The following is a 127,282-nucleotide window of genomic DNA, read 5'->3' on the forward strand; positions in this document are numbered from 1 at the left end:
TCAAAATATCCTTCAGCTCAGAGTTGTTATGCTATTTCCAAACGTATCTCAAAACCACAAAACTCAGTTAAAATATCCAAATTGCGATTAAATCCACAAAATTAGCTCAAAATTCCGGGAGATATCCGATTCAACGTCGTGACGCTTTCACGGACATGCGCAGATCCGACAATCTGAAATTTGAAAGTATTTACGATCCGAATAATAACCTGTTATACGTTGACGTAATACCGAGTTATTTTATTGGAAAAAGGAAATTTATCGTATAAACATGATAAAGGACAATGTGTTTGTGTAATTACACTACTGAATAGCCCCCCCCCCCACCCGTTAGATTACATCCTTGGGCCCGTTGCATACAAATTTTTACCTGAGAAAACTCGGGTTGTTTTTACCGGAGTTTTCGCCCTGTGTTAAAGTCAATGGCAGAAATCAGACTAACCTTAGTTTTCAGTTTTTACCAGAGTTTTCTCAGGTAAAAAGTTTTATGCAACAGGCATCTTGTGTAGTCCCTGTTTAAAAATTTGTGCAATATACAAATATTGATTGCAATATGAATGTATGACTATAAGGGCCCGTTAGGCGGTCACCCCTCCTTGCCTGTGATCCCAGTATATTGATTGGGTGGTAATGCTTATAAGATAGAATTTTGGACCGTAAACATGGTAAAAAAGTATTTCGCATGCAACTTTGCGTTTTCCTATTGAACTTTCAATGATCATTTTTCTAAGACAACCCCTCATAGTTAGATCCGGGGTGATGCGAGGAGAAATCCGTTTGTACGCCTTAGGTATACTTGAGGTTGAAGGGCCATGAGCGTCCGGGAAGTAGTTTTGGGGATGCCAAAACATCCGTCGTCATCCGTGTGCTGCCTTGTTGGCAAAAATTCATGAACAGTATCTTCGCATTTTTAACAGTAGTGTTACCAATTTGTTTTTGCCATAGAAAGTGACTGGGAATGATAACATTGGTCATCTCACCCCCCCCCCTGTTTCACCACATTTTTGCCCCTGCACAAATTGTAGCCCTGCGACAATTCGTGCAAAATTTGACACCACAAATTGTCACCCCTGCACAAATTGTCGCTACATTTAGGCGACAATTTGTGGAGGAGGGGACACAACAAATTGTCTCCCCATTTTACTCAACACTTAACAGACAAAGAAAATAGGTCATGTAGAGTTGAAAACGCAATTAGAAAATTTTGAATATTAGACGAATTGGTCATTAGACCAAATGAGAATTATACCAATTATATATTAGACAAATTGCAAATTAGACAAAATTATTGGTTGACCAAACTGGTTAAGCCCATGTGTTACTAGGAAAACGGATAATTAGTCAAACTGTAGTTAGACCATGTGTACAACAACCGAATTTTCCACGGGCTCTGCTGCTGTTTTCTTTATTAGCCTCCCCAAAGACAAATTGCCAGTTGGTCTGAAACCGATTTGACTAATGGCCGGTTAGCCCTTTTATTTCCGTTGCTTAGCCTCATCATATACACGATCTAATTCCATTTCGTCCGCAACCAGTTTATCTTTTGATCTATTTGTCATTTTGCCTTATTCACCATTTCGTTTAATTTCCATTTTGTCTAATTTCTATTTTGTCTTATATCTAATTGGTCTAACACCACTTGGTTAATTCCTGTAACAGATTGGAAATATTTATTTGGGATTTAGACAAAAAGGCGATTAGACCATTTGGCTATTCGACAAAAAAGAAAAACCCCGACAAATTACATTTGACCAAGTCCTATACATTAAACCAAGAGGACGTTGGACCAAACTGTTGCTAGAGCAAATTGGTTTATAGCTCGTATGGTATTAGACGATCAGAGAGTTTGACCAACTATTACAATAATAATAATAAAAAAAAAGAATAAATAAATAAAAAAAGATAATTATAATACTAACTAATGATAATAATAATAATACACACTTGTACACACCATAGGCGGATGCAGCTTTTGGCGAAAGGGGGGGGGGGGGGGGGGCACTGCCGAGCGGCGCACATATTTTTGCACTTCACCGGCGCCATAAAAGAAAATGTTGAAAAAGGGGTAAAGTCTGACCCTGTCAAATGCTCTTTTCAAAATGTAGGATTTCCAGCCATGCCATTTTGCATGACCACACGCAGATAATATTTCCGGGGGGGGGGCAAGACTCGAACATTATTTGGTGCACATCTCACATTTGCACATTTTTCATAGTTTTCATGAATGTTAAGGGGAAAAAAATGTTTTTCACAACAGCAGATCGCGAATTTGCCCACCCCCCTTCCCCCCTGCTGCGTACGACCATTCCCTAAAGTCCACTTAAACATATCTCATTATAACAGAAAATATCCATCAATTTAAACATATAATCTTTCTAAAACATATATAGAGAGAGATTGGAAAACTTATTAAAGAAAGAAACAAATTATGCATGCTATGTGCGATTTAAAAATCTCGTGTATTAACCCTTTTATTGCGATGAGGCCAATACTTTTTTTAATTAATAGAGATACAATTTCTTTACTATATGTATATATATATATATATATATATATATATATACACACAGGGGCATCGATCCCTTTTTTCAGATTTGGGGGGCAAAATCATGAATCATTTTTCCAAAGGCGCTCGATATCACACAAAACAAACAAACTCACACAAACACACACACATGCATATATATATATATATATATATATATATATATATATATATATATATATATATATACATGTATACATATATATTTATATGACTCATGAGATAGAGACACATATCTCACCAACAAATAAATGTGAGCGCGAAGCGCGAGCTAAATTTTTTTAGTATACTGACCTGAGAACAGGAAAAAGGTGCCTGTTTAGGACTGTTTTTACTAACTCATGAGGAGGATACATTATCTCACTACACAAATAATGCGAGTGCCGAAGGCGAGCTGAAATTTCTTTATATTCTGACCAGAAAGCTTGATATTCTATGCATTTTTGGTACCAATGATTAAGATGGGTATCTAAAAAACAGTAGATGCGAGCGCGAAGCTCGAGCTTAAAATTTTGATATTTCGATCTGAAAAAAATGACAGTTTAATGGACGTTTGTAATAAAGAACAAGATTATATCCAGCAAAAGATTATTGCAAATCAAAGCAGCGGGAGTTTTTTTTTACGTTAAAATCTGAAAACGAGACATTCTATTCACCTATTTAATCATGAAAAGTATGGGGTTTTGCTACAGAAATGATGCGTGCGCGAAGCGCGAGCTGAAAATTGTTATATTCCAATCTGAGAAGCGGATAATTTGAGCACGATTTTAAATAAAGAACGAGTTGTGTAGCTCCATCTCAATATACGACTGGTTGCGTAACCTACACTTCCGGTACTAGCAACGGGTTTTAGCAAAGTTTTGGACTAAAATATCGAATCATCTTCATAAACACTATAGTAGCTGTCTTACACTAGAGGTGGCACAATGTGGAATGTGTAAAGAAGAAAAGTGACTGACCTTTTTTTTATTAAAGCGTTGGAAAATAAGATCAAAATTAAAGGATTTGCTTTACGCTTTTGTATGATTCTGGGATTTTTTTAATAAATTAAAGATTTCATGACATCTGTGGGCAACTGCCCCGCCCCAGTCCACTCTGTAAGTGCATAAGATAAGCTTTGTTATGACTATTCAACAATAAAATGTATAACCAGGTGCCGCTTATCATCCTTGACCGGCGCCGATCTAGATTTGGTTGGCAATAGGCCCTTCTTCATTATTCTACCGGCGCCTATTTATTAGAACCAGGGGACGCTGATTATTCTTGACCGGCGCCGAGTTAGAACAAGTAGTCCTGATTATTTTTTCCGACGTCACGTAAGATTCAGACAGCGGCAATTCATAATCGACTGGCGCCGATTTAGAACCAGGAGGCGCCGATTTTTAACCAGGTGGTGCTGATTATTCTCGTCCGGTGCCGATTTAGATTTAGGTGGAGCTGATATTCTTGATCGGCGCCGGTTAAGACTCAGGCAGCGCCGATTTTTAACCAGATGGCGCTGATTATTCTTAACCAGCCCCGATTTAGATAAAGGTGGCGCTGATTATCCTTGATCGGCGCCGGTTACGAACTCAGGCAGCGTCGATTTTTCTTTACCGGCGCCGATTTATAACCGGATGGCGCCTATTATTTTTATTTACTTTAGATTTAGGTGGCGCAGATTATCCTTGATCGGCGCCGGTTAAGACTCTGGCAGTGCCGATTTTGTTTGACTGGCGCCGATTTATAACCAAATGGCGCTGATTAATCTTGCCCGGCGCCGATTTAGATTAAGGTGGCGCTGATTATTCTTGATTGGCGCCAGTTATATGCAGGCAGCGCACTGCTGATTATTTTTAACCGGCGAAGCTGTTGGGAAAAGGGTAGTTAAAAGAAAAGATAAGGAAGATGAAATGATTTTGCTTTGCTGGGGATAGTCTTTCCTTACTGTTGCTAATATTATATCAGTGTATAATTTTTTTAAGCGGCGCCTTTTCTTATCTTTCCTTTATTTTTATTTTATCAAGCAGTGCCTTTTCTTTCTTTTACTTTTTTTTTTTTTTTTTTGAGCGGCGCCTTATTTAGACCGGCACGTGCAGCACAAATTGTCGCGAGGCAACAATTTGTGCAAGGGCGACAATTTGTGGTGCAAGAGACGCTCAATCCAGGAAAAAAAACTATCCTGGATCTCCCTGGATCATGCCATGTATTTCCTTGAGGATCCGTCTTTATGTGACTGGGGCTTTAAATGAAGTTGCATGAACACCCCAGCCCTCCCCCTGAAGACTTCTTGGGGACGCGAATTTTTGTACCATCTTACAAATCTATGCATTTTTTAAAACTCCATTAAGGAGTGTGAAAAAACAACGTGGGGTTGTCATCGAGACGGTGCTGTGTACACCAAATATTATGATTAACCGTGGTAGTTGTGGTGATACTGGATTTTTCCCCTCATTCCGTGCTCGTTCTCGCGATTACTGAAGAACCATTTGACTGATCAACTTAACTTTTTTTTTCTCTCTTTCACCCATAACAGGGGCATTTATTTTCAACAAAAATTCATTTCATATACACATTGTTTTTAAACAAAACTCATAGATACATTTCCAACAGGCAAATTATACATTTCTTTCTTTCTTCTTTTCCTCAGAATCTTATTGATATCTAATCTTAATTTCAATTCTCTGACAAAAGTAAACCATAATTTATTTTCTCTTTCTTCTTTTCTATGTAAGTTTCTAAATATTAACATCTTATAAATACTCCAAAGTGCTATTGTTATAATATCATCAATCTTCTTTTCTTTGTAATTTTTCAACAAAATATCGACATGAAAACAAAGGTCTACGTCATACACATTTTTAATCATTATGAATAAATTATAAAAGAAATGCCTATTCAAACTACAATACAAAAAAGTATGTATTAAATCTTCTTCGATATTACAAACTTCACATTTATCATCATTGTCCAATTGCCATAAAAACAACACCCTCTTCGTAGGAATTAAGTTATACAACAATTTTAAATTGAATTGTTTCAATTTGTTTTCCCCTATATTTTTCAAATTTCTCTGAAAGACATTCTTCCAATTTATAGGACTATCGGCAAAGTCAGCCCAATATGTAGGAGCGTCGTTTGTTTTGTCATGTGTTAATAAAATGTAGTAAAATAGCTTGCTGGAACAGAACTTAAGTTGTTTGTCTTTTCCCTTCGGTGGTATTTTTGGAATGTCCAACGTAATACCATCTGTTAAATCATTCAACCATATTTTCGGTATCGCCCTTTGTAGTTTAGAATAATCAAACAGGGCTCTTGCTTTTGTTTTCTCGGATTCAAAATATTCTTTCAGTTTCGTAAGAGATAAAAATTTTCCTTCGATACAAATATCTTTCAGAAAAATTATTTCGCTAGCGTACCAATCTCTATAGGAAAATGGTTGATTATGATATACAATATATTTATTATACCATAGAATCTGTGTGTTCGATAACAAATCATCTTTTTTGTGGATTCTTTCAAGTGTGACCATGATTTTATAATCTCAACATAAAATTTTGGCAATTTGTTAACAAACCATTGTTCTATCATGTGATTATCCAAAGTACAGTTAAGAACTAGTCTGACACCCCCTACTGATTCCAAATTCAATAAAGCAAAATCTTTCCAATAACCACTTGTATCGTCAACTATTCTCGCCAACCATTTCAATCTGAAACTCTGTATTAATTTCTGAATGTCGATCATTCTAATACCACCATCCTCATATTCCTTTACAATTGTCATTCTCTTAACTTTGTCAACTTTCGCGTTCCATAAAAAATGGTAAATTATCTTCTCCAGTTTCTTTACTGGTGAGGAACTGGACAAAACATAATTAAATGAATTATTTGACTTACAAGTAGAGTCTTGATAATAAGGACTCTTCCTATAATTGTGAGATCTCTTTTCCTCCAATTGTCCACGATTCTCTGTATCTTTTGTAATTTGGTTTCCTAGTTCAATTTCACAACCTTATCTAGGTCATGGTCTATATGAACTCCTAAATATTTAATACAACCTTTCGTCCACTTCAAACCATATTTATCAAAATTCCAATAAGTTTCCGTAGAGCCTAACCATTTCAGCATTGTTTTGTCTTTATTAACAACCGGCCCGGCCACATGTCCAAATTTATCTAATTCTTCCATAATATATTGCATAGACGATTTCTCTCTCAAAAACACAGATGTATCGTCTGCATATTGTAAGATTTTTAATTCTGTTCTTTTGTTGTGTCCAAATAGAATTCCTTTAATTTTGTCATTTCTTCTGATTCTTTCTGCTAGGGTTTCTACCACCAAGATAAACAACATTGCCGATAGGGGGCAGCCTTGTCTTATGCCTCTACAGATCTGAAATGTTTGCGTTCTCCAACCATTGATTAGTATCGAACTCTCCACTTTTTCATACATAAGTTTAACCCAACATCGGAAGTCTTCGCCGAAATTAAAATGACTCAAACAGCTTTCAATAAAATCAAATTCCACGGAGTCGAATGCCTTCCGAAAGTCAACTAACATCAACTTAACTTACTTTATCCAGGGAAGTGGAAGGTTCTAGCTCCCACTTTTCTAGTTCATTTATACATGTATTCCTTGGACATGTTGTAGGGACAAGTCGATTAAGCTCTGTCATGTCTGTAGTGGGATGCAATAATGATGACGATGATAATGAGGTTGATGATAATGATAATGATGATGATGAAACTGATGACGATGATGGTGATGATGATGATAAAAATGATATCAATGATAATGATATTAAAAATAATATACCAATATACAAAGCTTTGAGTGAGTATAGCGGGAATTATATCCCCCCAAACAATTAAATCATGTATGCTAATTGGTTTAAATAGCATCATGTGACCAAATCTATTCTCACTATTTTGCGATGATTTCGAAAACGCCCATCGATTCCGTGACGTTAATGATGGAATAGTGCACTATTCTATCATTGACGTCACGGAATAGTAAATTTTCTTAAGTGAACGTTTGAAAATAGTGAGAATATGTTTGGTCACATGATGATATTTAAACCAATCAGCACATAGGATTTAATTTATATAGGATATAATGATAACTATAATAGTGATGATGATAATGACAGTGAATAATTAGAAGAGCGCACACACCATCTACAGACCCCATGGTTGCCGGCAAAATAGCTGTAACAGTGAAGTGAATTGAGAACTGGTGCTGTATGTATATATTTGAGATTTTGGGGTCAGAAATCACGGGAGCGTTTTATGAAAAGATTATTATCGGACGTTTTATCCGACAAGTCCCGTTTTATATGATAGTTACCATAGTAACCGTGCTTCTCAGCCAATCAAAATCAAGGAAACGTGTCAAATTTGACTTGTCGGACAGAAATGTTGATGAAACTATCCCCAAAAGGGCACATTTTTTGCTTGTTTTTTTAAGGAGATAGGTATGTAGTACTTATAATATTTTAAAACAGCATATCATGGTTTTTTTTTAGAAATACTTCAAGAACCAGCAGAAAAAAAATGTTGTGCTGATGTCATTTTAGATTACCTCGTTTGATTGAGAATCTGCAATCGATCTAATTATACAGACAAACATAGGCAACCGGATGAGGCAATTTTCTTTTTAATTCGATCAATAGTTTACACTGAAGTGATGTGTTGTAAATGACAATAACTGTAAAACGTATGAAGAGGTTTAAACTCATTTTCAGTTTGATGTTGATTTGTAAGCATGTCGATCCTGTTAATTGTTTTATATGATCATGAAAATTCATCTGTGTTGGTTGAAATATCCGAGGAGTTACCTCGAAATTTTCCTCTGCTAAGTGCTGCCTTCTTCAGCGATGACTGAAGGGACCCGATTTGACCTGACGTAGCGATCGAAGACACTCGAAAGCTTGTATCGCCCTCCGTTCCTATTGAGAGAAGGTTTGAACGCCCGGATGTACATTGCTTCTTTCACACCTCAAATGTCTTACGTCACAAGGTCAAATCGGGTCACTTCGGTCATCGCTGAAGAAGGCAGCAGTTAGCATGCCGAAAATTTCGACTAACAGTTCGGATTTATTTTTTGTTGAGAGCAAACGATTAAATTTTGATTAATTGTTTTATATATTATAGACAGATTTTTATTCCATCTCTTAAGATAAATCTGAACATAAAGAAAATTAATCATAATAGATCTGTGTACATGATTATTCATACATATCTATCATTCAATCTCGGGAAAAAAACCCCAAGACTATGGCCTTGCTATCGCAGAGTGTTGACTTTCGTCTGGAGTAATCTAGAACCCATATAGTATTTTTCGGGCTCTAATTTTATACCATATTATCTAGGGCCTATATTTCGCGACAAGCAACTCGCCTTTATCGTAATTACTAGATCAACGTCTACTTAATCTTCCAGAACCGATTGTTGTAATGATTGCACCTTGTCATACAAAAAAAAAACGAAACCGAGATTTATCGATGATATATCATAACTTAATCATAAAGACAAATTAGACAATAGACAAATGACTTACCATTGTAAAGCTTATAATCTCTTCTTTCATCTGAAACTACTAAGGTCATTTCTCATTCACGCAGGAGTGAGCAAAAACAATTTCTGTTTGTTTCTGTTTCTGTTTGTGGTAACTCCCGTAGGAACTCGGCAGGACAGCATTTTGCTGGTAAACGCCAAGCTGGTATATAACCAATTACCTTGGAAACATTTTACGTCTAGATTAATCAGTTTGAAGAGGGGATACCAAAAGTCATTTGGCGGGCTGTATCTGGGTTCCAAAAAGAAAACCACATTTCTAAAAAGTTCAATATCTGCTCTTTAATTTGATCCCTCAATTACAGAAAATGGTCGAGAAATAACAAAGTCCTTGTTATTTGAAATAAGGCTTGAATTTCAATAATTTCATAAAATGAAGAGGTTCTACAGGCTAGCGTTCAAACTCACTCGACACTCTTTTTTTTTTTTTAAGATCAACCATGCATTAAGTCTTTGTTAACCATGCGATAGCTTGCGTGGGAAACCGGTGAAAACACGTTTATTTAACGAAATTATGGAAATGCAAGCATTGTTTCAAAGGGAAGATAACTTTTTTACTTCTTGACCATTTTTTTGTGATTAAGGTATCAAATAAAAGAGCAGATATTGAACTTTTTAGGCATGTGATTTTCTTTTTGAAATTCAGATACCCCCGCCAAGAGTTTTTGGTATCCTTTCTTCAAACTGTTTTTGCTCACTCATGCGTGAATGAGGAATAATCTAAGTAATACCAGATAAAGGAGGAGATTCTAAGCTTTACATTGGTAGGTCATTTGTCTATTGTATTTGTGATTAAGTTATGATAAATCGTTTGGTTTTTTTTTCTGGAACGCACTGTAATGTAGCATTTTTCAGGCCTCAATTTCATATCATTATTATCATGTATACCGTGTGAGTAAAACAAAAATGCCATTTCACCAATCCCCAATTAAAAAAAAGAATATGTCATGAGCACATAATGTGGCCTGAAAGAGTATGTTCTCCCAAATAACGTGATACCATATATGAAGAGTTTAATTGCAAAAGGGGTTAGGTCCACTTTGGACCATTCCGAGAAAAAACATGTTTTTTATTCTCTTTGATTGCAATATTCTTATGAGAAACTAAATTGTCGTGATGTACTACCCTATCATGTAAACATAGAATTGGGTATAAAATAAATCTACCTGTTTTCATTTTTTCCCTATATATTTCTATTAAAAAAATGTCATTGTGGACCTAACCCGTTTTGCTAGCAAACTGAAATGCATCATTTTATTAATTATTAAAAATAAATTTTCTTTGCCACTTTCATTCACGTTTTCATTTGAATTTCAAATTTTCTTCAGTATCATCAGAGCGACTAAAAATTTAGAGGTTGAGATAGAAAGCAATAACATTTTTGAAAAATGGACCTAACCCCTTTTGACAAATGAGTTCTTCAGTTTGGTTGCAAAAAATGTTAAGTCCACTCCAAGAAAATCATTTTTTTAATTCCCCCATATTGCAATATTTTTATGCGAAACTGAATGATACTTAAATACCATGAGAACATAAAATTGGGTATAAATGAAATCTACCCGTTTTCATATTTTTTAGATATTCTTTTCCAAACAAATTATGTGTGGACCTAACCCCTTTTGCAACCAAACTGAAAGGGACCTAATCCCCTTTGAAAAAGGGATTTTTCTTTGCAATGTCAGTTCACTTTTTGATGGCAATTTCAGCTTTTCTTTGATATTCAATTCAATTTTTTTTTCATTCTTCGGCATAATACAAATAAGTACAATATAAATTGATTCAATTTAAATAAAAGCATGAACAAATTTCAACATTGATTAAATAATATTCATTCAATAAGTGATTCAAATATAAATTAACATGCATGTCAATTTTAAATCAACATAATCAATATACAGTGCGTATCAAAATAAAGTTTACACTTTGAAAAAGCCATGAGAATTCCAAAATGTGGGTAATCTTTTTACATATAATCTTGGGCTTGGGTCTCATCTATCCAATGAAAGTAAAAGTTTTGACAGAATGTTACACTTGAGTGAGCACTGTCCATTTTCGTAAAGCTCGCTGAAATCTGTTTGCGCAGAAATGCTCTTTTTTTTTTTTTGTTGTTGTAAATAGGTGTTGATGATTGCTGCACGTACCTTTAAATGTTATCTTTGTTTAAATCGGTTATGTATACTTTGGTTTATAATCATGTTTGGAGCTTGGCTTTTATATAATGCTCAGCCTTTCTGCCACTCCTTATACTTACATTTCTATCCGAGTAAAGTAATTTTTCATTCTTGTTTTTCTTTGTATCGTTTTGCTTACTATTAATGTCATAATTATTTCTAGTATATAATGTCTATGTTATTATGTCTTTATATATGTTTGTTTTTAATGAAAGTATTAAATAAATTTTGATTTGCGCCAAAGTAAGGCACGACTGCAATGAATCCATTTCAAAACATCTTTTCAGTAATTTAATTTAGGATATATGTTTACTACCTCATGTAGGATTATGACATCACTGGCATCTGGATTTATTCATTGCAGTCATTTTTGGCGCAAATCAAACTTTACATTCCCTGGTCATCTAAGCCGCAAAAAAGCGTTTATACCACATAAAATATGGTGTCAAAATTGGGGGAACGTACTCTTTTAGGCCATAATATAATTATGATGGCATAATTTTTCCTTAATTTGGGGATTTCATCATCTTTTCATGGCGATTGCAGTTTAGGCCTTTGTGTTTCTGGTTGGTCTCTCTTTGGAATCTGACTTTAAAGTTACGTTTGAAGCAGGGGCGGAAATCTCTCTCACATTGTAGGGGGACAAGGGGCTGGAAAAAAGGTTATCATCCCAAGAGTAAGGTCATCTCGTCCTAAAATACATGTTTTATATCGATTTTGAATGATGTACTTCTTACCATCATAAAAGACCACAAATAGTAGGGGGGACATTTGATATTGTGTCCCCCTACTATTTTGAGTCGGGGGGTTACGTCCCCCTGTCCCCCTGGGATTTCCGCCAATGGTTTGAAGGTCCATGCAAATCAAGATACGAGTTCTTCCAAACCAGTACCCCGTCATAAAAAAACCGTTCCCATGGCCCTGCAGAACCAATAGTGCTTTTTGTTTTTAAGGATTTGATTTAAAAATCTGATGCAACTTATTTTTTTCTCGTGAAAAAAAAGTATTTTTTTTAAGGTACATCTTATTCGAATCTGAGATTGGGGAACCAAACTCAAATTTCATTCATGAAACAACAGAAAGTAATTCATATAAATCCTTTTAAAAATGAAACAAATTGTAGAAATTTTGAATATGCAACCCAGTCATGTCCTATCGATTTTCCATCCTTGTCGCGCTCTTCGCGGCCTAGATTAGGATTAGATTTAGACAAGTATGTCAATGATTGTATACTAAATATTTACCCTAGCTGAAAAGAATTGATCTTCCAATTACAAAACATGAACTGCGTGACGGCCAGGTTAAGTATTTTTTTATCGACTCACCATTTGGCTTTTGTCTACGCCTTTTCTGCTGTCATCCAAAGGAAATAGAATAGAGCAGCGGGGCTTGGCTGCTTTTTGTCCTTCTTGCCGCTGTCCTTTTTTCTCAAGTGCAGGAAAGAAAACTCGACGAATATTAGTTACTGAAACCCTGTACACTCCAAATCATCGGGTTCACAATTTGTGCTGGCGATTGCATCCGTGGTTATTATTTGTTGATAACTTTTAACTCAAAATTATCATGAGAAAACAAATCGCTGACTTTGTATGGTAAAACGATTTTATTTCCAATCATTATATTTGAAGGCGAATGGAGAACTGAATCTACAGGGCATTTAACGCTTTTGCAAGTCAATAAACAGTCTGCAAAAGAGCAGAAAACATGGCAGGTAATAATCAAGGATTTGACACGCCCGGTATCTCCATGAAAGAAATCTATCTGAATACTTATTAGGATTGTGTTCCGCACTGTCACCCAATCAACGACAAGAACGTTTGACTTTGTAGGGTATGCAATGTCTTCAAAGAACTAATTGGTAGATAGGCCTACTATTGGCGATGGTTCATGGACCTATCCACGGAGGATTATTCTATTGTTATTGGGGGTGCTGAGAATTGTCACATCACCCCCAGTAACAATAGATAATCTTCCGTGGATAGGTCCATGCGAGGGTTGTAGTTGTTAACCTGATAACTGGAAAGACAGCATAAACTACAATGCCCTTCAAAGTAAATTACTTTAATGATTTGGTTCAAACTCAAATACACCTTCCCAACGCCTGATGTAAACGTAAGTAAAGTTTACACAGCAAAACCTGCTCATTAGTGTACACGGAGGATCACACACTCCTGCGTCAATTTCTTGGCGATAGTTCAACACTTGTGCAGGGCACTGGGGACGATTTCTTTTTTTTTACTGGAGGTGCTGAACCTGGGCGGATGTGTGTGTGTGTGTATACGTCTTAGCCTTATTCGTATAAAACAACATAGACATGATTATAAGCAAAAAGTGCGAGTGCGAAGCTAAGATTTTTCAAAATTTCATATATTTCGTCCTGAAAATTTAAAGATATTGAGCAATGTTTCTGATCCTGAAAAAGATGCATATATGGCCTAGCGCAAAGCGCGAGCAGAAATTTTTAACATCCGTTCTGGCCTTATCGATAAGGGACATGCGAAGGAATGTTTGCAGTAACCCATGAAGACAATACACAATCAAATAATGCGAGCGTGAAGTGCGAGCTTAGATTTTGGGAAATATCGTGTATTTTTTTCATTAAAATTGAACATATTGATCACTGTTTGTGATCATGAAAAAGATTCATATGACACAAATAATTACTGCCAGCGCAAAGCGAGAGCAGAACATGTTAATATGCGTTCCGGCCTGATTGAAAAAGGGGCCTAGCTGTTTAGGTATATTTGCAGCTACCTGTGAAGACGATATATATTTCAACCACTAAATAATGCGAGCGCGAAGCGCGAGCTGAAACTTATTTGACATCCCGACCTAATACTGGACATTATATTTGAAGCACATTTTGTAATAAATGAACAGGATAGGTATATAACTATACAATTGATGCGAGTGTTAGGCGCGAGCGGAAACAAAATTGAGGTTTACACCTATAAACGGGACACTCTATTTATGTTTTTTAAATCAGGAAAAAGATGGGAAATTGAATATATGTATCTTCATACATTGATAATGTGAGCGCGAAGTGCGAGCAGACTATTTTTGATAATCTGATCCGAAAGTGGGTATTTTAAGCACGTTTAAAAAAAAAGAACGAATGCGTATCTCAATAAATATGAATGCGCGTGTTTACATTTAGACCTCAAATATGAGCATTCTAAATAGCCTTACATTTTTTATTTAAAATCAATAATGCGAGCGACAAGCGCGAGCTGAAAATATTTGATATTCCGAATTGAAAAAGGTGAATTTATGCACTATTTCAAGCACTGCGTATGAAAATTCTGAATTGGATATGGATCAAATTTAATAAATGACGAGAGCGAGAACCGCGAGCTGATAATTTTTCATTATAATTTTGACCTAGGACCGGGACATTATAAAACTATTTTGTCATCATGTCTGAGAAATGTTTTGTATAATTATAAATTAAAAACTTGATATTTTAAGCTCCATATCAGCCTAGTGACCAAGATATGTATAAAACAGACAATGCAAGTACGAAGCGTGAGCGAAAATTTTATATAGTGACATGAAAAAATGTCTTCCCCTCACCTTATTTTATTCACTCGTCTTCCTCCTCTTATTTTTCCTTTGAATTTTCTCCTCTGTTTTCCTTTCTTTTTCTTTCTTTCCTTCCTCTGTTTTCTTTGCCCTTTCTACAAGTAGTGGGGGACATTTAATATTGTGCCCCTCCTCCTTTCAAAAAAGTGGGGGGACGCATCCCCCTGGGATTTCCGCCCATGCATGGTGCTGATGTCAATTTGACAAGCAAAAGAAAAAGGTTTCATTCCTAAATAAAGGTTATTTTCGTCCCGAGAAATTTGACCAAAAAAGGGTTTTAAAAAATGTAAGTAATTTGGGTTACATTTTTCCATTTTGTCACACCGTCCAGAATTACTGGGGTTGCAGCCTAGGGAAATAATACACGCAGCACCCTCAAGGAAAATCTTGGGGGTGCTTCAGCACCCCCAGCACCCCCGCTTCCCAGGTCCATGCACCTATGGATGTTTTTTTACGACACCTTTGATGGATACTTTACACTTTCTGATGTTATGTTCAATCTCCAGGGACGCCAACAAATGTCCGTTTACTCCCCAGGTTTTAGTATGTGTAAATGTGTTCTATAAACAGAAAAATCGATACGTACCACGATACTAGGTATTCCTCTCTTACGACTTGGTTAAACACTGTGACCCATATTCTGAAGTCTGGTTTAATATAAACTCTGGTCTAAAGTTGTTTTTACTAAGGATAGCCAAACGTGACTTACTGTCAAACATTATAGGTTCGATGAATCAGGTCATTTGACTCCCAGATCATTTTAAACAGTCTGGCCCGGCAGGCTGGCAAGGACAAATGATATAATTACAGTCGGGATCAAAAGCATAATCACTAAACTGATCATCCTATCCATTTTAAGGATACGATACAACTCAGTTTGCAGTGATTTTTCCAATACTATGTTACGCTTTTACTGTTCGATGAAGACTTTAATCATTTAACGTGAAGCTTATGTCGAACGCTTCTCAACCAAGGTAACGGTATCCATCCTAATCATCTAATTTCCCTCATTGTTACATCGAAAGTTTAGATGATTTCAATCAGCCTTATTGAAAGTGTCAGGAGAACGGCCAAGTTTCAAGGGCCCGTATTCCATAAACGAGATAAGCTTTTTGCTTAAGTCTTAGCAATTTGTCTTAGGATTTTGCTTGTCTAAGAAATCTTCCCTAACGATATTCTATAATTTTTAAGACAATATGGCTAAGCCAAAGTCTTTAATTCTATGATGACCAAACTGCTGCAACAAACTTGCTAAAATGTCAATGAAGTTGCTTTTTCTTAAAAGTTTGGATTTTATTGATACTAATTACAACTATTGTAGTAAAAAAAGAGCACTCATCACCCAGATGTGGTAAGATTTTTAAAATTCAGATTATCCATATTTCTGTAATTCTGTTAACTACCAAAACATTTCAATCCCAAATCGAGTGACTTGCACAGTTTTGTGTGTATCAGTCCCATTTATTACTTTTCATATACCTATTGCTTGTCAAAATCTAAATTGAATAGAATCCTCTCGACATCTTTATTCTAACTTTAGTTGAAGTAGACCTAAGGGAAAACTTTTGTAACTTTTGATACTAGTCTTGGGTCTAAAATTAGGCCTAGATCTAGCCTAGGCCCAAGATCTACAACTAATATCCGTCTGTTTGGAGCTCACTGTTTTGACTTTTTGCTTTCCAGAACTAACTAAGTTAAAGCCAGGCTGAAGCAATACGTAACTTTGTTAGTCTAGTGCCGTAGTGGAGCAACCGAGACTGACGCGAACAAATCTAGACCTAGATCTATATTAGTATTGGTCTAGGCCTAGAACATTCAGGACTTAGCCTGGCTTAGCCTTAGGACAGGGATAAATCTAACTAGATCTACATGTAGGTCTAGAATAGATCTGACTTAGAGTTAGACCACAAGCTTTGGTTTAGTCTCCGACTGTATTTTAGTTGTTCTGCTAAACTAGTATGACTGAAGAATAACTGGGTACGACACTTGACAGTCTAACGACGTTGGCCTAGTCTCACCAATGTGATATGACAGTAAATGTCAGAAATCTTTAAATACATCCCCAGAATCGACGGTTATTCATGTCTAACGTTAGACAATGCTAATATCGATATGCATTTTTGCCAACAACTACGCCTAAAGTTAGATCTAGTCATAGAGTCTAGACATCTATGTAGATCTAGAGATACAGGTAGATCTACTCCTGTTTTAGGTCCATCTGTTTGTTTGGAGGAGTTTTCGTTTTATACATTTTATGTACTTGCTTAGATCTAGGTTTCCAGGACTAGAAAACAGGCCTAAACCTAGACCAACAGCTCAGTATAGACTAGAGCCTAGATTTATATAAGATTAAGAATTTAGATCTAGGCGGCCTAGCCTGTGCTTAATTATATTCATTCTAGATTCTATTTCTAGCCTAGCCGGTAGCCCTAACGTTAGGACTGGCTGATCTAGTCTATTGTTACTTTGATCTAGAAATCTCTAACCTAGGCCTAGATCTAGACTAAATGACTTAGACTAAAAGTTAGACCCTATCTATATCAATCTAGGTGTGCATAGAGTCTAGTAATAGGTATACATCTAGAGACTTGTAGACTCTATCTCAATGTAGATTCTAGATCTAAAAATAGAAAATAATCTAATACTCATCTAACGTTAGGCCTGAAAAAGGTGGTATAGGGATCTAGCATTGGACTATTTCTAGGACTAAAGGATCTTGATCTAGGCTTAGATCTAAAGCTAGGGGCTGTAGTTCGAGATATAGAGGTTTTGCCCCCCCCCCCCCCGAAAAGGGGTACTAAGCCCACAGCTACATGTAGTTCTCTATGTAACCAAAACAAGTTAGCATTGACCATTGTCTTAATCTTATTTAGGCGTATATGTAGTAACCATACAAACACATGTTTTGATGAATGGGAAAATGTGTCTTGCAGATTGTTTTACATTTTTAGCTCAAAACCTACATTTCATGAGCATACAGGCCATTGTCGTAAAATAGGAAGTAGTTCAATCCACATCATGCTGTTAACACATTTATTGATTTGATATGCTGTTACCACGGCAACACATTTTCCAATATAGACTATGTCTTGCAGATCTATACCTCAAAATCAATGTGTGAGCCAATTTTTATAAGAACTGGTTGAAAACTAATAAAGGGTTTCAAACCACAAGATTTTCACCTAATTTCATTATAAAATATGCTGTTTATACCTTGGCAACACGATTTCTGATGCAAAAATATTCTTGCATATTTTCAACTAAAGACTAATGTGTGTGCCAAATTTAATGAGCATTGGTTGAAAAAAGATGAAGGAGTTCGAACTACAAGATTTTCATCGTATTTTCGTTAAATAATATGTTGTTACCATGGCAACGCGATTTTTGATACAGGCAAAAATATGTTTTAGACATCTTCAACTCAAGACTAATGTGTGTGCCACATTTCATGAGAATTGGTTAAAAATCTGAGGAAGTAGTTGGAACAGCAAGATTTATACATAATTTTTGCCATAATATACCATTACGATGGCAACACAATTTCCGACACATGCAAAAATGTGTCTTGCACATCTTTTCCTCAAATCCAATGTGTGAGCCAACTTTCATGAGAATTGGTAGAAAACTAATGAAGTATTGTAAACGGCAAAATTTTGGCCATAATATATTGTTACCATGGCAACACAATTTCTGAAAAAGAAAAAAAAAGAAAAAATTCTTACACCTCCTTACCTTAAGACCAATGTGTGTTCCAAATTTCATGAAAATCGGTAAAAAATTGAAGAAGTATTTCGAAATGCAATAAAGGTATAAATTCTAAAATTGTGTTGGCTGAAATTGCCTTGAAACTACAACAATTAAGACAACTCACAACTGTCTTAAAGTTAGGGATAAATTCTGTATAGCCATGTTGTATTTATGAAATACAGACTCTGCAGTTTTAAGAAAAGTAACTTAGCCATTCATCCTAAATCTGTCTTAGTCGCGCAAAACCTCTTAGCCAAATACTAAGACAAAATTCTTAGCCAATTCTTAATGGAATACGCGTTTTGGCTAAGAATTTTGTCTTAGACCGAAAATAAGACAAAATGCTTAGACTTTCGACTTAAGCATGCTTATCTCGTTTATGGAATACGGGCCCGGGTGATCTGCATATATCATTTATCCGTTTGAAGATAATTACCAAGGTATTATAGTGAACAAATATTCAATGACGCTCGAGGATCTGGCTATAGCTAGGGGCTAACATTGGGAAAGCAAGCGATATTCATTCGAGCCAACCCATTGCTATTTTTTTTTATTTTGATATGGCTGATTGACAAAGTGTATGCATATGATTGTCCATCTAACACTGATTCTAATTTTGGTAATTACTGAACTTCCTTTTCCCAAATTGGGAAGAAATATCACCAATTTTTGACTATATTTTGACTGGCGGAAGGATTAGGGCTATTTTGCTGTTTGAGGTGATGAATCAGCTCCCCCCGACGGTGTCTTCAAACACGCCAATTTATTTTTAAAATGAGCCGGTCGAGGGACCCTTTTCTGGTCAGATATGGATTGCCAGATATATATCCTATCCACTGGTAGTAAACATTCGACCCCCGAATTTCATCCTTATTTTTTATGAATTTTTTAAAGTGCCAATTTAACACACGAGTCTATGGGGAATGAATTAGGCCTGTGATACCTGTAATCCAAAATAGGGGAAAATCTCAGTTTTCAGTAAGTCGATGAAATATGTACAAAAACTTGTCAAAAATACTTAATTTTCACTAATATCCATATTTCAATCATCAGGAGATGCAGTAAAGTGGGAGAATTGTGCTAAGCAGGCAGTAAGCAGGTAAGTAACTGATCCATCTATCCATTCATCCAGTTTAACCCCCCCTCTCTCTCTCACCCCATCCCCTCTTTCTCTTCAATATGATATTGTAGAGAAAGAGGGGATGGGGTGAGGGGGGGGGTATATATTAATATTTAATACTCTCTCTCTCTCTCTCATATTTCTTCCTCATTCTCTCTCCATATTAATATAATGCACATTAACTGCAAAATAAAAGACAAATGTTTAAAGCATGCATACAGTACACATTGCTTTATTGTTTTCTTATTATTCATTTGCAAATTATATAAGTATGATGAAGGACATTGCCTTGGGTCCTCTAGCACCCAGTTATGATCATAAATTGTTCATCTTTATACCTCCATGTTGCTAAGTATATCTGCTTGTACATTGCATTCATTTATGGGGATACAGTAAGGATTGTGTAAAACACATATAAACATGTACATTTATGGGCTCCATTAAATGAGTCATTATATATAATCAGATATGGATTGCCAGATATATATCCTATCCACTGGTAGTAAACATTCGACCCCCGAATTTCATCCTTATTTTTATGATTTTTTTAAAGTGCCAATTTAACACACGAGTCTATGGGGAATGAATTAGGCCTGTGATACCTTAGGGTTGCACCAAAACCGAATTATTCCGAATAAATTCGGACCGATTCTGCTCGAATACGGCCTGATTCGGATGGTTTCATTTGATTCGAATGTTCCTGAATGGCCTCCCTAATTTTCTTGCGTTCGCTGACGGAGAACAGAAGGTGAATTATCGAATGGTCTAATACCACTCAGTCTACTTATCAGTTCGACCAACTTCACATAGTCTAAACTCATTTCGTCTACAACCAGTTCGTCTAATATGATATAGAATTAACAAGTATGGTACGTAGTGGATAGATACCATGCATCAATTAATACATGTCGCCATGATCCGGAGGGGTAGAGCCGGGGTAGGTCTGGTAGGTGCAAAACCTTACCGTGAAGGACTATTCGATGACGAGATAGTCGCTCATCAAATGAATTATTCTAATAAAATATAATTCTTATAATCAGGCCTTTATATCGATTACATAGATGATGATAAATATTATATCATATACTCATTATCATTACCTCACCGCACGCACATTTACAGAACAATAAGTTGGGGACCTTGTAGCTCAAAATGGTCGAATGGCGGGGTTTCATCGGAATAACGTTATTATCAAGAAAGGACCGAAATTATAATGTAATTGATTGTGTGGATATATTTGTTTACTCAACCGTCTTTTAGCTATGGCCCGTTTGCCTGCTGTACGCAAGCCTGTATATGATTATAAGGGCGTTTTTCACCCAAGCCCCTCTTTTTATCTTATACCTATCTACATACCATATCCATGTACTAATAGTCCAGGAAAATTAAGGTTTGACCGCAAACAAATCTCAACATATTTTTTTTTCAACGAAATGCATTTATATGAAGTCCCCAAAATGACATACTAAGAGTCCAGACAAATCCATTTAGTGGAAAGATGTCTCAATTTGCATAAATCCAAAATGGCGGCTACCGTGAGAAATTTTCATAATTATTGATAGTAGTACAAACATTGTTCTGATCAGAGCACTTTAAAAAATCCTGATAAAAGCGTTAAACTTTCACCAGTGTTATATATTATCATAGGCTTCATTTTGAAATCAGGATGCATGTCAAATTTGACATCCGCTGACTTCTAGAGGTCAATGACCTCTAAATATCAGAAAGTTGATGTTTTGCATAATTGGCCCATGATAAAAATAGTAATAATGAAAATAAAATCATTCAATATTACTTTCAAGTTATCCTGATATTTTAAAAAGACTTTGGTGGGTTATGATCTTTGACCTTTGAACTCTGGAGAGCTAGAAAAGGTCAATGACCTTAATAAAATTTGGAATTTTACGCTAGGCATCACTATTTTATGATGAACAGGCCTCCAGTGCAAACATTTCAATAATCTTTATTTCAACACAGTGCATTTCCATGAAATCTCCAATATGACATACCGAAAATCCAGAAAATCCAAGCGATAGAAAGGCGTCTAATTTGCATCAAAAGTGATCCAAAATGATTAATCGTAGATGTACAAATACTGGTCTGATCATAACACTAAAAATATGATTAAGCATTGAACTTTCCTCACTGTTATATTTTATCATACGTTTCATTTTAGAAATCGAATGCAATTCAGATTTGACCTGTGCTGAAGTCTAGAGGCAATGACCTAAAGGATTATTGACGTCAAATTATCATAAAAATATGTTTTGCATCATAATAATTCGTTATAAACATTATTAGCTTTAAGGTCCCTTGATACATGAGAAAATTGGCGAGTATCAAAAGTTGTGACCTTTAACCCTAAAACTTTCAAGGGTCTCTGTATTTTAGAATATTAAACTTAACTAGTTTACTATCCAGCTTCTGCTGAATACAACAACCCAGTACAAGCCACACCAAAGTGAATATCTTTCATGTGACCATTCCAATGAAGACTTCACCTGGATATTCACATTGAAGGAACAAAGAAGGTAAAGGCAGCACGCTTTGGTGACGTCCTTCTGAGTAAATGAGACATTTTGATCGTATTGCTTATTGTATGGAAGCTTAAAAGTGCCGCCCAGATGTCCATTTAATCATCTTGTCATGTCTACATCTCTTAAGGAAAAGGATAAGATGACAATATCTTATATATCGTCATGTCTACATCCAGTAAGAGAGATGATAAAATGGCAAGATCTTAAATCTCGCCATTTTTTACATCCTGGGGGAGAGATGATCAGATGACGAGATCCCAGATCTTGTCATCTGATCATCTCTTCTAAAAGATGTAGACATGATGAGATCACAGATCTTGCCATCTGATCATATCTTCTAAAACACGTAGACATGACGATATCACAGCAGCTGATCATCTCTCCAACAGGATGTAGACATGACAAGATCCAAGATCTTGTCATCTGATCATCTCTCCCACAGGATGTAGGCATGACGAGATCCGAGATTTCGTCATCTTATCTTTTTCCCTAAGAGATGTAAGGCCCAAAAATGTGAATAGTCTGTATTTCCTGTCAGGTAATGTCCATCTGATATACGCAGATCAGTAGCTATACCACAGAGCTCTCAGCAAAGCGAAGACATAGCGTCCATCCAATCTATGACATGCCAAACTAGTTGAAAAAGCCTAAAATCTAGGAAAAACATTTTTAATTCTGTCCAACCTCAGGCAGAGAAAAGTGAAGTGTCAACCAGCATCATGGTAAGCTGCATCTACCTTTTAAAGAGCAACTACACTAGGCTACAATCTAGATAGGAAAACTTGCAAGTCTCTCGGGGAGTATACATAGATGATTACAGCAAAAAAAATAATTGAGGCATTTCACATATCATGTCGAAACCCCCAATGCACTAACTTAAGTCAGGAATGTACTAGCCAAAAAAGACCTGGGGCCCGTTTCATAAAGAGTTACAACTGCTTTGACGTTTCCATAATGAGAACTACCATGGTAACTTTGTTTTTGATTGGCTGCTGAACCCTGTTGCCATGGAAGTTGCCATAATGTCAAAGTTACAGCAGTTGTAACTCTTTATGAAACGGGCCCCTAGAGTCCGTTTCATAAAGATTTACAGGTATACAGATTATATAGTTTTGTTATTTTTAACAGATCATTTGGGTAAAGATTGCAGATCTCAACATTTGACTGCTGAGGAAAGTGAAAGGTCAATTACCTCAAAACATCAATTTATTATATCAACTAGTGACGCCGAGTACCAATATTTTAAGGTCAATATTTTAAGGTCAATTTTTTAGAGATCCTCACATTTCAAACATAAGTTGATATCAAAAATAATTTAACATGAACATGCTAATCAAGAACTATGGATGCCAAACATCAAGATTCTGATACTCCAAAGTCATTGACCTTAAGGTCATTGTCCTCAATAGGTCAGGTGATGTCAAATCTAAATTGCATTGGAATTTTGAAATGAAGCCTATGGTAAAATATAACAATGGTGAAAGTTAAATGCTTTAATCATTATTATTTTTAAGTGCTCTGATCAGACCAGTGTTTTATTTTTAAAAATGAAAAATTCTCACGATGGCCTCCATTTTGGATTTATGCAAATTAGATCTTTTTTCACTACATGATTTTTTTCACGAGAGGCCTGTTTATCATAAACCACTGATGCTAAGTATCGATATTCGAATATGTTAAGGTTATTTACCTTTGCCAGTGCTCCTGGGTCAAAAGTCAACATTTATAATACTTTCTACAATATCAGGTTACTTTGAACGTCAATATTGAATAATAATTTTGTTTGCATTATAACTATATTTATCATGAACTAATAAAGCTAAACATACATTTTCTGATATTTTGAGGTCGTTGAACTTCAGGTCATTGACCTCTAGAAGTCAGCAGAGGTCAAATCTGACTTGCATCCTAATTTCAAGCCGAAGCCTATGGTAAGATATAACACTGGTGAAACGTAAATGCTTTAATCATAATTTTTAAAAGTGCTATGAACAGACCAGTTTTTGTACTACTACTAGTAATCATGACTGGAAATTTTTACGATGGCCGCCATTTTGGATTTATGCAAATTAGACGTCTTTCCACTACATGGATTAAACAAAAAAATTGGGGGACTTAAAGGAAATGCACTGCGGTGAAAAATTTATGTTCAAATTTGTTAATGGTTGACCCCCTAAATCAGTAATTTTACAGGGACTATAAAGCTAACAAGTTTTTCACAAATTTGAAATTAAATGTGGTTGCGTTTATTTTGATACACACTGTACAACATGATATAGCTAGAGGGCGTGACTTTGACAGCCCCCTGAGAGGGGTAGGCGTCGATGTGCCAGCCCTTTTTATGTAGCTGACAGAGAAAAGTCTAATCTTAACTATCCAAGTAGATAAAAGCGTAGATAAATGCATACAATTTTTAACTACTGTGTACACTACATACATTGTACATAACAGTCTACGAAAATGGGATCCATGACAATTGCTCCGCCGGCATTTGCTCCGCCGACAATTGCTCTGCAAACTACGACAACTGCTCCGCCGACAATTGCTCCGGACAGTTGCTCCGCCGATATTTGCTCCGCCGACATCTGCTCCAATTATATGACAAATGTTCCGCGACAATTGCTCCGCCGATATTTGCTCCGCCGAAAATTGCTCCGATTATACGACAATTGCTCTGCCGATATTTGCTCCGCCGAAAATTGTACAGCCGACATCTGCTCCGATTATACGACAATTGCTTCGCCGACATCTGCTCCGCCGAAAATGGCTCCGCCGTAAATTGCTCCGATAATGCGACAATTGTTTTTTTATTCGTACTTTCATGCGCATAACAATTGTAGCTCAGGCTTAAGGCGTCAATTTAAAAATTTGTATATTATGATATATTGCAAAGACAATTAAACTTTGCTTGCATTATATATATTACATGACGTAGACATGGGCCGCGGAACGTTTTTTTTTAAGTGGGGGGCTGACCGTGCTAAAAATCAAAAATATATGATAATTTTTACGTTTTTGTTTTGGAGGAAAGTGGGGGGGGGGGGGAGGGGGGAGGGGCTGAAGCCTCCCGGTTCTGCGGCCCCTGATACATAACATAGAAAGAAATGGAAAAAAAGATATTAAAGCACAAAGGAGGGAAATATATTCCTAATTCTTATTAATGGGGAGGGGAGCATTTGACTTAGTTTTATTACGTGCCTGGTGATTAAAATAAAAAGTAAATATGCGTTTTCATGTAATTATTATGACAGTACAAAAGAAACCTAGATATTCCCCATTCTTGGCGTCAAAATCGCTCTGGGGAAATATGCTCCGAAGTGGATATATTTGCTCCAGGTTAAATTTAAAGGTACCCCCACCTTATTTGTCGAAAACCTGTACTGTAGTCACGCAAAATGTTTACTGTCGGGAAATTTTGTCCCACGCAAACATGACCAAGTCATTCAGTAAGTAGAAATTAATATTCACGAAAATACCAACTTGTGAAAGGCTACATGTCGTGTTACCATGGTTACCTTCTCGACACACCCCTTCACTCTGGTTTCCATATACTCTCGTATACACAGTGCTCTGGTCTACACATCATGCCATATACACCGCCGGTTTTAGATAAATATGATAACATATAATAGTGAGTTGCTTTTGTGTTTTATGTTGATTATGATTTTTTTCACTGATAGAAAATGATAATTAAATTATTTTAAAAAAATCCAAAAATAAAATCCATATGGTCCGCCAATAATCGAATTATATTCATTATGATGTTATTATGTAAGTAACAATCTGTTGTTGATGGAGAATATAATTTAACACGTAGTTTTAAAAATAAAACAAATCAATCAAACAATTTTTTCTATAAATGATATACCTTCATCTGTGTATGGCCGTATATGCATTTTCCAAGAATGAACTTTATGAGAAGAAAACGTGTGTCCTTATTATCATTATCATTTTCACCATTATAATCATCAGCATCATCATTATTATCATCATTATCAACATCTTTATCACCACCATCTTCATGAATGTGAATGTGGTAGTGTTGTGGTTATTCTTATGTTGTTGTTGTTGCTGTTTTCCTTAAACATTATACATTACCTCTGCCGTTGCACATCTCAGGCAACCGTTGCCAAGGACCCAATGTTGGGCCTTACATCTTCCGTTGCATCGAGTTAGTGGTTTCCGATCAGCTGCGTGGTAGGGCCAGAGTTTATATCTTGGGCCGCCCCTGCTTTACCTACAGCAATCCGGTGCGAGACTGATCCGGCGGGTGATTATGGGCAACACGCCCCTTGGGGTTGCCATAAGCTAGTGGCCCATCTGTGGTAATTGCCCCACTACAATGGGAACTCCGCTGAAATTCGCACTGCCAGCGAATTTGTCCTGTTTGTAGGATTCTTTTTTAAGTAAAGAAACCCTTCATGTCCGAGTTGACCCCCCACCCCCGATGTTTTCGATTATTTCCATGGTGTATGTACACTGTACCAACGCCTTGTCTTTACGTAAGACGTACGCGCTGCGTAATGAAAATGACCCCCCCCCCCCCGGCAACGCGGTCTAACACGCATGCATGCCTACATCCCACCATACGTTCCTCGACGCTCCTACACAAAAAATCGCAGTGGGGCGCCCCAAGTTCCAGGGAATATCATGGGCGTCCACTTTTTCACGAACAAGAAAAAAAAAGAGAACAAGAAAGAAAATGAAATGGAAATGGTGAAATGGTATATTATTTTCTGAATATCATGTCAAACTCTTTTTTAAATCGATTCATGACGAAAACCTCCATTTGAGAACACTATACCCCAGTTTCCCTTCTCATCAATTCTCTTCTCCAAGTACGACAAACCCTAACTGCCCCAATCAAGCAATTTAAGTATCAAGACACATGTTTATTGACGTCGGTCAGAAGATAACACAACAGCTCGGCAATACAGTCACAGCAGGGGGCCACACACGATGGGATGCATGCGCAGCGCTGAGCGCGGTCCCTGCAAAGCATGCCGTCATTTTTATTCGCTTACTTTCCTTATTTCGAGGTCGATTTTCTTTGTTCGAAATTGAAAATTGACTAACATTGGATTACTGAATACAATATGCCTTTGAAAACGTGATTAAATATCGAATACAATAATTTCATTCCAAAGGTCCTACTACAGGCAGAAAAGTCTTACGTAATAGCACAGCTGTTGTTTATCTTTTCGTCCTTTGCTCAACGCTCATATACTGGCCTGTGGAGGTGAAATTGAGACAGCGGGGATTACCCCGGGATTACCTGGCCAAGCACGGTTGATAAGGGCTTGGAAATGATTTTTTTGAGATCCAAATGGAAAATGGGGTATAATACCGCAGTTTGCAATCTGAACTGCGGTCTTTCTCCAAACGGGGGTTTAACGTAATGTTCTGTATTAAAAATGTCAAAAATTTTGCTCGCTCGCTTCGCAAACTCGCATCATTTTAGAACTGTTGTTCCAACACCCATTTTTGGTTCATTATGCCACTGTGAGCGTCAGACCGGTAGGCCTATAAATGATCACAGCTCGCATATCGCGCTATTTAGTAAGATATGGAACATGATTTTTTTTTTATAATGTTCCGTTTTCATAACCTATGAAAAAAAATTCAGCTTAGTTCCCCCATAATTTAATTGGCAAAATACGTATATCCTTTTGATTCATTTCTGGAACGGATATAATATTTTGAAATATTTTAAAAGAATGAAAGGAAGGAGAATAAAATATAATACAAATACTACTACTAATAATAATAACAATTATAATAATAATAACAATCATCTGGTGTATAAGTTGTTGGAAAGCAGAAGAGATATTGTGTCCAGCACCCCCCCCCCCCCATTCTCTCCCTGCTCAAGACCGGAGTGAAACCAACGATAATATATGAACAAAAATCCAGATTCACAATTTCAATGGGGAGTGTGTGACCAGGGTGACCAGACGTCCCGTATTTCCCGGGATTGTCCCGTATTTTGCTTCTTTGTCCCGGCGTCCCGACAAACCCATCCCGGGACGCCTATTTGTCCCGTATTTCAGAATATTGAACACGATGGATTTAAAAGGGACGAATTTTCATCAAAAATAACCATCAGATGACGAAGCAGAGACAACAATAAAATCGATAAAATTTACTTTTGCAAGTTCTGCGGTGATTTTCTTGCTAACCCAATACATCGCAAACAAACTAGCCTCCTGCCATTGTGTGGCAGGCTACTAGCTAGGCATGTAGGATCGAAGCAGATTCTCTCCACCAAACATGCCAAAATAGTCACAAAATCGGCGGGAAATCAGATTACTGATTTGGAGATGTAATCTCGGAGGAACAAGTTATTGAGTTTTCATAACTAGATCTCGTTCTTTCAGCTTTCGTTTTGAGTCTTGTTGTGTATGATGCCGCAATATTGTTTCATCTTTTAATCATCATCATTTAAGTAAAAAAAAAATAACTTTGAAATTTTATTCATTTCTAAAACATTTTCTTTTTTTTATTTTAAAAATATATTTGAAAAACACCAAATATCATTATGATTTTTGTTAGATGATTGGATTTTTTTTTTGCTTGAAATTTGAACTTTTTTCCTCTTTCTTTCGTTTCTATCCTTCTTTCTTCATCCTTCTATCCTTCCTGCTTGCCCGTTTTTGTTCCATCTATCTTTATTTCCTATTTGTCTTTCCTGATCCTTTCTTTCTCTCTCTGTGTGTTCATTTTTCTTTCTTTCCTCTTTTTTCTTACCCGTCATCTTTATCAAATTTCCCTTTTTAATATTTTTTTCTTTTTTAAAACTTTTTTCTCCCCCCTTCCTCTCCTTTTCTTTCAATTCTTTCTCTTCTTCCATTATGTTTTCATTCCCTCCTCATTTCATTCTTCCTCCCTCTCTTTTCTCCTTTCTTTCATTCTTCATTTTACTTTTCCTTCTAATTCTTTCCCTTATTCTTTCTCTCCCTCCCTCCCTTAATTCCTTCCTTCATTCCCTCCTCCCTTACTGCTTTCCTTCTTTCTTTCAAAGAATGAAGAAAATATTCCTCCTCCTTTTTCTTAATTTTTTTTCTTTCTCTCCTTTATTTTGTCTTTCACACATGTATTCTTCTTCCATTCTATTATTTTTCTTTCTTTCTGTATTCAATTCAAAGAATGACGGAAACATTTTTTTTTCTTTTATTCTTTCTTTCATCCTTTTTTTTTTTAATTTTTTTTCCCCCTTAATTTTCCCCTTAATTTTTTCTTTCTTTCTTCTCAATTCATCTCTTTTCTTTCTCTCCTTCATTCTTTCGTTTACCCTCCCTTCCAATTCTTTATAATTTTTCACAGGTGTAACACTGTGTAGCCTTCTTTGTTGATTTTTTTGTCGATTGTCCCGTATTTCATTTTGTGAAATCTGGTCACCCTGACTGTGTGTCAGCCCCCTTCTCAGTTACAGTTTGTCAAGTGGCAGCGGCAGGGAGAAAGCAGTGATGATAGAGGTAGAATGAAATAAAACATTAACGAATAACAAGAACAAAACAACAACAAAACAATTTGTATCAGGATGAATTTATTATCGTTTGACATAGACCAACTTGGAGATATAAGATGTTCATGCAATTGTCGTATAATCGGAGCAGATGTCGGCGGGGTAAATATCGGCGAAGCAATTGTCGTATAATGGGATCAATTTTCGGCGGAGCAATTTTTGGCGGAGCGATTGTCGCGGAGCAATTGTCGTATGATCGGAGCAGATATCGGCGGAGCAATTGCCGGCGGAGCAATTTTCGGCGGAGCAGATGTCGACGGAGCAAATATCGGCGGATCAAATATCGGCGGAGCAAGTGTCGACGGAGCAAGTGTCGACGGAGCAAATATCGGCGGAGCAAGTGTCGACGGAGCAAGTGTCGACGGAGCAAATATCGGCGGAGCAAGTGTCGACGGAGCAACTGTCCGGAGCACTTGTCGGCGGAGCAGTTGTCGTATATTGTGTAGCAATTGTCGGCGGAGCAATTGTTATAGAACCAAAGAAACATAAGGAATTTAGCATACAACGTCTTTATACATGAGGGAGGATAGAACCACGGAAATCTACGGGAAGCAAATACTTTCTGGCAACAATGCAACAGCAACTTATGTTTGTTATTACCCCCCCCCCTCCATTCCATCTTCTCTTGCTAAATCCTTATATAAGCCTTTATATAATTTCGATACACATAATATCATATGAAACACAGACATAATTTTGTCCACGAACAATTAGGGTTATAGGAAATCCTTTGATGGTAATGATATGGCAATATTTACAACCCACATGGTACGGGAACTTCAGAGAAGCGTTACAATCCTACGTCATACGAGAGCAGTACATTGATGATTTACAAAATGTTATATCCTTTCGGTTTTATTTCTTCAGATTAAGTACATATCTATAATTTTTGGTTAATAATTGTTGATAAAGGGAAATAAGCCACATTCATGAGTGACAGAACATTAAAGGGGTAATCGAGGCTGAAAATACCTTCATTTGAACTGAGAAACAAAAACTGACAAACAAAACACTGAAAATGTGATCAAAATCAGACAAGGAATAGCAAAACTATGACATTTTAAAGATTTGCAGTACTTCTGTGAAACAGTTTTATGTATGTCTTTATGAGAAAACTTATGATTATGATTTCAATTCCCTCTTGTTATTTTGTATATTATTATATGAAATTTATTTCATTCGAATTTTGTTCTCTACATGTATATAAGAATTTATAGTATTAGATTGAAAACTGCATTAGATATACATTGTTGCAACTTTTTATATTATAACGGAATTATTTCATACCCATTATGAGTTCAATGTAATAACATAAGAAAAGGGAAAAGTGGGGATAGGACATTATCAGCTCAGCTAATGAATATTCATGACGACGTGCATGTAACTGTTTTCACAAAATATTGCTTAACTCTAAAATTCGATAGCTTCTTTATTTGTAATCAGATTTTGATGGAATTTTCTCCATTCTGTTTTTATTTTTATTTTACTCTATTCATTTAGATTTTCAGCCTGGAGTACCCCTATAAATGGCATGGAAAGCTATTAACAAAATTTGGAAACTGACTGACTGACTGAAATCTCTTTCTCTCACACACATACGTTCACCCACACCCGCAAACATACATGTATACACAAACATACACCACCTCACTTACCCTCTCTCTCTCACACACACACTCACTGTAATCCACCTTTATTTTCGGATGCTGAACATTTTTATATTAGGTATTTTTCTTTTATAATATAGCTTCTTTTTATATTTTTTAATCATATATATTGGAGCCTCAGAGGCATCGTTCTTCAAAGCATTAAAGAGTTTTCGCATCGAGACCCAGAAAAGATTCAAGAAGGCTTGTGTCATCACATCAGGTCGTCGGGTCGGGTAATCGCGAAAAACGTCCATTCCAGAAAAAGAGTTTTTCAATTCCAAAAAAAGTCGGGTCCGATTTACCCGACTATTCGAGACAAGGGGGTTAGGGATTTTCCAAGGGGGGGGGGCACATTTTACCGAGAAAAAAATTTGACAAGGAAAAAAAAAAGGTTTTCAACCAAAAAATAATGACATTTCGTCCACAAAAAAAAATTGTCTTCACTTTCAAGGGGGGAAAGGCACATTTCTATTTTAATGTCATTTTTACGTTACAAATTTCAAGTGTGCCTCTCAAAGGGGGGGGGGGGCACGGCCCAGATTTGACCCCCCCCCTGGATCCGCCAGTGATTCGGGAAAAGGGTACCCCAAAATCCTGGAAGGCCGGGTCCAGTTTATCCGATGTTTTGGGAAAACTATAGCAAAATTATTGATTGGTCGGGTAAACTAGACCAGATATTTCGGGAATTTAGGGGGTCCTTTTAAATAAATTGTTACGTGTTTGGTAGGCTAATTATTACTTCCACTATATACTACAAACTCGTAGCCTGGAGGTGGCATTTCGACAGGGGCCAACTGTCCACTTGGGATCTGACCTTTTTGTGGAACGGGAGGGGCCATAGGCGCCCCTCCAACGGCTCCTGGTGGAGCCACTATCACCGTTGGCATCCCCTGGACCTGGGTACTAGAGCCCGGGTAGCTTGCTGTAGGAATGGGGTTCTGCGATGTAGTTGGGATCGTCCTACGAGAGCTTGCATATCTGAAGAAAGAAAATAATAGGTAAACAACAAAAGAAACAAGAGTAAACTTGGTTCCAAAAGAAACTAATTAAAATTTACAAGGGCACTGCTCAAATTCCAATCTGTCAAAACGATCAATATTTTCACACAGGCTAGCTTAAATAATATTTTCTAAGCACATGTCAATAATTAAGAGATTCGTTCAAACACAGAGAGGCTATAGTCCCTTACATCAGTTGTTTCAGAAATCAAATTCACGAAATAGCAATATAAAGACCAATGAAAATGAGATTAAACAAACTTTAAATTTTATCAGACATGTCCTTCACAGGAATGTTTAAGTGGTTGGCGTGATCACAAAGAAACAACTGGAAGTTGAAATCAAAATATTATTTGACTGGAACAATTCCACACCCACACGCAGATCCCGATGATGTCCCGGTATGCGGGAGATAATATGAACACGGTGTTTTCTGTGTGTGGCTTGGCGAGATACGCACCAACACAAACTGTGTTCAGATTATCCCCCGCTTATCTGGACATCCCTAAGGAGATTCATGTGTTGCCGCTGTGTAATTGTTATACAGTCATTCAAAAATGTTAATGTTTATTTCCTGTAGCTTCGTTGTGCTTGAGCCAATCACTAAAACGTGGCCTTGTAGGATATGTGTGATAAACTAGGAAGTTTTTTTAATCCCATCACATTTTCATTGGTCATTCTTTTGCCATTTTGTGACTTTGGATTCTGAAAGCAATTGATGTGAGGGCCTATAGCGTCTCTGTCATTAAACCAATCTCTAAATGATTGACCCGCGCATAAAAAATATTAATAAAGCTAGCCTGTGCAAAATATTGTTCATTTTGACTGATTTGAATATGTGAAGTGCCCTTGTAAGGTTTGATCAGCTTCTTTTGGAACCCAGTAATAATAAGAATAATTCCAATTATTTTTAATGATGTGATGTACATTGACAATGCTAATATGACAAAACACGTGATATACAACATCCGACATAGGGGGATAGGTAACTTTTATATTCGTCCCGGGCGTCATATTTGGAGGTTTTCGCATCGCAACGCATGACGGACTCAAGAACACAGGAAATGTATTGAAATTGCCCTTCAAATGACAAAAAAGAGCTTGGAATTTTTGGTCGAACATTGGTGAACCAGAACAACAGTTTTGCCATAAATGTAAGTTTCGGAGCTGACGAAAAATGGGAAAAAGTGTCGTTCGCCAGAGTCCACGTTTTGAATCACCCATTCTCGATATAACGACTTCTTAGTTGTTCTTGTCATGAAGGGCATTTGGCAATATATTTACTGTATTCGTGAATGCCTTGTGCCATCACATCTGGTTGTCGCGTCTGGTCGGGTAGTCACGTATACCCGACAATTCGTGAAAAGGGCGCCTACATTCCCGAAATATCGTGTCCAGTTTACCTGACCATGCGATAATTTTGCTATTATTTTCCGAAAACATCGGTAACTGGACCCGACCATTCAGAAATTTAGGGTGCCCTTTTCTCGAATAGTCGGGTAATTGGACCCGACGTTTAAGGAATTGAAAAACTCTTTTCTAGAAAGGTTGGCTTTCGCGATTGCCCGACGTACCGATGACCTGATGTGATGACAAGCCTTCTTGAATCTGTTCTGCGTCACGATACGAAAACTCCTTAATGCTTATAAGAACGATACCTCTGAGGCACCAAGACCGGGTTGACCTTCTGTGACATGTTTATAAATCTGACTAATACTTACATTTATTAACAAATGTCTCTGACCCATATATATATATATATATATATATATAATTCTAAACTAACTAGCACTGTAAATGAAATCATTTTTTCAGGCAATAATTGAAACAAGACTGTGGTGCAAAGAAGGTTAATGCAATGCATGAAAGAATAAGTAAATGAATAAATAGATGCCTACATGCATGATTAGCAGACAAATGTTGCATATATTATAAGCATTGTACTGCGTATTTGAAAAAAAAAATAGTGTACGGGTTATCAGCATTATTGCCATTGTTAATTTAACATGTTTAAAGAAAACTTGAACGAATTGTTTTATAAGTATCTGATACATTTTTAACATGGTAAAATATTTCACTCTTCTAGTTTAATATTAGGGCATTTATCAATGACTTCGCACACTTCTCTATAACGCACAGAATCTTTGTTTAAAGCGCTTCATAACAAAGCAGCCTTTGTCGAAAATCGGTGAATCAAAACAGCAGTGTCGTCCTGGACTCTGGGCGAACGATATATTTTCAATTTTTCGTCCGGTCCGAATCATTAGACGATGTGCTCTCCCGGTCCATCAACTTTCGACAATGAGCTCTAATCTGTCCATTGTGACTTGACGGGCATTATCGATATATTCTCAACGTTCAAAAGAGCGCCCGCGGAGTGGATGCTGAAAGACTATATTACTTACGCTCTCCAACACACTGCCAAGAATAAAACGGCGAGGACAGCAAAACCACATGAGATGCCAATCACCGCTCCTTGTGGTAGTCCTGAAAATGTAAATAATTTCAAGAAATAAATTGTCAAATCAGCGAATAGGCTAATCACCGTTATGGAAGTTGATTGGCAAACTATATGTGATCAGCCATCCCAAAACCACGCCAGGAAACGTTCTGTGAATAGCCGAAAGGGTAAGTTGGTTTTAAAGAGTAAAAAAAAAATCGACAATTAAATGATCTGAAAGAGTAATATTAGGAGTGGGCTATACATGGGTCAAAAATACTTTTTTTGTAATTTCAATATGACAACATTTTTTTTTTATTCCTTGTAATGTATCTCAACATGAAATGACAATATTTTTTGTCTCGGGTCCGAGAAAAAAAGTGTGCCGGGCCAAAATCCAAAATGGCCGCCAAAATCACAGTTTTGGCCACAACTTTTTTATTTGGTGGTCCACTTCTCTGTTTTTGGTGTCTATTCATATGTTTTGGGGGGCAGGCACTTTGTTTTTTTCCTATAATTAGTACTTTTAAACCATTATATGTAGAGTTAAAAGGTAATTATACCTAAATTTTCCCATTTTTGTAGCCTTTTTTCAGCCAAAAAGTAGGTTTTATCATCCTGGGGTTCTGGGATATTAGATGGTACGAGGTCAACAATAGCAAGCAGCCTCATATAGCTATATTGCTTTTATTCCTCCACTTTGGGTTTTACGGATATTTGTGAAATATATCTTATTAAATTAAAAAATGTCAATTATCCATTGGGGCTATACAGTATATGTACAATGTACTGTACATACATACTGCACTGCATAAATGCATTGGCCACCATGACAGATAACAAGGCTTGTATAAACTATAGTGTCATAGAAATGAGCTCTCAGGTTTAGAATTAGATGCCTCAGAAATTGAAGATATGTTTTGTCTCAGAAATTGAGGACATGTTTTGTCAAATATGCTAATTCAGGGGGCGGAGAGAGGTAATTTACACTGTAGCTATTCTGGGCCCCGTTGTATAAAAATTTACCATCATGTTAACTTAACTTAATGGTAACTTGCATGCAATCCTTTATTCTGATTGGCTGTTGATCAGCGTTACCATGATACTAATATTTACCTGACCCCATAAACATAGGCCAGTTAGACACCAGAACCAGGTTTAAAAAAAAAGCCTCCAAATGAAGAAGATATGGCTAAAAATGTGATGTACGTATATATACAGTGCGTCCCAAAAAAAAACTATACACTTTTGAAATGGCTGCCAAATAAAAAAACATAACATTTTGGGGAAAAAAGACTTACATATATGGAAAGCCAATAAAGTCAACTTTCAAATGACACCAACAAATTGGAAAACTGTTCATGCTTGAGCGAGCACTGCCCACTGAAACAAAGGGTATGAAAATTATGGTGGGCTGGAATTAGCCTTCCAATTTATGTCAGTTTTTAAGAGGCAAATCCTTTCGAACTTGCACAGTTAAGGGCGTTGTGATAAATTAATGATCAACCGTGACCTGTTTTGGTTGCTTATGCAAATTTTATAAATTATTGAATTGAACTTTAATGCATGAGTGAACACAAATTACACTTTTTGGGCAGCATTTCAACTTTATCATTTGGATCTCTTTTTGGGCAGCATTTCAACTTTATCATGTGGATCTCAGCAGTGTGTTCATGATGGGAGTCGGGATAATAGGGGATGAGATAGGACTTAAGTGGGAGAAGTAGGTTGATGGAATAAGGGTCAACAGAACATTCAGCCCCCACCCCCTCTCTCCTTCCCACCCTCCCCTCCTGTTGAGAGACTGATGGCTATTGTCATGTACGCGTGAAGTCCAGAGCGGAATGTTGATTTAATGATTAATTCTCAATTGGGGCATCAACTTTTTCCCTTCAATCATTTCATCAACAATTTATCAGTAAATCAACTCATTCAATGTGCAATGTGATCAATCAAACATTCAGTTTTTTTTCTTCAATAAATTATTTCATTAATAATCATAATCATTAAATTTCTTGGTAATAATTCAATAAAAAAGTGACCATCAGCCATCGGTCACTTGGCAGCTTAGTTTTGAATAGGCTACAATCCAGGAAGTGAGACAGAGAGGTCCACAAGATGAATATGCTACACTAAAATTTCAATTCCTGTTCACTTATGCATTAAATTTCAATTTAGTAACTCATGAAATTTGCCTAAGAAACCAAAACTTATCTCACTCATTAATTTAGCTTAGCAAGTTCGCAAGGACTAACCACTCAAAAAAACTGTAAGGCTAATTCCTGCCCAGCCTAGCCGAGCTTAGTGTCCGAGGAGGAGAGAAGCGGGGGGGGGGGGGTTGAGATGGAGGGAGGGGTTGCTAAATGTTCTGTTGACCTTTATCCCATCAACGTACTTCACCCACCTAGGTCATATTACCCCCTCTTCTCCTGACTTTCATAAACACATTGTTGAGATCCACATGATAAAGACAAAATGCTGCACTACAAATTGCAATTCACGATTACTTATGCATTAAATTTCAATGTAATAAATTAAATTTAATAACGCATTAAATTTTCAAAAACAACAAACTGATCACAACTGATCTTTAATTCACCAAATAACCCTCAACTTTGCAAGTACCAAGCAAAAAACCTGAAAGAAATTGAAAGGCTAATTCCGGCCCACCCTAATTTTCATACCCTTTGTTTCAGTGGGCAGTGCTCGCTCAAGCATGAATAGTTTTCCAACTTGTTGGTGTCACTTGAAAGTTGACTTTATTAGCTTTCTATATCTATGAGTTATTTCCCCCAAAGTGCTATATTTTTTATTTGGCAGCCATTTCAAAAGTGTATAGTTTTTTTTGGGACGCACTGTACATGTATGTGATATTTACAGTAAGTGTAATTTACGTTGCTGGTTTCACCATGTACATCAGCTGACAAAGAATCAAATTCACAATCTAATTCTAAACCTTTGAAGCTCATTTCTATGACACTATAGTTTATATACAGGCCTTGTCATATGCCATAGTGGTCAATGCATGGATATATGCAGTCAGTCCGCAAGCCCTGAAAAAGTAGCTTCTTTTATCCAAGTGATATTCATGACTAGAGGGTTTTTGCATAGTTAATGAGCTTGGTGCGAACCAAAACACCTCTTTTTATTCGGCCATTGCTGCTCTAAATATTGACCAAATTTCATGTTTTTGGTTTCTTTGTAAAGAAGAAGAATCATTCCTTCAGGTCATGTGTTTGGATTTTTAAAAGAATGTTTTAATATGGGAAAAACTTTTGATCTAAAACATGAAACAATATTTTTTTTTTCATGCAACAAAAGTTGTTGTTTTCACACTTAATTTCTGTTTGGGCACAAATGATTTTTAGATCATGATAAAACTGAAGATCTAAGCTTTAATATGATATAATTTATATAAGAAGATGTATTTTAGATGGGTCAGCAGCCAGCTTTTCATAGGCCAAGTACATTTTGCAGCTCAAAAACAAGAATACTGCGCTCTGATTGGTCATAGAGACCACACACCCACGCAAATTCCAATGTACCCCACACTGGGCCTCTGCAAGGTCACACTCACCATGTGGTAATCTCTTCAAATTACCCGCGCCTGTTTGTTTTGAAAACAGTATTCAGCCAATCAGAACTCTGGATTTTATGTTACTCAGAAATTTCAGAAATCTCGTCTTGCATCTTGATGGAAAAAGCTGGCTGCTGACCCATCTAAAAGATGCCACATATCAAGAGTGACATTGTAAGAAGGTATAGAGTTTGAGCTTTCTGATGATATAAATAATGTTGGTGCCTAAAACACAAAATGTTGCACAATTTGCAAGTGAAAACAGAGGAAGAAAATTCTGTTTGATGCATCTTTTCAGGTAAAAAAATCACTTATTTATCAAAATATTTCATTCAAAAGAAATGACCAATATAAAAGAGTAACATTTATTCTTGCCCATGGTACAAAAAAAAATCAATATTACTCAAGGAGAAAGTGGTTAAATTCTTTGAGAAAGAAAGTCTCACAATTCACGAGATTTTGCAGGGACATGAATTCAGCCACGAGAGGACTTGGATAAATCTTGCTCATTTGCTCATTAACACAGGGGCTTGCGGACTGACTGTATGCAGTGTAGTATGTACAGTGCATTGTACAGTGCATTGAACACCGTATAGCCCCTATGGATAAATGACATTTTCTTTTATTTGATAAGATATATTTCACAAATATCCGTAAAACCCAAAGTGGAGGAATAAAAGCAATATAGCTACATGAAGCTGCTTGCTATTGTTGACCTCGTACCATCTAATATCCCAGAACCCCGGGATGATAAAACCCACTTTTTGGTTGAAAAAAGGCTACAAAAATTGGAAAATTTAGGTATAATTACCTTTTAACTCTACAAATAATGGTTTAAAAGTACTAATTATAGGAAAAACAAATTGCCTGCCCCCCAAAACATATGAATAGACACCAAAACCAGAGAAAATGACCACCAAATAAAAAAGTTGTGGCCAAAACTGTGATTTTGGGGGGTTTTGGCGGCCATTTTGGATTTTGGCCCGGCACACTTTTTTCTCGGACCCGAGACAAAAAATATTGTCATTTCATGTTGAGATAAGGTAAAAGGAACACAAAAAAACTGTTCCCACAGTAAAACCAAAAATCACCGATTTATAGCCCACTCCTAGTAATATTCTTCTTCTTTATATTGTCCAAATTTTAAGATATTTAGCTAAACGTAAGAAATTTTTTGTGGAAGACGGGTGTTTCTTCAATGGTTGACAACTTTTTGGTACAGTCACGTCTTACAATAGTGAGTTTTCACAAACCCCACGCAGACGCCTTTTGGAACGTTGAAAATCTAATGAAAATTGTCAGTCAGATCACATGTAATAGCTACGAGGCCTTTGTCGAGAATCGGTGAACCGGGTCACTAGATTACCCCAAGATTCGGAGCCGACGAAAAATTGCAAGTATGTCGTTTGTCCAGAGTCCAGGACGACATTGCTCTTGGATTCACATATTTTCGACAGAGGCTGCTTTGTCCTGAAGGCGGGAATTTGAAAATATATTTTCAACGTTCAAGAATGCGCCTGCGTAGTGGTGGCGAAAACTTATTATTTCCGTCCTGCGGATAAACCACTTTGAAACTTTAGACATGACGCACTCGCTGTGATTTATTCAACAATAATCACATCATCACATTCATTCTCATACTGTCGTTTTCAGCACAACCCCGATTCTCCCAGAAAACAGTAGCATGGATCCAGAGGACCAACTAAATCTCAGAGATGACGCATGCGCAGATTGTTCAATCATCATTGTCATCCTCTGTGTAAAGAAGTATCCGTCGTGCTTAAAACAGGCTCCATAAGGTTTTATGGGTACATTTTCTGCAGTTGTTATCCTAGGGAAATTTGCTTAATGTTAAATGTCTCAGATATTGTGATATTGTTAAAAAAAACATTTTCTGGTATCCTTACATTAAAAGAAGATGTTTAAAGGAAATAATTACCAGAACTAGACTTGGTACAGTCGATCGATGTAGTTGTATACCAATCACCCGTGAACCCATTGCAGACGTGCGTTCTTCTATCGTTGTCGTTATCACAGACTTCAATCAGAGTTTGGCCGTTATAGTATATTGGACTGGGGTCCTCAAAAGTGGTATCGGGATTCACATTAGAAGGTAGAGGACATGTGATTTCTGTACCAACGATATCAAATATCATTAATATTTTGATAATAGAATAGTCTAAAACATACCCCCAGTTTAAACTTTGTCTACAAATGTAGACCCACATCTGCAGTTGAATATCACAGCTGATTCAAGGAGTCTGCATATAGCAGACAAGGTCTACTGAGGCTGCAGATTGCGTGTTTTAGTGGGCATATATATGAGTTGTATTTTACTCCATATAACCATGACCATTACCATGGATATCATCATCAATATTTTATTGCTGTCACTTTCATTATCAAGATTAGATTCTTCAGACTTTGTGATTATCACATATTAACATACCATCATTACACGTTGGCCCAGTATACCCAGGCAAGCAGGTACAGGATGGCGTCTCATATCCGATCAACTCACACGTACTGTGACCTTGGCACTCGGTCGGATGAGGACAGGTAAGATCTATGATGATATAAATGTATACATATTTCAATCATTCAACACTGTGATTGCCACAGGCATGACAGGGGCGGATCTAGGATAATCCAAGGGGGGGGGGGGGACATTTTCCCAACCGGAAAATCTTACAAGCAAAGAAACAAATACAAATAAAAAGTTTTTCACCAAAAATTTAAGGTAATTTCGTCCACGTGAAATTTGACAAGCAAACAAAAAAAGTCGTCACATGTGCATGAAAGATATATTCTCAGTAAAAATATATGATGTAACTTTCAATGGGTGGCCTCCCCCTTGAAAGTTACAGCACCCCTTGAAAGTTACAATATATTTCGTTCATACACATGTGAGAACTTTTTTTTGCTTGTCAAATTTTATACCAGTGTGCTAGTGGGCACACTAGCACACTCGTGTAAGAACGACATATTTACATTTACATCACCCTATAAAAATGAAGTGAACTTTGCCCCTCCGAATGGTCCAAATAGTACCATAGTAGCGTTGCATCATGTCACTAAGGGAAATATTTGCCCATTTTAATAGATCGCTCAGTCAGATTTGATTAATTAAAGAAAATAGAAATCTCTTTAATAATGCTCTTGTAATCTATAACATTTCTTCGACTTTAGATTTGATATATTTTGGTAATATTTCCGCCATGATATCAATTACATTATTGCTAGCATTTAGTCTACTGACGGGTGCCACGTTAACTAAATTAAGCTGCAATTAATTATAACATACATCTGGGGCCTGTTGTGTACAAGAAAACCTGGATTTCTTAATAATAATTTTAAAGGATCTTAAAAATGGTTTTTCAATACGTTATGTGCCAATGGCATAATATGGCTTGCCAGAATTGTTGTTTACTTGCCGGAGCGTTTTTATAGCAACCGTTTCATGCATGCAAAAGACCTTATATCGGGATTTTTAAACCAGTCTTATATAAATATGAAATAAATTTACGATTTTGCGTCGCAATCTGAACGTTATTTGCAAAGGAAGACACGTGCTGGCGCCTCACCGAAATACACCTTTATCAGATCATGGATGAACAGCTCTAACCGGAAAGTGTATGACATTTTGTGGATTCCGAAATTGTCTCTTGATATTTTTTCCTTGTTTATTTATATATTTCTTTTCCCCCCTTTTACGCACACCTTGAGTGATGCTAATGTTTCTTTTAGCCCACGGTCACCATGTAAATCTTATTGCAATTATGTAAGTTGATGTCAATTGTAACTGTGACCAAAGGTTGATGAATGCTTTTCAGATGTCCACTACTGAAACATAAGAAGCTGAAATGTAAAGAGTCCTTGCTATTTTTTGTATGCCACATGCCCTTAAACAGACTATCAAATAGGGGTGCTGCGTGTATTCCTAGGAAGCACCCTTGGAAATTTGCTAGGTATGCTAAATGGCAGAAATGCAACCACAATGACTTACATTGTGTTAGTGGAAACCTTTTATTTTTTATTGTTAACATTTTCCTTGAACAAAATCGCCTTCTTTTTCTAGCAAAACCTTTTTTTTTTTTTTTTTTGCTTGTCAAATTTATACCAACATCCCTGGGCCCTGCCACTCACCTGCATAGACTTTTACATGAACAGGTAATGCATGAACGCTCACGGTCCGTATTTCTTCTTCCCCAGGTTCAACTTCATAAAGCATCGAGGACCCCCATTCAGTAAAGTAGATTGAATCGAAGTAGAGGGATATCCCCCAAACAAATATATCACCGGATTCTGCGTAAACATGCACCTGACGATCTAAGTTGTCGAGATCTATCGATTCTATGACGTCATAAAATCCTTCTGTCCAATAGAGGCGCTGTTCTGAATCGGTGAAAAAAAACCCCGCAAACAAGCTATAAAAATATAAAAATATTTTTGTGTGTTTTTGGCACCAATGAAACTCAGTCTTTATACATGTATCAATCTACTACGTGCTTTACGACAGGGTTTTACCTTTAAGAATGCGCCAATATAGACTAGAGGCGTTCTGGAAATAGAGGCCTAGATAAACTTCTAGAGGTATTTTGGGGTAAAGGTTGGGGACCGGACTATTTTACACAATTCAATAGCATAAACAAAATGGCTATCTGGCAATTCAGAATCTCAATTCTACCGTATTCTTTTATGATATTCGCTTTCACTGATATGGATACTGCAAAATCCTGCATACATAACGAGTACCATTCGGGTAAACTATATATTTTTTTGCGGTTAATTAATTATGCAAATTTATGCATATTTTGGAATAGTATGCTGTAGTTTGTTAATTCCAGGTCAAACGTTTATAATTTTGGGTATAAATAGCATATTCATCATTGTGAATAATTTTACGGCCCTTAAAATATAATATTACAGTCAATGTTTATGTATTTGTGGGTGCGTCGTGGTCTAGTGGTTCTGACTCTCGCCTTTCAAACAGAGTGTCGTGGGTTCGAATCCTAGCCATGACGTGCTTTCCTTCAGCAAGAAATTTACCCACAATGTGCTGCACTCAACCCAGGTGAGGTACATGGGTACTGACAAGAAGTAATTTCTCAAAAAGCTGTGTGCACCAGAATCGGTAGACTAGCTTAGCCTGGGTAATATAGGAGCGCCTTGAGTACCTAGCAAAGTGGATACGTGCGCTATACAAATCCTATATTATTATTATAATTTTATTGTTTATGAATTTCTTATATATTTATTTGTATTTTATATTTGTTTTGTACATGTTTTTATGAGATATGTCAAAGTATTGATTATCAAATACAGAAAAAATAATTAGCTTCACTAATTTAATTATTTAATCACGCTTTTGTTTAACTCTTAATTCGTATATATCCATGGACACACACACACAGTCATGTACCCACACTGGCATCTGCATACAAAGTAAAATACTTGCAAGGTTTGCCTTTCTATTTAATATTACACTCGTGGTGATCCAATGAATTTTATGAACCTGTCTGTATTTAAAACGAATGTGTTTATTGATTGCTTCAATTTAAATCATAAAATGGTTTCTTGAATTAAAAGATTGATCAATTCATCCATATTTATAATTTTATATGATTAATACTAAATTCAAATCAAGATGATACTGTGTAATTCTCAGTTCCTTTGTTTTGCCCAATCAATTGCATTTTACATCCTTTAGTGTAGTATTTTCCCCGCCAAACACAATCTGATTACATATATTTAGCGTGTTTTTCGTTTGAAACACATTCTTCTGAAAATGAGATGTCCTGTGCGTTTCTCTATTATGCTGGTCAAATTGTCCAAATTTGTAAAAACTTCTCATAACTAAAACCACGTATGAACCATCGAATTTTTCATATATTTGAACTTTTAAAATCAAGACTGTGATGGTCTTAATTTCCCCAACAAACAACTTAATCCATTTACTTCTAACAACAAATTTGTGAAAGATGAAATTAATTATCCATTCACCCCATGAAGTATTCTGTCCATTGCACTCATGAACATTCATTATTTGTATAATATTCAACAGTCTAGTGCGCATGCGCAAATGCGTGAAATATACAACGCGTACAACAATGAAAGTAATGCGATGCGCAGCGTAGATAACAATTACGCTCCATGACGTTGAACTACCTGAATGTAGCATTTCAACGACTGAAACCGATCCTATCAAGTGATGATGCCATAATAATGTGATCAGTGATATGACTTGTTAAATCAAATTTCTCCCTCTTTTTTCGAGGGAGGGGTGGGATAGTATACAAATATTCAATGTTGATGAGTGCGATCGTTCCGAATATTGCATGAGTGTGCAAGTTGAAACAGTATATTCAACGACGCGAAGCGGAGTTGAATAGACTGTTTCAACTTGCAACGAGTGTAATATTCGGAACGTCGCACGAATACAACATTGAATATTTGTTTTATACAACACCGATAGCTTACATTTTAGACTAGATCTAGATCTATAGGTCTAGCCTATGACTAACGCGCGTTAGGTTTATTTTGCTTACAATGTTGTCTTTTGAGCGTCAGTAGATTTACTCCAGTAATCCCAGAAGAGTCAAGTACTTTCAACAAGATCCATAAAGTCATAGATCCATGAAGTCCAATTTTTGAACGAATTCCATAAAACCCAGAAGGAAATCCAGAAGGTACACAGCCGTACCCTGTGAATAATTTGCTTAGCAACGTACGTACGCGCATTGTGTTAAGCTTAGCAACGTGTATGCGCAGTGGTACGTACAACGGTCAGAGATACGAAAACGTGATTACGCGCGTATACCGCTAATTCACTTAACGTGTAAGGGGCATGTCCATGAGTTCAGTGTGCCCAGGGATCTTGCAGTGCTGGCTCATTTACTTCAGCGTGCTATAGTCGACTATAGCACGAGCGTGCAATAGTCGACTATAGCACGGCTATCATATCTTAGCGTGCTATAGCCGATTCCTCTGAATGTCATGTGACACGCTTTCGTCCAATCAGCTGTCAAGGATCTATATATGTGTTGTATAAATGATAATAATTTTATTGGATGGATTTATTTCATGAAATATTCCACTCGTAAGTGCCGAAACTCTTTAAATATTTTGTGTATTCCATTTGACCCATCCAATAAGTATAAAAAGCCAATATCAGGAATATTGTAGAAATACGATTCTGGCCGATTTGGCAGCCATTTTGTTAATGCAAATTAGGTGGTCAAGCCTTAAAAAATAAGCATGGGTACCGGTCTAATCAGATTAAGCACGTTTATAATTGTGTGAAATAGACCGGTTCCCAACTTTTACCCCAAAATGCTTAAAATTTCCCCATATGGATCTTGTCTAGTACTAAACACTGACAAATAGAAACCAATAAAATTAGCAATTTCATTTTAGACAATAAATGCTTTCGTTCCTTTAAAACAATCATTATTGGTTTAAAAAAAAACACTTTTAAAATCCTTTCATTATTTCAAATGCTCCACAGTATACAATTTCTAAGAGGAAAAAAGAAATGCATCCTCCATTTTTATTTGCACTATTATTTCTGTGTTGCTTTGCTTTCAAAATATACTAAGCTCTACAGGGCCCGCTGGGATAACAGTTCATAGACATGTTAGAGCTGGAGTGGCTACCCTGAGAAAATAAAAGTTATCTATATATTTATTCATTTATTCATACCTTGGCCGTCTAAAGCCACGCCGTTGGGTTGCTTGATTCTAGTTGAGACAAGCGTACGACGGTTCAAACCATACTTGGTGGCCATTTCAATTTTTGAATTGATGTACTCGTCATCTCCATGCTCAGTCCAATACAGCATCCTAGTAACAAGTAAAAAGGTAAACTATTAAATTCAACAAATATTAACATAAAGAAGTATGTAACGAAGCAAATATACTTTTTATAAAAAATAAATCTGATTTTCTGATGGTCGCAAACAGAAGACAGATGAACATTTTTAACATTAACTCGTTTTGTTCATTCGATCAGTTCATATGAAGAGTTTAGTTGCAAAAGGGGTTAGGTCCACTTTTGACCATTCCGAGAAAACGTTTTTTATTTCCACTTATTGCAATATTCTTAAGAGACACTAAATTGTCATGATGTACTACCCTATAATGTGAACATAAAATGGAGTATAAAAGAAATCTACCTGTCTTCAATTTTTTTCTAAATATAAAAAAAATATATCATTGTGGACCTAACCCCTTTTGCAAGTAAACTGAATTTACTGAAATGGATCCAATCTCTTTTGATTAAAATAGTGATTTGTCTTTGCCACTTTCATTCACGTTTTCATTTGAATTTCAAATTGTCTTTGGTATCATCAGTGACTAAAAATTTAGAGGTTAAGAGACAGAAAACAATAACATTTATGAAAAATGGACCTAATCCCTTTTGCAAGTGAGCTATTCATATAAACTTTGTTTCAAGCTTTCTCACGCGAAAATACCTTGTTGAACCGATCAAGTTACGAACACAGATTGTGTACCCCAGCATCTGGTGAAGAGAGGGGATCACGTGAAATCGGAAGTATTGAACTTTTCTCGCGCAGGATGGGCCAAACCGCTTGATGAATCTGGATGTTTTCCGTCGAAACGTCGTGGAATATTCTTAGATTAAGCTTGACTTTGGATTTATATCTTTTCCGTTGTTAATGAATATGTGTCTGCCCTAATTCCCCCGAAGTTGACTTAATCCTTGTTGGAATATACCGATATGTTGATAATTAACAACTTCTTTAGCCGGACACAATTTACCCCAAAATTGATTACTTGATCTTACCATTCTTAAGATTGTGAATAGATATAAGCTTGTCTGGATATTATTCAAATTTAATGGTTTTGAATTATTACTTGGATTAACTTGTGTTCTTGGAAACCTCCATATCAAGGGGTCCGCTAGTTTATGAAGAACGATCATGCTAGTGAACGAAGGACATTCACAAAATGACAACAAACATGTCGTGAGAAAATAAACGAAATCAAATAGAAATACAAATACCAGTTTGGTTATTGAATTATGCCTTTAGTAATATATTTTACAATGTCTTTCTTGTTGCCGTATGGGGCATTGCTGGGGCAGATTGCTGTAAGGTTAGAACCATTTTATACACTGCAAAAACTCAGGTGTTGATTTAACACCAGCCCGGAATCTATATATGTCCACACCAGAGAAGTGTTAAACAACACCAGTTTCGTTTTGGTTTAACACCAGAAAGGTGTTAATACATCACCAATTAGTATTAAAACAGCATCGGTTTGATTCCAAACTGGTGTTGTTTCAATACTTATCTGGTGTGGACATATATAGATTCCGGGCTGGTGTTAAATCAACACCGGAGTTTTTGCAGTGTATGGTCCTTGACTCTTACCTTCTCTTGTATGAAAGCGTGATACTCCATGGGAGGTTAAGACCGGTGTTGATGATAGTTTTCCTCGATGAGCCATCAAGGTTTGCACTTTCGATCTTCTCAAGCAAGGTGTCCGTCCAAATCATCCGTTCATCCTCCAAATCCAATACTAGTCCTTCAGGATCTACATATAATATTTCGTAATAGATATGTTTACTAGAATGTACACGGTACGTATTGACAGTGTGTTTTTACATAAAGCCTGGTCTCAACACACACAGTCTAACAACATATCAGACACTTGTAAGACTTAAAGAGGTAATCTTCATATTTCTTTGAGGATTTGTTTATTATGTTATTATGTTTGTTTTAATAGATTTAGGTAATTATTCGAAATTGATATACGCAAAATTTAAACAAACTGGCAGTATACTAGATGAATTATTAACACATATACGCTACCCACGTTTTCATATACTCATAATAGCACATGCATGAATCATATAGTTTTTTATTCCTTTATCATTTTTGTTTTCGTCATTTGGAATACCTTTTGCCAATTTGTTTAGCGTTTCCGTTAATTTGTTAATTATTTTCTATTCTATTATTATATAGTTGAATACTACAATGGCATTCACACTAGTCATTTCCCAGACACACAATTCACTTTCAATTAATATTTCTTTCTAGAATTCCACAACACGAGTATAGTTCCAATACCATACTTTATCCGCATTATTTATTTTGTAATTATATGTGTTATTGTTTGAACATTTTTTGTGTCATTATTACCATGTAAATACATCGCAATTCGGCCTTAGCCGCGATGATGTCTTGATTTTTATTAATAAACCATTTATCTATTTATCTATCTATCTATCTCTGGACTGAAAATAATAATATATAAAAATAGATAAAAAATCATCGAACAATCAGCGGAAAATGTATCAACGTCTGATAATAGCAAAGCAATCGACTTTAAGAATTTAGCAATATATTTTTGGGGAAATATATTTATACAGCTTAACAAATATTCAATAGGCGGGCTGATCAAGCAACGCCCCAATTTCCCATTGTTTTATGAAATTACATACATGCATCGTATTTGGTTCACTTTTCCCTACATGTGTTGCAGCAGTGATTATCTTACACAGAAGAAATGAAGTATTTATCTATTGAAGTATTTTTTAAAAGATTGTTATGGTAATTAGTGCGAGTTTAAGTGGACGTTTGTACAGATCACCCCCTCCAATAAGTTTTGGGAATGTATATGTGGATGGTGAATCCCCTCCACTCACCCCCCCCCCTTTACCCGAATTACATCCAACTTACATCCAACTCCTTCGAAATCATCAACCAATACTTCCTGCATTGAGCCATCGAGTTTAGCCCTACTAATTATCCCCCTACCCTCATCCGTCCAGTAGACCATTTCATTCCTGTAATCATAATCCACACCAACTGGGTCCTCAACCCCAGAAACAGGCAGCTTTCGGAAGGAAGATGAGAAGAAGTTCGGTCCGTTGTTGTCGCCTACATAAATGGCGCTGTCTGTGAGGTCCGTGAGGAAAATCTTATCCGCTGAAGAAATAGGTTTCACGACACAGGCATTATTTATATGTTACATAACATGAATCAAAGTCAAATTCAAATCAAATTTTAATTTATTTCCACATCTGATAAAAAAGACAAGTACAAATTCATATGCAGATACAATAAAACATTAAAATGAAACATACTCAGTTCGAAATCATAATGTGGTGGGAATTAAATAAAATTTACATAAAATGTTATACACACAAAACACACACAAAAAATACACACTTACACATGGCATTCCGAAATACGAAAATGAATAGAATAACAAAAAGACGTCCAAACACCCGTAATAGGCATATTTCGATTACTTTATTCTAGGCTTCATTTTCAAGTAGGTTTTTTTTCCTTTCAAACATATTCAAAATAGGGCATATTTTGATTTCTTGTGGTAATTTGTTCCCATAACTTGGGTCCTGAATAAGAAATGGTAGTTCTCGAGAGATTATAATTTAGAGTTGGTAGATGGAAAATATTTGATTGACGGGTTGCATGCTTACTTACATTTTTATTATATACAAAACAATTTTCTAAAGACTTCGGAAGCATATTTTTGGAGTAAAGAAAACATAAAGATGCAAACTGTTGCTTTTGTATATAAAAAATTGTTAATATACTGAATTTCTGAAGACAGGAGAAGTGTGTGGGAAAGGATGTAAATCAAACATAATTCGTATTGCTTGTTTTTGAAGAATAAAAAAATTGATTTAAATAAGTCTTTGCACAGCCTCCCTATGCTATATTACAGTAGTACAGATATGGCAAGATGGCACGTCCAGTATCAATTTTTAATACGACGTAATGTTAGACTATGCCTTAGGAAGTATAGGGGATGAAACTCACAATATAACACTATTAAGCAAGTATGGGAGGTCCGACAGGGGTCTTCCATTGCCCCGAAAGTTTAGCACGTATATTTTTGCATTATCGCTTTCATTCACTCGCGCAACTCATCGAAAAAACTGTATGTTTTAAGATTATGTCATTTTTGCGATAAAGGGACATTTCAAGTTGACTTCATGGGAAATGTGCAAAACGGAATTAGCAATATATCGTTACGGATTATGTCTGGTTCGAAATGTAAAGAGTGGGCTTATTCGACCACTGACCGGGCCACTGACATAAGACTATCTGATAATAATTGACCGATGTACATATTGTATGTAAATTGTAATTAAATTGTGATTGTAATTGTAATAAAAAAATATGTTATTTTGCGCTGGATCATTAGCACATGATTTATAATTAATAACAGCGAAGGACTTACCACACACATTCACCGAGATGAACAATGCAAAGAAGAAGGATCTTGTTCTCAAAGTAATCATCCTGGATCTTATTCTAAACAGAAATGAATCAATGTAGTTATTAAACAAATTTATTACCATTATCACATAAACTTTGGAATGAATGCGTTATGATTCTATCATGGTTTTTCAAGGCGAAGGTGTCTGTGTGTGTATTAGTAGAGACCAGGGTGAGTGCGTGTCTGCATGTGATGGTAATTGTGTATTGAACGGCGTATGTGGGGTGGCGCTTTGCTGGTTAAAGGGTGTCTATACATACTGGTGAGTAGTCCAGATAATCAGGGTACTAATGGATAATTCGTTTTTCCTTTCCAATCATCGCAGAGCCCAAAAGTATTTCTGATTTCAATATTCTGTTTTTGATCTACAAAAACGAAATCACAACGAGAGAAACGTGTTGTGATTCCGTTTTTGTAGATCAAAAACAGAATATTGAAATCAGAAATACTTTTGGGCTCTTTCTGATTTCTCATTCTATACTTGTGTTTGTTATCAAAAACAAAATCAGAACACGCTCTCCGCTCCGTGATTCTGTTTGGAAAAACGCAGACAGCGAAAACGAAATCGGAAACTTGCTTTCCACTTCCTGCTCTGCGAGTTTGTTTTTCGCACAGCCAACAGCCATATACGAAATACGGTTTCCGCTCCCTCCACCTTTTCGATCGTTATACACGTGCATGCGTGAATATAAAATCTACTCTCATATAAAATCTTCTCTCACGTGAATATTAAATGTTTGATTTTAGGTTGTACTGTTTTGGACTGTTTTTCAATTAGACATATATATTATGTATGTACATAAATGTAAGAAAAAAAAATATATATGGAATTAATCTTGTTAGAAAAAAAAAATGTATATCAGATATTTTGAGAACAAATTGAATTGATTTAGAATTTATTCATGACATTGTTTTACTTAATTTTCGTTAAGAATTGTGAAATGTATGGATGTGTTGATCACAATATGTGTACATTCTTAACCAAACTTTGTAATTATGGTGTGATTTGATTTAATATCGCTTTTTAATTTATGATCATAAATGTAATATTCTACTATGTTCAATTTTTGTTTGATGAGAGAGGAGAATAAAAGATTATAAAAAAAATGCAGCACAGTGCATGCATGTTGACCGGCAGGAAGTTGGTTGGATATTTAAATTAAAAAAATGCTTTAAATAGCCCGTTATTCCTTTAATTTTGTTAATTTGAGCCCTCTAAATGTGCATGCACCAGGTCAAATTAGTTTTTATCTTGTTGCCCGTGTCTAGTTCTACAAGTTATGATACCTGGTTACCCCGGCTAAGCCGTTGGGATATCCCTGAGGACCCCTTGAAATAATTACTTTTTTTTAATAAAAAAATGCTTAAAATAGCCCTTTATTCCTTTATTTTGCAAATTTGAGCCCCCTACATTTCCATGCGCCGGATTAAGGTAATGTTTATCTGATTGCCCGAGTTGAGTTTTACAACTTAGGATACCTGGTTACCCCGGCTAGGCCGTTGGGATATCCCTTGGCGCCCCTTGAAAAAAAAAATCAAAAATTTAAAATTTTATGCCCTTTTATTCACTCAAGTTGGTCCCCTAAATGTTCTTGCACTTGGGCATGCCAGTGTTTTTATGGTTGCCCGAGACGCGCTTCACCTGTTAAATCCCCTAGTTAGTCTTCAAAACCCTTATATCGAATATCGAATATTGGTCCAACTTCACACGCATTTTTATATCGAACCTGAATATCAAACTGTCCATCTTTACAGTTTGAATTTTGAATATCCAACCAACTTCCTGCCGGTCAACATGCATGCACTGCGCTGCATTTTTTTTAATAATCTTTTATTCTCTTCTCTCATCAAACAAAATTGAACATAGTAGAATATTACATTTATGATCATAAATTAAAAAGCAATATTAAATCAAATCACACCATAATTACAAAGTTTGGTTAAGAATGTACACATATTGTGATCAACACATCCATACATTTCACAATTCTTAACGAAAATTAAGTAAAACAATGTTATGAATAAATTCTAAATCAATTTAATTTGTTCTCAAAATATCGGATATACATTTTTTTTTCTAACAAGATTGATTCCATGATTATTATAAGGAATATATATTCCTTTTTCTTACATTTATGTACGCACATAATATATATGTCTAATTGAAAAACAGTCCAAAACAGTACAACCTAAAATCAAACATTTAATATTCACGTGAGAGAAGATTTTATATGAGAGTAGATTTTATATTCACGCATGCACGTGTATAACGATCGAAAAGGTGGAGGGAGCGGAAACAGTATTTCGTATATGGCTGTTGGCTGTGCGAAAAACAAAATCACAGAGCAGGAAGTGGAAAGCAAGTTTCCGATTTCGTTTTCGCTGTCTGCGTTTTTCCAAACAGAATCACGGAGCGGAGAGCGTGTTCTGATTTTGTTTTTGATAACAAACACAAGTATAGAAGTGGGTGCATATAGTTTGTGGCGGGGTCTCAAGAGTGACCTATGATTCAGATGAACTGTTTGAAAATTAGCAGTGCCCGAAATGTATTCTCCAAAGTGTATTACCTTTTTGGAATGATCCTGATCTATCTACTGAAGTCGTGTATAACTGTAATAATATTTCTGTCGACGCACATGACGATAGGTCAACCGAAACTAATGATTTTGCTCTAAAAGATGTTAAAGGTATAAAATTAGCTCATCTTAATGTCAGAAGCATTGTTAATAAAGTTGCTGATTTACAATGTTGGCTGAATAATAACCCTTATGATCTACTAGGAGTGTCAGAAACATGGTTAACAAAAGAACATTCTGATAGCTTGATTTCTGTTAAAGGTTATAAGTTTGAGAGGAAGGATAGATGTACTCATGAAGGTGGAGTGGGATGTTTTATATCAGAAAATTTATCGTATATAAGGAGATTGGATCTTGAATCTGTTGCCTTAGAAATAATTTGGTTGGAGTTGCAACGTAGTAATAGTAGCTCATTATTTATTGGTATATTGTATAGAAAACCGGATAATCATTTAGATTTTTTTGACAGTCTTGAAAGTAATCTTGAGAAATTGTATACAGTTACAAACAGCGTCATCCTTCTTGGTGATTTTAACTGTAATATACAAACCATAAATAATCTTTCTAGAAAAGTTACCAGTCTCCTTACTACAATGCAAATGACACAGGTTATATCTGAACCCACTAGAATTTCACCACATAGCCAGTCAGTAATCGATTTGGTACGTATTTCTGATGCACTTGTTGACAATATTATTAAGTCAGGAGTGCAGTCAGCTGGACTTAGTGATCACTCTGTGATTTTTACTGCAATTAAAGGGAAACATCAATCCCTTTCTCCGAAAATAACTAAATGTCGTTCATTCAAGTACTTTGACAGTGAGAAATTTAAATATGATGTAAGGAAAGTTGATTGGCATGAGTTTTATTCCTGTGGGACTGACGTTGAAAAATTGTGGCACTACTTTAAAAACACACTCCTGGACATTTGTGACAGGCATGCCCCCGTGATATCAGTGCGGCAAAAACAAAGAGGGGTACCTTGGATAAATGATGATTTTTTGGTGTTAGCACGCGAAAGGGATTATTATCGAAAGCAATTTAGAAAAACAAGATTAATTTATTGGTGGAATAAATTTCAGTTTTCCCGTAACAGAGCTAATAACTTGATTAAAAATTTGAAAAAGAAGTATTATCAGGACAAATTTAGGGACTGCAAAAAATGACATAAAAAAGAACTGGAACATTTTATCGAAGCTTATACCTAAGAAAAATAAAACCACGAGTCATGATGTTAAATTAACAATTGATAATGATCAAATACCTAACAATGAAATAGCTCACGTTCTAAACAAAGCCTTTAATGAAGTCGGCTCAAGGTTGCAAGCCGCTTTGGGTAATTTCTCGAAAGATTTATTAAACAATTTACAAACTCTGTTTATTCCAGATTGTGAATTTAAATTTTATGCAATCAAAAAGGAGTATGTTTTGAAAGAACTATTACATATTGATTGTTCGAAAGCGGTTGGAGTAGATGGCATTCACCCTAAGTTTCTTAAGCTGGCAGCAGAGAGTATAGCTGGCCCTTTAACCCATTTATTTAGTGCAACTTTACAAACTAGTGTTATTCCAGAAGATTTTAAAACAGCAAGAATTACTCCTGTACATAAGGGAGGATCATTTGATATTGACAATTATAGACCAATTTCTGTGCTTCCAGTCTTGTCCAAATACTAGAGAGAGCAATACATGATCAATTGTATAAGTACATTTACTTAAATGTAAATGATCTACTTGCAAATTGTCAGTCTGGCTTCAGACCGTCTTATTCTACTGCCACTTGTCTAACTGAGATTACAGACTTTTTGTATGATAAAATGGACCGAAAACATGTTACTGGTGGTATTTTCTTGGACTTACGCAAAGCTTTTGATGTTATTCCTCACAATTTTATACTTGCAAAACTTAAGTACTATGGTATTACTGGCAATGAATACAACTGGATGGAATCGTATTTAACAGACAGAAGGCAATTTGTAATGATTAACAGTTGTCGCAGTGAATTTTTGAAGATAAAATCAGGTGTCCCACAAGGATCTATACTGGGTCCATTGATATTTTGTATTTTTATTAATGACATGTGTAATTTGAAATTGCATGTACATTCTAAAATGTCTCTTTATGCTGATGATACCGCCATTTTTAATCACGGTGAATCAATTAAGGAGGTACAAAAGTATTTGCAAGATGATTTTGATTCAATAAGTAAATGGCTAGACTTAAATAATATGCATTTACACCCGCAAAAAACAAAAGCCTTGGTATTTGGTCAAAAGAAAAAGTTGAGGGGTGCTCATTTGTCAGTGAAATTCAGGAACATACAATTAGAAAATGTAAAAAAGATTAAATACTTAGGTGTCATGCTCGATCCGGGCTTGACTTGGTGCGAACATATTACTAATATCGTTTGTAAAATATCTCGGGCAAGAGGTTGTGTAAGGCGGATTAAGCACTTACTGTCCTTTGATATTATGAAGAAGCTGTACTTTTCTATGATTTTACCTTACATTGATTACTGTATTATATCTTGGGGAAGCAGTGCAAAAATACATTTAGATAAGATACAAAAACTTCAAAATAAATATGCCAGAATGCTTTTGAAAAAAGATTATAATACATCACACAATTCTTTGTTGCAGTCACTGAAGTGGCAATCAGTAGATCAGCGTATAAAATATCAGTATTGTGTTCTTGTATATAAAATAATGAATGATTTAGTTCCAAATTATTTAAAACCTTTAGTATGTAAACAGCCCGTGAAATACAGGACACGGTATTCTTTACGATGCCCCCTTCAGCTTCCCAAAGCTAGAATTGAACATAAAAGAAAATATTTCGCATATGTCGGACCCAAATTATTTAATGCACTTTCTTCAAATTTACAAGTTTGTACCTCCTTGTTAGTTTTTAAAAAATTATGCAAAGCCTTTCATACGAATTGATAAAGAGCGAAATGATATTCCATTGATTTACAATGCTATGTAGGTTTAAATTGTCACTTCCCACTCTATATTTTGGTGCTGATTGTTTCTGATGTTAGATATTTTGTATTTTTGATGTTGTTTGTTGTTGTTGTTGTTGTTCATAGTTATCTTGACATGTATTTTAAACTGCAGGGCGCCTTTGTAAAGCAGTTTTAAAAACTGAACAGGCCTACCCTGCAGTATAAAATAAATAAAACAAAATAAATAAATAAATAAATAAATAGAATGAGAAAATCAGAAAGAGCCCAAAAGTATTTTTGATTTCAATATCCTGTTTTTGATCTACAAAAACGGAATCACAACACGTTTTTCTCGTTGTGATTTCGTTTTTGTGTTTTCAAAGACCGAACCACGAGGCTTATTTCCGTTTTTGCTCTGCGATAATCGGAAAGGAAAAACGAATTATCCATTAGTACCCTGATTCCAGATGCTGGACCTTCGAGATTTTGTTTTCCTCCACACACTGCGCTCTAACCACTGTTCGCTTTTCCCATTGATCGCGCGATCCCCAAATTTACCCTCCTACCGAAGTAAAGCCCCTTTCACAATTGACGTACGACCTGTTTACGACCGCCTGCAACAGTTTTTTCTTGTTGTTGCACGATCGATCTCTTGGTGTCTTGCGAGCACTCGCAGTGGTTGTAGACGAACGCACGAATTTGAGGTGGTCGGAGGTGGTCGTGACTGGTCGCATCTGAATTTGAACATGTTCAAAATCCAAACGCGATCAAATACGATTGATTTACTCGCAACAGGTCGTACCATCGGTCGGGCGATCATCGTGTGAGTGTTGTTCAACGTTGTACGACTTGGTGCGAGAGGTGACACAACTACGTATAGTCGCATTTAGTCGACTGGAGGTCGTACAACACTTGCACATGCGCTAGATACCTAAAGAGACCAGTCTTGCGACTGGTTGCGATAATATAAGACTGTTGCAAGACCGATCGAAATTACGGCTTACAACATTCCACTACCGTTGCATTCGCATGTATGCGACCGTACAGCCCCTTTCACAATTGACATCCGACCAGTTTACGACCGCCTGCAACAGTTTTTTCCTGCTGTTGCACGATCGATCTCTTGGTGACTTGCGAGCACTCGCAGTCGTTGTAGACGGTCGCACGAACTCAAGGTGGTCGTGACTGGTCACATCTGAACTTTGAACATGTTCAAAATCCGAACGCGATCAAATACGACCGATTCACTCGCATCAGCTCGTATCCGGGGTCGTACCATCGGTCGGGCGATCATCGTGGGAGTGTTGTTCAACGTTGCACGACTTGGTGCGACAGGTGGCACAACTAAGTAGTCGCATTTACTCGACTGGAGGTCGTACAACACTTGCACATGTGCTAGCGACCTACATGTACAGAGACCTGTCTTGCGACTGGGTGCGATAATATGATGGGCCATAAGACTGTTGCAAGACCGATCGCAACGGCTTACAACATTGCACTACCGTTGTGTGCGACCGTTCCCCTCGCAATCCCTCGTGCAACACTCGCATGTGATCGCACGAGCACAATAGGATCATAAGCGACTTACTCGTGCAACGGGTTTTACTGGTTGTTTTTGTTGTACGATAGCTGTTGCAACTGTGAAAGCCTCTGTGCGATATTATGAGATGACTGGCGATTGATGCCTGTTGCAGCCTGTCGCACGACCAAAAGGTCGCAAGTGGTCGTACGTCAATTGTGAAAGGGGCTTAGGAGGGTAAATTTGGAGATCGCGCGATCAATGGGTTAGTGCAGTGTGTAGGAAAAGCGAACAGTGGTAAGAGCGCAGTGTGTGGAGGAAAACAAAATCTCGAAGGTCCAGCATCTGGACTAACTGGTGAGCAGTTGAGTGTGAGGGTGGGTGTGTGTGATGTGTGCATGCATTATCTTTTTATGTGATCTTGGTTATTTATCTTGTTAAACTCCATATCGATGCCAAAGTTGGAAAGTGGTCACTCAATCATTGTCAATAGATATTCATAATTCACTGACAGAACTAAAGCTTAGAATATACTCTCTCAACATGCACTCTCTGAGTGCATGCATTTCTTCTTTCTTAGTACAATTTTTTTTTTAGATTTAGATTTATTCATTTTCCGTTCACAAAGCACAACAAAATCAAACAATACATAATCAAATTTAAAGTACAACATCAATCGGAATAAGGTATAAACAATGAGAACTAATGCGAACTAAAGTAACTTTGACTATAATAACTATATAAAACAGAACGGAGGGGCTTGCCAAGAAAAGCAAAGCTTGTATGAGAGGCAAGCCCCCGTAACTTAGTTTCAGTACGTATATTACAAAACTATAGTATAAAGGAGAGGCGGAAGACAGATTAAAAGGAGGCTTTACAAAATATCAAAGGTAACAACGAACGAGTGACACAAATTAGAATAAGTGATAAAAATGATAATAATAAAAAATAATAACAAGATGGTTACAATAATTGTGATAATGAGGGAGGAACAGAGAGGCAAATGTACACTCTAAAAAACGAAGTGCTAATTCAGCTCTTAAAGAGCGTGTATAGTGACTGCACTTCGGAGTGCTGATTTTTTAGTTCAAATTTGAACGAGAAAATCAGCACTCCGAAGTGCAGTCACTAAACACGCTCCTTAAGAGCTGAATTAGCACTCCAGTTTTTAGAGTGTAGGGAGAGAGGGGGGTGCAGGTACAATTGGAGGTGCAAAGAGGAGCATGGCAGGTGCGGGAACAGGTCGGCGGGCAAGTTGTATCCTGGGAGGTTAAAAAAAAGTTTGTGTTGTATATAGTTTTGGTTATATGCTAGATTGACTTGTTTGTGTAAAGTATTGCCAAATAAGCATCTTTTTAAGGTTATGTTTAAAAATTGTGATGCTTGGGTATTCCTTAAAGGCGTTGGGCAAGGAATTCCAATATACGGGACCAGAAAACTTGATTTACGTATCTCAATATCTGCATTGTGCGTATCTGTATAGAAGATATAGTTTTTTTTAAAGTTTATTTTGAAGGACAAAGTTGATCTATCTAGAGACAATGTGCTATAAATCAGAATCGTCCCTGACTATATAGAGGAAATTGTATATATTCCATATTATTGCACATTAAATGTGTGTAAAATCATGAAACTGTATAGATAATAAAAAAAAACCTATAGGGCTTCATGCTCGTATAAAAGAATTTATAATTTATGGCCATCTTTTGCCGCATAGTAGTTCTCCATGAGTGCATAAAACGTTCATCCCTTTTTCGTTTACCTACTTTTCAATGTGTAATAGAACTATTATAAGTTCAAAAGTGTTTTTTTTTCGATGTTACACACTAAACATCTAAAACGACAGATACAAGCTTATTCAATTAGATGACAGGGCATTTGACCCTGCGACATTTGCTCCGATATTAATATCTCAGAGGGCATCGGGTTAGAGTGAGGATTGTGGTAGAGTTTATGGTTCAAAATAATGTGAAGATAAAGATAAGGACTTATTTAAACTCTAAAATATTGGGTAAAAATGCTCCATGAGGGTAATTATGTGTCCAACCAACATTGGGTATTTCTATTGGGCAATTTTATTTATCCAATGTGATGAAGATTTTGCCCATTCTAAAGTAACTGTTGCCTATTTTTTAACCTTACTGAACAATATGCTTCCAGCATTGGGTAAAATACTGCCCCAAATTTGTTGGACACATTACCCTCGTGCTGGTTAAGATCTTACCGAATAGTTTTACAGTGTACTTTTGGAGGTTAAATTTTATGTTTCGCTTAACGTGCAGATTTTTCAACGGAGCAATTGTCGACGGATCAAATTTCATTGAACCGAATTTAATATTCATAGATTTCAACCCATGATTCAATTTAATCGAATGAAATCTAGAATGATCAGTTGAAAAAATAGTGAAAATTAACCAAACCAATATAAAAAGGGAAAATGCACAACATAAGCCTCTACCCGACACCATAAAATAGGAATATATCCTATTACTTCACTCATATTAATTACAGTAACCGTGATATAATAGACTCTACTTGTTAAATACAAAACTCTTACCTGTTTATCACTGCAAAAATAATTTACACTGTTGAATGAAGGGGTGAACTAGTTATTACTGCCGCAACCCTTACCAATTACATTGTTGTCTATCACTTGAAGAATATCAACAGAATGACGTTGATTTCTTTAAATGATATTGGGTAGTTTTGTTGTGGAAATTTTTCCAGTCAACTTCCTTTTCCATATAACTGGCTTCGAATAAATAATACTTTGCCCAGTTTAAATTTATGACGTAAATTTATGGTGCATGTTATGACTTAAATTGCAGTACACAGACCTTAACGAGAAATGCCAGTAGTTGCAGCAAACACTGATTTCGTGAGAAAGTCTGTAAAACGAAGGTTAAGTATGACAGTTACATAAACTGAACTTTGTGAAATCATAAAATCTAAGCTGAAAAACGATCACACTGAAGATCGCCAACACAGATAGGCACACGTGGGACAGTGTATTTTTATTGCTGGAATAAAGACCCGACGGAAGTGACCGAATCCGCGCTTATTTTGCTTATTTCTCAGCAATTACACAATTTCTTCCAGAATCCTTTGGCACATATTTTTTATTCATACAAACAGACACTTGGGTGGTCATTATATTAGATTCTGTAAAAAGTCATTTTGAGATCGTTACCAGAACTGGAATTTACCTTTAATAAAAGAAGACGGCTGTATATTGCTTTCAATAAACATGATGATATTACGCGGAGTAAAGCCATAAACTGTTTTTTAATGTAACAAAGTTGTATTTGGCAATAGCAATAAAACTTTCTGTATATAAAACAACACGAATGGGATCTTGCGTTGATAATAATCAGGCCAGTGACATTAATTTACTGAACATACATCGTCACAACTAACTACCCAAAGTCATGATGATGAAAATGTTTCATGAAGAACGTTTTTTCATTCAAATTACTCTACAGTATATTTACCAAACAAAAACACAAGGAACCGAATAATAAGTTATACCATGACGTTTACGACGTTTGCTGAGAAGCACAATAAGCCGAAGAAGGGATTGTTTTCGCTAGAGAGGGGGGTGGGGGGTCAAAGAATGATGCCCCATTCCATAAAGCAATGGGTGGTGCAACAGGGGACACGGGGCGCCTACCCCCATGGTTTTGTTTAACTAGTGAAAACATGGGGAGAAAAAGAGAAACTTTATTGATTAAAAGAGGATTGTCTGAGTCGTGTAACACTCAAATGACGTCAGTATAGGCTGTCTTGTTCTCTATCTGATACTTTTTCACCGCGCCCCTATTCACCAACGTATACTGTAAAAAAAATAAGTGCTAATTTAGCACTTACAGTGCTTGTATAGTGACTGCACTACGAGTGCTGATTTTCTAGTTCAAATTTAAACTAGAAAATCAGCACGCGTAGTGCAGTCACTATACAATCACTACAAGTGCTAAATTAGCACTTCATTTTTTACATTGTACGCTCCCACACACATAAACACACATTAATTCACAATTGAAAGTATCTAAATCAAAGAGCAATATCAATTGTTTCATATTTTATTGCTAAATTTGTAAACAAAGGTGACAATGTATCCATTCCTCGTCGATTATAAAACAATAATCAATTCTACTACATATACTTTGGTAAGTTTACCTAGCGAGGAAATGTAAGTTCCTTTGTCCTCGTAGCACTAACTTGCGAAAATTGATTAAATTTTTACACGTGTATTGATTAAATTGTTACATGCGTATTGCATGTAACACAGTAAATCACAATATCTAAATCAATTGCGGCACTTACAAAAGAATCAAAATCATCAACTAAATTACCCTTAATCTTATTTAGTAAGGCCAACTGAAAATATCTACAGTACACTATCTAAAGCTGAGTTGTATTTAACCAAACATTTGAACAATCGAGTCGATTAAATTTAGCAAGCAAAATAATGTAAAAGCTAGCCTGACCTGAAAGTATACATAGTAACCATGGTCACCACACTGACACTGTAAAATACAGTGATAACACTGAGTTTCACAGTGTGTTTACATAGTGATTCCACTGCGGTAAATAAGTACACATTTTTCACACTGTGGTACAAAGTGTGTCAACGCTGAATTATCGCTCGCACATTATTATTTCAACTAATGAATGAATAAGTGTCCCTATTTTATCACAGTGGAAACTACGTAAAGACAGTGTGGAAAATTTATTGATTTTTCTTCACGTGTACACTGCGAAAATAATGGATTTTTTCACTATTTTTCGTAAATTTGTTCAGAGGGATCACACACTGTTGACCAGTGTAAAATTTGTTTCAATTTATTTCAGTAGAATGAATATATAAACACAGTGTGAACACACTGTGAAAAAACAACCGTATGTTTCATTGTGTTTTCTTACCGACTATGTAAACAATGTGAGGTTGACGTTATCACGCAGTAACGAAAATAGGTCACACAATGTGATCCTTTTCAGTGTGTGTCAACTATGTGCCATTTTTATGCGATACAAACATCACACTTTGTGTTCACACTGTCATGACTGTGGTCATGTGTTCATAAAAGTACACTAACCTATGTATTGACTGTATCGATACACTGTGTTCATGATGTGTTTTTCCAGGAGGGGCAGTAGGCTTTACCTATTTAGTATCTTTGAAATTAAGTGGTACACACCATGTACTTTCTACTCAATATGTACATATACCATAATTGTAATTTACACATGTAGAATAAACTACATATATAGATGGTACTTACTCTAGATTAATATAAAACACCATATAAAGTATGCTATAGTTGATTTAAACATAATTATAAAACTACTTACAAACATACGAATATCCAAGACTACCTGATTTGCATAAAAATTCGTTATATCATCGACCAATATTAAAATAAAACGGCGAAATAAGAACAATGCATAAAACACCTCTCAGTATTATAAAGGAATAGGTGAAAAGGATGACATATAAAGTGAGGTTTTTATGCCTATCTCGAGTACAATAAAAACCTAGTTGCAATAATTTTGTACTAATTAAATGAAAAGCCACAAACAGATGATTGGCTACATGTAACACAGATGGTTTTAAAAATATCACCTTGTTTTTAAAATCTGAAATGATTTACTTGTTCTCAACTTGACAAAAAATTCTTAATTTTGATGATCACTCAGGCTTTCCCACACAGCTTCACGGATAAAACGGAGAGGGTGACCAAACCATAGGAGATTCCAATCGCAGCTCCCTTCGATCCTGAAAAAGAAATGAAATATCTATGGTCATGATGGTTATGCTTTTAAAATTAAACACAAAGATAAAATATTCATGATTATGGAACTAGTTTACACATTGCAGAGTGTCAAAACTGAGCCTGTCAGAACATTTCTTTTTCGGATGACGGATCCAGTCGGATTTGACACAATGCTTTGGCGGAGCGAGCCCACAGGGGCACAAACCATATTGAATAGTATTGAGTTAAAAACCAAGAGTAGGCCTGTACTGACCGCACAGAAACGCTGTTAGCGCTAACAATGCGCTAACAGAGACACTGTTACAACCGGTAATGTGGCAGCGATGCCTAATGTTGCAATAATGCATTACTTACACACTAAAATAAATGTTTTGACTTTACAATCCGAAAGATGTGACTGGGCTTACTGTTAGTGCTCTGTTAGGCTAACAACGTTTCTGTGCGGCCGGTGCCATAGACGAATTGGACCGGGCAGCCGATCGGGGCTGGAGGAACTAATCGGCGGCTCTTTATCCGCCGATTAGTTCCGAATTTTGTTGTGTGATGCGATCGTCATAGCCGATTTGTTCCGACCAGGCGATTTGTTCCTATACGCCATTCATGCAACTTTGACACCCCTACAGCAAAAATGTGAAATTCCAGTGGTCCTTTTCAACCAATTGGCTCCTCCAAATCAACCACACCCACAGTTGCCGATATGAGAATCTTATTTTGGGACATAGAGATGTATATATGTTTTGGGAATACAATTTATGCATTATTTTAGCACACTTCCAATTATTGATTACAGCTGTGTGGGGCCACGACGCCAGATTCACACTGAGTGCTCCCTTTGTACGCCTGTGCTATTCGGGGTGCGAACTTCGATTTTGTATAGATCTATATGTCTTCATTACTCAAGTTAGAAACCGGGGCAAGAAATAGGATGGGATGGCGACTGGTGTGCTGAGGGTGGGTGGGGGTAAACACTGCTGCGTTCTCACCAAAACCCCGAAAGTAAGTAGAAAATATAAAAATAATGCATGTAATATATCAAGAAAAGAACTAAAAGCTTAATAGTCCAACAAGGCTGCCAAAAACACAAGGAACTCTCAGTGACACCTCATTGAGACAAATACACACACACACACACATGCACAAAAGGATAAGGGAACACATGTAGATGAAAATAAAAGGGAGATTCGGAGAAGAGATCGCAAAAAATGGGGGAAAGTATTAAAGAGAAAAGGGGAAAAAGGATGAGGGAATTAAGGAGGGAGGAGAAAGGGAAAAAGAAGGGGGACAAGGGGGGAGGGGGTTAAATAAGGTTATAAAAGAGCGTTGGCGGCCATTTGATGTTTGACCTGTAAGGAGGTGCAAAATTGATCATAATTATGTTCGACCTTTGGGCGGCAATTTGATGTTTGGCCTGGGGCGCATTCATGTTTCACATGGGGGGGGGGGGGGGTACAAATTGACATTCAATTACTTAGGGGGCATCAAATTGACCTGTATAAATGAGGGGCCACCAAATTGACCTTGAACTCGGGGGGGGGGGGGGGGGCTTTGGTGCTGACATAAGCAAACACACACACAGGTGCATATTTTATGACGACTCAAAACTGGTCGTAGCTTTTTACGATCATCACAGCTTGGCGCAATAAGAGATACTAGGCAGCTACAAGTTTTGTATTGTCATTTTTTCACTGATCATTGAAGTATATGTGGCACCGACGCACAGTGGGCCGGGGCGAAACAAAAGTGCGCCAAAAGTCATTTTGGGCAATTTCAGATTTTTATTTTTTGTTATGCCCAGCTGAAAGACAACACTTTGAAGAATACTTCAGCAAAATATTTCATTCCGAAATTTGCATAAAGGTTGTTAATTTCCAACCTCAAATCGTAAAATGTGACATTTTGCGAAATGTCGCGTATATGACAACCTAGTTGAAAAACAGGCAATTTCCCAGGAGGTTTTTCATGTAGGAATCTGAAATGGCTCCAACATAATCCTGATATATTCTTTTTTGTGTGTGAAAGGGTTCAAAGTAGATAAAAGACACCTTTCAGGAGGTTTATAGTATGATTATTCCTCGAAATAGGCTGAAATCCATGTTTTTTGCATTTACATTAGAAACGTTTGGATTTCCGTGGATTTCCGTCTAATTTCTATCATCATCATTTTTTCTGATGTCTAAGCTTTAAGACGATACCAAATTTAGCTGCCCGTTTTTGCCCGTTGCCATGTGAGAGCCGATTTTACTTGACACAACACCCCCGAAACCTGTTCAAAAACGGTAATTTTATACCGCGCAGTCATCGTAGCGCACCGTATGGGTGTACATTGCCGTTCGCTTTTGCACGGCGAGGACGATTCCCCTTCCATTCCATGAAAATGACATGAATTCCGGGCAAAATGTAAACAAAATAAAGGTTGCTAACGCAAATAAGGGCTATACTCACAACTCTTCCAGAGTTAAAACTTACTTGTAGAATAATTTCAGCCAAAAACCCTCCTCATAGTAATACATTCTTGGTGCTAAATACACTGCATTTTACACAAGTAAACACAACTTCATAAAGCACGGTTAATATTTTTCAGATTTTCTTTTTTCTTTTTATAAATCTAATTAATGATCATTTTGATGCTATAAAATTATTTTCAGGATCTCATACACACTTTTTAGGCATGTGAGAAGCCTAAACCAACATTCACTCTGGTCAATCTTAAAGTAGCACATAACACAAAATTTATATACTACACATTGTCTAGCGTAATTTGTCTTCACAGATAGGTTTTAAGTAGCCAATCAAAATTTGGTATCAAGGTGACGTCAAATCGGCTTTAGATTATGTTCAGTCGATTCTACCCCCAAAATTACCCATAGTCAACATGTTAAAGTAAAAATTTAACACGGAATATAATTTTGGCGCACTTTCAACTCATTCTGGCCCACTGTGCGACGTTCTGTCCGCGGGTCAATTATCACGCTATATATTTCACTAAATGTATACATATGAAGAAAAAGGCGAATAATATAATCAGGGGTGGCGGAGCAAATTTGAAAGTGGGAGGGGCACGGGGAAAATGGGGGCACTTCATCTTATGAAAAGTAACAATTTTAATAGAAAATAGTCTACTATCTACCCCAGTGGCATGAGGCAAAAGTTTTGAGGGGGGGGGGGCAGACTTGGTGAACGATTTTTTTTTAGCTGCGGGCAAGCAAAATGTTGACAAATTTTAATAAAAAATCTTATTTGTGATATATAGATTTTGACACAATTTTCAGAGAATAATATATGTCAAAAGGGGGATTGTGTGCAAACAGATAACCCCCATGCCTAAGGTAGTGCAAGATGTCATCGCATTAGATAGAAAAATCACGGTCCATGTTTACAATAAAAAAATAAAATGTTGTTTAATTAAGGAACCAAACGGCGGCTCTCCTATCGTTTCGGCAAAAATTTGAACCAGTCATTTGGATCTGGCGGGCCCGATCGACTAGCCGTATTGTACTGGCAGTACTAATCAGCTAGCCGTTTTGGACCGCCGGTACCCGGGCCAATTCGCCTATGACACCGGCACTGATATTTACAGGTAGGAACTATAACGTACAGAGTAAAAACACCCGCGCTTGACAGCTGAGTACGTAGAAAAAAAACTCAATTACGTGACGTCACATTGTGCTAGGAGGGTTGTGATTCCATTGAGTAGTACGTGGAAAAATTGTTTATTATTTTAGTTTCCATGTTATGTATTCGATTTTGTTTTCGACTTGCAGAGGAAAATGGTACCGACGATTATTCAGTACTCAAAATGGATGGAAACCTAAAACTCTTCACTATTTTTTTTGTGTGATTTCTTTGCGTTGCTCTTACTGGTCCTAGATTGGTAGGTCAGAAGAATTTGGTACATATCTGAATGCAAATAGAATTGAATAAATGCGCCAAATAAGCAGAAAATAGAACATGACAAAAACTGTTCCAAAGCTGTAGATTTCCTCAATTTAAGTTTGCACGAAAACGCATTTATGATATCTCTATGTGACCGAAATGAACAAAATAAATGCGTAATCTGAAAAAAACCCAGAAAAAACACCCATGGAATCACAACGTCTTAACACAACATAACGCCACGGTCTTGAGGCCGAGGAAAAGCACAGGGAAGTCTATTTTCGAAGCCCTATTGAAGCTATTCTTGAGCAAAATACTCAACTGGTAAGCGGTGAAAATGCGTAAACATTGCATTGCCGGGTTAGGTAGTTTGTAAGTTTCAATTGGTTTATGATATGTAATTTTTTCTTTAGTAACCGGTCTTGTTCTTTAAACCCGGTTGGCCCACCACCATCGTAGAGAGCTCCTTATTTATCCTCAGGGGTAGACGATAGTTATCGTACAGAATGGTTTATATCATGGACATACAAAGAGATGGACATTTTATTGGTTATTTAATGAATACAACTGTCATTATTATCTAAATAGCAGTATCTTTATATTTTTTTTATTATATTATGGTCGCAGTTACTAAGGCCATGAGTAAAGGACCTGGGATTTTTTTTTGCAGGGGTGGTGAAGTAAATTTAACAAGCAAAACGAAAAAGGGTCTCACTACAACATGAAGGTCGTTTTGGTCCCGATAAATTTGACCAAAAAGGGTTTTTACTACAAAATTTAAGTCATGTTATACCCTTTTTACACAGGATTTTCTTAGCCCCGGACTATCGCTAACCCCGTACTATCCTTAACCCCGTACTATTTTTTTTCCTTTTCACACATGCCAAATTGTTTTTTCTAACCCCGGATAAGGAATGCTTGCTTTTCACACACGAAACTCGCTAACCCTGGACTAGTGGTTTTTGTCGATCATTCGTAGTACAAGTACTTCACTCGTACCTTTTTTACACACGCTAAAATTTCCTTAACCCCGTACTATAGGTGGGGCCAAATTGCCATTTAGACCCACCTATAGTACGGGGTTAAGCTTAGCCCACTTTCGTTTTACACTAGCGATCTTAACCCCGTACTATCGCTCTTAGCACCGCAATTGCTGGGATAACCCTGCTTTTTTGCAGGGCCAAATAATCCCGTACTAAAGGTGGGGTTAGCCCACTTTGCAAAAATGCTGTGTAAAAAGAAAGTGGGCTAAGCTTAACCCCGTACTATAGGTGGGGCTAAATAGCAATTTAGCCCCACCTATAGTACGGGGTTAAGGAAATTTTAGCGTGTGTAAAAAGGGTATTAGTTACATTTCTACTATTTATCATAACTACCAGATTTACAGAAGACACTGCCTATGGAAAATAACACACTTTACGCAGCACCCCCAAGAACAAAATAGGCACCCCCGCTTCCCAGGGCCATGCCATGATTTTTTTTAAGGAGCAGTTCGTGATTAGACATCGATATTAGCAGAGATTGTGTGCACAGAAAATAATAATTTATTTAAAACATTGTGCAGTCCTGGTAAACAATGTGTTTTATTTGTGTAAATGAATGTTTGTTTCAATGTCGAGGCTATATTATGATTTTATAGCCCCATTTCCCCATGTTTCCCCCATGTATAATATAGCGTCAATGCACACAGCATGTAGATATTGTGTGATCTCAAAGCTATTGAGGTCATTAAGTGTGTTAAGGGAAAGGAGGTTTGCGATCGAAAATGTCACAAATATCGTCTGTTTCTCAATTATTTTCCTGCTCCAAATCTGAAACATGTCAATAGGAAGGTATATTATGAAATATATGACATCAGCCAGCGCCAGTATCCGCCAACAGAATTCAAGACCTGGAAAAGTATTCCCGTGTAAACGACCTGATACGCCTTGATAGTCGCTTTTGTCAAAACATATGTATGTTCTAAGGCGCACATATTTAGGTGGGTGGCCATCATTGCATCAAAGGAAGGCTCGCGTTAAACGTCCATCTCTTTGAAGGTCCATGATCAAATGCATGGTATTTCACAAAGTGTACAAATCTTAAAACCCATCTTGATATCGTACTCTATTAAAGCAAAGCTTATTTTTGCACTCTCAGGTCTCATCGCATCTCAGTTGATGAGAGGAGTTGATTATTTGATTACAATAGATCATATTTACCAGAATCCGTGCAGTCGATCGATGTAGCTGTATACCAATCGCCTGTGAACCCATTGCACACATGTGTTCTTTCATCGTTACCGTTATCACAGACTTCAACCAGAGTTTGTTCGTTATAGTATATTGGACTGGGGTTCACAAAGTGGGTATCAGGATTCACATTATAAGGTAGAGGGCATGTGATTTCTGTACAGCAATATCAAATGAAAATGAATATATTCCGATGAAAACAACACAACGAAACAACATACGTACTTGAATTAAAAACGTTAGCATGGTTAGTAAGGAAACAGCATAATAACTTTTGGTCAAAAAGCGGGATTCATGCACTGGTAGGAAAAACAACTCTTTAACGTTTCTGATACTTATATTTACGACTATACCGGGCATGGTGGATCAGTGGTAGAGCATCCGCCTCATGAGTGAAAGGTCGTGGGTTCGATCCTTGGCCGTGTCGTACCGAATATTTAGAAAAATTGACCTTCTGCCTTCTTGCTAGGAGCTCAGCATTAAGATTGGAGAAGGGTATAATATTAACATATTGTATTATGTTATCCAGGGCCCACTCCGTATTGTCGAGCAGTTTTCAAACCGAAGTGGCTACCAAATAAAATATAATTAGTATTACTATTGCTATTATTACTATACCTACCATCCATACATGTTGACCCAGTATACCCTGGCAGGCAGGTACAAGAAGGTGTTTCATATCCGATCAGCTCACATCTACTGTGGCCTTGACAGTGGCTCGAATCAGGACAAGTGAGATCTATATAATTATGAGGATAAAAATGTGTATATACACAGACGTATTCCTCTCATCATGAACGAAAGCAATCAGTATAAAACTTGACAGTACTTTGCTCCGCCAATTGCACCATTTTGTGGCTGGCATTCTGGACATTTATTCTGGGACGAGATTACGCAGTCCTTCACCAAAAATTCCTTCATCAGATCACAAACGATCACTACAATTCTAAACTATCTCTTAGGTCTCTTTTTATTTTTTTTTCCAAATAAATCTACGTACAACTACAGTAGTTCTCATGATTTTGTTTTACGGTCGCATTGCAACGATTCAGCGCTTATACATATTTTACACAAGACCATCATTACTGGCAGTGATTCTTTGAACTGTCCACAGACCTTTGCTTTGTAAAGACACCCTCTTGCACACAAAGTAGCCCACTCACTTGCATAGATTTTTACATGAAGAGGAAATGCATGGACGCTCACGATCCGTATTTCTTCTTCCCCAATTTCAGCTTCATATAGCAGCGAGGACCCCAATTCAGAAAAGTAGATTGAATCGAAGTAGAGGGATATTCCCCAAACAAATGCATCCCCGGATTCTGTGTAAACGTGCACCTGGCGATCTAAGGTGTCGAGATCTATCGATTCTATGACGTCATAAAATCCTTCCGTCCAATATAGGCGCTGTTCTGTAATAGGGAATCATATCATTCATACAAACATAATTCTTAATTGACAAAGTAATAATTTTATGATGATTTCTTAAGAGTTTCATTGGTTATAATTTATGCACTCACTATTTTCATGATCATAAATTAATAGGAGGTGAAGAGAGCGAAATAGAGAGCAAGAGAGATAGAGAGAGAGGGGGGGTTGACGTTGTAATATTTTACATTATTATAATTATCATCATTATCATTAACATTATATACATGTAAACCATGATGAAAATTTATTTTGACTCGTCAATATGAATGAAATGTGTTGACCATTTCAAGGATACTATTACCAGATTACCTTGAATGTCTAATGCCAGGCCGTTGGGTTGCTTGATTCTAGTTGAGACAAGCGCACGACGATTCAAACCATCCTTTTCTGCCATCTCGATTTTTGAGCTAATAAACAAGTTATCCCCATGCTCAGTCCAATATAGCATCCTAATAAGAAACAAAAAAGTAAATTGATTGATCAGAAAGCAAATGAGTCTCAAACCATGTAAAACGGATCTGAAAATACATTGTAAAATTACAAGATTTAATAACGGTTTCTCGTTCCTTCTAAATCTAGTACTAGGAAGGATTGGTGACTAATGGGTAACAAACATAATATTTTGTATCAAGTGGAAATCCTCTGGCAGTCCCGCCGGCATTACTCCATTCAATATAGCAGCAGTGTTGATTTTGAACACAACTATGACCATGATGACTGTATGAGGAACGAGTATCCACAAAAGACACCATTCATATCACAATAAAATACAAAGTTCATTTACCTCAGACCTTGATCAATATTGTGATGATGATCTGAACTTGAAATGATCAGTGGTACATTACCATATGTCTAAGTTGCATGCAATAGATCCGTTGTCTTTCAATATTATAATAAAAATAAACACTCTGGCTATTAGCGCTCATTTTAACTCCTTTTAGGCCGCTCCCTTACTAAACCGAATTGGCCAATCAAAATATGTGCTCTTACAAGTTAGAATTTTCTGCTAGCGCGTATAGTGTTCCTACACTTCACAAAGAGGCCTAACACTTACAAAATGGAAAAATTATTCAACACAGCTAAATTAAACACACTTCTAAATCTGGCTAAATTTTGTAAAATAATTATGCTCCGCTTCTGAGAGAGTAATAAAAGAATAGAAGTATTCATTTATTTCGTTTTATTTGTCTTTTAATAATTTATCTTGATTACTATATAGATATAGATACCACATATGTATTATTTGATAAACCGTTTAGTTTTTGTACTTAGTTTGCTGCTGGTGCCTTTGTACGCATCATGTTCTACTTTTTTCTGTTAATTCTAGAATTTAGTAATTCAAGAAATAATTTATTTATATCTTATTATAATATGTTATCATAATATTTCAGTGAAATATGTGGGTTTCTTGTTTGTATTTTTTATTCATATATATTTTTTGTAAATATGTTTAAATTCAAGTGTAAATATGTTTCAAATATTGTTGTGTTCTCCAATACCCGTTGGGGTGATCTGAGAATAAATATTACTGTCATTACTGCTGGCTTGCAGCGCAGCGTCTAGCTGCAGGTGCAATGCGCCGCGCATGATACCTAAAACTTTGCTGAAAAATAGTGCCAAAAGTTTTTGCATCAGAGACGCTTAGAGGTTCGATTATGTTGTTAAAGTTATGTTGTCTTGTTCCTTTCTCTCTCGTTTTCTTGTACCTTTCTTGCTCTTTTTTTTTCAACTTGGATCGTATTCTGATTTTCACATCCATCTGTTTGAATCTATATTTGTAGCTTCCATTTTTACAGTGTTATTGGCCTCTGTTTTATTATAGGAGAAATCTTCTTCAACAAAATGCTGATTTGAATAAAAAGTATAAAAAAAACAAAAAACAGAGAAGCATATACATGTGTAAAGCTGATTTTTTTTTTTCAAGATCATGCAGTTATTAAAAGGTTAGGACATTACTCACTATATTTTTGTATTTTATCCTACGAGAGAATAATCTTTGAAATACTATTCTTATTTTTTATTGTCGGAAACAAAGTTTGATTCCTCCTTGAACACTATTGCACCTATCGTGATTTGGAAGAGTCCTTATTGTTATATGTCCACATAAATCAAATACTGTATGATGCTAATAATAAAAGAAACAATAGAAAAAGTAGCAATAATTCCTCTATGCACACAATGTCTGTTTCCCTTTTCCTTCTTTTTTCCTTTTTTTAATTATCAAATATATTCCCTATTCCTTATTTTACTTGTTTCTATATACTACATTATTCCCCTTTATTCCCTTTTCATACCTTTCTCTTCAATTCTCTTCATTCATCCTTCTTTTAGTCCCAGTATAAATCAATTAAAAATATTAATAAGAAATAAAAACCACAATTAGCAAGATATGGTGAAACGTAATGGATCTTTCATCACCATTATATTTCTCCATTGGAAATTCCGCTAATTGAGCGCTATTAGGACGTTCCTCAGTTAAATGAAATCAATATCATTTTCACCAAACTTTGCACAGAGTTTATACTTTAGCATCTATATTTTCCTAATATGCAACGATTAACATGGGTTCATGTGCTATTTTTTTGCTACTGAGCTTAGAAAGTCCGCTAATTGAGCGCTATTAGGACGTTCCTCAGTTAAATGAAATCAATGTCATTTTTTCCAAAGTTTGCACAGAGTTTATTCTTTAGAATTTAGATTTTCCAAATATGCAACGATTAACATGGGTTTATGTGCTATTTTTTTGCTATCGAGCTTTGAATTTCACCCATCTGAAAGGTCTCCGGAAATACGCAACGAAAATGATTTTTAGAACCCGTGGGATCACAACGTTGAGTTCATATTCCTATTACTCAATTGAAATCCATCTAGATTTCACCAAATTGTACATAATAATAATAGTAATGGTCAGTTTTTGTATAGGGCATAACACATAACAAATAAGTATCTATGGTTCAGAATTATGTTTAAAAAATATGCGCAGATAGGGATGCGCACAAACATAACCGGTAAAAATCCGTGACCTTTGACCTTGGTCATGAGACCTGAAACTTATGCAAGATGATCAGTGATATTTCATTACTCTTAGGTCCATACTTTCAAGTTATGATGACAATTTAAAAACCTATCCTTGGTTAAGATTTCACTGTTGACAACGCTGCCACCGTCACCGCCGCAATGGGAAAAGTGGCGCCTATCGTCTCGCTTTTCTATAGAAGCAAAACAAATTTGCAACATGCATTTTTGATTTGGCGTATTAGGCACACTTATTTGCTTCGTGCTTCATGACATACTGTGCGCATCTTTTTCTATATTATAAAACGTGTCCAAAACGTCCCGATTTCAGGTTTGAGTATCACCTTTTTCTCAGCTCGCGTTTCGCGCTCGCATTGTTTAAAAGCCTTCTTTAGGAGTCACTGCAAACAATCCTCCTTTTCTGGTCAGTATATCGCGCTACGCGCTGGCATCGATTCGTAAGCTAGCTTACACATAATGCTTGCATTCATAAATACTAACACTGCTATAAACTTGTGATTTTTACATGAAATATGAAACAAAACATGAAATAAAAAACAAGTGGAATGCCTCTGGCGGTCTCACCTGCATCACGCGATTCAATAAAGCAGCAGTGCTGACTTTGAAAACTACTATAAAAAAATTATTCACAAAAAACATCATTCATATATTGAGACAATACTACGTTCATTGACATTTGACCTTGATCATGTGACCTAAAACATGTCAGTGATACTAGATTACCCCTAAATCCACATTGTATACACTATGTCTATAAACTTTGAAAGTTATGACAGCAATCTAATAATTTCCACTAAAATGGCCAAAGTTCAATTGACCTTAAACGACCTTTGACTTTGGTCATGTGACCTAAAACTCGCATGAGATGTTTAGTGATACTTGATGACTCGTATGTGCAAGTTTTATGAACTAGACCAATAAACTTACAGAGTTGTACTGGTAATTCAACAAATACCCCCAACATGACCAAAGTCCATTGACCTTAGACCTTGGTCATGTGACCTGAAACTCGCACGAGGTGTTCAGTGTTACTTGGTTACTCTTATGTCCACGTTTTATGAACTAGACCGATACACCTACAGAGATATGATGGTAATTCAACAAATACCTTCAACATGGCCAAAGTTCATTGACCTTAAATGACATTTGACCTTGGTCATGTGACCTGAAACTCGGACGGGATCTTCAAATATACCTGATTACTCTTATGTCCAAGTTTCATGAATCCGATCCATAAACTTTCAAAGTTATAATGGTAATTCAACAGATACCCCCCCACATGGCCAAAGTTCATTGACCTTTGACGTTGGTCATGTAACCTGAAATTCACACAGGATGTTCAATGGTACTTGATTACTCATATGTCCAAGTTTTATGAACTAGATCAATAAACTTTTAAAGTTATGATGGTAATTCAACAAATACCCCCAATTTGGCCAAAGTTCATTGACCCTAAATGACCTTTGATCTTCGTCATGTGATGTGAAACTCAAGCAGGATGTTTAGTAATACTTGATTAATTCTATGTCCAAGTTTCATGAACTAGGTCCATATATTTTCTGAGTTATGATGACATTTCAAAAACTTGACCTTAGGTTAAGATTTTGATGTTGATTCCCCCAATATGGTCTAAGTTGATTGACCCTAAATGACCTTTGACCTTGATCATGGACCTGAAACTCAGGCAGGATATTTAGTAATACTTGATTAACCTTATGACTAAGTTTCATTAAATTATGCTGTCATTTCAAAAACTTAACCTTCGGTTAAGATTTGGTGTTGACGCCGCCGCCACCGCCGCCGCCGTCGGAAAAGCGGCGCCTATAGTCTCACTCTGCTATGCAGGTGAGACAAAAACTGTATGGGGTAACCTATCTGGTTTGTAAAACAAACGTTGAAATTTACTGAAACCTTCGTCTTACTACCCCTCCCTAAAACGAAACAAAAACAAAACAACGACAAATAGAAAAACCTTTCAGCTCTTCGAGCGGCTAATCAAGGTAAATATAGATATAAATCCCCGCCCCTCACCCACTAGCAAAAGCTGGATCGACCCCTGTGGATACAAGTGCATCAATCCTACTTCTTTTTCGCGTTGTACAAGCAGGCCTATAATTTATACGAAATCAAAAATCTTCTCTGATGATTTCAAATATCTTCAGGCAAAAAGATTTTCAGACTTGGTGAGGGGACTGAGCAAAAAATCGAAGTCACCATTTGATGGTCATTTTCACGTTTTATTGTTTTTTTTTTTTTACATAAGTATTTACTGACGAAGTTAACAGGGGTTGCAGTCCCCGCAGCCCCCCCCCCCCCCTCCACCTCCAGGTTTCTTGGGCCATGCAAAGTATTAGCCTACTCCTTACTTTCTCTTGTAGGACAGCGTGATACTCCATGGCAGGTAAAGACCGGTGTTGATGATAGTATTCCTTGATGATCCATCGAGGTTTGCACTTTCGATCTTCTCAAGCAAGGTGTCTGTCCAAATCATCCGTTCATCTTCCAAATCCAATACTAATCCTTCAGGATCTACATAAAATATCCGTAATAGATCTGTTTACTAGCGTATATACAATGTACGGAAACTTTAAAGTGCCATCATACTGCAAAAATACCGGTGTTGATTTAACCCCGGCTCGGTCTCTATACCGCAAAAAGGAGAGACAGAAAACTCGGGATGGTGCAGACGGCCCTTCTAGGGCCGTCTGCACCATCCCGAGTTTTCAAATTAGAGAGAGGTGATGAACAGCACCACTTCGGCTTAAGGCTACTATAACACCAGATAAGCATTTAAACAACACTAATCTTTCAATGTTTTAGCACTTTCCTGATGTTTTCGAATATACATGTAGATACCAGGCAGGTGTTAAATTGACACCGGCGTTTTTTGCAGTGCGACTTGACACGATACCGAAATATTTTAATCTTGTCCAAGTCAACTTAGTAGTGCTCATTGTTTCAGGTTTAAGCATGGTTTAATAACCTTATCTTGCAAAGCTGAGTTTTAAACAAGTTATGCGTAATTATGGCGAAATATGTTATCTTGCCAAGTCAGCCTCAAAAGTTTGCATGTCAACAGGGTGAGGCAATTATCCCCTCAAAAGTTTTCAGTTGATGTGGCAATATACGTCCCCCACATGTCTTACCCCGTTGATTAAAAAAATTGAATAAATTGACTTGGAAAAATGTTCTACTGCCCAATATATTGGTATCACCCCCAAAATATGAATTACTCTATTACTAACAGCCCCAAGGTCGTAATCAGAATAACTACATATCGGTCACGATGATAAAACTATACTATGTATTTTGTTTTACCAACTTGTTATAGATATTATGTGGATGAAAATAATTCCAAATCATTATAAGGAAATAAGCCCTACAAAAATAACCCTTTTAAATTAATCTATATTAATATTCAAATGGAACATCTAAATATAGCCAGTCCTTCAATAATAATTATATTAAAATCGGTTTTGGCCTAAGATATATATTATTAGATCGGGAAATTTCGAAACAACTAAAAGTCAGTGTTGCAAATAGCAATGGATATCTTGTAGCTATTTCTATTCGTTTCAGGTCTTATAATTATGACATAGTTCGTTTCATTGGAAGCCAATACAACAGATGAATATATTGCTAGAAAAAGTGTTCTCCTTATAAAATCTAATCGAACTGAAGTGTTTTATTTTCCAATAAAGTGAAACGATGACTTACATCCAACTCCTTCAAACACATCAACCAAGACTTCCTGCATTGAGCCATCAAGTTTAGCCCTACTGATTATCCCCCTACCCTCATCCGTCCAGTAGACCATTTCATTCCTGTAATCGTAATCCACACCAACTGGGCCCTCAGCCCCAGAAACATTCAGCTTTTGGAAGGAAGATGAGAAGAAGTTCGGTCCGCTGCTGTCGCCCACATAAATGGCGCTGTCTGCAGGGTCCGTGAGGAATATCTTAGCCCCTGAAGGAATATACGGTATATTATTTCCTGAAGTATTTATTATAATATTTATAATGAAGTGCAAAGTTTTACACGAGGAACAGGACTTTTATAAACAAAAATGAAAAGATAAGTGTCATAACACATTACATTTTATTTTTACTATCCTCTGAACATATTAATATTTCACGCAAGACTGTCATTTTTTTTTTGAAAATACACTATCCTCCTAGGTTAGGTCTGACACAGTACACTGTTAAAAATGGTCATGACACATGGATTATTCTTGTAAGGTACAGATACATATATTTTAAATTCTGATATTTTTAGATTATCAGTTACTACCAGTATACAGCAATAGGTGCCAGATCTTACAGAGGAAAAGCTATAGTCGATCGATAGATACTGAAAATGAAAGAAATCAAAAATAGTTCTGGAAGTTTATGAAGATTGCAAAGGAAGAACAGTTTCGGGAATATCAATAATGTTATCATTATTTAATTGTATTTACATTTACGAGAACAATATAGTCCTATATCTTTGTTCTTGGGTAAAATCGTCCTTTCTCTGCAATAAAGTCACAAGCGAATCACCAAAGTTCTGCTAACAATGGAGACCTTTCTGTACCTATTAAAAACCGCCATTGTCACGCTCATGGAATCCAACCCAACTTAAAAGTTGTTTTTAGAGGAAAGGAAAAATCAAATATTGTTTGAATAAGTAGATATGTGAAAGTTTGAAAAATTTCGAAAAAATTTCAGAATTTTCATAAGTTGTAAGAATTGGTAATCACTATAGACCTACTGCAAGAGACTTCAAATTGATCGCTTGAGTGGTGGCATAATACCTCTTAACGCGCGAAGCGAGTTTGAAATCGACGCGGCTGAGCAGAGAGTTCGGGTACCCAAGGAGAAAGTAAACGTGTTACAGGCAATGCTCATTGATTTTGTTAAGAAAGATAAGCTCTCGTTGCGGCAGTTGCAGTCGCTAATTGGCAGCCTTAATTTCGTGTGTAAAGCCGTGGCTCCCGGAAGAGCCTTCCTAAGGAGACTTATCGATCTTACTAAAGGGGTCCGCACCCCAAACCACCGGATAAGGCTTTCACGCGGCGCAAAAGAGGACATGCAGGCCTGGCTTACGTTTCTGTCCGATTTCAATGGCACAGTTATGTTTTCACACTCAACATGGGTAACTAATGCTCATTTTCAGTTCTTTACTGACGCTGCGGGTAGCATTGGCTTTGGTATATCCTTCCAGGATAAGTGGGCTCAAGGGAAATGGCCAGCTGAAATACTGGAGAAGAATTATTCCATCGCATTTCTAGAGCTTTTCCCAATAGTAGTCGGTATACGTATGTGGGGGGCTCTTCTAGCTAATTCTAAGGTCTTATTTTGGTCAGATAATCAAACAGTTGTTCATGTTGTTAATTCCTTAACTTCGAAATGTCCTAGTGTAATGAAGCTGGTTCGTTTGCTTGTAGTTCTTTGTTTGGAACATAATATTATGTTCAAAGCACGTTACATGCCAGGCTCTCGCAATGAAAAGGCTGATGCCCTCTCTCGTTTTCAGATGGACAGGTTTCGCAGGTTAGCACCAGGCGCAGATCTGGCTGGCAGCAAGCTTCCCGCCCATCTTTGGAGCAGCTTCATATAGAGAGAGAGCATCTGTTGTTTTCTTCGCGGGCGCCCGGCACTCATCATACTTATAGGAACGCTTGGTCTGTGTTTAAGCAGTTTCGGCTGCAATATCATTATGATATAAGTATACGTCCTGACGTTGAGCAGGTCGCTCAATTTATTGCTTATCTCTCCTGGAATGGGTATGCGGGGGCAACAATAAGTACATATATATCAGGCCTGGCTTTTACGATGCAAACATTGGGTTGGCCTGATGTGACTGACGCGTTTGTAATCCGGCGGCTGGTAGACGGGTGCAGGCGGAAAAATGCTCGCCGTGATACCCGGTGTCCCATAACCCTGCCTATTCTCAAATCCATCCTAAATTCATTGACTCACGTATGCGTTAATAGGGGAAAAATGTCTTAGAACCAATCATTACATCATACCAAAGCAGATACTTACTTTTGAATTCTCAAGTCTCCGTAGAGTTTAAGGTCAGTTTTTCAGAGGTAATACTTACCATATTCAGTGCAGTAGATTAATGTAGTTGTGTACCACTCGCCTGTGAAGCCATTGCACACATGCGTTCTTTCATCGTTACCGTTATCACAGACTTCAACCAGGGCTTGGCCGTTGTAGTATATCGGACTGGGGTCCACAAAATGGGTACTGGGATTCTCATTAGACGGTAGAGGGCATGTGATTTCTGCAATAAATATATCAAATTACAATGGGCATATGAGAACGAACAGGAGAATGAAAAAATACATGTACTTAATTTGAGAATGTTGAGTAAGGAACTAACCAACGTTGATTAATAGAGAAAACGCATGCCATTCTGGTACAATAATGGTTAAAAGCACACTTCATTGGTGAAACGTGCTCTTACATTTGCTGAAATTTACGCCGTATTTTGAAATTTCTGTTCTCCAACAAACTACTAAATACCGTAATTGGGTAAACATCTTTTATCCTTTTATTAAGTGCAGGAAAGGGAAATATATTATTTATATTGCCACTAAATAACCTTTATTCGTACATTGCAACAAACACGCTTAAGGTAGAGTGATCAGTACTCCAATGATAAATTAATTTGATTCAGGACTAAATATCAAGTTAATACATGTTATCATCAAATCGTTAATGAGGTTTATACTTTGACGGCATTACTGTAAAAATGGAATAGGCTAATTTAATTCAGCAATGCTCAATAAAAAAAAACAGGTATCGCTTAACCCAGTTTAGGGAACCAGATTAGAAGATCGGTTCGATTATGCGTTCTCATCCCCCATCTCCTGAACTGGTTTCAGAACCACTTCACATAAGGCGGGCTTGATGTTCTGGGAACTCTCTCAGTGGAGTCCTTACCTGCACTTAAACCATTAAGTAAAAGTGGTCTTCAGAACCACCTCGCGAGATGGTTTTCAAAACTGGATTGAAAGATCGTTAAGATCGCCTCCTGGATCCCGTTCTCAGTATGTTTTCTCAAACTGGTTTCCCTTAAACAATTTTAGGAAACCAGATTGAAACATCGATTACTGGCGTTCTCATCACCATTCTCCTAAACTGGTACCAGAACCAATTCACCAGGTTCACGTAAGACCGTCTGGTTGCTACTGGAACGCTCTCAGAGGAGTCTTTACCTGCGCTTTAAAAACCAATACGTAGCACAGCGGTCTTGAACATCACATCGTAAGGTTGTTTTCAAAAGTGGTTTGGTCCGTTTGGAAGATTGCTTAAGACAGCTATGACCGTTCCCATTACACGTTAAACTGGTTTTCACATGTGACGAAACTTACCATCCAAACATGTTGGTCCAGTATACCCTGGCAGGCAAGTACAGGATGGTGTGTCATATCCGATCAGCTCACACGCACTGTTGCCTTCGCAATTGATCGGATCAGGGCATGTGAGATCTATGATAAAAATAAATACACAGAGGTTTATTCCTTTCATTATGACCGAGTGCAATCCTTATACAACTAGACAGAACTTGCTCCCGCCAAATAAGCTGCATCATGTCAGGTAAATGAATAGAGGGCATTGACATAAATCACTGAATCAAATAAGATAAGTTTAAGGCCAAGTCCACCCCAACAAAAAGTTGATTTGAAAAAAGTTGATTTGAATAAAAAGAGAGAAATTCCACAAGCATAACACGGAAAATTTCATCAAAATCGGATGAAATTGATAAAGCTGTGACATTTTAAAAGTTCTTCTTAATTTTACAAAACTTTTACAAAGCGGTTATATACACATCCTGGACGGTATGCAAATGAGGAGATTAATGACGTCATCAACTCACTATTTCTTCTGTATTTTATAATATGAAATATAAAATATTATACTTTTCTCCTCATTGTCAAGTGAAACGACCATTAATTCTTATATGAGTATGTAGAATAAGCATTGTTTAATACTACATGTATATAGGTCAGTCAAGTTGATCCTTATTGTCAAATATGTAAAGAAATTAATTATTGTATAATTCAAACAATAACAAACAAAATAAACAGTGAGTGCGAGACATCTTCGACTGTCTCATTTGCATGTGACTGAGATGTACATATCACTGTTACGTGAAAAATAAGATAAACTTTAAAATTTCATAAGTTTCTTATTTTACATCTAATTTTGATGAAATTTTCAGCATTATGCTAGTTTGATTTTTGTTTATTTACTCAAATCAAAATTTTTATGAGGTGGGCTTTAACTTTAAAATCAATCAAAACAAAGATAAAGAAAAGAAAGTCCATGTATTGTGGATTTCACTTTCACTGTACACCATGTAACTTTGGTGGGCAATTGTTGGTCCTGAAAAGGACCAGAAAGGGATCACCCATACTCGAGGTTTTGACAGGTGTGTTCTTGTCGTCTTCATTCTCCTGAAGACAAGCAAACAATAGTCGAAACGTCGAGTTTGGATGGTCCTTTTAAGGACCAAAAATTGCCCACAAAAGATACATGGTATACCCTGAACCCCACTACTCTTCTTCTTCGCCATGAAAACCTTTAGAAGTTACACAACTTTTATAATTGCTCTTTTCAGTGAGTAAGATTTTCTCGCATCGATTTAACATATGTCTGTATACATTTTACATGCTTATATTTTTATTCACTATATTTCAGCCATAGAGCTATCATTTAATTGACTGATGAGTACTCCCTTGGATGAATTAAAGTACTCGTTAAAACAATGAATCTAACACACGTATGTTAGTGTTTTTGTGGTATTTGTGATCAAAGTTTAATGTATACTTTTCAAATTCAAACTATTGAAATACAAAAAAAGATATAATATTCTTAAACAAAGCAGGCTACACTGTATGTCAGAAATGGTGAGTAATACATTCACATTGTTTGCCCCCATGCCCCCCATGCACACCACCAGCACACACACGGACACACAAACGTACATGTATACGTGCAGCCCGCGCAGCCTAGCACCATAGACCTATTACAGAATATGCTAGCACCCACACTTATGCCTACACCCACACACACACACGCACACACCCTCACATCCACCCTCTTGCACACACATTAGCCTACTCACTTGCATAGATTTTTACATGAACAGGAAATGCATGGACGCTCACGATCCGTATTTCTTCTTCTCCAAGATCAGCTTCATATAGCATCGCGGACCCAAGTTCAGTAAAGTAGATTGAATCGAAGTAGAGGGATATCCCCCAAACAAATGCACCCCCGGATTCTGTGTTAACGTGCACCTGACGTTCTAGGGTGTCGAGATCTATTGATTCTATGACGTCATAAAATCCTTCCGTCCAGTATAGGCGCTGTTCTGTAATAGGTGAAAGGGAAGTCTTCCTTGTGACTTTAAAATTTAATGGTGATGTTGATGGTGATGAAGATGAGCCGGGGTAGATGACGAGGACAGTAATAATTAGGCGGAAAGGGATGTTTTTAAAGGAGTTTTCTTTCGGCTACCTACGAATAACATTTGAATTTCATGATATGCAACTACATGTATAATGCTCAGAATATGGATTCTAAATAATACTTAGGCGGAAAATTATTTTTTTAAAGGAGTTTTCTTTTGGCTACTTACGAATTATATTTGAATTTAATGATATGCAACTACATGTATAATGCTCAGAATCACAGACAAGCTGGAAAAAATTGCACTAGAAAAATCACGAAAGAAGCTTAATATATTATGGATTATATAACCATGATAACAAGGTGACGACAATGCTTGCTCTTTAGTATCGTGTAAGCAAAGGTTTATTAAAAAAAAAAATTGTTTGTATTATGAATATGCAAGATAACTTGGGGGGGGGGGGGTTGCACCATGTACGTTCTTTGGACAATGGGTGCGCTCTATAAATTTTTACCATTAGTTTATTCTTTATTTACTTCCGTGGTGACCGAACAAGAAGCGCTATCTCTGACGGTAAAGATTCTTAACGGGATACGTGCTAGGCATATTAAAAATATCACTATTTCTATACTAAGTTGAATGCCTCTGACTGTCCCACCTGCATTACACGATTTAACATATAGCAGCAGTGCTGACTTTTAAAACAACTTTTCGCAAAAGACACCATTTATACAAGTTCATTGACCCTAAAAGAACTTTGACCTTGACCATGTGATCTAACAGTCGTGTAAACTGATCAGTGATGTGTGATGAGATTATTATGTTCACGTTTCATGCGATATTATACAGATATTGCCTACCTAGAGTTTGAACATGTTGAATATAACATTTCCTCTCCCCGACGGAGTTATATTTTTCCCAAGGGATTATATTTGCCCGAAGCGCGCAGCGCTGAGGGAAAATATTATCCCGAGGGAAAAATATAGCTTCGGAGGGGAGTTGAAATGTTATTTATTAAAACGATAGACCAGGCAATATCTGTTATATTATAGTCTATGTGGATTCGCCATCAGAAGTTGCATTCGTCATCTGGCTCAAACCCGAAATTCTTGCTACAGCTCTGATCTATCTTCGTCATAATAGTTTTTTTTTAATACATCAAGCGCTTTCTTCATGTAATCGATGTGTTAACATTAGCGTGTACATCAAATAAACTACCTTGTTACGCAACTTGTATGCAGCGAGTGACGTCACCTTAGTGAATATAACGCCGCAATTGACAATACAACGCAGTGTATTCCCTGAGGTGACGTCAAAACCTAGAATATAACAAATGCGATCCTCGCAGCTATTGTCTGGTGATGGCGTATTGACCTATCACTGATTCGAATCTACATAACCTATGTAATATAACCATTTACTTTCAAAATTCATGTATGATAGTGATCATGGCCTTTTCACAATTGTGCAGGCCGAAATAATGACAGCATGAAAATATCATATGGAAATAAACAATTATATTGGTAACCAAAAAGGAATCATTTCTTCCTTTCATATAGAAATAATTGTTAATCTAGATGTTCAATATATACACACTCACTTTATGAAAAGAATATACGAGTTAAACAGAGAGGGGGGGGGGTGGGAGTGGTGAAAGCGAGAAAGACAGTTTCTGACAGTGTAATATCATACATTTTTAAAAATACGGCAAAATATCTTCCTGGATTTGAATCGTTGATATAAATGAAATTTGACAACCATTTAAAGGATATTATTACCTTGACTGTCTAGTGCCAGGCCGTTTGGTTGCGAGATGTTAGTTGATACGAGCACGCGACGATTAAAACCATACTTGGTGGCCATTTCAATTTTTGCCCCAATGTACACCCCATCCCCGTGCTCAGTCCAATACAGCATCCTAGAATCAAATAAAGAAGTACATTATTTGAACAGAAAATCAGGCGGGAATCCAAGGGAAGGAGAGCCGGCCCGGTCCCCTATTTTTCGGCAACCAAAATAAGGTGTAATTTTTAACTTGAGAGAAACGCTGAAAAACAGAAAGAAAAGTACGGATGAGGTATTATACCCATGTTTAATTTACGGCTTCTTAACGGCCGGTCCAATTAAATCCCCATAGGCCTACTCTCAGTGGCACCGCATGCTGTTGGTTCATAGGAGGATTACCATATGCGCTCAAGTGAAGGGAAGAAGACTGAGCCGAGGGGGCTGAACATGACTAAAATCACATTTTGCTGGTCATTTGATTTTTTTATAGTTTACTGGAAAAAGTGAAAACAAAATTACAGGGGTTCCAGCCTCCGCAGACCACCCCCCCCCCCTTCCCGGTTTCGCGGCCCTGCAGAGTTTGAATAAATAGTTTCAGCCAACTTCTTACTTTCTCTTGTAGGAGAGTGTGATACTCCATGGCAGGTAAAGGCCGGTAAAAATGATAGTATTCCTTGATGATCCATCGAGGTTTGCACTTTCAATCTTCTCAAGTAAGGTGTCTGTCCAAATCATCCGTTCATCCTCCAAATCTAATACTAGTCCTTCAGGATCTATAATATTTCGTAATAGAACTGTTTATTGGCATGCTTGTCATGTGTACTTTTATTTTTTTTTATCGGACGCTTGTAAGGCTCAACAACAACAACAAGACAAAGAATAAAAACTATTCCAAGTATAGGCCTACATAAAATATGTCATTGATAAACCTGTTAATGTAACCTCTCTTTAATACATCATGAAAATTATTATAAATTGAACAAACAGCTTTATCAATTTAAAATATTATTTTTGGTAGAATGCAATTGAATAACTAGTGGGGACCGTTCGATAATGAATGAAGACATATGAATAAGGTACTTAGCGATGGTCTTTGCACGAGTCTCAGCGGGAAAACCGACCAACGTGCTATTAAATTGCCTACTACGAGGACAACCGACCTGGATAGACTAAGGGCTCAATCGCTAATAAAATAGAGGTTTATATGATACCACATGGTAAGTGTCATATTCTAAAATTTTATCAAACGTTTTGCTCTGTTAATTTTACTTTTTTATTGAGATGTAAATATTTTCAGCCCGGACCATCCCTTTAAAAATAAGTAAGCCTGCTCGCTTACCAAATCGTCTTGAGACTGAGTGCAACTGCAGCGGCGCAGCGCAGCGCACCTCCCATTAAGTGCAGTCGCGCGCGAAGCCTACCCACGGACTGGCTATCATTAGCTCGACAGGGCTAAGACTAGTAAGGACTTGGTCTGATAGAAGAATTAGTCTAGATTCGTTGCAAATCAGCAAGGACTAGGTATACAAGTTAAAGAGGGATATAAAACAAATACAGGCGTTTCTTTCGAAAGCATAGTGGGAATTATTAATCCTTGCTTTGACTGGCAATGTAACCATTTTCCCTCGAGGCTTCGCCCCTCGGGGGAAAAATAGTGATTGCCAGTCCAACCTCGGATAAATAATTCCCACTATACTTTCTCAAGGCCTGATATATTTGCATACTATTGGAAAAGTCAATTTTGCAAATTGTTATTTGTTTTAGACTGGAATTTTATAATTATTTATATCATATTGGATGGCTCATAACGGTATACAAGAAATATTCCAAGAGTTTGGGAAAATATTCGACGAATCGCATGCAGATGAGCGGAATATTGGACCTAACGAATGGAATATTGCTAGTATTTCATGAAATAAAGCCATCCAATATAATTATAAATAATTGTCATCTATACAACCCCCCCCCCCAAAAAAAAGGGAAAAATTTGATTTAACAAGCCATATCACTTATCATCACGTTAGGATCAATTTTGGTCATTGACATGCGACTTACATGTAGTTCATTATGACGTCAATGAGCGTAATTGTGATCTATGCTGCTCATCACATTGCTTTTACGCGTAGTATATTTCACGCATTTGCGCGTGCGCTCTAGATTGATGAATATGGTCTCATACTCAACGGTAAATTTTGTACAGGATCCTATCTGATATTCGTCGGATATCGGTCATTTTAGAGATATGCTCTGATACAGCACAGGCAATTGATGCAGACCAAAATAGGCGTTTTTAATGTATGGCTAAAACGCTCTATATAGTTGACAATTCAATTTATTTCAGGTCTGATAATTATGACCGGTAAATCCCTCAACGAATAATGTTGAAACGTAAAATCATTACAACTTACGAAAGCCACATAAATAGGTTGGGATTTTGTGATAAAGAATTAATGATAAACAAAATCAATCATAGACTATAGTCACTATACAATACAATATACGTTTTGTATGGCTAGTACATTATGGACTGGAATGTGCGTTTTATCTAAGGCCAGTAAAATGAAGGAATGTCGTTTTCTTAGGCATTGAAATCAGGGTACTAATGGATAATTCGTTTTTCATTCCCGATTTTCGTAGAGCAAAAACGGAAGTCAACCTCATGGATTGGTCTGTGAAAACACAAAAACGAAATCACAACGAGAAAAACCCCGTTGTGATTTCATTTTTGAAGATCAAAAACAGAAGAATGAAATCAGAAATACTTTTGGTCCTCTCTGATACCTCATTCTATACCTGTGTTTGTTATATATCAAAAACAAAATCAGAACACGCTTTCTACCCCCTGATTCTGTTTGGAAAAACGCAGACAGCGAAAACGAAATCGGGTACGCGCTTTCCACTTCTTGCTCTCTGATTTTGTCTTTCGCACAGCCAACAGCCATATCGAAATACGTTATACAGACGTGCACGCAGTACAGTGCATGCATGATACGACCATGAAGCTATTACGTAATAGCTTCGTGTTACGACCACGTGCAACAAAAATTCACGTTAACGTGGCTTTTAATTTCCAGCGTTTTCGGACCTTCACAGACAGTGGCGTAGCTAGGATTTTTCCCCCCGGGGGGGGGGGGGGCACTGGGGGGTCCTTGCTTTTTCAGGGGGGGCACCGGCCATTTTTGGCGGTGTGTGTGTCATAAAGTAATTTTTCAAGGGGCCCCCAGGGATATCCCGACGGCCTAGCCAGGGTAACCACGTACCCTAACTTGTGGAGCTCGACACGGGCAACCAGATAAACACTGACTTGACCCGGCGCATGCACATTAAGGGGGCTCAAATTAACAAAATTAAAGGGAATAAAGGGCTATTTATCGTTTTTTTTTAATTAAAATAAAGTAAATTTTCAAGGGGCCCCCAGGGATATCCCGACAGCCTAGCCAGGGTAACCACGTATCCTAACTTGGAGAACTCGACTCGGGCAACCAGATAAACACTGATTTGACCCGGCGCATGCACATTTAGGGGGCTAAAATTAACAAAATTAAAGGGAATAAAGGGCTATTTATCGCATTTTTTAAATTAAAATAAAGTAAATTTTCAAGGGGCCCCCAGGGATATCCCGACGGCCTAGCCAGGGCAACCACGTACCCTAACTTGTAGATCTCGACTCGAGCAACCAGATAAACACTGATTTGACCCGGCGCATGCACATTTAGGGGGCTAAAATTAACAAAATTAAAGGGAATAAAGGGATATTTATCGCATTTTTAAAATTAGAATAAAGTATTTTTTCAAGGGGCCCCCAGGGATATCCCGACGGCCTAGCCAGGGTAACCACGTATCCTAACTTGTAGAACTCGACTCGGGCAATCAGATAAACACTGATTTGACCCGGCACATGCATATTTAAAGGGGCTAAAATTAACAAAATTAAAGGGAATAAAGGGCTATTTATCGCATTTTAAAAATTAAAATAAAGTATTTTTTCAAGGGTCCCAGGGATATCCCGACGGCCTAGCCAGGGCAACCACGTACCCTAACTTGCAGAACTCGACTCGGGCAACCAGATAAACACTGATTTGATCCGGCGCATGCACATTTAGGGGGCTCAAATTAACAGAATTAAAGGGAATAAAGGGATATTTATCGCATTTTTAAAATTAAACTAAAGTATTTTTTCAAGGGGCCCCCAGGGATATCCCGACGGCCTAGCCAGGGTAACCACGTATCCGAACTTGTAGAACTTGACTCGGGCAATCAGATAAACACTGATTTGACCCGGCACATGCACATTTAGGGGGCTAAAATTAACAAAATTAAAGGGAATAAAGGGCTATTTATCGCATTTTAAAAATTAAAATAAAGTATTTTTTCAAGGGCCCCCAGGGATATCCCGACGGCCTAGCCAGGGTAACCACGTATCCTAACTTGTAGAACTTGACTCGGGCGATCAGATAAAAACTGACTTGACCCGGCGAATGCACATTTAGGGGGCTAAAATTAACAAAATTAAAGGGAATAAAGGGCTATTTATCGCATTTTTTAAATTAAAATAAAGTAAATTTTCAAGGGGCCCCCAGGGATATCCCGACGGCCTAGCCAGGGCAACCACGTACCCTAACTTGTAAAACTCGACTCGGGCGATCAGATAAAAACTGATTTGACCCGGCGCATGCACATTTATTAGGGGGCTAAAATTAACAAAATTAAAGGGAATAAAGGGCTATTTATCGCATTTTAAAAATTAAATAAAGTATTTTTTCAAGGGGCTCCCAGGGATATCCCGACGGCCTAGCCAGGGTAACCACGTATCCTAACTTGTAGAACTCGACTCGGGCAACCATATACACACTAGCTTGACCCGTTGCATGCAGTGGCGTAACAGGGATCGGTGGCTGGGGGGGGGGGGGCAAGAACCAAGAATTTCCCGGTTACATCATAAAGCAGGCAATGGAGTCATAAGGCAAAATTTTTGAGGGGGCGATATTATGGAGTATCGGACAAAAATATATATATGCGAGCGAGCGGAGCGATCGAGCAAAAATTTTGACATTTTAATGGCAAAAATCCAATTTTGTGATATATTTTGACATAGTGTTAAAAAGATAATATAATATCTTTTGTACGCCATGGTGAAAAGGATTTTTGTTATGATTGTGCCCATCAGGGCGAAGCCCTATATGCTCGAGGGTGCCCAGTATGGCGCTAATGGCAAGAAGTAGCTTAATATAAGTCCGGAGCGAGCGAAGCGAGCGAGATAGAAAAAATACCTTTTCATGAGAATCTAACATGAAGATAGATTTTGACGTGATATTCAGAAAAATATTAAACACTTTTCCTTTGCTTTTCTTTCTTTCCTCTTGGTTGTAGAACTTCTGGGGGCCATGGTCCAAACTCATACAACAATGCTTTATGAGTGGGGTCCGGGGTGGAGCCCCGGTACAGATGGCCACTAATTTTAATCAAATTGCGTGTATATTTATATAGCTTTCACACTACACATAAATTCAGTGCTGCAGTTGTGTACCGTAATCATCCAAATATTTTGAGGGGGCCTACCATAGCAATTGTGGGAAAATTTGTAAAAAGTCGCCAGCGAGCGAAGCGAGCCAGAAGAAAAATGGCCTTTTGAAATAAAATTCAATTGTGTGATAGATTTTTACATCATAGCAAATATCATGTCTTATATTTTTTTTAATTTCATTCATCTCATTTCGCTGCCTCCTTCATATTCTTTTAATTCCCCTTGGCTGTGGAACCAATCCCCCCCCCCCCGTACGCCAGTGCTTCAACACAAAGGTTAATGCAGGAAGGGTCCATATAGGGGGCCGTTATACAGCCCTTTAAAAGTTACAGGTTAAGAGCCTCCACTGCACGGGGTCTTGACTCTTGGACAGAGCCCCCGGTAGCTTTGGATATATAGCAAGTTTATAATAGACTTTAATACGAAATTATGCTATATACCATCCATCTTTTGTTCCCGCTCGTTATCTTCAATCCTCAGCAGCTCGGTAGTAATATCTTGTCCTTTTTTTTATTTTCCAATTTAGATTTTGCCTCATTTCATTCTACCTTCACTCGCTTTTGTTTGCCTTTTGTCATCTTTAATTTATTTCCCTGTCTTTTAAAATGATTTTGAAATTAAATTCTAATTATGTGATAGTCGCTTTGGAAATTTAGTCAATCAATCAATCAATCAATCAATCAATGCAGTTGTGTACCGTAATCATCCAAATATTTTGAGGGGGCACACCATACCAAATGTGGGAAAATTTGTTTTAAAAAAGTCGCCAGCGAGCGAAGCGAGCCAGAAGAAAAATGGCATTTTGAAATAAAATTATAATCATGTGATAGATTTTACATCATAGCAAATATCATGTCTCATATATTTTTTTAAATATTTTATTCATCTCATTTCGCTGCCTCCTTCATATTCTTTTATTTCCCCTTGGCTGTGGAACCACCCCCCCCCCGTACGCCAGTGCAGAAGGATCCATATAGGGGGCCGTTATAGAGCCCTATAAAGGTTACAGGTTAAGAGCCTCCACTGCACGGGGTCTTGACTCTGGGACAGAGCCCCCGGTAGCTTTGGAGATTTAACAAGTTTATAATAGACTTTCATACGAAATTATGCTATATACCATCCATCTTTTTTTCCCCGCTCGTTATCTTCAATCCTCAGCAGCCCATCTTGTCCCTTTTTTTTATTTTCCAATTTAGATTTTGCCTCATTCCATTCTACCTTAATTTCCCGCTTTTGTTTGCCTTTTTGTCATCTTTAATTTATTTCACTGTCTTACTAATCATGCTAATGTATTTGTATATCTGGGAAAATTGTTCTTTCTCACACGTTCTTCTTTCCTTCCTTTTTCCAAATTCTTTCCGTTTTCCCTTTTTATTATTTTTGTCTTAGTTTTCTTTTCCCTTACCCTTTTCTATTCCCCTTCCTCCCCCCCCCTTTCATCTTTTTTTCCTTTCCTTTTCCTTTCCCTTTCTTTTTTTCTCCCCTTATTTTTTTCCTTTTCCCGTTTTTTCTTAACATTTTCACGGTGAACCCCTGCCTGTTACGCCACTGGTTGCATGCACATTTTGGGGGCTAAAATTAACAAAAGTAAAGGAATACGGGCTTTTTCATGCATGGGGAACCACGGTCCTGACTTTTCCCCCCATTCCTTAGTGCTGCCGATGGGTACAGTAAAAAACAACAAGGAAAGAGAGAAGGTAAAATAGAAGCGAGAGAAGCGAAAGGGAGAGATAGGAAAGAAAAGGAGGGGGAAAGGGAGAGAAAGAGAAGGGAATACGGAGGAGTCATATCATTGTATGAACAGGATATTTTATGATTATGCCCCGAGCATTAGTGCGAAGCTCAATGCGAGATAAGAACAAAATAGAGGGGGCACACCATGGCGCACGCAGCAAAAATTTGCTTAATAATAAGTCTCCAGCGAGCGAGAAAAAAAAAAACCTTCAATTTTGAGATTGATTTTGACATGGTATGCAAAAAATGACATATCTTTCATCTTCCTTTTCTTTCTTTCCTTTTATCATTTTTTTTTCTCGGTTGTAGAACTTTTTTTTTTTTTTTTTTTTTTTGGGGGGGGGGGCAGTGCTATGCGGTTCGGGTCCGGGGCGCGCGTTTCCGTTTTACACCCTGGCGAAGGCATTTTCCGCAAAAATAGCCACAAAGCGACTAGTGAAGAGTCTACACACGTCGCTGGTTGCAGCATGCGACACAGGCGAGTCCCACACCACCGCATGCAATCTGCACAGTTACTGATCAGAGCATAGAGTTCCTCGGCACTTCATGTACAGAGAGCAGTCATATGAGTGAAATCCGAACATGCTTTTGCAGTTACGTTTTTTTATGAATAGTTATGAAAAATTTTTTTTTCTAAATATAAATTATTAACTAAATGAATAGAATGACAGACAAAATAAAAATAAACAGATACATATAATAGAAAGAAAATTGAAGTTTGATGGATTGATACACTTAGATGCCGAAAGATAGATATAGAAGACTGATAAATAGATAGAGACATAGATAGATAGATAGATAGATAGATAGATAGATAGATAAATAGATAGATAGAAGTAGAGAGAGAGAGAGAGAGAGAGAAAGACAGAGAGATGGATAGATAGATAGATAGATAGATAGATAGATGGGGGAGAGAACTTGAGAGATGGAGAGATGTTATAGATAGATAGATAGATAGATAGATAGATAGATAGATAGATAGATAGATATATGGACGGATAAAGAAAAAAATAGAGAGAGAAAAAAAGACAGACAGATGGATAGATAGATAGAGAGAGAAAGAGAGAGAGATAGAGAATCTGAGAGATAGATAGATGTTAGATAGATAGATAAAGAATGAGAGAGACAGAGAAGATAGACAAATTAACATATAAATTGTAGTTACATAGAAAGCTAGATAAACTGATAGATAGAAGATAGATAGAGAGAAATAGAGAAAGACAGACAGATGGATAGATAGATAGAGGGGGGAGAGAGAGATAGAGAATTTGAGAGATAGGTACATGTTAGATAGATAGATAGATAGATAGATAGATAAAGAATGAGAGAGACAGAGAAGATAGACAAATTAACAGATAGATAGATACTGTAGTTACATAGATAGATAGATAAATATATATATAGAAGATAGATAGATAGATTGATAGAGAGAGAGAGAGAACTAGAGAAAGACAGATGGATAGATAGAGAGGGAGAGAGAGAGAGAAAGAGAAGATTAATATATATATACTGTAGTTTCATAGATAGATAGAATTTGAGAGACAGACAGACAGATGGATAGAGAGAATTCGAGAGATAGATACATAGACGGATAGAGAGAAAAAGACAGACAGATGGATAGATAGATAGAGAGAGAGAATTTGAGAGACAGACGGACAGATGGATAGAGAGAATTCGAGAGATAGATAGACGGATAGAGAGAGAGAAAAAGACAGACAGATGGATAGATATAGAGAATTTGAGATATATATATATATATATATATATAAATATGTGAAGTTATACATGTACAACAGCTTTGGCAACTCTTTTATTTTAAATATTGTAAAGAAATGAATGAAGAGAACAATGGTAGGCGTAGCTTAAATCAAGGTTCCCCAGAGCTATCTACCCTTTGGAAAAATTGGTGATGCCGAAAAAATGTCTCTGCCGGGAATCGAACCCGGGCCCCCAGCTTTGAACGCCGGTGCCTTAACCACTAGACCACAGAGACGGGTTAGTGGCTCGGGCGACCCCGATCCGATTGACCGTCAGATAGACAGATTTTCGACACTATACCAATTATAATTTCCTTTGTCGGGTGAAGGTGGGTTTTAAACAATGACAAGCCGCCATGCCTCAGCTGGATCAAAGCTATTGCTTTGATACAGTACACGTATGGGAAAGTATACAAATATGTGAAGTTATACATGTACAACAGCTTTGGCAACTCTTTTATTTTAAATATTGTAAAGAAATGAATGAAGAGAACAATGGTAGGCGTAGCTTAAATCAAGGTTCCCCAGAGCTATCTACCCTTTGGAAAAATTGGTGATGCCGAAAAAATGTATCTGCCGGGAATCGAACCCGGGCCCCCAGCTTTGAACGCCGGTGCCTTAACCACTAGACCACAGAGACGGGTTAGTGGCTCGGGCGACCCCGATCCGATTGACCGTCAGATAGACAGATTTTCGACACTATACCAATTATAATTTCCTTTGTCGGGTGAAGGTGGGTTTTAAACAATGACAAGCCGCCATGCCTCAGCTGGATCAAAGCTATTGCTTTGATACAGTACACGTATGGGAAAGTATACAAATATGTGAAGTTATACATGTACAACAGCTTTGGCAACTCTTTTATTTTAAATATTGTAAAGAAATGAATGAAGAGAACAATGGTAGGCGTAGCTTAAATCAAGGTTCCCCAGAGCTATCTACCCTTTGGAAAAATTGGTGATGCCGAAAAAATGTCTCTGCCGGGAATCGAACCCGGGCCCCCAGCTTTGAACGCCGGTGCCTTAACCACTAGACCACAGAGACGGGTTAGTGGCTCGGGCGACCCCGATCCGATTGACCGTCAGATAGACAGATTTTCGACACTATACCAATTATAATTTCCTTTGTCGGGTGAAGGTGGGTTTTAAACAATGACAAGCCGCCATGCCTCAGCTGGATCAAAGCTATTGCTTTGATACAGTACACGTATGGGAAAGTATACAAATATGTGAAGTTATACATGTACAACAGCTTTGGCAACTCTTTTATTTTAAATATTGTAAAGAAATGAATGAAGAGAACAATGGTAGGCGTAGCTTAAATCAAGGTTCCCCAGAGCTATCTACCCTTTGGAAAAATTGGTGATGCCGAAAAAATGTCTCTGCCGGGAATCGAACCCGGGCCCCCAGCTTTGAACGCCGGTGCCTTAACCACTAGACCACAGAGACGGGTTAGTGGCTCGGGCGACCCCGATCCGATTGACCGTCAGATAGACAGATTTTCGACACTATACCAATTATAATTTCCTTTGTCGGGTGAAGGTGGGTTTTAAACAATGACAAGCCGCCATGCCTCAGCTGGATCAAAGCTATTGCTTTGATACAGTACACGTATGGGAAAGTATACAAATATGTGAAGTTATACATGTACAACAGTTTTGGCAACTCTTTTATTTTAAATATTGTAAAGAAATGAATGAAGAGAACAATGGTAGGCGTAGCTTAAATCAAGGTTCCCCAGAGCTATCTACCCTTTGGAAAAATTGGTGATGCCGAAAAAATGTCTCTGCCGGGAATCGAACCCGAGCCCCCAGCTTTGAACGCCGGTGCCTTAACCACTAGACCACAGAGACGGGTTAGTGGCTCGGGCGACCCCGATCCGATTGACCGTCAGATAGACAGATTTTCGACACTATATATATATATATATATATATATATATATACAGTGCGTCCCACAAAAAACAAAACCGAGATGTATCGATGATTTATCATAACTTAATCACAAATACAATAGACAAATGACCTACCATTGTAAAGCTTAGAATCTCCTCTTTCATCTGAAATTACTTAGATTATTTCTCATTCACGGATGAGTGAGCAAAAACAATTTGAAGAGGGGATACCAAAAAGTCATTTGGCGGGCTGTATCTGGGTTTCTAAAAGAAAACCACAGTTTTAAAAGTTCAATATCTGCTCTTTAATATGATACCTCAATTACAGAAAATGGTCAAGAAATAACAAAGTTCTGGTTATTTGAAATAAGGCTTGAATTTCAATAATTTCATAAAATTAAGAGGTTTTACAGGCTAGCGTTCAAACTCACTCGACACTCCGTTTTGTTGACGATCAGCCATGCATGAAGTCTTTTGTTAACCATGCGATAGCTTCTGTGGGAAACCGGTGAAAACACGTTTATTTAATGAAATTATGGAAATACAAGCATTGTTTCGAGGGAACATAACTTTTTTACTTCTTGACCATTTTTTGTGATTAAGGTATCAAATAAAAGAGCAGATATTGAACTTTTTAGGCATGTGATTTTCTTTTTGAAATTCAGATACCCCCCGCCAAATGAGTTTTTGGTATCCTTTCTTCAAATTGTTTTTGCTCACTCATGCGTGAATGGAGAATAATCTAAGTAATATCAGATGAAAGAGGAGATTCTAAGCTTTACATTGGTAGGTCATTTGTTATTGTATTTGTGATTACGTTATGATAAATCATCTCTTAATCTCGGTTTCGTTTTTTCTGGGACGCACTGTATATATATATATATATATATATATATATATATATATATATATATATATATATATATATATATATATATATATATGTATTTGATTTTATTGCAATAAAAACTATCAAATACAATACAAATTCATACAGATAAAAAAGAAATGTATCATAAATAAATACAAAAGGCCAAAAGTAAAGTGTCACCAAAGAAGAAAAAAGCGGAATGAAAGATTAAGAAGAAAGAGGTGAGAAAAGGGAAAGAAAATTGGGATAAGACAAAGAGAAGGGAAAGCAAGAGGTGGAATTTGAAAGAGAATAGGAGGCAACCTTCAGAAAAAAAAAACTCATTATGTAATACAAGACATTTAACAATGGTAACAAGTAAATAAAGTAGTAATTGAATCAAATCGAGCACAAAAAAAGGAAAAGTAGAGCTGAGGAAATAGACTCCCGAAGGAAGTCGAAGCAGTGTTGATATTGCACATGAGTAGATTAACAGATGGATAGAGAGAAATAAAAGAGAGACAGATGGATAGATAGAGAATTTGAGAGATAGATGTTAGATGGATAGATAGATAGACAGATAGATAGGTAGATAGAGAATGAGAGAGACAGAGTAGATAGACAAATTAACAGATAGATATATCATGTAGTACCATATATTGATTTATAACATAGATAGTGGATAGACAGATATGATATATATAAGGATAGATATAATATGAAAAAAAGTAATTATGTTTTTTATTTTTCAATATTTTAGCTATTATTCGTTTTCATTCATATAAACGATCATGTGCGATAAAGTAAAAAAAATCATGAAGCCAACGTATATAGTTCAGCGGAACAACCAAAATACAGAGACTGAATCTTTTGGGCTGCTCAGCTGCATTTGCACGTATGTTCTGCGGATATCTTCGGTGCGGACTTTTGGATCGCGCGCCCAGCTGATTATGTAAACAAACGTAGACGTAGACTCTTCACTAGTCGCCTTGTGGCTATTTTTCCGGAAAATGCCTTCGCCAGGGTGTAAAACGGAAACGCGCGGCCGGGGCAATGACGGTACTAGGGTTTTTAACCTAGGAGGCAAACAAACATTTTGGGGCCGGGGGGATGACACACATTTTAAAAAAAATCGAGCGACAAGCGCGAGCTAATTTTATTTCAAATGCAGTCCCTACTGATTTAAAAAGGGAACTGTTAAGAATCAGCTGTTTGCATTAATTGGATCATGAACAGTAGCGTACCGTGAACCGCAGGAGACAAAGCATTGGGGGGGGGGGGCACTGCATTGTCTGTGAACAATGCTTTGTCTCCTCCGAGTCACGGTACGCTACTGGTCATGAATATGATATCTCACCAAATAAATAATGCGAGCACGAAGCGTGAGCTGAAAATATTTGATATCCGGGATGATACCTGGCCGTTCTAAGCTTTTTTTTTTAAATTATAAAATGAATGGCTATCTAATTCGCTGAAAATATATCCTCTATATGGAAATTATGAATACGCAGGATATGTATCTCACTAAAACAAATAATGAAAACTCTAATAACATTTTATTTTTAAGCCCCATGTGAACAAATAACCATTAATAACTGCGAGCGCGTAGCGCGAGCTACATTTTGAATTTTATATAATGGCCTGGAAGATTTATGTTTTTGTGACCAAAATTGTTGGGATCTAAATGCTAACGGTGAATGGATGAGAATATTTTTAAAATTTAAAGAACAAAAAACATTTTTGGAGTATTATGACAACGTTTACTATACATCTTGTTTCTTCAAATTTCGGGGGGGGGGGGGACTCACTGGGGCCTCCCCATTCGGTGGCGCCACTGGTCTTAAGCGGAGCCCCCAGAACCTCGTGATATTTTTAAACATTGCAGATGGCCATTTTTTTTTTATATCAAATCGCGGGTACATACATCACATATTATATTAAGTTCAACGCAGTTGCGGATAATAAACGAAATATTTTGAGGCAGCACACCATAGCAAATGTGGAATAATTTGAAAAAAAATCGCCAGCGAGCGAAGCGAGCAAGAAAATTTTGGCCTTTTAAAATGATTTTGAAATTAAATTATAATTATGTGATAGTCGCTTTGGAAATTTAGTCGATCAATCAATCAATCAATAGATTTGAAATTAGTCACGCGATATCGTCTAAAAGAAATATTTAGTTCATGAAAGTTCATAGGAGGGGTACAACTCCTTGCTAATTAATTGAATTGAAGGCTACACGTGCAAAAGAAAATGTCTCATGAGAATTATTCGAAGATTAGAGGAGCTTTATACTCATATTTTATATTTTGACAATACGTTTTCTATCGATATACGCCCCCATCTTTTCTCCAAGAGATGACGATCTACAACAGAAGGCTGAAGATATTCATTCGACCCAACCCTCATTTTCTCATTTCTCATTTTTTTAATTTGTAAGTTGATTACAAAAAAGAGTATGTATAATGATTAGACTGATTCTAGAAACAGAGAATGGGCAACCATTGAACATATTTTGTGCAAATAAAAGAAAAATACAGGTGTCACTCAGCTTTCGGAACTATTTTATTGGCGAAGGAATTAGGACTGAGTATAATATATGAATAAGATCTGCTCGTGAGATGCTTTAACCAGTTGCCCCCTAAATGTACATGCGCCGGGTCAAGCTAATGTTTATCTGGTTGCCCGAGTCGAGTTCTACAAGTTAGGGTACGTGGTTGCCCTGGCTAGGCCGTCGGGATATCCCTGGGGGCCCCTTGAAAATTTACTTTATTTTAATTTTTAAAATGCGATAAATAGCCCATTATTCCCTTTAATTTTGTTAATTTTAGCCCCCTAAATGTGCATGTGCTGGGTCAAATCAGTGTTTATCTGATTGCCCGAGTCAAGTTCTACAAGTTAGGATACGTGGTTACCCTGGCTAGGCCGTCGGAATATCCCTGCGGGCCCCTTGAAAAAATACTTTAGTTTAATTTTAAAAATGCGATAAATATCCCTTTATTCCCTTTAATTTTGTTAATTTGAGCCCCCTAAATGTGCATGCGCCGGGTCAAATCAGTGTTTATCTGGTTGCTCGAGTCGAGTTCTACAAGTTGGGTACGTGGTTGCCCTGGCTAGGCCGTCGGGATATCCCTGGGGGCCCCTTGAAAAATTACTTTATTACACACACACCGCCAAAAATGGCCGGTGCCCCCCCTGAAAAAGCAAGGACCCCCCAGTGCCCCCCCCCCCCCCGGGGAAAAAATCCTAGCTACGCCACTGTCTGTGAAGGTCCGAAAATGCTGGAAATTAAAAGCCACGTTAACGTGAATTTTTGTTGCACGTGGTCGTAACACGAAGCTATTACGTAATAGCTTCATGGTCGTATCATGCATGCACTGTACTGCGTGCACGTCTGTATAACGGATTTCGATATGGCTGTTGGCTGTGCGAAAGACAAAATCAGAGAGCAAGAAGTGGAAAGCGAGTACCCGATTTCGTTTTCGCTGTCTGCGTTTTTCCAAACAGAATCAGGGGGTAGAAAGCGTGTTCTGATTTTGTTTTTGATATATAACAAACACAGGTATAGAATGAGGTATCAGAGAGGACCAAAAGTATTTCTGATTTCATTCTTCTGTTTTTGATCTCCAAAAATGAAATCACAACGGGGTTTTTCTCGTTGTGATTTCGTTTTTGTGTTTTCACAGACCAATCCATGAGGTTGACTTCCGTTTTTGCTCTACGAAAATCGGGAATGAAAAACGAATTATCCATTAGTACCCTGATTCATTGATTCGATTCGATCTGAAGTGATTTATCTTCGAACATAAAGTGAAATGATGACTTACATCCAACTCCTTCAAACTCATCAACCAAGACTTCCTGCATTGAGCCATCAAGTTTAGCCCTACTGATTATCCCCCTACTCTCATCCGTCCAGTAGACCATTTCATTCCTGTAATCATAATCCACACCGATTGGGTCCTCAACCCCAGAAACAGGCAGCTTTTGGAAGGAAGATGAGAAGAAGTTCGGTCCGCTGCTGTCGCCCACATAAATGGCGCTGTCTGCAGGGTCCGTGAGGAATATCTTATCCCCTGAAAGAATATACGGTACATTATTTCCTGAAGTATTTATAGTAATATTTATAATGTGTTGCAAAGTTTTACACGAGCAATAGGACTTTTATGAAAAGAAATGAAAAGATATGTGTCATAACACTGTATATTTTGTTTTACTATCATCTGAACATAGTAATATTTCATGTAAGACTATCAATTTATTTAGAGAATACACTGTCGTTGACAGTACACTGTGAAAACACGGTCATTACCCACGGATTATTCCAGTAAGGTACAGATACATGTATATTAAATTCTGATAATGTTAGATTATACTGATAGATACTGAAAATGAAAGAAATTAAAACCAGTTCTGGAAGTTTATGAAGATTGCAAAGGAATAACACTTGTGAGAATATCAATAATGTTTTTTACTATTTAAGTTTATTTACGTTAACGAGAACAATATAGTCCTACATGTATGTTATTGGGCGAAAACGTCCTTGCTCTGCAATAAAGTCACAAGCGAATCGCCAAAGTTCTGCTAATAATGGAAACCTTTCTGTACCTCTTAAAAACCGTCAATGTCACGCTCATGGAATCCAACCCAGATAAAAGGTTGTTTTTAGAGGAAAAGGGAAAATCAAACATTGTTTGATTAAGTATAGGTTAAAGTTTGAAAAAATGTCGGAAAATAAAGGAATTTTCAACGGTTGTAGGAATTGGCCTTCGTTGTAAAAACGTCACTTGCTTGTTGCCTGTTTAAAATTTTAAGCCCATTTACTTGTAACTAATTTGAATAATATCTCTTGACAAGGATATTACTCTCTTAGCCCAGCTAAGCGGTAGACCAAAACTGCGAGGATATCTTGGTAATTCCGGTCCTTGTTGCTGATCATGGTATGTTGGCAGTGATGTGAAGGAGTCTAGGATTAGCCAGCCTGAAAAGTATGCTAGCGTTGAATCTCTAACCCCTTATCACACCATTATTTTTAACATTCGAGACACCTCAACAACATCTCTCACACAGGAAAAGGTGAAAACATAACCTTCCCCAACCAAGGCTAACATATAGGCCTACTCCAAGATACTTCAAATATACCGCTTGAGTGACGGCATAATCATGATAATAGGCATTGAGTACTCTTCCATTTCTTCTTTTGTTCAAATGATTGTTAATCAATGTTAAACAATATGCCATCTTGGTTATGCTTTGATAACTGCCCCAGGAAATAGGTACTCAGGGGAAAATCCCTAGTCCCTGATAATTTAGTACATGGCCTATGAAAAAAAGTTGTACTACCACTTGTTAAAATTTACCTACCCAGTTGCCAATATGAAATTTACATTTATACAGTCTTCGGAATCTTAACAACAAAAAAGAAGCCTTAACTTGATTATTGCTTGTCCGATTTCTTTCAAACTTTCACCATTCTATTTTTACCTCTTCTCTCACACATCATTTCATGAACAGGAATGGATTCCCATGTATAAACATGATAAAGGGCATTGCACCAAGTCAAGATCTCTCACTTAAATCGCTTGGAATTGGTATATTTCCAACAAAATGGAAAGTAGCTTAAGTGATGCCTTTCTTAAGAGCTAAATGTTAAAGGAATTAAAGGCTTATTTCAGTTCGACTTGATAATGTGAGTACTCGTGTAGTTCATACCATGTATCGTGTTGATTACCTTTTTTTTAAACTTTTTTTCGGAGGTGTATCCACCTACCGAGTTCAACTCCGCCTCTAATGAGTTTAATCCGATAACAGTCGTACAGAGTGGAGGAACGGCAAAGAAATAATGGTTAAATTACAAATTTGACATTCTCAGAAGCATCCACCGTGCAAAACAAAAGCTCCTTGTTTTCCTCAGGGGTAGACGATTGTCATCGTAAGAAGGTGAAGAGTGGTTTATATGCTAGGTATTTTTATAAAGGAAAAAATGTCTTAGAACCAATCATGACATCATACCAAAGCAGATGCTTACTTTTGAATGCTCAGGTCTCCGTACATATTATTTTAAAAAGGAGTTTAAGGTTAGTTTTTCATTTCATTTCATTTATTTTTTCCATTTCCAACAATCTTTTACAATAAGTTTTGTTACATATATCTTGATGTAATTATAATCAATAAATTAAGAAACGTATTATGTATAATAATCAAGATAACCATGTACCAGGTCGGAAACGGAGGAAGCTGCTAAAAAGCGAAGCTTGTAGAATGCAGCCTCCTATTACATATTTGTATGAACAATATAAACAAAACACAAATACAGCATGGTAGAAATTTAAGCATAAATCCATCTGAATGTATAGTTTAAAAAATAGTAAGAAAGAATTAGAAAATAAAAAAGCGAGATCAATAGTCTCCAGATTCTTGCCCCGGCACTCACAGCGAATATTACGGATCAACAGGAAAACGAAAAATATCATATGTCACGGTTCGTAATGCTGAGTATATATGAAAAATATAATGTATGAGTGATGAAGAGTTAAATAAACTAACGAGTATCTTGGAGAAACTTATTAACTTAAATTTAAAAGAATTAAGGCTTGGGGAATCTTTGATAGTATTATCATGAGTGCCCCAAAGTCGAGGGCCTTCGAAAGTAAAGATTGATTTTGCAAGAATTGTCCGGGGTAGAGGTAAATGAAATTCATCGGATTGACGTGTAGGGTATTTATGGATAGCTTTGTTTTTGTTAAATGAAGAATCAAAGATTGATGGTAGCATATTATTGTTTAATTGATATATGAATGACCCAAGTTATATTGATATAATGTTTTTACTTTTAAAATTTTATTGTCAATAAACAATTGGTCTGTATGGGATCTCCAAGATATATTAAAAATAACGCGCAATGCCTTTTTCTGTAAAAGTAATATTCTTTCTATATATGATGTATCTGTATTTCCCCAGAAAATTATCCCGTAGTTTAGATAGGGTAAAATTAATGTTGAATAAAGCATTTTTAGGGAGGAAGTTGGAAGAAAAAACATGACCTTATTTATAACACCAATATTACGTGAAATTGTAAGGCATATAGAAGCAATATGTGTTTTCCAAGATAAATTGTTGTCTACTATCAGACCTAAAAAAATTGTTGAAGCGACCACTTCAATGTCAGTATTGTCAAATTTTATATCGTATGGTAATTTATCTAAATAATTGCTGAAAAGCATACATTTCGTTTTCTGTACATTGACTGACAATAATTATTAGATCTTATCCATTGTACTAGCTTCTCCAGTTTAATGTTCAATATATTGACTTAAAATATCGGGATTAGGATGAGAATAAAGTACATTTGAATCATCTGCAAAAAGAATGTAAGATAAAATTGTCGAAGAATTGTGAATGTCATTTATATAGATCGAAAATAAAAGTGGGCCCAGTATGCTGCCTTGAGGAACGCCCTAATTGACCTTTAGTAGAGATAGATTTCGTTCTTTTATGTTAACAAACTGTTTACGGTTTATTAGGTAATTTCTGAACCACTCCAAGGCCTTTCCACGGACTCCGTAATTTTCAAGTTTGTATAGAAGTATTTCATGATTTATAGTGTCAAAGGCTTTAGAGAGGACCAGAAAATCACCTTCTGTATGTTCAAAGTTATCAATAGCTTTTGTGATTTTTTTTCAACAAATGAAAGAGTAGCATGAGATGTACTATGCTTTTGGCAGAATCCAAATTGAAAGTCAGAAATTGTATTATATTTATTCAAAAATCTAATAGTCTTGTATATATCACCCTTTTTAGAAACCTTTGATAGAGTAGGCAATAGAGATATCGGTCTATAGTTACATGCATTTTTCTTATCTCATTTTTTGTTCACTTGTATTACCTTAGATAGTTTCATATTGTTTGGCACGACGCCATTAATTAAGGAAAGATTAAATATGTGTACTAATGGGTCAACAATATATTCTATGACATTCTTTAATAAAATATTATCAATACCATCGTGACCACAACTCTTTTTGTTTTTTAAGTTATTCACTGTATCTATTATTTCATTCCTATGTACTGGTAATAGAAAACAAAAATTGGCTTTGGTCGGTGAACAAAATCGAAAAATTTATTTTGTGTCAATGGTATATTGTCGGCAAGATTTTTTCCGATCTGTGAAAAATATTGATTGAATATGTCAGCTATCCGAAAAGAATCATGAATTTCGATATCATTGTGTTTTATTGTTTTTATGTTCGATTTTACGCTATACTTATATAATGCATTGTTAATAGTTTCCATGTTTTTCTTATATCATGCTTGAAACGAATTAATTGGTTTATGAAGTATTTTCGTTTTTCGCTGCGCAAAATTTTTGTAAGGGTATTTTTATACATAATGTAATTGCGATGCGACTTCTCTGAACGATTTATTTTGTCGGCATAGTATACATTGTTTTTGCGATTTATTGACCGTAATATTGATTTCGATATCCAAGGAAGTCTTGGTCTCTTTTTATAACTATAACATTTATTGACTAATGGTACGTGTCTATCTAAGTGTGTGGTAAAATTTTTAATGAATACATTATATGCAGTATTGGTATCTTGCAAACTTAACACCTCAGACCAGTCGGCGTCTTCTAGACCTTCTTTTAATCTCGCTATATTATTTGGCGTTACTTTTCGGAATTTCTGCTGCGGGGAATAATTTTTTGTTAACCTAAACGGGACTCTTGAAAATATCGGAAAATGGTCTGAGATATCAGATAAAATAATTCCCGACTCGGGTAAAGGAGTAAAATTACAAAAAAATATTATCAATAAGGGTTGCAGATTGGACCCGGGTTGGTTTTGTAATCAATGGTAAAAAAGATGAGGATATCATTATGTAAAAAAATTATTGTGACGCATTATGGTTAGAATTAGATATGTCTATATTGAAATCTCCTGCTACGTAACAATCTTTATTGATAAAAACTGGATTTTGTAGAAAATCTTGTAAGTATTCTAAAAAATTATGTGTGTGGGAGTTGGGAGGTCTATAAAATACCGCGATAATAATGTTTTTAGATTTTTGGATTTGAATTTCAATAACGATAGATTCAGCAAATTCATTCATACAATTAAGACCACTATGTACGAAATATTCTAACTTTCCATTGATATAGAGACCTACCCCTCCTAGTCTTCTATTACCTCTATTATTTCCTACGAAGGTGTAACCAGGAAGTGAGTATGAACTATTAGATTCCTGAGATAACCATGTCCTGGAGCCTGTTCAGACCGGCAGAGATAGCGCGATCTAGCGCGCGCTAGATCGCGCTATCTCTGCGGTGTGGAAGGTACAACGTCGTTTCGGTCCGCCCAACAGCGAGCTACGGCGAGCCAAAACGGCGTGCCACTGGAGCACCTCTTGGGGGTGGTCCACGAGAGATAGCGCGGTCTAGCGCGCGCTAGATCGCGCTATCTCTGCCGGTGTGAACCCGAGCTACGATAGCACGCCGGAAGTCATCGTTCTACAACGCCATGAAATAAACGTAGGCCGGCTAGCATAATAGGCACAGCGATATCGAGCTCTCAACTAACTAGTACGGGTTCGTAATAGCGCGCGAAATCTTTGACCGCTCTGACCTCATGACGTCACGCGTCATGGCAACAGGACCTCTCAAAAAAGGGGGTGCTACGATAGACCGCGCTATCTCACTGCGGTGTGAATCCGGCGAATGCCAATGGGCGGACCGTGGATCGCGCTACGATAGCGCGATCCACGGTCCGCCCACGGTCCCCCCTTGCGGTGTGAACAGCCTCTCAGTTAACGCGATTACAGACAAATTCGTTTGTGGAGATGAATCAGTAAAAAGTTGTAAATTATCAAAGTTGCAGCTCAGGCTCCTTATATTCATGTGCATTATTGAAAATGTATTTGCTGACTTATCAGGAGATTTAAATTGATTTATGGTAAAGTATTTTGAACTGTGATAATTATTGTCATTATTATCGTTTAAATCTGCAGCTAAATTCATTTCCTTGGATACAAGATTTTCAAAATAAGGCAGATTGCAATTATTCTGTTGGGTTTCGGCCTAAACAAATTGTATAACTCATCATCATTCAACATTGCAAAAGGTTGATTTTCAATGACCGGAAATTTTATGAGAATAACATGAAATGCAAAACAGCGCTTCCTGCGGAGACCATGGATACCGCTTGCACGTGAGTGTGAGCGACGCAAAGAGCTGGAGAGAAGAAGAATTCGATGAAGAAAAACTGGTTATGCACATACCAAACGAGAAAAAAACTACAAACAAACAAAGATTCAACGGATAAACATTTACGTATATACAATGTCCATTGAATGTTAACCTTTGCGTTCTATGCATAACGAACATGGATGAGCTCGCTCCCATAGATGATAACGAAGAAGGGAAGCCTCCCTATAACAATACTTAAAGTGGCATAATCATTGATACAAACAATTCAGGGCAGACTTCCCAGTAAAAAGTTTTTCAGCGGTAATACTTATCAGATTGTTACGAGATACTTACCAGTGCAGTAGATTAATGTAGTTGTGTACCACTCGCCTGTGAAACCATTGCACACATGCGTTCTTTCTTCGTTACCGTTATCACACACTTCAACCAGAGTTTGGCCGTTAAAGTATATCGGACTGGGGTCCACAAAATGGGTACTAGAATTCTCATTAGAAGGAAGAGGGCATGTGATTTCTGCAATAAAAATACCAAATTACAATGGGCATATTTCGATGAGAACGAACAAGAGAATGAAAACTTACATGTACTTGATTTTAAAATGTTGAATGTTAGAATGTTGAGTAAGGAACCAATCAACGTTGATTAAAAGATAAAACGCATGCCATTCTGGTACAATAATGGTTAAAAGCACGTTTTATTGGGGAAAACTGATCTTACATTTTTATTTTTCTAAAATTTACGCCGTATTTTGAAATTTCTGTTCCCCAACAAACATATTCTGCAAAATAATTGGGTAAACATTTTTTTTTGCTTTTATAGAGTGCAGGAAAAAGAAATCTATTTTTTTATTAAACTAAATAACCTTTATACGTACATTGCACATGCTAAATGTAGAGTGATTAGCATTCCAATGATAAATTTATTTGATCTAGGACTACATAAGTTAATACATGGTATCATCAATTGTTAGTGTGGTTTTACTTTGACGGCATTACGGTTAAAATGGAATAGGCTAATTTGATTCAGCAATGCTCAATAAAAAAAAACTGTTGTGGCTTAACCCAGTTTAGGGAACCAGATTTGAAGATCGGTTCGATTACGTCCTCATCCCCCATCTCCTGAACTGGTTTCAGAACCACTTCACATAAGGCGGTCTTGATGTTCTGGGAACTCTCTCAGTGGAGTCCTCACCTGCACTTAAACCATTAAGCAAAAGTGGTCTTCAGAACCACCTCGCGAGATGGTTTTCAAAACTGGATTGAAATATCGTTAAGATCGCCTCCTGGATCCCGTTCACAGTATGTTTTCTCAAACTGGTTTCCCTTAAACAATTTTAGGAAACCAGCTTGAAACATCGCTTACTGGCGTTCTCATCACCATCTCCTAAACTGTTACCAGAACCATGCAATTCACCATGTTCACGTAAAACCGTCTGGTTGCTACTGGAACGCTCTCAGAGGAGTCTGTACCTGCGCTTTAAAAACCGGTACGTAGCACAGCGGTCTTGAACACCACATCGTAAAGTTGTTTTCAAAAGTGGTTTGGAAGAATGCTTAAGACAGCTATGACCGTTCCCATTACACGTTAAACTCGTTTTCACATGTGATGAAACTTACCATCCAAACATGTTGGTCCAGTATACCCTGGCAGGCAGGTACAGGATGGTGTGTCATATCCGATCAGCTCACACGCACTGTTGCCTTCGCAATTGATCGGATCAGGGCATGTGAGATCTATGATAAAATACATACACAGAGGTTTAATGAATATAGGGCATTAATAATAATAATAATAATAATTAGACTTATATCGCGCCAAATCCACTCTGTAGAGTGCTCAAGGCGCTTTTTAGGAAATTATAAAATAAATTAAGAAGAATTGAACAGAAATGTTTTGAGGTAATGTTTGAAAGTTTCAGAAGTCAAGCACTGTTTGATGTTTTGAGGGAGGCTATTCCATAGCTTAGAGGATGAGTAAATAAATGATCTTTTACCCCAGGTTTTGGAAATGTTAGGGGTAACAAGAGAATTGGAAAAGGAGGAACGTAAGGATCTTGAAGGGGTATAACTTTTGATAAGTGAAATAAGGTACTGGGGAGATGAGCCATGAACACAATGAAAAGTTAACAACAAAATCTTGAACATAATACGCTGTTTTACAGGGAGCCAATGTAAGGATCTTAAAATAGGAGTAATGTGAGTGCGCCTGGTGGATAGAGAAACGATGCGAGCGGCAGTATTTTGAAGTTTCTGAACTTTGACTAACTGATTCTGGGGTAGATTTAAAAAAAAAGAGTTTCCAAAATCGAGACGGGACGAAATTAAAGTGTGAACCAATTTTTCTGTGGCCGGTCGAGACAAGTATTTCCTAATAAAACCAATATTTCGCAATTGGTAGCGAACTGATCTACAAATAAAAGAAATGTGATTCGACATTGTCATGTGAGAATCAAAAACTATACCGAGATTGCGACAAGAACTTGACAAATTTACAGTGAGGCCAGAAAATGACATGGAGTCGATGTGGATTTTACTTAGTTGTACTTTGGAGCCAAAAAGAAGAAATTCACATTTGGCTGGATTGCACTTAAGAGAGTGAGAAGTCAGCCAATTGTGAACATCAACCATGCAACATTCAAGACGATGGATGGAACCTTCTGCAGCTAGTTGATCCGAATTAAAGGAAATCATGAGTTGGATGTCGTCTGCATAAATATGGTATTTTATGTCGTGTTTCAACAGAACTTGTCGCAATCCAGATAAATAAATCGAAAAGAGAGTTGGCCCGCCCACAGAACCCTGAGGTACTCCACAAGAGAGAGGCAAAGCATCAGATTTATAACCGTTAATACAAACGATCTGAGAGTGGAATGAGAGATAAGACTCAAACCACTTGTAAGCCTCACTCTTAACACCGAGTGAACTAAGTATGTTCAAAAGGATAGTGTGATTTACCGTGTCGAAGGCGGAGGACAAGTCTAACAGCAAAAGAGCTGTGGTGTTCCCTTTATCCATGCCTTGTAGGATATAATTAGACGCGTCAAGATGTAGTGTTTCTACACTATGATAAGACCTATAACCTGACTGGAAAGGATCGAGCAAATCATTATCCGAAAGGTATTCAGACAATTGAGAGAACACAATCCTTTCAAGAATCTTGAATAAAAATGGTAAGTTTGAAACTGGGCGGTAGTTTTGGAGGGAGTTTTGGTCCAGAGAGGGTTTTTTTAACAGTGGGGTAATGAAAGCAACTTTCAGAGAGGGAGGAACGTATGCCTGTTCTTTACTCATATTAATTAGATGTGAGAGAATTGGAGCAACAGAAGGGGAACAATCCTTAAGTAATTTAGTGGGAATGGGATCTGACTGACATGACTTGGGAGGGAGTTTACGTAAAAGTGACATGATCTCGTCAGGAGTGGTAGGTTGGATAGTTTCAAAGGAAGAGGAAGTGAGCTGGCTGTGTGGAGACTCATCTGGTGCTAAACTATCGCAGATCATCTTGACTTTGGTCTGGAAGAAGTGAAGGAAAGTAGACGCCATTTGCGATCTGTCTGAGTGGGAAGGAAGAGGTGATGACTGTCGACGGTTCAGTAGCCGATTAGCTACAGAGAAGAGTTTTTTAGAGTCGTCGTGATAGTCTTCAATGATAGCCACATAATAGGAACGCTTTGCCCTCTTCACAAAGGAATTGACAAGGTCACCCTGGGCAGAGAAGAGTTCCCGGAGGATATGAAGTGAAGACTGCCGCCATTGCCTCTCCAGCCTTCTTCGTTTTTTTCTTCTGAGAGCGGATGTTGTCATTATACAATGGAGAGTCAACATGAATCCGGACTTTCCTTTCTTTCGGGGGTGCATGAATATCGAGAATCCTTCCCAGTTCAGAGTTATAACGATGTACGGCGGTGTCGACACAAAAGTTTGTACTCTCTGTCCTAGGAGCAATGATGTCACATTCAGTGATGTCGTTCGCGAAAGCCACCCTGTCGATGTTGTTGATGTTGCGACTGATTACAGTGGATTGGGACCGACTCGGCTTGGGAAAGTTGACCTTCCATAAGATGGCAGAGTGGTCTGAGATGCCAGGTATGACCCGAGGCTTCGATAAGAGAGCTCGATCATCAGAGTCCCTAACCATGACAACATCAAGGATGTGATCTCTGTCGTGTGTTGGAGTATCAACTAGCTCAACTAGCTGAGAGATGGCGTGACCGCTAATTAGATCATTAAACTTATGTGTGTTAGGTGAAGAGTTATTGTCTAGGTGAATGTTCAGGTCGCCAGTATGATAAAAGGTGGAGTTCGATATATGCTTCTATCCAGGAAATCAGATAATTCATCTAGGAATCTGGAAAAGCTATGTCTACCAGGAGGCCTGTAGATTACAGAGATTTCCATGCAATTAACATCGTTGGAGATGGTTGCAGATAGACATTCAAAACTGTTGAATTTTTCATGCGGCTTGGTGACAACGTGAAGACTGTCCTTGTGAAGAAAAGCCACTCCACCGCCACGCCCAGAGACCCTTGAACAATGCTTGAAAGTGTAGGAGTCAGGACACAGGTCACCTACGACTGCATCGTCATCTGATGTCAGCCATGTCTCACTTACACAGACAAAATCTAATTTGTGATCTATAACAAAATCTTGAAAAATAGTTGCTTTATTACGTAGCGACCGGGAATTAATGCTGGCAAATTTAAGATGCCCCTTAAAGATACCTCGCCCTCCTCTCTTACCCCGATGTGTCCTCCGCCTTCGACAAAGTCTACTGATCCCGAGAGACACCAACCGGTCCCATACAATGGGATTATCTTCCCGCCATCTTATCGTGGAACAACTATCCCTTATATTAAGTGCATGAAGTGTCTGACTATCATATGTAAAATGTGATGTAATAGAGTCAGCTGAAAGGTTGGATCCACTAGAAGAAGGCCCAGGGTTAGGGTTGATGTCTCCTGAGATCAGTAGCAAAATGCGAAATCTAGAAAGAGAATTAGCATACCGTTGAATGGGTGTACCAACATACTTGTACTTTCCATTTGGATCAGGTTTAACAGCATTACATGTACATGTAACAGCAGTATAAAGAACAAGTTCAGTAGTGAAAGACACAATACAAATGGATACAATAGATGCTAAGGCTGTCAGGCTAGCCAATTTCATTGTGAAAGTGCGCACAGCCGTACACTGTGCCCTATGTTGTACAACAAAAGTTCAACATGCATGTGATGATGGCTACTTACTTACAACACAGTAATGCAGTGGTAAAATAAAAAAACATAGGATAGCAAATATACGAAAAATATAGCAAAAAATGAGACAAAAATTGTCTAGTAGGTTCCTGGAGTCATGCACAAAGACATCATATAGCAATAAAGAGAAAACATATGCTTGAACTATACAAATTAAGATAGAAACTAAGAGCTCTGTGGGAAGGCATCCACCAGGCGCACTCAACCCCCCCCCCCCCCAAGAAAAAAAAAATAGATCACTGAGTCAAATTAGATAAGTTAGAATCAATCCCCCCAAAAATGGAGGAAATTCCATGTATTGTGAATTTCACTTTCACGGTACACCATGTAACTTTCCTGGGCGATTGTTGGTCCTGAAAAGGACCTGAAAGGGACCGCTCATACTCGACGTTTTCACAGGGGTGTTCCTGTCGTCTTCATTCTCCTGAAGAAAAGAACACACTAGTCGAAACGTCGAGTTTGGATGACCCTTTTAAGGACCAACAATTGACCACGAAAAATAAATGGTGTACCGTGAAACCCACTACTCTTCTTCTTCGCCATGGAAACCTTCAGAAGTTACAAAACTTTTATAATTGTTCTTTTCAACGAGTAAGATTTTCTCACATCGATTTAACATATGTCTGTATACATTTTACATGCTTATATATTTAATCATTATATTTCCGCCATAGAGCTATCATTTAGTTGACTGATGAGTAATGCCTTGGATGAATCAAAGTACTAATGAACAAAATGAATTAAAAACACGTATGTTAGTGTTTTGTGCTATTTGTGATCAAAGATTAATGTATACTTTTCAAATTCAATTGTCAATTGAAATATAAAAAAGATATAATATTCTTAAACAAAGCAGGATACGCTGAATGTCAGAAATTCACATTATTTGCACCCGGTGCACACCACCAGCACACAAACGGACACACAAACGCACACATGGAGCCCGCACACCCTAACACCCACACTCACCCTTAGACACACACACACCCTCACATCCACCCTGTTGCACACAAATTAGCCTACTCACTTGCATAGATTTTTACATGAACAGGAAATGCATGGACGCTCACGTTCCGTATTTCTTCTTCCCCAAGTTCAGCTTCATATAGCATCGCGGACCCAAATTCAGTAAAGTAGATTGAATCGAAGTAGAGGGATATCCCCCAAACAAATATATCCCCGGATTCTGCATAAACATGCACCTGACGTTCTAAGGTGTCGAGATCTATTGATTCTATGACGTCATAAAATCCTTCCGTCCAATATAGGCGCTGTTCTGTAATAGGTGAAAAAGAATTCCTCTTTGTGACTTTTTAAAACATAATGGTGATGTTGATGATGATGAAGAGGACGCGGGGTAGATGACGAGGACAGAAATACTTATGGGGAAAGTGATGTTTTTAAAAGAATTTTGTCCTGCTTCTTACGAATAACATTTGCATTTCATAGTATGCAACTATAAGGCTCAGCATCACGGACAAGCTGGAAAAATTGAACTAGAAAAATCACGAGTGAAGCTTAATACATGGAATCTATAACAAGGTAACGACAATGCTTAGTCTCTAGTATTGTGTAAGCAAAGGTTTATTTATAAAAAAATGTTTGTATTATGAATATGCAAGATAACTTTTGTGGGGCTAGCATCATGTACGTTCTTTGGACATTGGGTGCGCTCTATAACACAACACCATTAGTTTATTCTTTATTTACTTCATATCAGCAGTGACCGAACAAGAACAAAGCTATCTCCAACAGTAAAATTGTAAAATCATGGATCCCTTTCCAATTTATAACTGGATACGTGGTAGGCATACTAGAGATATCATTATTTTTTATACTTGACAATGAAAAACAAGTTAAGATCTGATAGTCCCACCTACATTACACGATTCAATCAATCCAAACAACTATACAAGATCATTGACCCTAAACGAATTTTGACCTTGACCATGTGACCTAACACTCGTGTAAACTCATCAGTGATGTGTGATGAGACAATTGTGTTCACGTTTCATGAGATAGAACCATTTACTTTCAAAAATCATTAAAGATAGTAATCATGGCCTTTTCACAATAGTAGGCCGCAATAATTACAGCAGGAAAATATAATAGGGAAATAAAAAAATATATTGGTAATTAATTATGAATCATAATTTCCTTTCATATAGAGATAATTCTTAATCCAGATTTGCAATAAATACACACTCACTAAATAAAAAAAATATATACGAGTTGAAGAGAGAGCGAGAAAGACAGTATCTGACAGTGTAATATTATACATTTTGAAAAATACGGCAAAATAGCGTCCTGGATTTGAATCGTGAATATGAATAAAACTTTGGCAACCATTTTAAGGATATAATTACCTTGACTATCTAGTGCTAGGCCGTTTGGTTGCGCGATGTTCGTTGATACAAGCACGCGACGATTAAAACCATACTTGGTGGCCATTTCAATTTTTGCCCCGATGAACACCCCATCCCCGTGCTCAGTCCAATACAGTGTCCTAGAATCAAATAAAGAAGTAAATTATTTGAACAGAAAATCAGGCGCGGATCCAAGAGCGAGAGAGGTGGGGGGGGGGGGGGGGGGTGGGGGAGCCGGCCCGGTCCCCTATTTTTAGGCAACCAAAATAAGGTGTCCTTTTTAACTTGAGAGAAACGCTGAAAAACAGAAAGAAAAATACGAATGAGGTATTATACCCATGTTTAATTTACGGCTTCGTAACGGCCGGCCTAATTAAATCCCCATAGGCCTACTCGCAGTGGCAGTGGCACCGTATTCTGTTGGTTCACAAAGTAGCTCTTCATAGGAGGGCTTGAGCGCATATATGCGCTCAAGTAGGCCGTAAACCCATATTAAACAAAAATGCTTAACATTTCCAGTTGTCATGCCATGATATAAACGAATTTCGAGCCCTCTTTGATATAATATTGATGAATAAGATAACAGTTTCATGAATTCCTAATAATGAGATTGTCCCATTTTTCAGAATGGACCGACTAGTTTCATTTCCCGCTTAGAAGGGGGAATGATGACAAAATGTCCTTACAATGCCCCGGTGCTAGGTCTAAATAATAATTTAAAAATCAGCTTGCGCTTAGCGCTCACATTATTTGTTAAGTGCGATCCATATCAACTTCACAATTTTTCGACAGAGTGCTTTTTGCTTGAAATAGTGCTCAAATTAGCCCGTTTCAAATCATTACATCAAATTTTTAGCTCGCGCTTGCACATTATTCATTTTCTAGGTCTAAATATCAAAAACACACTCAAACATGTTTATTGAGATACGCAGCTTCTTCTTTATTCAAAACGTGCTTAGATTATCTAGAATATCAGAATATATATATTATTAATAATATAGAAAAATACCCAACTACTCATCCTTTCCATGATTTACAAAACATTAATAGAGTGTCCCGTTTTTAAGGTCTAAATCTCTTTTTCCGCTCGCGCTTCGCATTAATTGTTTACTTCATACCTATCTTGTGCTTAGAATGCCAAATTTTTAGATCAGAATGTCAAATATTTTCATCTCGCATTATTTGATTATTCATATTATTATTCAAATGCATCCTGTTCACGATCACAAACATTGCTCAGAATATTAAATTTTCAGGACAGAATACATGAAATTTCTATTTAAAAAAAAAATAGCTCGCGCTGCGCGCTCGCACTATTCAATTAGGGCTTATTATGTGTTTTAAGAATAAAGCTAAGACGTGACTGTTTTGACTACCCATTCAAAGAAACAAAAATCAACTTTGAGCGGCCGATCCGGAAAACATAGGGTTTTTCGCCCCCCCCCCCCCCCCCCCCCATTTGCGAAAGCTGGATCAGCCCCTGGAAAACAACATAAAATTATGTAGCATTGTCGAAGTACAGCTTTTCATGGTAGTCATATCGAAATATTCCAATCTGGGTCATATTCAGATATCTTGGAATCCCTTGACAGACAGTTGTCTTGGAATGATTTTTTCATTAAGTTTGGATTTCAGTATATAACACACAAAGGAAATGATCACGTGAAGCAGATAATTGGTAGAAAGTGTATTTTGGCCTATTTTGACCATTAATTTTTGTCAGACACATCTGCTTTGTGTCCAATCCTTGAGGCATAACGATTTTCAGAGTAGGGGAGGAGACTGAGCCGAAATCGGATGAGGGGGCTGAACATGCGTAAAATCGCAAGTTGCTGGCCATTTGTTTTTTTTACAAGTTTACTGGGAAAAATGGGAGAGACTACAGGGGTTCCAGCCTCCTCCCCCTTCCCGGTTCTGCGGCCCTGCAGAGTTTAGATAATTTGTTTCAGCCAACTTCTTACTTTCTCTTGTAGGAGAGTGTGATACTCCATGGCAGGTAAAGGCCGGTAAAAATGATAGTATTCCTCGATGATCCATCGAGGTTTGCACTTTCGATCTTCTCAAGTAAGGTGTCTGTCCAAATCATCCGTTCATCCTCCAAATCTAATACTATTCCTTCAGGATCTATAATATTTCGTAATGAAACTGTTTATTGGCATGCTTGTTATGTGTACTTTTAATTGTTCACGACACCCACATTTTTTTTCGGACGCTGGTAAGGCTCAACAACAACAACAACAAGACAAATCAATAAAAACTCAATTCCAAGTATAGGCCTATATAAAATCTGTCATTTATAAACTTTAAAATCTCATGATAAGTAAGCTTTATTACTTTAAAATATTATTTTTGGTAGAATGCGCTTGAATTTAGCGATGGTCTTTGCACGAGTATTCAGCGGGAAACTCTTCCAACATGTTATTGCCTACTACGAGGACTACCGACCAAGATAGAAGGGCTCAATCGCTAATAAAAATGGAGGTTTCCATGATACCTCATGGTAAAGTGTTATATTCTAATCTTTTATCAAACAGCCCCAGGATTTGCGAAACCTGATTAAACACAAGTCAGTCACGATGGTTTCCTGTAGTATGTATTTATTGTTTACCTAAAAGGACATTGTCGTTTATCTAAATTTAGCATGCACGTGTGTGTACATAAAAAATAATTTCTTTATAATGTTTGTTAATGTTCAAACGGAGCATTATCTAAATTTGTCAATTTTTGCAAGAATATGAATTACTATTAGCCTATGGCCTCTCGATCGACGAACTTTGTTATTTGTTTTAGACTGGAATTTCATAAATATTTCAATTTATTTGAGGTATGATATTTCATATTTTAGCGAATTTGTTAACGTTGAAATGCAAAATCGTCACAGCTAATGAAAAACCACAAAAATAGGTTTGGATTATTTGTGACATTGAAAACAATTAATGATAAACAAAATGAATGATAGACGTTATGTATGGCTAGTACATTGTGGACTGGAAAAAGCCAGTAAAATAAAGAAATGGTGGGTTTTTCGGCCTTGATTTGAATCGATCTGAAGTGATTTATATCTTTGAATATAAAGTGAAATGATGACTTACATCCAACTCCGTCAAACACATCAACCAAGACTTCCTGCATTGAGCCATCAAGTTTAGCCCTACTGATTGTCCCCCTACTCTCATCCGTCCAGTAGACCATTTCATTCCTGTAATCGTAATCCACACCAACTGGGTCCTCAACCCCAGAAACATTCAGCCTTCGGAAGGAAGATGAGAAGAAGTTCGGTCCGCTGTTGTCGCCCACATAAATGGCGCTGTCTGCGAGGTCCGTGAGGAATAGCTTATCTTCTGCATGATCCGCTGATGAAAGATACCACACATACATGGGATGAAATAAGTGTCAGAATCGTAGGTGATGGAGCTACAACGCGCTCTTTTGATGACATAATGGTATGATGGTTGGCCCTATGTCTGCGCACCTAATAATTCAACTTAAGATTAAACCTAAATATCTTTTTGTTCCACAGAAAATTTCACTTATTAATGTTTATTTTATTCTTATGAGTAAGTTTGCAAAAAATCTTATAAAAATCTGGGAAAAATATATGACTTTGTTGGAAAGGAACCTCGGCCAGTAATTTTCAGATTTAACAAAAAGATGGTGCCCCATGTCTACGCACCCATTCACTTTACACACGATTCGGGAATTTGATGTTAAAGGCTGCATTTTGAGGCGGTCACATGAAATGCCAGAAATTCAATATTTTTCCACCATTTTGAGTCGGATTTTTCAATAAATATCGTTTTATTTATTGCATGTGTAAAGTTTGTGGTCGTTGCGTATCTTCTTTTACTAGAATCGCGCAAATACGCGGGTGCGCAGACAAGGGGGACTCCCGGGGGACTGCGCAGACTTGAGGTTACACTTTGAATTCCGTAGATTCGTTATTCCGAAGGTTCGTAATTCCGAAACACATAAATTATCTATACCTCGATATTCATTAATCCGAAAACTAAGAATGGTTCGTTAATCCGAACATTTGTGGCGTAATTCCGAAGGTTCGTCAGTCCGAAAACGAAATAATGTTCGTTAATCCGAACACGAAACAAGGTTCGTTGTTCCGAAGGTTCGTTAATCTAAAAACGAAATAAGGTTCGTTGTTCCGAAGGTTCGTTAATCCGAAAACAAAATAAGGTTTTTTATTCTGAAGTTTCGTTAAACCGAAAAATGAAATAATCGGTGGCAAAGCCGGGGAAAACCGGAAGAGTAAGCGTGGTGGAAGGGGAGAGAAACACCGTTGCTGTTCAATTGGTATGAGGATGGGGGGGGGGGGCAAAAAGAAGGGCGGCGGAACAAAGTAGAGTAAAGGGTGATTCCATACGTGTCGTACGGGACATTTAGAGAACATTTGACAGTTTTTCGACAAGATAAACACAGAATATTCAAGTAACTAAAGGTGATCATCAAGTACTACCAGAGTGTTAGTAAAACCAAGACTAAACATGACTTGAATTCACATCCTGTATAATACAGATTTAAAATAGTAATGTGTCGTTCGGGACGCAGAAAAAGTGGCTTTTTTTGGAAACCTCAAGTTTGTACTCTAAAGTCTGTGAGTTGGACAGATAATTTCCAAAAAAATTAACTGAAATTGATATTCAATTACCCAAGAACAAACACATATATGAAAGAAAGCAAAATAAACATTCATGAATAAATAAAGCAAATTTTAATTTTCGAGAACATTCTGGCGTACGGGACACTCAACATGTGTCGTACGGACATCTCTAAATTGAAGCCAAACTTCCTTACTTTATGTCTCTTTGACTTCTTCAATCACTTTATTTGGCTGATGATAATGATAATCCTATCAAACTAAAGACATTTAATATGTTAGAAACCGCTATTGGCTGAATATTTCTGTCAATATATCTTAAACAAAATTCTGTGTCGTACGGGACACTCGTGTATCGTACGGGACACTTGTATGTCGTATGGGACACCTGTGTATTGTACGGACATTTGCGTGTTGAACTGGACAGCCTGTATAAACAATGAACTTTTTATCAATCAGAAAGGGAGCATTGCCCCTAAATTCTTCCTTTTTAATGAAAAGCATTAAGTAGTCATTCGGGACAATATGATTACCTCTTCTATCCGTTATATATACAATTGGGAGCAATATATTTTCATTTTGTTATGATGGGAAATGTACAATGGTTTACAGCATTTTTAGGAGCTAAAAATACCTGAGGTCTTGTGTGAAGTTAAATTATAGTGAATTAAGTGATGATTTCCGATACACTATTTAAACCATGAATGAATGAAATTGTGTTTGTGTAAATGGGGCTTAATACCTTGGTCACATTTGCTCTACGGTGGCCGTACGGCGAGTCGAAAACAGCCGTTTAAACATTTTTTTGCCCAACTACATATAGGTAGTTTGAATTAAAATTAATAAAACGGCTGTTTTCGACTCGCCGTACGGCCGCCGTAGAGCAAATGGGACCAAGGTATGAATGTTATGATTTTTCATATAAAATATATATATGTCACAACTGTCACTTGTAATTCCACAAAATATTTTTTTTCTAAAGAAATGCGATTTTACTTTTTTTTTATTTGTCTGCATTTCATGAAATCATATGGTTTGTCTTATTTTCCAGATTTTTTTAACAACGTAGTTTGTCTTATTTTCCAGATTGTTTTAACAACTTGAGAAAAGTAAGGTGTTTTAATACTGTTTATAAAAAAAGTTAGTGATCATGAAGGGAGGTCAAATATATGATTGATATGTAAATATATATATATTTTTATACATCTTATAATAATTTCACAATAGCATGCAAGAGGAAATCATCTTCCATGCTAGGGTTAATTAATCATAAAGGTTTTCTTTTCATGCTCAATGACAAAGAAATTAACCAGCTCTGACCAGTGAAAATCACCAGTTTAGCTGAAGGGATTCACAAAAGAATAGGCCTACATGAAGTCAATTAAATTTGTTAGAATCACCTTTTTTATGTTCTATGGAGATGAAAAATAAAAAGCTATTCAGTTCATCTAATGTCAAATCATTTACTTGGATTAAAATAGGCCTACTGCTTATAGTTTCTAAATCCAAATCCTGGAATGAAATGCAGTATATATTGTGTGTCGTAAGGGACAACTTTTAATAGGACATTTATTGAAAAATTTAGGGCAGTAATTAGATCCTTATAGGATAAATCGATCACCCATGGGTCAAAGATAGATAAACTGATCTTGTAAGATTGCATCATGAAAAATAAAAGTGTATGAAAAACTTTTGCATTTTCATGTGTCGTACGGGACATTGCCAAAAATAGGTTCGGAAAAATCAGGGTTGCCCCTTTTATGGATCATGAAAATGTTGTAGATATCATTTGAAAACATCAATGATACATTATTCCATTGACCTGCAATATTTTCAATCTTCTCGTGCTTTGCCAATAATGGCTTCAGGCAGTGTTTGTACTTGACTATTTAATCAGCAAAATTATTGAAAATTGAAAATTCCATTGTTTTCCGCAATAAAAACTATATCTGACTTCACTTTTGGTTAAAACTCATAATTATCATAAAATTTAGGTATCATAGTAAAATATCACACTACTTATGACTTATTGAAAGCATGTTCAAATTTTTGAAATGTTATGCTGATTCCAAATGTCAGTCCTAATTACCATATTCAACAGCTTATGGTCATTTTGGCCACTTATGGCCCTCAAAATGACCAATCCCATCTGTTCAATACTTCAATTTATCAAAAAACACTTCGAATGTTACTACAATGGTTACAAGGATGGGTTACACTTCGTAATTCCGAAGCTTCGTAATTCCGAAGGTTCGTAATTCCGAAACACGTAAATTGCCTATACCTCGATGTTCGTTAATCCGAAAACGTTTTGGGTTAGTTAATCCGAACATTTGTGGCGTTATTCCGACGGTTCGTTATTCCGAAGGTTCGATAATCCGAAAACGAAATAAGGTTCGTTGTTCCGAAGGTTCGATAATCCGAAAACGAAATAAGGTTCGTTGTTCCGAAGGTTCGTTAATCCGAAAACGAATTAAGGTTAGTTGTTCCGAAGGTTCGTTAATCCGAAAACAAATTAAGGTTCGTTTTTCCGAAGGTTCGTTAATCCGAAAACGAAATAAGGTTCGTTGTTCCGAAGGTTCGTTAATCCCGAAAACGAAATAAGGTTCGTTAATCCGAAAACAAAATAAGGTTCGTTAATCCGAAAAATGAAAACCGGGAAAGCAGAGGCAGAGGCAAGGGGGGGGGGGGCGGGGGACACTGTTGCCGTTCAATTGTTATGAGGATGGGAAGGCAAGGGCGGCCGAACGATTTTTCGTTCGGGGGGTAAAGCCACAAAATGAAACTCATACGTCAAAATGGGCACTTTGGTGATATTTTCACCTTAAGATTATCATCTGCTTGAAGTCATTGTGTGTTTGAAAGTGATTAAGTAGAGACAAACTTTTTTGAAGTGAATTCTTATTATGGCAAAATGTATATTTAGGCTTTATTTTTCGGGAGACAGTATAATGAGCGAGCGGCTTGGTAAAAAAAAAATAAAGGTGAAGTTGTAAAACTCGTTTAGGGGTCAATTATTCTTAAAATGGCATTATTGCGAGCGTAAATCACAAGCTAAAACTTAAGGGTATTTCAATAAAAAATGAAAATAAGTTTTTTAAAATCCGAGCAGACTTCTGCTGTCATTAAAAAGATGTGCATCTAACTAAAGAATTAACACGAGCGCAAAACGCGAGCTTAAAGATACTGACCAGAAAAGGAACCTGTTAAAGAAAGCATTTAGTGATCTCTTTAGGATACATATTTCTCCAATCGAATAATTGAGAGTGCGAAGCGCAAGCTGAAAATTTGCAATATTCCAGCCTGAAAACTTAACTTGTATTCTTTAAAAAAGTATTTTATTTCGAAAAACATGAAAAACAGCATATCTATTTTTGAAAAAGGAACTCTCCCATTTTGGAAAAATATGCAATTCCCTGTTTTTTTATTTCATTTTTGGGGTGCAAGTGCCCCCTGCCTCCCTCCCAGCGGATCCAACTTTTGTCAAATAGGGGGGGGGCAAATTTTTTTTTCAGCCATATTTTCCTCGATCGGCAGCTTAAAGTTGATTTTTTGTTTCTTTGAAAGGGGAGTCCTAACAGTCAATAATTAGCTTTATACTTATAAAATAAAGTAAATATGTAACATGAAAAACCCTGACCTGATCTAAAGGGGACATTTTAAGAACTTTTTGCAGTTAGCCATGAAGACGATGCGTGTTTTTAAACCAGTGGCGGCGGAACGTATTTTTTTTTTTTTTTGGGGGGGGGGGGCATAGCCCAAAAAGGGGCCAATAGGGGCATTTTGGTGCAAACGGATATTTTCGCCATAAGATTATCATCTGTGTAAAGAGGTTGTGTGTTTTGTAGTAATTAAGTTGAGCAAAAATTTTTAAGTGATCTCTGATTGATAAGTTATTTATTTACGTTTCATTTCTGCGAGCGTAGCGAGCAAGCGGTTTGGGGGGAAAAAATCTAATCTGAAGATGTAAAATTCACCTTTTTGGTCAATTACTGTTAAAAGGGCATCCTTGTGAGATGTTGCGAGCGGATCACGTGCTCAAACTTTTGGAAATTTCATGTAGGCCTAAAATGATAATAATGATAATAATGATATGGATATCCAGGGAAGCCACTTCAGTTCTGAAAACTGTTCTCCCAGCTATTATTATTATCCCGGCTTTAGCTGGGCTGCCTAGGCGCCCAAAGGAAGGCATTAACGAATTTCTACCGGGTACCCATTCACCACACCTGGGTTGAGTGCAGCACAGTGTGAATAAATTTCTTGCTGAAGGAAATAATGCCATGACTTGGATTCGAACCTACGACCCTCTGCCTTAAAGTCAGAAGACTTATCCACTGGGCCAAAACGCCCCACATAAAAAGTAAACGTTCCGATTTTATTTCGTAATCATAAAAAAAGGATGTGAATTTAACTAAAGAATCAAACGCGAGCGCGAAGCGCGAGCTGAAATTTTTCATATACTGACCAGGAGAAGAACCTTTTACATTTGGTGACTCATGAATGGGATATGTGCTAGGCCTACATATCTCACCAATCGATTAATGCAAGCGCGAAGCTCGAGCTGAAAATTATATCCATGAAACTGGACATTCTAGGAATTTTATTTCACCAGGATCAGAATGACTACCTTGATGAGCAATAATTAGTGCGAGCGCAAAACGCGAACCAAAAATGTGTGATATTCCAACCTTAAAAGTGAACATTCTATGCATGTTTTGTTACCAAGAACTGGACGAATACCTTATACCAAATAAAAAACTGATGAGGAGCGAGCTTCTTTTTTCTTTTTTTTTTTGAAATTTCATGATGGCCATTTTCTAGTCAATTTAAACAGATTATTGTGCTCACGATTCGATTTTGTAGCTTTCAGTGAGATACGCGATTACGCATTCTTTTCATGATTACAAAAGTACTGAATATGGAAAAAATGTTTAGCTTGCGCTACGAGCTCCCATCATTTGATTAGAGAGATTTATATCCCATTCCTGAACTCCAAGTAATAATCTTTGAAATATCCACTTTTCTTGTCAGTCGGCCACTCTGCCTATCTGCCTATGCCTATATATATATATATATATATATATATATATATATATATATATATATATATATATATATATATATATATGTATATATATATATATATATATATATATATATATATATATATATATATATATATATATGTATATATATATATATATATATATATATTATATATATATTCATATTTGTCATTGTTCAAAACCCACCTTCACCCGACAAAGGAAATTATAATTGGTATGGTGTCGAAAATCTGTCTATCTGACGGTCAATCGTATCGGGGTCGCCCTAGCCACTAACCCGTCTCTGTGGTCTAGTGGTTAAGGCACCGGCGTTCAAAGCTGGGGGCCCGGGTTCGATTCCCGGCAGAGACATTTTTTCGGCATCACCAATTTTTCCAAAGGGTAGATAGCTCTGGGGAACCTTGATTTAAGCTACGCCTACCATTGTTCTCTTCATCCATTTCTTTCACACAATATTTAAATAAAAGAGTTGCCAAAGCTGTAGTACATGTATAACTTCACACATATTATATATATTCAAATATTTTAAACGCTTTGCATTCGCATTAATTGTTTAGATGCTCACCCTATTCATGATTACAAAAGGAGTTTAAGTTGCTAGAGCTAAATCGCCCATGCTCCAAAATCTTGCTCGCTTCACTCAGGGGTGGCGGAACCGGGGACAGGGGGGGGGGGTGGATACTTGCCCCAAAAAAATCTCGTCGGAAAAAAGTGACCTTTTTCAAAATGGAATACCCTTTTGGGCTCGCGCTTATTAGCACTTGCATCTATTTTTTTTTTTTACAAGAATGCTTAGAATGTCCAGTTTTCAGGTTGGAAAATCGGAAAAAATTGGCTCACGTTTCTCGCTCGCATCGAGTATTGTTTATTAAGGAACTCATTCTATTCCTGGTTACAAAAAAATGTATAAAATGTCCAGTTTTCAGGTTGGAATATCACAAATTTTAAGCTTGCGGTTCGCGCTCTCATTATTTAGTTCGTGAGATATACTATCCATGAGTCACTAAAAGCAGTCCTTAAAAGGTTACTTTCTAAAGCCTGTTGCATAAAACTTTTTACCTGAGAAAACTCTGGTAAAAACTGAAAACTAAGGTTAGTCTGATTTCCGCCATTGACTTTAATACAGGGCAAAAACTCCGGTAAAAACAATCTGAGTTTTCTCAGGTAAAAAGTTTTATGCAACGGGCCCCAGGTCAGTATATAAACAAATTACAGCTCGCGCTTCGCGCTCGCGTTAATTCTTTAGTAAGATACACATCTTTCTCACGATTACAAAAAATGCTCAGAATGTTTAAGTTCAAGTTTTGTTACATGAAATGTCTACTAGTTTGAGCTTGCGATTCGCGCTTTAAAATCTCACAAGGATCATTATTAGTATTATTTTTATTACCAGCAGAAGCTGTTATTAAAAATGACATCCCCTCCAATACAAACCCTATTATCTAAAGGTTACTCGCACGCGACCAACAAAGATAATCCCCTGCATCCTTAAACCATTTGCTAAAGGCAGCAATTGCTCAGATAAAATCGAAATTAGCATATGCTTGATCCGGGCGCCTATTCTTAATGAAATACATGTTTTTGGCCACAACACAAACATGTATCATCGATCGTTATTACTATCATTGCATAATATCGTGTTATCTTGTAATGACAACACCGTGTTTGTTACCAAAATAAATAATTTTTATTTTCGGAAATATGAACCTTATTTAATTTTCGGATTAACGAACCTTATTTCGTTTTCGGATTAACGAACCTTCGGAATTACGAACCTTATTTCGTTTTCGGATTTACGAACCTTCGGAATTACGAACCTTATTTCGTTTTCGGATTGACGAACCTTCGGAATTACGAACCTTATTTCGTTTTCGGATTGACGAACCTTCGGAATTACGAACCTTATTTCGTTTTCGGATTAACGAACCTTCGGAATTACGAACCTTCGGAAATACGAACCTTCGGAATAACCGAACCTTCGGAATTACGAAGCTTCGGAATTACGAATGTATGCGACAAGGATGTGCTGTGACACCTATCACTGGTGTATGAATCCTCGAAATTGATTATCCCGAAAGTATTTTGACTACCTTGGTCATTTTGGCCACCTTGACACCGGGCTTGACCCCTGCCCAATGTGTATGCTAATTTAGCCTATAGTGAACATGGTGAGGAGACAAATCAGGATTGCGTTAATATTAGCATCAGTTATTGTTAAATGGGATAATTTAATATCTTTTGTGTGAAAATCAATGCAAAGATTCCATATAAACCAGGATTATTGGCCTAACTATTGGACCATGTGGTCATTTTGATCACCTTTTCCTCAATAATGACTAGTGACCACACATTATTTGATTTAAAAAGGGCTCAAATGATGCTTACTATCATTTGTTAGCTACGACACCAATAATCAAGAATGTTGATAGAGGTGATAAAAACCTTCACATCGAGTATACATAAGGTTGTTTGACTACTTTTGGTCCCTCCAATTACCAATAACAATCGCATGTATCAAAAGGATTCCAATGTTGTTGCTCTGTATTTTTGTAAGATGTATTATATCAATCATAATCAGTTACAAAATATTTGATTCAACATGATATTATTGATAGCACATAATAAAAATGTGACCATTTTGTTCATTTTGGCTATTTTGACCATTTATCCAATGTGTGAATTTTGAAGTAAACATGACTGAGCAGCAATTGTACGTCTATGGA

The 127,282-nt window shown here is 37.0% G+C and overlaps 2 protein-coding genes across 3 annotated transcripts; both read right to left on the minus strand.

The window, feature by feature from the left end:
- Positions 1-29,787: 29,787 nt before the first annotated feature.
- LOC129271845 (low-density lipoprotein receptor-related protein 6-like) lies at positions 29,788-60,507 on the minus strand. Its single transcript, XM_064106859.1, has 10 exons — positions 60,319-60,507; positions 50,684-50,757; positions 49,153-49,401; positions 47,842-48,004; positions 46,149-46,288; positions 42,594-42,842; positions 40,897-41,013; positions 40,387-40,578; positions 34,836-34,917; positions 29,788-32,410 (listed from the first exon to the last, which is right to left on the minus strand). The coding sequence occupies exons 2-10, from the start codon at positions 50,742-50,744 to the stop codon at positions 32,161-32,163; spliced, it is 1,503 nt and encodes a 500-aa protein (XP_063962929.1). The 5' UTR covers positions 50,745-50,757; positions 60,319-60,507; the 3' UTR covers positions 29,788-32,160.
- Positions 60,508-61,824: 1,317 nt separating this feature from the next.
- Positions 61,825-118,859, minus strand: LOC129271846 (low-density lipoprotein receptor-related protein 4-like). Of its 2 annotated transcripts, XM_064106860.1 has the most exons (13): positions 117,974-118,859; positions 116,843-117,005; positions 114,882-115,021; positions 113,543-113,791; positions 108,878-108,994; positions 80,191-80,376; positions 77,824-78,072; positions 76,473-76,635; positions 71,380-71,519; positions 70,803-71,051; positions 70,262-70,378; positions 69,610-69,795; positions 61,825-63,537 (listed from the first exon to the last, which is right to left on the minus strand). In XM_064106860.1, the coding sequence occupies exons 1-13, from the start codon at positions 118,257-118,259 to the stop codon at positions 63,455-63,457; spliced, it is 2,328 nt and encodes a 775-aa protein (XP_063962930.1). In that variant the 5' UTR covers positions 118,260-118,859; the 3' UTR covers positions 61,825-63,454. The 2 variants fall into 2 exon arrangements, with proteins under 2 accessions (XP_063962930.1, XP_054765082.2); XM_054909107.2 differs by lacking the exons at positions 108,878-108,994; positions 113,543-113,791; positions 114,882-115,021; positions 116,843-117,005; positions 117,974-118,859 and adding exons at positions 81,470-81,586; positions 83,227-83,475; positions 85,293-85,432; positions 85,910-86,066.
- Positions 118,860-127,282: the final 8,423 nt, after the last annotated feature.

The sequence above is a fragment of the Lytechinus pictus genome, chromosome 11 (assembly GCF_037042905.1).
Source record: "Lytechinus pictus isolate F3 Inbred chromosome 11, Lp3.0, whole genome shotgun sequence".
NCBI classification, from domain to species: domain Eukaryota; kingdom Metazoa; phylum Echinodermata; class Echinoidea; order Temnopleuroida; family Toxopneustidae; genus Lytechinus; species Lytechinus pictus.

Bases quoted from the DNA above. Each gene is read 5' to 3' on its own strand.
- LOC129271845 (XM_064106859.1), bottom strand. From the start codon at position 50,744: ATGATTACTTTGAGAACAAGATCCTTCTTCTTTGCATTGTTCATCTCG. The intron at 46,289-47,841 runs GTAAGAGTCAAG...ACTTGTTACTAG, and splicing joins ACGCTTTCATACAAGAGAAG to GATGCTGTATTGGACTGAGC. The intron at 32,411-34,835 runs GTAAGTAATATA...TTCTTTCTTCAG, and splicing joins TTGGCAGTGTGTTGGAGAGC to ATATGCAAGCTCTCGTAGGA.
- LOC129271846 (XM_064106860.1), bottom strand. From the start codon at position 118,259: ATGTATGTGTGGTATCTTTCATCAGCGGATCATGCAGAAGATAAGCTA. The intron at 117,006-117,973 runs GTAAGTCATCAT...GAAATATTATAG, and splicing joins TGTGTTTGACGGAGTTGGAT to ATCCTGAAGGAATAGTATTA. The intron at 69,796-70,261 runs GTAGGTATAGTA...ATTGCTGTACAG, and splicing joins TGGGTCAACATGTATGGATG to AAATCACATGCCCTCTACCT.